Source organism: Corvus kubaryi, unplaced genomic scaffold (assembly GCF_017639235.1).
Source record: "Corvus kubaryi isolate FWS band 111438036 unplaced genomic scaffold, C.kubaryi_AGA036_p1.0 68, whole genome shotgun sequence".
Taxonomy (NCBI): Eukaryota; Metazoa; Chordata; class Aves; order Passeriformes; family Corvidae; genus Corvus; species Corvus kubaryi.
In genome coordinates, this window is record NW_024582056.1 from 12,016,446 (window position 1) to 12,160,624 (window position 144,179).

Here is a 144,179-nt window from a genome sequence, read left to right on the forward strand (position 1 = left end):
TACTTCCCAACATGTTCTGGTGCACTCAAGCAAAACAAGTTATTATTGTGTCCTAAACGTTCACAGCTTACTTCAAAAAATGAATTTTCTCATAAGATGAGATAAAAATGTGCCTGCTGCTAGATGCTAATTGTATTCAGAGGCATAAGAAGAGTCAGACTGCAGTGAGATGGACAAGGAGGGGCATATAAGAAATTTCCTTGGCTGGTGTACTTACTCGGGGATGCCCCAAACAAGGTTTTTTCATTCTTTTTCCCAAAGAAGGTTTGTGCTATTTTAACAAGGAACAGTCTGTGACTGGAAAAAAAGAGGATCAAAGAGGGAAATTCAAAGGCAATTCAGTAGGCAAAGGGGTAGCTATCTTATTCAAGTTATCTAAACCTGAAGAAATTTCCAATTTTGCTCTAAAGGCTCAGTATAAAGCTCACAGAAATCCATTATAATCTTTCCACTCCTGTAGCTTTGAACGAAGCTCTTCTCACTCCTTTTAAAGTCATTTTTGTACCTTCTTTGCCCACCTTTAATTCAGCTGTGATATCACATCCATTACAACTAGCATCACTCCGAAAGTGTAATTGCCCTACTGTGGAAAACGGTGAGAAGAGATTAATTAACATCTTCATATCTCATCTTCTATATAATGACTTTGTCATAACTGAAATTGTCCTTCTCTTATCATATTGTCATTTTCTCCAGGTTTTAACTGGGTGTTACACTTGAAAAGGTCAATTATGGTAAGTTCAAAAAAATACATGAAAGTGAAGATGAACAACTGACATTTAACCTAAGTGATGATGCTCTGCTTTTTAACTGTGAGTTTGATTAATTTAAAACCAATTTGGATCCATTCTTTGCTTCATTGCCTGTTCAGTGAAACTCCAAAAACTTGACCCAAGAGAATATAATTCAAGATGGAATAGACGCTCAGTAGATATATATGTCTCACGCTCATAAATTCTCCAAAGTACTGAGCAAAAGCAATTAAATTAAGGGAGTATTTTTTTCTCCTTTTTCGCTTTTTTCTTTTTTAAGTAGTTCTTTTGTTACTGTGTGATATTTCTACCTAAAAGGAAAAAAACAAGCCTGCTTCCTGAAGAACGTCTCCATTTGATTTACTGACTCTGCTTTGGCAAGTGTTTGCTTCCATGACAATCTACTGCTGCAAGTGCCGGTAATGAGTAAACTCCTTCTAGTAAAACTGTGACATGTTCTAATTGATCCTGAGCTGGAATGACAGCACTATAACTCTGTTTTATCCATTGATGATCTGTTTAAGACTTTACTCTGACATCATTCACTGAAAGTGATACCCTTCCTTAAGTCAACTGAGCGATTTGCACAAAAAGGGAATGTTGGAACTGAGAAAGCACCTCAGGTTTATGTGTATTTTTCTTTTTTACATGCCTTTCTGTGAAGTAGAGTGATCCACACTATTTTCATTGTAGATATCTGGAAAATAAATCAGAGATGAGAGTAATGACTTCTTAGGATTTGTTTCTTTGACCTCCCCAGTCCCTTTTCTTCTCAATTGTCTGGCCTTGCTTAGTTGTCTCACTGCGCTAACTGCTTGTCCTATATCTGCAAACAAAAGTCCTTTGACCTCTCCTTATTGTGTTCCTGTATCTTTCCGCAATTGCCAGTGCAGTGTTTCTCTCCTAGATGGTACAAATATTACAGAAACCCTTCCTAAAGCATTAATATTTCCTCATTGTGTCAATCTGGGTTTGGGTCACTCCTCTTTCAGCTACTGAACACACCTGGTCATCACCACTCATTAGGGAACCTGTGTGATCAGGCTCACTGGGTTGCTTCAGCCTGACCTCCCCTGTTTGCAGCATGACAAAGGATAGTACACGCACACACCTATCAGCAGCTTTGAACAGTAGTCTGAATTCTAAACCTCAGGTGTGTGCTTTGCCATATAATGAATTTGTCACCTGGCAGTTACAAACAAGGACGGGACATTCAGCCCTGTTCTCATACTAAAAAAAATAAACTCTTTTTACACAAATATAAACTGATTATTTTATCACAGTTTGAAAGTATATTCAGTTTTTATTCACAGATGTATGCAGGTCTTCTGTGTCCCACCAACTCCCTTTGTCATTCCTCCAACAAGAAAATGACACAAGAATAATGGCACAGCTTTGTTCAGTTTGCTTTTAGGATATTGTCTGAATTCCTTTTACTCCTTTATTTATTCATACCTATGTCTCCTAAATATGTTTCAGCAGTGAGATGCCACGAAATTTTAAACTTTCTTTCAACTGCAGAACATTACATGTCACTCAGAGATGCATCACTCTTACTGAATGACCTACAGTCTCACCTGTGGTAGATTTACTGTGTGCATGCAAGTTCAAGCTCGGCATCATAAGAAAATTATGTAGCAAGTCTGACTCGAATGGAGTTGTTCCAGCTTCTGTGTGCAGAGTTTATGTCCTGATATTCTTTAAAAAATTGTGGCTTACTCTCTTTTCTCAGATCATTTTTTTCAGTGTCTAATTTTCCTCTCTATTTATCTATGTACTAATGCACTCCAGGATCCTGTTCCCTACTCTTTTCTGTCTCACAGGAGGACTGCTTAAGTCTACGATGTCACAGAGCAGCTAGTAGTATTTACTGACCTCCTGCTTTATTAGATGGAAATTGATTTTCCTCTTCCAGGCAAGTGAAAAATCCATAATGTCCTCCATCAACTTTGTTTGTGCAGCAGCACTGGCAACTGAAGCTACAGGTGAAGATACAGCTCTTCAGACATCACAAATGACAGTATCTTTTCTCAACATCCCAGTAAGCAGATTGCAGTGAAGTACTTCTCCAGCAGTTTGCAGTAAACCTGGTAAGGACCCACTGGCTGACATTTGTCTGGCAACACATGTTGCTGAATTCCCCCAATTACATTTCACAACCATGGAGTCTCCTGTAACAGGTTACATTATAAGGCCACAAATAATAAAATCTGTAAGTACTTCCAGGCCATTGCCCCCAAACTTAATTGGAGAAATACGACCCAAAGAGCAGTGCACAGTGGTGCTTCTGTGGATAGAAAGCCAAAGCTAAGACATTCTTCTGATAGCAGCAATTTACCTACTCAGCCACAAAATTAAATAATAATAATCAGTATTTATGACAAGTCTTTGCAAATAAGTATTCAATACAATGAGTTTAAGTACTGCCACATCTTTGGGAATTTTCAATTGCTATCTGAACAGCAATGCTTTTTGAGCACTCCCTCATTTTAGAGGTGCTGCTCCTGGGTTCAGAATGCATAATTTTACCTCTGTTTTCATCTCTGAGCCTGAAACATTTAAATTAGGATTAAGAATGACCAAAAATATCAACACTCAAGCATTACTGTAATGCTTCTTTCTTTGACCTTAATTTCATTTGCAGAAGCTCAAAACCAATTAGTAGCTGTGGAATATATTCACCCAGATCCCATATAACATCCTTTTATGTAAGGAGAGGGAATGGAGTGGAAACTTGGTCGCCATTGATAGGTGCCTAGCTGTACAAGGTATTCAGACACCAGTCTTGGCTGCAGTGTAAGAACCTGCACAGAATAAAATCAAGCTAAAAAAAACCTGGGAAGTGGAATATGTAGACATTAACACCAAGGGAAAACTTCCTCCAACATTATAGAGAACATATTTTCTGGGAACAATGTCCTCTTTGTTTTTATAGCAAGGTGGATGGAAATTTCCAGGCAGATATACACACAGCAAAAGAAATTAAAACAGACATTCACATGATAACGAGGGAAGACAGTCAAAAGATAGCCAGACTGCAGTCATAAAGGAGTACTGTTAAAGCATAGGAAATTTCTTATTTTATCATAATTTCCAGTGAAAACAACATCTACCAGGGGATAGAAAAGAGTATAGAGAATTGGTAAATTGAGGTTCCAGTTCATCCAAGCACCTCTTGTGCAATCTAGATAGATGATATAGCCTCAAGACAATTAATGGGAGTGTATTTACATGTAAAATGAGAATATGAATATCCCCCTTCTTTATCTCACAGAAGAGTTATGAAACATCACATAAGCTGTAACTTTCAAGAAAGATAATAAGACAAAATGTTATTAACATCGTATCACTAGTTCTATTGTGTTTTCATTTTATCTGTTAATCACCATGGTTTCTAGAAATAAAGATTGTGACATTGTGGAAGTCAGGCTTTCTCTTGAAGTAGGGCACAATATGAAAGGTCTGCAACAATTGTCTTGTTCTGTGTGTTATGTCTTTGACAGGTAATGCTGTCCATGTTATTAATTGTTGTCTTCCCTGATGGGGGAGACCTTCAGATTTTTGCCAGGAGAAAAAAGGAGGCAAACGGGACTTCATGCTTCTCAGTCTCCAAATAGCTGTTTATTAATTCTTATCTAAGGAGTACAAGCCACTGACATGGCCTAGACATAGCACGGAGCAGAGAATGCAGCAAGAAGACAACTTATCAAGATCTCACAGCCTTTTTAAAGGTAAATTACCCAATGAAAGCTTAAAATGCAAGATATTTTCACTTTTTTACCAATGTCCAACAAGTTCCTAAATCACGTAGACAGGAACTGCGGAATTCTGTATCCAATCATCCCAAACCACTATTGCTGCAAAATATGGAGTTAGTGAAGAAGGAGAAAGAAGCTTTTAACTACAACATATCCTCCATTTTGAGGTTTTCTACTTCTATCTATTTACTATGCAAATAGACCTAAAACCTCTAAATTTTCACCCTGAGATAATCTCACACAGTATTCTATCACCTAATTCACACCATTGTAGATTCAAATTCTTCCCAGAGGCTAAGCAAATTTTCCCATGGACAAAGATCAAAAACAGTGCTGTCAAGGGGGGCAGATCCTTTCAAAACAGGCACAGAAATATTTTCTGCATTCTAGGTTCCCACAACAGGCAAGTTTTCTGAAGAGGCAGAGCCCACGAAGGAGCCCTGCAAAGCTGGTAGTTCCTATGAGGGAGATCCAGCTCCATCATTCTAGAGTTGCAGAGAGGCAACTATACCAGCATGACTGGGGTGTTAAACCCCAGACAAAAGACAGAGAGGGAATTGTGGCAGACATGAAATTCACAGAATCTCCTGCTTTTCAGTACACAACTTGTCACCTCTGAAGTTACTCTTTACAAAAGTGGGGGCTCATGAATGTACTTAGAGAGATACAGCAGGCATGGACTAATTAAGTTCTGTCTCTATTTGAAAGGACATGTCTATAGTTAAAAAACAACCAAAAAAAACTGTGTCCTTTACTATGTGAATTAGCTAAAAGATGAAAATACTAACAAAGGAAAGATTATTAGGATTTTGAAATGAATTGAACTTTCAAATTTATGCCTGAAGGAATGACTTGAATTAAAGAACAGTATATCATTATTTTTTTATCTGTTAAAATCAGCAAGAAAACCCCTACTGGATGGTACTACAATGATCCATCTAGCCCAGCATTCCACCCTGACCGTAGCAAAAAGAGCCGTTCATCAGCAGGGGGAAACACAGGAGTCTGGATAGTTCTTCAAATCCATTCACCTGTTCTTCCCAACTTCCACAGCCATTGTATTAGGCACATCAGACAGTACGTGCCTCCATATTCCCTTTAGTATCTGCTCATGAATCTGTTCAGGAATTTGTTCAGAATCTTTTGCAATCACTCATTTTCTACCTCTACAAATTCCTGTGGCAGCAGCTCCTAAAGTTCATCAATTTCTCTGTAAAAAGGTATTTTATTAATCAGTTTTAAACTGATATCCCACTAGTTTTAACAAGTACCCCTAACACTGCACAGTGGGGTGGAAAACCATCCTGCAGTCACCCAATCCACTACATTCATCATCTTCTAAACCTCAGTCAACCTGCCAACACACCTCCTCACCAATTTTAAGATCTCGGGCTGTTCAAACGCTTCGAACATGAGGGATACTTCATCCCTTGATTGCGTTTGTTGCCCTCCTCTGCTTCCAAATCTGCTACATCTGTCTTGGGATGTGGAGACTGGGACTGTGTTAAATATTCAAGACATGAGTACCAAGGGATTTAGAGAGGCGAAACACAACCCTCTGCCTTTTTCTCAAGGTTCTTCCTGACAGTGCTCAACATTTTGTCATCCTGTATTACAGCTGGTGGTGGGGTCAGTGGCTCTGATCCAGGAAGAGGTGACCGGTCCGGGGAGATGGTCCCAAAAGGAATCGCCTTCCCGAGGCCTGGTGTCTTCCCTCAGCTGCTGGCCAGGAGGGCCCTTGCAGAGACTGTCAGCTCTTTAGGGATTATCAGCTTGTGATTCCAGCTCAGCTCTGCAGGGCAGCCTCCAGGCCAAGCCAGACCACAGAGAGAGACGAGAGGCTCGTGTGGCTGGTTCCGCACAGAGGTAGCTTTATTGTGGGTCCCCTCCGGCGAAGGGGAAAGCCAGGGACGAGAGCTCTCCCTGTCCCACAGGGGCAGAGGGCTTAGCTTTCATAGGGATACAGGGGATGGGTGAAGGCCAATGGGTTACAAAGGATCTGCATAGGGTCTCCTAAAGGATTGTGGGTCTGTCTTTTCTCACCGTGACTAAAGAAGCGGTTGCCTTTCCAGGGAGTCCTGCTGGGCGATTGTGAAATCTCAGTAGAGATCCCTCCAGGGCAGGGGCTGGGTATACCCCACAATCTTCTGCTGGTTACTGCTGCACATGGATATGATCATTCCAGAGAACAACCCATGGTGACTCCTCAGCCTCTTTCCAGAGTCTAATTTCAGCAGCAAATGTTTTAGACTCCTTAAATGTAGTCTAACATGGGCACTTTTTACAGCTGAGATCAGAACTGGTGTGTGTGCTGGCTTGTGTTTTCTGCTCCTCCCACATTAACCAGACCTCTTTTCCTGATAAGGCCAGCTGTAAGTAGTTCTGCTCTCACTAATCCCTTGCAGGTAGTTTTCTCTTCCTTGCAGTTCACCAGTTCCTTGTATTTCCATAGAAAGGGAGAGGATTAAGCCTGCTGTTACTGTTGCATACAGCTACATTTGGGAGGGAATATTGACCTTTCGTGTCTTTGGCCTTTTTCCTTCTCTATTTACTCCTCTTCAAGAACAAACCTGGAGCAAGTAGAAAAGAAAATATTGTCTCTTCCAGAGTAGAAGCTGTGGGATAAGTGCTCCCTTCTGTCCTTCTGCCATTTGGGCAAAAGTCACGTCTGTTATGGTTTGTGTTTTACATTTGGCTAGACACATACTGAACACTGTACTTCCCCAAAGTGCATTCTTTCTTTCATTTGCTCTTGGGAGAATGATGTTTTCTCAATGGAATGCTATAAAGCTGGTGCTTTAAAGGTCCTCCCTACCCACTTACAGGTACCTATATTTTTGTTTTTAATCAGGTCAAACAATTTGCTTCCATCCTGCATGAAGGTAATTTGAGGCCTCTGCTTTTTAGATTTTTCTTTCGGAGTTTGCCCCAGGGCTCGTAATAACAAAACAGTAAATAGTGTATTACAGCTCTTACAAGGTTAAGATGCTTATTCTATTTTGAAATGTCAATGTTTTGCTGTTTCCAGCAGTACAGTGCAAATCCAGGACAATGCTTTTTTAAGGTACTCATGTAAAATGTTAAAGGTTTTGTAGCCTGGACAGTTCTTGGCATAGTCCCCCATACAAATCAGACCTGCTAATAGGAACAATGGAGTAAAACCTCACATTAATATAGACTTTACTAATTTATGTGATGTATCAATTCAACTGCTTCCACGGGAAAGAAATATCCACTGCATTTCCTCATCCACTTGCTACCGCCTTCACTTCAATTTTCTCATCCCTTCATTATCCCCCCAAACAATAGTTTTAATATAAATCTTATGACTTTGAAGAAAATCATGTATGCTAATGAAAAAAAGTAAAATCATGGTTTTGTAGCAATCTGATGGTTAAGTCAGAGCAGGTACTCTTACTGCATGAGCTAAAAGCCTACCTGCAATGCCAGTTGCAGCCATGCTTTAGGTAAATTCTGACTCTGCCCCACAAAAAACCCCAAAAAACAAACCTAACCAAAACAAAAATCCAGTAGCAACTGTAGAAACCAGCCGGACTACTACAGGAATTTGCCATGGTAGATGATAAGTTGATCAGGTTACTGAGTTAAAATACAGTGATCCACCATCAACAGTTATCCAAACCTTACGGCTGCTGCTCTCTACTTTTAGAACTCTGCTTGACTGCAGCACAATTTCAGAAGTCCTGAACTTCTGTAAAGCTGCACAGTTAGGCAACATATTAGTACAATTTTTGCAGAGGAAATCTTGTATCATTTTGTAACATGATCTGCACAGAAATGAGCAAAACCACAGGCTGGCCTGTCATCTGGGATGCGTCACCATGCCCCAGTTTCAAAATCTAGGTGGCCAGCCTTTCCAATCACTAAGAGACTTACTACATGTGTGTGTCAAGGTCCTGCTGTCTCTCTCACATGCAATAGCCACTCAGTTCTTTTTCAACACCTTTTTCAAGGTTTTGACTCTTGTTGTTCTGTTAGAAGAGAGGCAAAAATATGTTTCTTCTGTGAGAAATTCACATTGCCCAGTAAACCACCGAAATCAACAGCCCATTTCTGGGGATGAGGACACATCCATATATTGATCTATAGATATGCATTGATATATATACATGTATTGATATATAGATGCTGCATTCCAAAAGAAGTGCTAGGAGTGTTCAACTCTTAAGTGTAATGATGTATTTTAGGAGAAAAAATTGATAGGCAGGCAGATAGTCAGGAAGAACAAGACCCAGAAAGTGCATGGGTTTTTGAGATGCTTGCCACCAGTTGTCCTGTAAGGCAGAGGAGATTAAATAACAGGGAGCATGACCTAAAACAACAGACTGAAGTTCTGTGCGTGGCAAAGTCAATCTAAGCCTATAATAAGGCACATGGCTTCACAGCTTCAAGGTTTTTTGAACTACATTTGAAAGCACCTTAAATCTGAAATTCATGACTTGAACCTGTTTATTTAAGTTATGTGAGTCAGTTGGAAAAATCAACCACTTCCATCTTCCTTCCTGCCATTGAAAAGAAGTCTAACATTTTAGTTTCTTCTTAATAAAAATGTCTTTGCAGATGTCTTCAAGTCTTTTGTGAAAACCTGACATTTGGAAATGTTGTCCATGAACCAAAAAGTCATTTCCAAACAGCTTTATTCAAGCAGAAACATGCTATTTTCCTGATGTTCACTTCCTAATTAGCAGTTAAACATCTAAGCTCTTATTTTTAGAGGAAGTTAGCTTAATTAAAATTATATATTCTTCAAACAACATTTACTCTCAAAAACTAATACCCACTGTTTTTTTTTTAATGTTCCGGATGTCCAGATGTGCTAAAATTTATATATTAAGTCAATATGATATTAAGTGACATTACAACTTTTTTAGCAATGAACTCTGTTAAGAACATTTTTTTTAATAAAGTGTTGCTCCTGTGTGTCAGAGCTGCTTGATTTAAAAACAAAGTGAGCAGTAGATTATCACGGTGTCCCGCAGTGGTAGGGAGGAGAAGAGAGATCCAGCAGGCAGGAATTGTGCAGCAAGATTGATTTATGTAATTATTTTACAAACTCTTTTATAGACCTTTTTCTTCATAGTCTAATTGGTCAAAGGATCAGCCACCCCTTGGGGTGATTGGCTAAAATCCTAAAACATCCGTTGTCAAAATATTTTTCTATTGTACCATAACAAAGCTCTGCAAGGTCGCAGGTGTTCATAGTTTATAGAACTCCACTAATATCTTCCGTGAGAGAGAAAAGTATCTCACGGGACTGGAAAGAAGCAAGAAAAATTCTTGCTAGCAGCAATATTTGTATCCACAGTAGATTACTAAGAATTAAGAACCTAGGATTAATAAACCTGCCTGTACCTCAGTTTCAAAACAACAGTTTCGTAATTATGAGAAGCAGATGACCACCTTGAAAGGAAATCCATCATCTTTTATGAAAGCAAATAATGATGCACGAAGAGCTCATATTTAGTATGAAATCCTGAAAATGATGGTATTCTTTTTTTCTTCTCCTTTTTTTTTTTTCGTTTCTCTGAGCACTCTTAATATTTTTACTCCTGTAGGATAAGAGACTAAGAAAAAGTTTAGAAGCAAGAAGTTAAGCATTTTCTTCAATTTAAAAACCACTCAGATTTTCCTTTTTACAGAGGGAAAAATAAATAGTGAATGTGACATTTCTTCACCTTTTTTTTTTTTTTTTTTTTTTTGGTAACATTCTTGGTGAAAGAGAGCAGGGGAATCATTTTTCTACCGGAAGATGACAGCAGTTTAAAGTATGAGATAAAGTAAGATTATTTTTTTTGATTCTTTCTAAAGAAAAGAGATTGTCAACATGCTTTTTGTCTGTGATAACTAGAATATCCATATAAAAATATTTTCTCAAGTGATTTTTATCACTTTTGATTTTCTATAATGTTGCTCAGGATATGTTGATTGCACTGTCTATGGCAGCTGGAGACCATGAGAGACACTTAGTTCTCTTTGCCAGCTATGTGGAAAATCCACAGTCTTAGATGTGATTGTCCAGTGTGCAGGTGCCCCAGAGCATTTGTGCAGCAAGAGTCTAACTCCTGCCCTTGTCCATAGCTTTGCTCTCTAATCCGATTTACTTGGTTCACCTAATTTATGAGATAACTGAGCACTGAGATACCTGGCCTTTAAACAATTCTGGTTGGTCTTTAAATTACTTTGTTATTTAGCTTTAGGTTCATGGGTATTTCAACAAGAAATCTTGTAATCCCTTAAAAACTACTACTCTCAAAATGGAGATTTATGCACTCACATAGAGGCAGTGAATTTTGGATGCAAGAATAAAATTGAGAAGGGCTCGGTATCCTCAGGAGAAAAGATTCAGTTTTTAATGGAGACTAAGGATACATTTTGCAGTGTTGGTGAACAGCTTTTGCTGCCCAGATCTCAGAAAGAGCACTGTATGATTGTCTCAGGCACACAATAATTTTATTTCATATCAGCAAACTGCTTTAAATGCTGAAGGCTAGTAGAAATGCATTTATTCAATAATATGTAAAGCAAATGAGGAAGTCTGCACAGAAAGTGTTCTGCTCTGTATCACAGGGATACATGTATTTTTCAGAGCTGCACAAGATTTCACTGCACAATTTCCATTCGAGCTAAAGGGGTTTGTGCATGCCTAATTCCCAGAAAGCTCACAGGAAAACGATTCTAGGGACAGATTATACAGTAGGTCTTAACAGCACTAATAAAAACAGTCATTAAAATCTATACTCATAGTTTGCCACCCATTTTTCATGTACCACAGGACCTTGGACTGTGTCTCTCTGCTTCTGTCAGAAAGAATTATCCCTGGCCATAGCAAAAAGCTTTAGCACAATGTATTTCTTGTCTTCTACAATGTGAGCTTGTTAATCTTGTCACTGCTATATGTAAGGTTTATGTGACTTTTTACTGCTTTTATTCAAAAACACTGCTCAAGATTGTAATTTTATTTGCTTCAAATTGATTACCCTTGTAAGATCTCTTTCTGTGAGCACTGAAGACCTCTTGCTTCCACAGGTGGGTTGTGGTCATTTCAAACATAAAGACTTGAAGATTCTTTGAAGCTCCTTCTTACATTATCTCTTAGCAAGGACAAAAGCATCAACAAGCAAGGTATACTTTTGTAGACTCCGTAGCCTTCTTTAACACCTTATTTTGACAAGTCACTGTTATTTAAAGATACTGAGGAAATCTTAAGATATCAGGGAAATAATTGGTTGAAATTGCTACTTTCTTGTCTGCCTCAGGAAAGACAGGATATTTGCTGTAACTGAGGCTCTTGCCCTACCTCAGGTAAGCACCTGCCCATGGTAACAGGAAAGCTTCATTTTCCAGTGTCACTTTCAGTATTTTTGGTTCTGTGTTATTCAGGGTGTGCATCTCAGAAGAAAAATTTTATGGGATGTTTTATGTCTTTTTTTTTTTTTTGAGAAATAACAACCATGGAAGATTAGGGGACAGCTTACTACTGTTCTTAATAAGCAGCACAGCCTGTCTTCAGTACTGTTTACAAGCTTCTTGTGGACTGTTAGTTTCCTTGAATCCAACTTTGGTGCTCTTTCACATATGGATAAAGCTTGGATTTTTGTTAGGGTTTTTTTTGTTTTGTTTTCATCTTGATAGCATTGTGGTTGTCTGGATATCTTATTTAATCCTTTTTTTGCTTCATTGCTTTTATATCCCTCCTCACCCTTCTCCGTCATGTTCTTTTTCTTCAGCACCTTTTTCTGCCACCACTCTATTCTCTTCTCTTCCCATGTTTTTTTTCCTTCTCCCATTTCAAGCTATTTTCCTGTCCTGCCCATTGTACATTATTATTGTGTCTTTTAATGCAAGGAAAATTAATTAATAATGCAACAGTGCTTCAGCCTGTGCATATTTGCATATATGTAAAGTTATGTATTAGCAGTATCATTTAGTACGTGTATCATGGTACTAAGGTGTTACTGTTTACGGGTTGGTGTGTGTAATTGCTGAGGCATGGTTTCTCCTTCAAAGGTTGTCTGCCAAAATTGCCTAACCAGTCCTCTCTTGCCCCTTTTAGGGCACTTTTCACCTTTGCAGCAAGAGGATGAGAGCTGTGGTGAATGCAGAGCTGCTGTGCAAAGATTGCTGAAGGACACAGACCTCTCCTGTTCTGGCCACTGAAGAAATGAGAGTAAGCACACAAGTTTGTGCCTTGTCAGTCTGCAACACAGCTTGTGTAAAAGTGCTCATTTGCAGCACAGAGGGGTTCTCTGAAGTGCATACTTTTCATGAAGCAGAGACAAATGGAGAAATCATAGAGGATAAAGAAAGCAAGTGTGTCCTTGATCTTGTTTTTCCTTCCATCAGAAGATTCTCCTACTGGCTTCAAACACAACAGCAAAAAGGGACTGCAGATATTTAAGGGAGAGGAGACAGTTCATTTGTTGACATGAACAGAGTAGGGAAAACAATAAAATCTTAAAAGCTTGGAGTGAACTGAAAAATTGATTTTATTTAAAACTTTTTTTAACATGTTCTTCCTGTTTCATTGTCCTTTCTTTTTAGAGTTATAGATAGAGCAGGAATGGTGAGGTTGCACTGAACCTGTCAAAACTGATGACAGTTCAAAGAAATTTCAGTCCTTTGCAGGAATAACTTTAATGAGTGTGATGCTTTGACTCCTCCACTGTTTCATGACTGCATTTTCTGTCTAAAGTGTGGTCTAATTTATTCTGTGTAAGATAGGCACTTCCTGTGTAGCTCCAAATATGTAGTCCCTGCTCCAAGTTACTGTACTCTACACCGGCAAGAAATCAAACGTCTCCCATTAATTAAATAGATGGTACCTTCAGCAGTTCTCCTCGGTGCCAAGCAGATAAACACCAAAGAGGTGGTGGACAGGGGTAGAGTGATGGGAGCACGTGGTAGGAAGACAATTCACTGATCCTAGATAACAGCATTGTGTTAAAAGCATCAGTCAAGGTTTTAGATTGCCCCATGTAAATCTCACCTCTGTCTGAGACCATCAAGACCTTTAATCTTAACCTTGTGTACTTAAACGGCCTCAATAAGAAGTTACTGGCTAATCTAGGATGAAAAACCTACTTCTTATTTGAGTTTAAACTGATTGTTACTGGCATGGTCCCATGAAGAAAGGTAGGTTCACAGCAGTTAAGTCTCTTGACAAAATTCCTTTTCCTTTCTCTTTATTTTTTTGCAAACTCTAAAACTAAATAAATTATGGTATCTAATATGTGACAGCTAATAAAACTTATTATCTGAGTGAAAAAATTATAGTTGGGGATCAATTGCTCACAGAAATGTTAATGATGATTGAGTTTTGCACTAATCCAATTCTATGAAGTTTGGAAAGCTGTTAATCTGAACAGAACCCAAAAGAAAGACTGTGTTGGGTTGCTGGCTTTGGGTTATGTTTTACCTACCACAAACCCCACAAACTGTGTAGAATATCTCTTACCACTGAAAATCCAGCTCCCAATAAGTCTCGAGGCCAGGTTGGACAGAGCTCCGAACAATCTCTTCTAATGAAGGGTGTCCCTGCCCACATCAGGGGAATTGGAATTAGATGATCTTTAAGCTTCCTTCCAACCCAGGCCATTCTATGATTGTATGATTCTATGAAGCCTCAAGCTGTACCTACATGATTTTTGTTCTGGTTTTTGCTTTTTATATTAATATTTTTTAATGTGCTCTCATATCATTATACTAATAACTAGCCATTTTCTAGTACAACAGGTTCGGGTTCCTTGATGCTAATTGGATATGTTGCAAAATTTTGTCAGAGGAGGAGATAATCAGGATGCATCATTGGCTTCTGTGATGTCTATATTCATTAAACTGTATTTCCCTTCTTCTTTACAAATTATGGCCTTATTTATGTTTGTTTCTCCTTGGGCTTTTCTCTGTGATGTTCTCAACACATCCCACCAGTTACAAAACAGTTTAAATTTTTGTTGACTTTTCAGTATCTTGAAAGCAGTTGGAATCTCATGGGGTACAGGCTCCAGAGAAAAGTATAAATACAGACCTACCTTGTTGAACTAGCTAAAGCACAGCTGCCTGAAAGCATCATGCAGTGTGGATCAGTAGGTATTTAGCTCAAATTTTCTCTACAAACATTGCCACGTAATCCAGATATGATGCATGCCGATCTTTGTGCCTCAAGCAGTCCAACTTGCAATTCCACAGTAGATTTTAGAATGTTATTTCTATTCAGAGGAAAAAAAGCAGCAACATTAAATATAGAAACCAAATGGATTTGTATTTTTAAAATGAAGCCTTATTCTGTGAAATCACAAGTATCAACTTAACGGGATTCGTAAACTATTTTTTTAACAGTTTCTGGTATTTAGGTTCCTCATGAGCAATTCCAAGAAATCTTCAACTTTCCAAGGAGTAATTCAGCACTCTTCCAGTAGTAGATTTTTATTTTTCTTCTTGTAAGATCTGTGGAAAGGAATTTCTTTAATGCTAGACTTACATGGGACAGTCCTTTCCCCAAGTAACATAAATCCTGTCTCAACTTAGTTTCCCTTTATACTTTGATTCTTTTAGTTCACCTCAGGCAAATAAACCTAAATAGTAAAACAGATCAATATTTCTGAGGAAAAAGACCAAGCTTGACTGAATCTTAGTATACTGACTTCCACACCTGATTATGCTACTTAGCTGTAAAAAACCCCTTTTTTATAATGGTGAGGGAGAATATGCAAGCTTAATCCTCTTTAAGAGACAAACTTGAAGCCATTTTTCAAGGACTAATGTAATAAACATCTTTGAAAATTACTATAATAAAAAAAACAATTATAAGCTGCATGAATATTTATGAAAGTATGTGTTCAAGAAAAGAAAAACAGTGAGAAGAAAGTCTTTTGGGGTGGATTGACATTATTTTACATGCGAATAGAGTCTCAAGAAGAGCAAACTAATCTTTTACTTCTACCTGGCATCACTTAGTGACTATAATTGTTCAGTCAGGGCATTTTTGGCAGTAAAAGGAGATTACTGAAGGAGGGAAGAACTACAGAAAGATTGCTGCAAATAGGTGGAGATCAGCCTCCTTTTTATAAGCTGTAGATCAGGCAAGAAACAATGGACTTTGGCCACATCAAAACATGCAGGTATGGCACAGGGCTGGGTGGGATCCTCTGAAATGTGGACAGTGACGATCAAGGAACTACTTCCCTGGGACACTGCAGAGCTACTCTCATTCAAGGTCTCTAATAGCAGTTTATGCAGAAGTCTGCCAGAAATGATGTTGCCCTAGAATGGACTTGGCAAACAATTTAGATTCCTTGGGCCCAGTTTTTATGTCTTCTTTATGCTTCTTCCAGCTGATCCGGCTATGTAGCTGATGGAGGCTACAACATTACTTCTACCTTACAGCAGAAACCAACTTGGCAAAGTTGTGGGCAAAGTCTGGGATGTCCCTTTCAGTACTTGGGGGGGGGGGGGGGAGCCGGAGGGGGGAAAGATAAAAAATTTCTGGTGTCTTTATTTATTTTGCAGAAACCTTGACTATTATAAACAAGTCATAAATTGAAAATCTGGGGAGTATTCATTGCTTTTTCCCTGCAAACAAAGACTGCATTCATTCCCCTGATAGGATAGAGAATAGAAGTGGCAGCAGGCTTAAGTGGTGCCAGTGGATTTGGCAGGAAGGAAGGACGGGTCTTCCACAACATGCGACAGCATTTATGGGACTCAGAAGGAGATTGGGGATATGGAGGTGGAGGACAAACAAGCAAAGATAAACAGGCCCAGATACTCACCAAAGACAACTCGATTGTCCACCTGACAGAGAGGGCTGGAAGTAGCACTTTCTTGGAAATGAGAAAATGCAATGAGAAGATGAGTTTTGCTTTTTTTGCTTTTTTCAAGAGTTCTCCCACTCTTCATTAAAGCTGCAGTTTCTCTGCCTGTGTCAGTCTGTACTCCAGAGGGTTTTCCTGAGCCATATTTGCTCAGTTGGATTTGCAATATCCTTCTCTAGAGTTTTCAACAAGGCTCAGGACAAAAAAAATGGGGAAACCTTGCAAGAGAGCAAGTACCTTCAAATCAGATTCATATAGGTAAATCATGTCTATTCTGTCATAAGAAGCAGAAAAACTCCTCAATGTTTGCATATTAGGAAAATAAAAAAACAAAACAGACAAATTTGGTGATGGAAGTAATGTGTGAGAGGGACTGGGAGAGGAACACAAGGAACAGTGGTGTCATATTTGATTTATGATTGCAGCAAAAAGGCATAAAAAGACCCACGGGGAAGGAGGAGAGTGGGAATCTAGACAAAAAGAATGGAGGTCAGAGAATAAAGAGCCTGCAGAAAAGTAGAATTCATATATTCATTTTTCATCTGCTCTTTACTTAGAAGCATTCAAAGTCGCAGCAATCAGATCTGCTCTGAGTGGTGGTGTTGGATCACACGAGCTCTGAAGATCATTTCCAACATAAATCATTTTATGATTATAATGAAGCATCTGCAGAAGTTACTTTTTCTATGTTAAGAACATACTGCTTCTCTCTTCTCAGAGCTACTTGTTAGTGATAAACAATCCCATAATGTTTACCTAACAACTCTTTCTTTCCAGGTTCAGACAGCACATTTAGTGGTGCCTTCCATTCCGTTGAGCCCTGCCAACTATGATTTTGTCCGCAGAAGAGCACCGATAGCCAGAACCCAACTTAACTTGGCCTAGTGATATGATCTGATCCCACCTTGCAGCACCAGGACAAAAGACAGGTAAACACAAACCCTGTATCCATGTCACTAATGTTTAATTCATATTCTTGCACAGTTGCACAAGTTTCATGCTGAGGGAAGGTTGGAGGGAATTAATTTTGTTTCACCCTCACAGTGAACTCCAGCAATGCGGAACATCCAAAGTTCTGGAAGTATGTTTAAATTCTAACCTAAATCCTCCTAGAAGTAAAGATTATGAAACTGCAGCTTGGGACCATTATGGCAGACACTTTAAATTAATGTAACTGGCCATGTTCTTAGTTCTCTTATATGAGCAGAATACAAAAATTGTCTTAAAAGGGGCATAAGCGCTTGTCAAGGGCACCCTGTGCTTGAAAAATATTTCCTTTGTCAGTGTGAACAAAGCTGATGGCATGGAAGGATTGAAAACACATAGGTCACAACAACCCCTTAGCTAGGGGCTCAACTATTATCCTGAGAGGCATAGTATAAGGCTGCAGGTGCAATAAAATGCTGATACAAAGCTCCCATTTAAGACAAGTGGCATTTGGACGCTAGGGAAGTAGTTGGCCCTGCAGTGCATTTATTTTTCTGAAGTGACAGAATTTTTATCACTTTCGGTTACATCTTGGAAAAGGGGGATAATGTTTCATGAAAACCATCTAGGGAGCCATCAGACAAAGAAACTTCTAGAAGGTGCATTAAAAAAATTTTCCACATCTGCTTGCCTCTTATATGTGTGAATCATAGTTTTGCCACCTCCTTTGAGAAATGACAGGTTTAATATATGCTCCATCTAAGCAACCAAGGCACATGGAACACAGAAAGGTGTGGAGGGAGATTTCTTTGAAATAAAACTGCTCCGTAGAACAGAAAATATTTGAACATAAATTTCAAAGGCTTGTTTCAGCAGATAATGCTTTCAGGCTTTGCAGGCAAAGTCTACTAGTAACCACTATTGTAAACATAATCAATATGATGTAGGTATACGGAACTGGAAAAAAGTACAGTTACAGTTCAGATGCTTCTTTAATAATGCATGCTAGTATTTTCCTATATATACTTACTAGTTTTTAAGTTGAATAATTATACAAGACAACTAAATTCAAATTCTAGAAAATATCAGAAAATCTAGAAAAAATTTAAATTCTCTAGTTCTTGAACAATTTCATTCCATGAAAGTTAGTAAAATCTTGAAATCAGATAACAAAGTGTAACAAACACTCTAAAAAAGAGATATAATAAAATCAAATGCAACTAAAAAAAAACAAAAGGAAATTTGGAAATGGCATGAATACAACAAAATGGATTGGGACGAAACGAGGTGCAGTGAAAAGGACCGAAACTTGCCAAAATTATACAAATTGAAATCTTGAAATCAGAGAACGAAGTGAAACAAAGAGACAGGAGAAGACATTGATGAAATGAAATACCATTTAAAAAAACCCAAACTTCTGAAAGGAAGTGAAAACAATAAAATGGCATGGGATAACATGAAGTGCAGGGAAATTGACCAAACCTTGCTGAACTGATCCTCATTGAAATGGCAAGATTTCATTTCCTTTCATGAAAGGAAATGAAATCTCGAAATCAGAGGACAAAGTGAAAGAAATTGACAGGAGTGGACTTCTAATGAAATTAAATTCAATGGAAAGAAAGAAAAGAAAATTCAGAAATGAAGTGATTGTAATCAAATGTAATGAGATGACATGAAGTGCTCCCCTTTTGCATGACTTTTGTAGTTTCAGTATCCCTGGAGGTCTAGGCTTTGTGCTTTTCTAAAGCCGCACCTTAAGCGTAAGCCTAACCCTGAACAGAGCAGTAAAAGCAGCCTTTTGCTGAGGTGCCAAGAACATGTGTTGGTGTCAAGGAGCACGGTGAGGAAGGAGCAATGTTGGGGCAGTGCCGTGCTCCCTGTGGCATGCCACTTGTAGTGTCAGTGTGCCTGGAGCTCTGGGCTTTGTGTTTTTTTCAAGCCTAACCTAAGTGGAGCAGTAAAAGCAGCCTATTCCTGAGGTGTTCAGCACGTGGGTTGTGCCAAGAAGAAAGGTGTGGAGGGAGCAATCGTTGGGCAGTGGGGTGTTCTTGCACCGAAATGGACCAAACCTTGCTGAAATGATACTCACTGAAATCCTGAAATCAGGGAACGAAGTGAAATGAGGAGACAGGAGAAGACACTGATGTCATGAAATGCTTTTCCTTAAAAAAAAAATTATATTAAATGCTATTAAAGAAAAAAAAAAAGAAGTATAAAGTGAGGAGGATGAAGTGGAATGGGATGACATGAGGTGAAACGAAGCATCTTGATAAAGAAAGATTAGTGTTCCTACTGAATGGGCATAGAACAGGGCATAGAGAAGGAAAACGAAAGACAGAGGGAGAATCAGAAGACAAGGACAGCATTACTGCTTCACCTCCGGGTGCCCCATGTACGTCTGTCTGTGCGGCGAATGCAGCGGGCAGTGACCGGCCTGCGTGGCTCCAGTGACCGGCCGGGCGCGATGCCAAGCGGCGGCGAGCGGCCTGGCCATGGCCTGCGCCCCGCCGGAGCGGCTGCTGCGGGCTGGGGAACAGCGGAGTCCTAGGGTGTCGCGGCGACAGGCTGCCTCGGGGAAGCGGCAAAGCAGGGCAGGACAGGACAGGTGGGAACAGGACAGACAGACAGAGAAGCAGCAACGCCACAGGGAGAAAAAGGCGAGGAGAGGGCCAGAGCTGGCCCTCCTGGTGAGCCTTCACTCCCTGCAAGAAAACCAAAAAGTAGCATCCTCAGAGGTGTGGTGGAGGTAGCTGCTTTTATGTGCTATGCCTCCTGCTATAGCTCAATTTACGGGGCATTTTTTCCCGATCTACCGCACCTGCAAGGGGCAGCTGCTTGCAGCCCAATCATGGGAGCTTTGTCTCCCCTGGGTGGCTGTCAGACAAAGTCTCCCCAGGGCCTGGGGTCCCCTTCATCACATATACAGCTCCTGGAGTAAGTTTGCACCTCATGTATGTCTCAACGTATCTTAGTAATGGCATAAATAAAAATCAAGTTACTCCCTCCATGCATGGGTGGTGCCAAGGAGCAAGGTGTGGAGGGAGCAATATTGTGGCAGTGCCATGGTCCCCTTGGCATGCATTTTGTAGTTGCACTGTCCCTGGAGATCTAAGCTTTGTGGTTTTCTCAAGCCTAACCCAAAGTAGAGCAGTAAAATCAGGGTTTTGCTGAGGCTGAGGTGCCAAGCACGTGAGTGGTGCCAAGGAGCAAAGTGTGGAGGGAGCAATATTGGAGTTGTGCTGTGCTTCCCTTGGCATGCCACTTGTAGTTGCATGGAGCTCTAGGCTTTGTGGTATTTTCAAGGCAAATCCTAAGCGTAACCCTAATCATAAGGGGAGCAGTAAAATCAGCCGATTCCTTAGGCTGAGGTTCCCAACCCATGGGTGATTCCAAGGAGCAAGGTGTGGAGGGAGCTGTGTCTGGGTAGTGCCGTGCTCTGCTTGGCACGCCTTTTGTAATTGCAGTGTCCCTGGAGCTCTGGGCTTTGCGGTTTATATAAGCCTAACCCTAAGGGCAGCAGTAAAATCAGCATTTTCCTAGGCTGATGTGCCCATTATATGGGTGGTGCCAAGGAGCAAGGTATGGGGGGAGCAATGCTGGGGCTGTGCTGTGCTCCCTTTGGCATGCCTTTTGTAGTTGCAGTGTCTGTGGAGCTCTGGGCTTTGTGGTTTCTGAAATGAAGGTATGTTGTGGTTTTCTGAAACGATGAGAAAACAATAAAATAGAATGGGATGACATGAAGTGCAGGGAAATGGACCAAACCTTTCTGAATTGATCCTCATTGAAATTGCAAGATTTCATTTCCTTTCATGAAATGAAGAAACATTTTTAGCATTTCATTTTATCAGTTTCTTCTCCTGTCTCTTTATTTGACTTCATTCCCTTATTTTGAGATTTCAATGCGTATAATTTTGGCAAATTTCAGTGTTTTTCACTGCACCCCATGTCATCCCAATCCATTTGGTTGTAGTCGCTCCATTTCCAAATTTTCAGGTTTTTTCCACTTGCATTTGATTTTACGATATCTCCTTTCCAGAGTGTGTGTGCGATATCAACGAGGATCAATTCAGCGAGGTTTGGTCCATTTCCCTGCACTTCATGTCATCCCATTCCATTTCATTGTTTTCACTTCATTTCAGATTTTTTTCTTCTTTTTTTCAATTGCATTTTATTTTATCATATTTCCTTTCCAGAGTGCTTGTTACACTTTCTTCTCTGATTTCAAGGTTTCATTCCCTTTCATGAAATGAAATTCTTCAAATTTTAATGTCTCTCAAAGTAACAGATTTTGAGTTTAAACTCTAATTTTTAGCCTAATAAACCATATTATTTCCTATTTCATCTGTAGCTTCCAGGTTTAATACCTACCTTTTGCAAAGAACCAGTAAATTCTTGATTTATTAAGAAAGAAGTTTAGCATTCCTGTTACTTCAATTCCTAAAGCAAGTATTTGGATGTAGATGTTGGAAACTTTACGTGAAAAGATGAGAAACCAAACAGAAATGTTCAGTGTTCCACATCTTTGTAAGGATGCACTGAGATTTCCACAATCAATCTGACTAGGGAGAGCAATGGATATTGTTTACCTTGACTTCAGTAAGGCTTTCAACACTGTCTCTCAAGAAATCCTCTTGGGCAAACTGCAGAGGTGTGGGTTGGATGAATGGACAGTGGAAGGGATTGAAAACTGGCTGAGTGATAGATCCCAGGGGGTCATGATCAGTGGCACAGCGTCTAGTTGGAGGCTTGTCACTAGAGGTGTCACCTAAGGGTCGATACTGGGCCCAGTATTGTTTAAATTATTCATCAGTGACCTGGCTGAAGGGGCAGATGCCTCCTCAGCGAGTTCCCTGATGACACAAAGCTGGAGGAGAGGCCGATACCCCAGAGGGCTGTGCAGCCCCTCAGGGGGATCTCGACAGGTTGCAGGGATGGGCGGAGAGGAACCTTCTGAAATTCAGCAAAGGCAAGGGCAGGGTCCTGCTCCTGGGGAAGAATAACCCTGGGCACCAGCACAGGCTGAGGCTGAGTGCTGTAAGCAGCACTACAGAGAAGGACCTTGGGGTCTTGGTGGACAACAAGCTGTCCATGAGCCAGCAGTATGTCCTGGGGGCCAAAAAGGCCAATTGTGTCATGAGGTGCATTAGGAAGAGCATTGCCAGCAGGTCAAGGGAGGTGATCCCACCCCTGTGCTCAGCCCTAGTGAGGTGCATCTGGAGTGCTGTGTCCAGTTCCGGGCTCCTCAGTGCAAGAGAAACATGGAGCTCCTAAAGTGATTCCATTGGAGAACAAAGATGATTAAGGGACTGGGGCGTCTCTCTTTTGAGGAAAGGCTGAGGGAGCTGGACTTGTTCAGTCTCGAGAATAGGCAGCCAAGAGGGCACCTCATCACTGTCTCTAAATCTGAAGGAAGGATGTCAAGAGGATAGATCCACGCTCATCTTGGCCATGCTGAGTGACAGGGTAAGAGGCAGTGGGCAGAAACTGAGGCACAGGAAGTTTCCCCTAAACATGAGGAAGAACTTCTTTCCTGTGCAGGTGACCGGGCACTGGAACAGGTTTCCCAGAGAGGTTCTGGAGTCTCCCTGACTGGAGATACTCAAGAACCATCTGGACACAATCCTGTGCCATGCGCTCTGGGATGATCCTGCTTGAGCAGGGAGGCTGGACCAGATGACCACTGTGGTCCCTTCCACCTGATCCATTCTGTGATTCTGTAATTCTGACTATGCTGCTTCTATAGCAACATTAGTTTACATTAAAGTATTTGTTAAAAGCTTATAAGCAAGGATTAAGTAGTCAATATTTTCTAGTTCTTTTCTTGTTGAACCAATGATAGACAGTGGGATTTTTTAAGATAGTAACTATTAAATACATTCATGAGAATAGTAATTTTGCTTCTTTTGTTTCCTGCCTGCTTTGTTCTTAGATGATTTGCTACCACTGCTTCTAAAGTAAAAGAAGTCCCATGCTACAGAAGTTGAGGCCTGAGCTGTTTTCCCTGAAAGAAAAAAGCTAGGAAGCTGCAGGAGATTACACTTTTCACCTTGGAGAAGTTCTGTTGTTAAAGTTGTTGTTGTTCTGAAGTCTAAATAAAGTTTTCAAACAGGAGTAGTTCAGTTACACAAATAACAATGTACTCATACTCACATCCTAAATGGTTAATACAACAGTGATCTTTTGAGGAGCCTTTTTTCCCACTGAAACATACCAAATTCAAATATTAGATGTGGCCATCCATTTGGAATTAAATACTGGTTTTATTTGGTAGTTTATCCAGCTACCTCAAAGAGCAAATTTCAAAGTTGAAAGAGGAAGAAATAGTCACATTTCTTGTGTTTATCTTCCTCCAGACCCTTGCATCTAACATGGGATCAGTGAGATTTTTGGGCATAACATTGGGAGTTCACAGTTTGTGGTGTGATGGCAAAGCCATGGATTACGGAAGAGGTTGGATCTCTGTTAGCTTTCTTGGGGAAGCTGTGTGTGCAGTGACAGTGTCTATGCTGGCCATGTTCCTCTGAGCAAGAGAGGGAACAGGTCAGGTGTACTCTCATGCTTAGTATGTCCAGGAGAGGAAAACCTGTAATCCCCAAAATATGACAGGAGGGAGTGATGACCTAAGCACTGAGGATACTTCCTGGGAAGTGGAGAGCACAGCAAGATATTTCTCCAAACCAGCTGCTGAGTGGGCAGAAGACCAACCTGAGAGAAAGAAGCTCTCTTGCTTCAGTGTACAAGAGAGATGGTTATAGATTTTATTAATTTCCATCCCCTTTAGTCTTGCTGGCTTCCCCGCCCCACCCACACCTCCCAAATTTAAATTTTCCTTTCACTTCATATTCTAATAAGACTTAGAATTTAAGCTTAAAAGCTTTTTCTTTGGAGGACTTAAAATGGGAAAATCTTAGGCAGGTCCACCATATAGTTCCAGGCAGCTCAAAGGCTTCTGTTTCTACATAACATAATATATGGTTATTTGTGACTAGACATGAACAGTTTGGTGAATCTTAAACTTCAGGAAAGCATGTCTGACTTTATGTAATTTCTGTTCCCATTTAACAAAATTATGTGGCTTTAATTCAGGTTTACCAAGATGCTTCCAGCTTGGTGGATATATTGTGAACTTGTATTTCTATGCAGAAATAGTGCCTATCTTCAGGTCATTAAGAGATCTTTTTATTCTTAAACCTGCCACAGATTTGTGGGTGAAAATACATGCTTTCCTTTCACAATGCCTGGAGTTCTGAATTGCAGGAAGCCACTGCATTGAACATTGGAGTGAAGTTGATTTGACAGTCAGCTGCAAGAGAAAATACAGTGGTCCAAATACTATACTGTTGAAATCAAGGATGCTTACATTGTGTTCATTTTTATAGCTATAGTTTTTACCTCCTCCAATCACCAGTGACACCCCAAGGGAGTTCTATTTGAGGAAAAAGTCACGCTCTTTGAGGTCTTATTATCTAGAATTAGCTTTAAGTGAAAACAAGCCACCTGCAGCATGGCTACTCTTGAAAGGTCTCTGTGTGTTGATGTGAGAATAAAACAGTTCATCAATTCAGCCTTGTTATTCCTTGTTAAACCACTTCCTTTTATAGTGGTACCTGCAGAACACTGTGTTTGAAATTAGCATTTAGAATTTTGAGCAGAGATCTCACAAAGCATTTCTTGGATGTTAATCTGCATGTGTCTGGAGATTAATCCTTTTTCTTGCTGTACATGTCATCTTTCATGGAAAGTACTGAAATTACAGATTTTAGTTATTTTTAGACCTAATCCCTACAACTCTTCCCTCTTTGCTTTAGCATCTATCTTGCTACTTTATGGTGCTATTTATAGAGTGTCAACACATAGTGTAAAGGAAATATCTGTCAGTGCTGCAGTATTTGCAACGCTTTCTCTAAACATGTTCCTGCAAATATATTTCAAGCCATGGAGTGAACTGTGAAGAAGAGTGGTTGTGGGTGCAAGGATGTCTGCAGCTTCATCTAAGCAGATGTTCGTCCTTGGGTGTCCTGGAGTGGCCTAAACTGATGCTTCAGGGCTCTACCAAGCAGCACTGAACAGAGGAGGCTGAAAGCGCTGCAGCCCTGAAGGGCTGAGTGCTTGACAGCATTGCTCTGGACATAAAGCCACTGACCCAATCCTCAGATACTTGCCAGCAAATGTGCACCGCCAGCTCTGTCCAGGAGATAGTTACCAATAATAACTACTGGCTGAATTACGGGACAGTTCAGGATGGAGGGAATATCTGGAAATCACCTAGTGCTTAAAGCAGGTCAGCTAGAGCAGGGTGCCCACGACTGTTGGGTTAGCCCAGGTTTTGGGGAGACCTAGTTGGGTTTTTAATATCTCCATGAATGGAATCTCCATAGCCTCTCTGGGAAACCTGTTCCTGTGTTTGACTGCCCTCAAAGTAAAAACGGGGGGGGGCCGCCCGGGGGGGGGGGATGTGGTATGTTCAGATAGAATTTCCTGTGTTTATATTTTGATGGGTTTTTTAAAAAATCTGTGCCTCTTGTCCTGTCACTGGGCACCATTGAGAAAAGTCTACTTCCCTCTTCCTCATTCCCAACTTTCATTTGTACAAACTGATAAGGTCCTCTTGAGTTTGCTTTTGCCCAGGCTGAACAGTCCCAGCTCTCTCAGTCTTTCCTCATGCAGCAGGTGCTTCACTCCTGTAATCATCTTTGTGACCCTTTGCTGGACTTGCTCCATGTCTCCTGTTCTGAGGGGCCCAGAACTGGACCCTGCATCCTGTGTGTGGCCTCACCAGTACTGAGCAGAGAAGGTGAATCACCTCCCTAAAACTGCCAGAAATGGGCTTCCTAACACAGCTCGAGACACTGTTGGTATTCTTTGCTATGAGGATGAGACTCGGTTTGAGGCTAATAGACCTATTGTCATAAATGTGGTGGAAATGTGAGGTTGCACAAAAGTGCTAATATTTATAGTTATAAATGTAGACAAAACCTGTCAGAATAGAATACCAGAGCAGATGCCATGAAAAGTCCACTGGTGCCTGTCTTTACCTGACTCTTTCCCACATGCTTCAGTCTAACATGGTCACCAGCATAGGGTCTAATGCACTGTGATGTTGAAAACCCTTCCAAATGGAATATTCTCATCTGTGCACTATTGCAATTCCCTTGATCAGGGCAGGAAGGAGTTAAAAATCTATTTGCTCTCACAGTTAGATGGGATCTTAAAGAAAATTTCAAGTCCATCCTCCTGCCTAGAGCAATTGTTCATAGATGTGTCATTCCTGATGTGCTTTTCTAATATTTTTGTAAAGACTTCCAGAGATGGAGACAGGAACATTTCCCCAGGCAATCTTTACTATTGGTTCTTCAGAACCATTATGGCTACTGAGGTCTAGCATCTAATGAGATTTCTTCTTTGACACATCTTAGGCCTTATCGTCTGTCCTACCAATGTCCTTCCTTGACATCAAACATGTTCATGTGTTTGTTTATGTTAAAAGCATGTATTTATGCTTTATGTTCTCTTCCTTGATACTTTTTTAAGCTAAACTGCAGACAGGGTCCTAATTAGCTCTGAACTGATAGGCCCAGAGCTCCACCAAGCTCATGGTACCTACTTAGGCAAAGCCATCTGATAGAGATGTCAAACTACGCCATGAGATGTCCAACTATGCCACATGTAGGGTGTGTAAAAGAGTAACTGCCCTCAGTCTATGAAAAAGGAAACAAAAGAAGAAGGTGTGCAGTATTTCAAATCTCAGTGAAGATCCAAAATAAATCAGATACAGACTTAAGCATGAAGTTTTTTCTTTAAGACTCGTATGTGAATTATGGAAATGAGAAATGGGATGGAAGATGTGAAGTATCAGGTAAGAACCCCAAAGTGCCAGCAATTTTATGGGGGCTAGAGCCCGAGGACTACAGAAGCTGGGAAAAAGACCATGGTGTGGGAAAGAGGATGAGAAAGAAGACTTTCGTAGAAAGCAAAATGGGAAAACAACATTGTCCAATCAAATAATGTAGAGGAGATGTTAAACAAAAACCTCTACTTTAACTATTTGTAAATACTGCACTTGCTCCAGGTTGAACTATCTGTACAGAAATGTATGCACACTTCTATTAGCCAGACTTCTAAATGGTAAGTATTCCTGAAAGGAAAGCTCCCCTTTCTGTAGTTGCCATTGCTACAATTATATTTTTATTTACATATAAATACATATTTGCGTGTTATTGGTCTGTTGGTCATATTATCTAGGAAACAGCCATAAAGACTTACAAATATGCCTAATTCTACTTCAAGAGAAATTATGCTGAAGTAAGGATTGCAGGTTATTACAGCTGGTGATGGGGGTCAGCGGCTCTGATCAAGGAAGGCGTGACCGGTCTGGGGAGATGGTCCCAAAAGGAATCGCCTTCCCGAGGCCTGGTGTCTTCCCTCAGCTGCTGGCAGGAGGGCCCTTGCAGAGACTGTCAGCTCTTTAGGGATTATCAGCTCGTGATTCCAGCTCAGCTCTGCAGGGCAGCCTCCAGGCCAAGCCAGACCACAGAGAGAGACGAGAGGCTCGTGTGGCTGGTTCCGCACAGAGGTAGCTTTATTGTGGGTCCCCTCCGGCGAAGGGGAGAGCCAGGGACGAGAACCCTCTCTCCAAGGGGCCCCAGAGAGCTTGCTTTTATAGGGATACAGTAAGGGACCAATGGATTACAGAGGATCTGGGATGGGAACAGACCAATGGGTTAAAGAATGATCTGCATAGTGTCTCCCAAAGGATTGTGGGTCTGCCTTTCCTCGGCGTGACCAAAGTGGTTGCCTTTCCAGGGAGTCCTGCTGGGAGATTGCTCAATCTCCTTATCTCAGCAGACATCCCTCCAGGGCAGTGGCTGGGCATACCCCACAGCAGGTTATTTCACAAGTATTATTTCCAAAAACCAGAGCAAAGTGTCAAACAGCACTCAAATACTCAAGAAGTGTCCACCATATGGAAGGTTGTGTCTGTGGGAGTCTACTTCAAGAGAAGCAAGGAGAACAAGTGTGTAGATTGAACTCAAATAGAGTGTAAGTCTTTAAAGAAAAAAAATTCATCCCATATTTTGGAATTAAGACAATCCTTAAATGCTTCTAATTCCAAAATAACTCTTATCCTGATAGTTTTTTGCATCTAGAAGCCACTGTTTTAGATAAGGTGTTCTTTCTTAAAGGAAATATCACTTGTCGTAAAGCATACATGCTAAAAAGGGAAAGTTCTGATTCTAAGAGATACAGAAGGTCACAACAAGGCAGTATGACAGTGGTGATAAGACAGCAGACATTGCTTTGTACAAACACCAAGCCCAACCTTTAGTGTTGCCTCAGTTGATTTTGCACTTGACAGCAGGACAGCATGTGATGAACAAAATTGCTCCTGGGTTTTTGAAGGCTATGTTAGAAAGCAGAGACATCACAAAGGAACTAGATTTCACATTAGGTTTCACATTATGCATACATGAATTCAAATAATGCAAGCAGAGCAATTACAAGACATAATCCAGCCAGCTGAAAAGCTGTATCTTAACTGTGCAGTTATAGCTGAGGTATTCCAGTCAACAAGCATTTAGCTAGAGGCAACTGTGCCTCAAAACAGAACATTTTCCAAAATTAGTTTTGAAAAATAGGCCCTTGGGAGGTACTTTTTTAGCTACTTCATGATTTAAATAAGGTGACTTGTAGAGAAAATCTATTGCCCCAAGATTTGCCAATACTCACAAAAGACAGAGATGTCCTAGTTAAGAATCTGGAGCCTTTGGCATATTATATGAGTTATACGTAATTTAACCTTTTAACAGCATACTTTAAATCATCCATACAAAAATATCTCTACAGTCACTGCAGAGCAATCAAATTTCTTCTAAAGCTATCTTTAGACCTGTTTTTCTTTTATTCTGTTTTCTGTAGACACTAATCTAAGTGTTGTTACAAAAAACACATTTGAAATCCATGGTAAGATTGGTTTTGCCAAATCATTAAACCTTCCCTAGTAATTTTGGGTTTGGAATAAGATGGAGAGGTCTCCACCTTAAGTCTTATGCATTTACCAGAAAGACCTGTGTAAGTATCATGGAAGACAGATGTACATGTAGAGAAGAAAAACAATCTTCCATGAAGTACTGACTTTGGTGAATTTTTATAACCAGCTAAATGCTGAGAATAGAGACCATCATGTACTTGTTCTCTCTCTGTAGATCATTATCCAGTTTATATATTCTAATCCTGACAGTTGGATTTTTTTCTTAAAGTTGGGGTTTACATGCTGCAGGATGTGTTCCTATTAACATTTTCCCTCAGATCAGGATATTACTTTTGAATCCAGTTTACCAACTGCCTCTGCTTGCCGTGCTTTGCCACTGGACATGTGGTGTTCCTTTAAGGTGACTCAATTAGGACATGCACACATAATGCACTCCAACTATTAAGGGGAGTCTAAATTGACAACACATTAGAGTTGCCCTAAAATAAAATCCTTTGACATGCGTATGAAGTGGATGTCTGCACTAGCTCTTTTCTTCTACAGAACTTCTCAAGTTGAGCTATAATGAACAGATTCTACAGCTAATGTAGATATAGCCAATTTTTTTCTAAATAAATAATCCCTATGGAATATCTCTACCTCTTTGCATTTACCATTTATAACAGTGTGAAATAATTACCAGTTCTAGAAAGGATTTCCTTAATAGGAAGATAAAGAAATTCTTCTCTATTAAAGAACTGTAGGCCTAGAGAACATGATTTTGTTCTTAAAAAAGCTTTAAACACAAAATAAAAGATTATCCAACTGTACTAGACATAAAGGTGGGAGCTGGAAGTATTCTGACTGGCATTTACTGCAGATGCAAGTAGTAATCCTGTGTTTATTTCTCAACATTTAAACATGCTTTCAATGGAAAGAAATTTAAGGAATGAGAAATTTCAGAAAGCCAGTCATTTATTGATATTTGCCATATATATGTACACACCTCACCAATTTCTGATTTCTCTGATTGGGTCTACATACTCTGTATATGTTTCCATGTTTCTACCCTGCATATCAGTGAATGGCAAAATTTGAAGTTCCCGAGGAAAAAACTTATCAGCAAAAAAAATTTGGAATTCATTATATGAAATAGTGTTTTACCTTGAGGAAATGGATTAGGCATAACTTTGTAGAAATTAGTCTCTGCCTTAGTCACGATGTAATAACTTACGCTGAAACTATCTGACATAACCTAACTTTGCATGTTAAGTTTCCTCTTCTAGGTCAAATATGAGAGCTGATTAGTTAATGCCTTGAAAAAATACATGGGATTTATTTGCTATCTTGCATTATTAGGAATTCCAGCTATCAAAGATTATTTGTGAAATTCAGTGGGCTTTGACAGTATCTAATGAACTTGAAGAACTTATTACTCTGTCATAAATCCAAATCTACTAGCAATACTGGATCTTAATCACATCTCAGACATAATCTTTCCTAAAGCTGTAAAGGAATGCTAGTTAATGCATGACTCCTCCTCAAAAATCTTGCTCCAGATTCACTGTTGTTGCTCTTTTCTATCTCCTGCATCAACTAAGCTGTTTTGACTGCTCCAGCTGGCAGCACACAGGGGGTCAGCAGCTACTCCCCTTATTTTATGCTCTGGTCTCATTGTTTACTGAAGCAGCAATGACCATCTTTAGAGAAATCTTCATTGCTGAAGGGAAGCTTCCCACTCCTCCCCAGCAAGTCATGATAAAACACGGTTAAAAGGAAATTGGAATACCTGACAGCAGGAAGTCTTAAAATTTTGGATACAGCAAAAAAAATGAAAAACACTGGGTAACTTTTGGGGTAAAAGTCAAAAAAGACATGTTACAATTAAAGAAAGGACTGAAATCAATCCTATAGCACTAGCTGTAGAACGTTATGGACAGGTGTCATGTTTTCACACCAGCCAAGAGCCAAGCCCCAGGCAGCTGCTTGTTCACTCCCCCACCAGCAGGATCAGGGATAGGAACAAAGGGTAAAAATAGAAAACCCATGAGTTGAGATTAAAACTGTTTAATAGGGAAAGAAAAAGCCACACATCCAAGCAAATTAAAGCAAGGAATTCATTCACTGCTTCCCATGGGCAGGCAGCTGTTCAGCTGTCTCCAGGAGAGCAGGGCCTCAAACATGAGAGTTATTTAAGAAGACAAACACCATCGCTCCAAATGATCTGTCCTTCCTCCTTCTTCCCCCCACCTTGTATCTGAGCATGATGTCATATCATCTGGAATATCCCTTTGGTCATTTTGGATCACTTGTCCTGCCTGTGTCTCCTCCCAACCTCCCAAGCACCCCCAGCCTCCTCCCCAGTTTGGCAGTACCAAAAGCAGAAAAGGCCTTGGCTCTGAGCAAGCCCTGCTCAGCAACAACAAAAACATCTCTATTATCAATCCTGCGTTCAGCACAAATCAAAAACACAGCCCTCTACCCGCCACTGTGAAGAACATTACCCCAGCGAAAACCAGCACAACATGTAAGAGATGTTTATAGTTGCCAGCACAAGAGGGAGAAAAACATCAAAAAATTAGATTTACACTGAGCTTTTCATTTGGATATAGTCCATTTCAGTACTGTAGGATTATGTGATAAAGCTTATCTGCACACTCACAGAGGAGCAGACAGAGAATGGTAGGACAGAAAGCCCAAATAATCCCCTGCCAAGCTACTCCCAGGCAGACCACACATGGGCCATCAGCCCATCAGCAGAAGCCCAGAAGAGCACGGGGATACACAGGGAACCCAAATGAAGGCCTCCCAAAGAATGACCACCTTTTCCAGGCCACCTCCCAGATCGGTCCCAGGGGACACACCATCTCCAGCAGCCAGGTGCTAGACCAGTCCCCACAAGTCATCGGGAGCAGTAGTCCAGTCATCTTTCAGCCTAAGCATGTGAATGCCTCTAGATCTAGATCTAGATAGATGTTTGTATGTATGTGTGTACAATATTGTGACAAGCGGGCCTCCATCCTGCCTAGCCCACGAGGAAAGCAGGATGAGGCCACTGATGCTGTCTATGTCCCTGTGGGTGCTCCAAGTTTCTCTCTGTGATCTGTGTGGACAACCACACTGACATGCATATGTAGGGTATATGTGGGCTTTTGTGTGTGTGTCTCCTGGGAGCATGTCTTCAGTATCAATACTGGTAGATCTGGGCACATGGAGCACCAGCAGCCTTTTTCCCCTTGGATCCATCATGATACATATACCTCTAACAAATACCTTATTTCAGCTGACAGCAATACAAAAGTTAGATAATGAATAGTTAAGAGTGCTCTCAAAGGTATTATTCAAAGCATTCAATTTAAAACCTGATATTTTTCTTTAATCTGAGATCATTTAGCATCTTGAAAAAAATATTTTAAAATATTTTTTTTAAAAATGCCTTGATCATTAGCTTTCAGGAGAGTACCAAGGAAACAGAAAGGAGGTACAGCTTTTTAGTTAGATTTTGTTGTTAAATTTGATATGCTTTGATAAAGCTGCTCCAACTTTGGACAAGGTTTCTCTGAAAAAATAATAACAGAAAAACATATTGTTGAAAGGTAGCTCCTGGAAATATACAGTTCCTGAAAATGTACATCTCAATAAAAGAGCTGAAAAAGCCCCATCAGGCTGATTTCAAAGCTTTTGCAGGAGTGATATCCCAGAGAAGATGGGTGAAGGATGCAATCAGTCAGAGTTACCCTTACTTACTCTTTTACAGTAAATTTTGGTTCCAGGTAGAGTGAGGAATGCAATCTGACTGTTTTCATCACCAGATTTTTAATACTTTTAGCATATGAAAATGGATGGGGGGGAATATATAATGTAACTCACCCTTACTTCCACTAAATATGTAGATCAATACATAACACATAGTCTTTGAACATCTTTTTTTAATGCATAATATCAATTTTATTGCATAATCTATAATGGCAAAACCATTTCTCTGTCGTAGACAGAGAAGAAATAGTCCATTTAAGGTAATTAAGTTTACTCTTTCCAGTCTTCCTTTTAGAAGAGTAGATAAAATAAGGACAGATATCATGAGTGGATTAAGAAAACAACCACTTGTATCTGGAAACCTATTTTAGCTTAAAGTTTATTCATGAAGTCACTTCAGCTTCACTGAATTTATTTGTAATCAAAAATGAGCATATATATATATACATATAAATAGGTGTGTAAGTATTTTCAGGATAGGTATTCAAGTCATTTCTGAGCCCCTCAGTATGGATTCACTGCTTACAGAAGTCTGTAGTAAAATTATCTCTTTGAAATTGGTTTTATCAGCACTGCAAGGTACAGCTTCCTCTCTTCAAGCTGGAAATTATGTTTAGTTACCTTTACACATATCAAGAGAATTTTAGTTTTGTAACAAGTACAAGCAAGGAAAATAAGGCCCTGAGGATCTTCCCTTGACTGAAGTATATAATGTCTGGATGTGCTGATATATAATAGCGACTTCTTGGTAGTGACCTTGTATTTAAAAAGAGAAGAGAAAATGTGATAGTGAGTAGAAACTGTATACTAGCAGTTTTTTCCAAATCAATTTTTTGGGAAGGATAAATTAGGTTAAGCTGTAATAAAAGTGTAACTAAGATAGATTTCACTAAGTCAAATGAGTAATATGGTTGGTGTAAAAGATGATGGTCCAAATACATGCACAATTATATATTTCTAAATACAGTTGAAAAAAATGTATGGGAAATGAATGACTAAAGGAGAAAGATATATTTAAATGTAATTCTTCAAAATTATTTTTCCCAGCTGGTGTTCGCTAAGTATGCTAATTGTGTTCTACCAAACCCAAGCAGTAGACAGACTGGGAAAGTGGAAATGGATAAAAACCACAGGTTGATTTGGAATGGCGTTCTGTGCTTTTCTCCCATGCTGTTAGAGTGCTAAGCATGGTTTGGTTTGGAAGTTTCCTCCAAATACCTCTAATGAAACTCATATGGTCCAAGGAGCTAGAAAGAAAAAGGTATTAATATGACAACAATAAATAAATATGTAAAATATGAGGGAAAGTAATACCATGGTAATGTGACCTGCATTCCAGAAGAGTTTCTGCTAGTAGTCCTCAAATGAATTGAGCAGGATTTAAATTATGTACTACTTGTCCATAATTTTACCTATTTTCCATGTATGGCTTCAAATTCTTCCTATGTACTGTGTTTGCCTCCTGACTTCTAACAGAAGTTACATGATGAGAGGGTATAATTGGTTCATCCCCCATAAGCTGGATTTTGAAAAAAGAAGGTATTATTAACTTGGAGTTTAAGGAGAAAATGAAGAGAGAAAGAACAGATGGTAGGTTTGAAGCTTGAAAAAGTAGGAAAAGGGGAACAGAACTGAGGGATTAAAGTTTTTATTATAACTGCTTACCATTATATCTTGCAAAAAAAATCATTTTAGAATTCGTATTGTAACATAACTCAACTTCACAATTTTCCAGTAAGATCAGAATCACCCTATGATTTCATGAAAGAAATCTACTAATGTCCCCCAAAATGAACAGCAAGTTACAATATTTCTGGTTAAAAATCAATTCTATTATACTGTCTATTACAGTAGTCTATATCATCATCTATTTCTTAACGTCCATAAACACTGAAATTAAATTACTTGTGCCAATCTTACAAGAATTTTTGTCAGCTGTAGGCTACAGACCAGTCTCTTAACTTTCCAGGTGTTGTCATGAGTCTTGCATGTGATCAGAAAATCTCAGGGTTTTGTCATCTCCTGTTACAGTTTTGCTAGGAGCATGCCCTCCAGAAATGGCACAATATCAACATGATTGGGTTTATTGTTTCTACTCTAACCTTTACATTTTTAGATATGTGTATTCTTATTGCTTATATATGTCCTTATATCCCCAGGGACATTTCATGTTGAAGGGTTATTGCATATGAATTATTTTACCTTATGGCCAGAATCTGTCGCATTGCTGACATGTCTTTAGTGTTAGAACCTGCCATGTTTTTCTGGCCCATATTGAGAAAATAGTAATCCCAAAGGATGCATGTTATTACAATGCCTTCATAAACCCACCCAGACACCCTTATCTTAAATCCATTTGGCCCATTGCTTATGTTATGCAGTTATATAAACCCATATTTAGCTCCATGAAGGGTATTAGCACTTTTCTGCGTTAACCTATGATTTTCCAGCCTTGATCGGTCCCAGCCCAAGAACCTGAGAAGATTTTTAATGGACCTGCATTACTAAAACCATAGCATAAGTCTTTATCTCCTTGCTTAAAAGTGCATAATTTCTCTACCGTTTTAGAGGAGTCCATTTTTCAATAACTCTCTTGCCAGTTCATGTATTACTTCTGTGTTTTCTAGGCAAAGTCATTGTCTTTTCCTATGTATAAATGAAAACTCCACACTTTCATTTTGTCTGTGTTTTTCTCCACATACTTTAAGCTGCAAAGATCCTTTCAGATCTGCAAAATCTCATGCACCTCTCACATCAAATGTTTTCTGTCTGTTTTGTTAGGTTTTTTTAATAACGTGGATACCCTTGACACATGAATTGCAGAAATAAATACGGGAAGGGCTGTTCTGTTTTCATTCAACAATTCCCATTTGCACCTCCCAGAGTGATAATGGACTTTGATATCAAACTTGAATCATCTTTTTTTTTCCTCTACCAAATGCTTTCTTATTACTGAACCTGATATGCTTATACTTTAGGAAACCAAAAGACTTGATAATTGTGTTGATCCTTTATTTCTTGGGATTTGAAAGATTTTTAAATGTCTCAAGCAAAATATAGTATTATCTTGTTTATTTGAATTAAATCTGTGTAATTAAAATAGTTCTAAGTGATGAGCTTTAATAATGGACAAGCACTAAATGATTCGGTTCAATTTGCACAAGTCCCCGGAAGCTTTTGGACACCTGTTCAAGTTTAAATTCCATGATCATGAAATGGGAAGCTCTTACAAGAAAAGCTACTGGCACATGCTTGAAGCCATTCCTCTTTGAGCTAAGCTGCTTCCAGTAAGAAGCACTTTTTAATGAGCATTTCTGTTGTTGAAACAAGACTGTAACATTCTGTATTTTCCTGAGTGGTACCTGAGTGGTTTCCACTTTCATAGGAATTGGGGCCTAAAGTCCCAGCACAATTTTGGAAAGACAGAATTTTGAAGGGATGTAAACCTAAAGAAAATGACCAAAATTTCCACTTTCTCAAAGGCCTGAATTGATAGGTAGGAATTTCCTACCCTGGTAACTGAATTGGATAAAAGCTGTTAGTCCTGATATGTTTTCTTTAATCTTAATCAAATACAAATTTTCCTTTATATTTTAAATGCATATATAATATGCAAGAAAATGGGGAAATTGGAGGGGGAAGGGTGTAGTATTTTTAAGGTATGACAGCAATGAGAAAAAATCTAAAAGTCTTCAGATAATGATGCTTCAAGTTGTCTGTATAATCAAGTTCTGTTTCTTTGTCTTTGTCCTTCGCTATGTCCCTAGATTCCTTGTGGGATCTGGGTATCTTTAAACACTTCTTGAATCTTCTTCCAAATCTCTCTGCTCTTGCCTTTATATAGGTGATATATCAATTCCGATGTTGTTTCTGAGTTTCAGATATTCAAGCACTGAGCAGGGGTTATTTAGTTTCTATTTTAACAAAGATATCCTCAAAAATTTCCTTTTCCACTTAAATAGATGTGTGGAATATATCATGTGCTCTTGAAGGAAGGAAGAAAAAACAAGGGGAAGCAAAAAAAAGCGTGAAGGACAGGGAGTTTCTGTCAAACCAGAAACCGTTCTTTGTTACTTTAGCCCGTACTGGAGGTAGCAACATCTCACAAGTCAAAGATGTTAAGACTTGCAGCTGATTCAGTCTATGTGGAGCACAGAGCCACTGAAAGTCCAGCATACCAAGTTTTCCCTGACACCCGTGGGTTTGCTGCATGCAAGAGCAGTCACCAGGGCAGCAGAGGCAAACATGCAGCTTCTGGTGTGACATCTATCTGACTTTATCCTGCATGAGCTGCTTTTCTATGGAGCTAAGGGATTTTTTTTAAAGGTAAGACATTTTTTGATAGAAAATAAGCTGGAAAATTCTCATGAAATTTTGCTCAGGTCAAGCTGTCTTTAGCAGAGGAAATTAGCTAGGGTCCTGGGGAAAAACAGAGACAACACTGATAAATGAGAATGTAACATAAAAACTACAAATTCCACATCAATATAATACAACATAATATATATAGGAGTCCCCAAATCCCCCAAAACTAGAAGATCATTTAGTTTTTCCTTATCATAAAGATTACATCTATTCATGCAGTTTATGGACATTTTATTCAATGAGTCTTCTGTAGTTTCAGAAGTGAGATTCTTGTCACTTGTTCCTTTGCAAGTAAGTGTCCAGTTACTAAATGCTGTGAAATTTTTGTATGTGTGCCTAAATATCCCAAGTATAAATAATTCACATTATTTCATTTTTATTCTATTGAAACTCTACTAGACTTGATACTTACAGGAGTTTAGGCTTCAAAACAAGTTCTGATCAGGAACTGCTGTGTTTGATTGCTCTTTGACGGCCTCTGCTGTCCTGATGTAGAAAGAGGTGAATTAGAAGTGATGTTAGTGAGTGAGCCAGCTCAGGGATGTGTGGCATGTGTGTGTGTTGCTTATTGTCTCTCTACTACAGTATAGAGGTGGCTTTTAATAAACCTATAGCAGTAGTCTCATAGTTGTGGAGAAAGAAAAATTCTGAGTTAATCCCACCAGGCTGCCTGGCTGGGCTGGATCAGATCCAAATGTGGATGCAGAGTTTACACAAAGCCAAGCTAACATAGTGATAATCAAATTTTGAGTTCTCTCCATAAGCCGATCGCTGTCTCACTTTTCACTAGCAGTAAGAGTCATGAAGCGGATTATAGCCATTTTCAGGAGCATTAGCTGTTCCACAGATTTTTACTTGATAGTAAACTGATGCAGTTTGTTTGTATGTAATATCCATGAGCATTGAGAAGTGCACTGATGCTGAAGAGCTACTCATACACTTAGTATGGCATCCTGGACTAGGGTTCTTTCCTTCCTGGCTTGCTACTCATAATCAACCACAGAATCCTAGAACATGCTGAGTTACAAGGGACCCAAAAGGATCATCGAGTCCAGCTCCTGCCCCTGCAGAGGACAAACCCCAAAATCACACCGTGTCTGAGGATGTTGCTCGATAAATAACATCTTATTTAAATTAATGCAAAGTGTTTTGCTCTCGTTTGGCCTTCACATGCTCTCCAAGATCTTTCTTTTCATTTGAAAACAAAAGAGGGATTAGAAGAACTATGACAAAGTTTTCAACATCTAGAATTAAGTTCCCTGTAGTGACTTAAAATGTTGTAATTCAGGGGTGAGAGAAAAGTAGATTTCAGTTCTAGGGCTTTAAAGCGCACAAATATAATTACATATCAGTCTAGACTTCCTAAATTACAATTTGGGGTTTTTTCAGGGTGACCAGGAGACCCAGAGCAACATAAGCTTTAGTAAATATATTTCAGTTCATATTTAACAGTTGGTATGTATGGGAACTGAGATTAATTGGAAAAAAAAAAAAAAGGGAAAAAAAAGGAAAGAAAAACAAAGAGCAAAACAAACCTTGTTATCATGCACCTTCTGTCCTTGATTGACTCTGTTGATTGCCTCTGTTGTTAACATGCACTCTCTGTTCCTGTTTGAGTCTGCTCTTGATTGAGTCTGTTCTTACAGGCCTTGCTCACACTGATATTGTCATTTGTTCCTCTAAGGAACAGCAATACACTGAGGATTACTTGTGTGCTTGCCACTGGGAGAAGCATCTCATCTGAGGAAGGACTTACTTTCCAATCCTTCACTCACTGAGAACTGAATGTTTCAAGCTTAGTAATTTTGATTGGATTAGCAGTTCAGGTGTTCACATCAATGGTTTAAAAGAAGCCCATTTTTATGAAAGTGCTGAAAATGTGAACCCTGGGGATTTTTTCAAGGGCAAAAATGTGTTGCCAAAATTATGGCAAGTGGAATTGCTGCTACCTTGTTTTTGGGGGGTTGTTTGTTATTTTAATGCCAACTTTTTCTGGCCAGCAATCTCTGTCAGGTGCAGAAGAGAGAAGAAATAAATGTCCTGGTGAAGGAGTTGTGCTTTTTTGTTTCTACGTGTTTATCCAACATAATCCTCTCAAAGTGCAATACATTACAAACTAATGCTTCTAGAAGTGTATTTCCTTCTGTCATTATTTTCCAGTTCAATGGTATGTGGAACAGCATTGGGCTACTATAAGAGAGTCAAATCATCTGCAGAACTGTTAGGTTTATTTTATTATTAATGAGATTCCTAGGTTTCTGATTCCTATGAAAAGTTTTTACAAAGATCTATTAGAGATAGTATAGACCTGTGAATTTTGAAAGGAATTTTGAGGGGGTTGGATAGTACATATCCAAGTCCTTCTTTGTCCTCCAGTATATTCAAAATGTGAATTTGCTAGCTATTTTTAACCCTTCCCTCCTTCCAGTGTGTTTCCACATTATGAATAATTTAATTTCTCCCCTGATTAGTCATCTATATTTTCAGCTCATCCCAGTTGCTTTATGAACTTAATAAATGCATTGTTCATTTTATACTCTGCAAAAGGAACTAGCCATGATGTCTGCAAGCTCAAATACCTCGAAGGGAGCTCCTTTCATGTTCCCAGTTAATTAAGAGATCTAGTAGACTTGAGAAGTTTCACTCATTTGGCAGGAGAAGCTTTTATTTTTGCATGAATTTGAAGTTGTTTCTTAAATAACTTACTTACCTGTGTCCCGGAGACATTTTTCCACATTCTTATTTCTTTGAAATGTTTCATACAAGCTGTCATTGCTTGACAGCCCTGGATCCTTTACTCTGTCTCATCCACAAGCACAAGTAACTGTGTCCCTGATGAGAAGGAAGCCTATTTTTACTTGTACTGCTTAAAAAAAAATTCCTAGACTGATCATCCAAAGTTAAGATGTATTTCATTTATGGAAATTATCATATAATAATAAAGATCTTTAGCAGCAGAGACTCTTAAATTTAGTTATCTTATTATAAGTGAGCAGTAATTTCATTGAAATGAATGTTATTTCTGATTTATCTTCATTGCAGCTTTGATTTAACTCTGCTGCAACATTGCCTTTTTGTCTGAACAGGCCACTAATAAAGCACAACTAAACAGTGACTTAGATTAATTCTCTAATGTGTCAACCTATTTTTTCTGTTGTTACCCAGTGTATTATTTGGGGAAGAAAAATATATAGATCTTATATGATTAATGACAACATTTGTATTGGTAAATCATTTGTAGAATTCAACCAGAGAGTGTTTGATTAGACAGGCTTCAATTACCTCTTCATTAAGCATCCTGTGGCACCTACATGCTTCACATAATTCCAAGATGCCCTTGTTGGGATTGCTCACAAATATTTGGCAACAGCCATGAGGGAGTACTCACTGAGACATCTTCATTGTTTCAGTGTGACGGATGTGCCTTTCATCACTGGAGGGATGGAAACATTGTGTATTTCCACAATACACTTGCAGGGCCATATACAAACTGGATATTGTAAACAGTTTTTCGGGCTGTCTCATGACACTGCCAAAGATCTAAGACCCTCAAGCCTATGACCTTCAAGAGAGTCACTCTGGATGCAGGGCCAGTAAGGAAATAGTGCTGATCCATCTCATTTGCATAAAGGTTGCTATATTCAATAATGCTGATCTGTCTCGTTTGCTTAACGGATGTTACATTCTCAGTGAAAAATATCACACGGCTGTGGATAGTGCTGAACTTGCTTTAATTTTATCCATCCTATCCAGCATCTGCTCACTCTGGGTCAGTGCTGCAATGTCAGTCCAAATATGGGGACCTGGAGGAGAAGGAACAGAGGTACAAACATGATTCTCAAAATTCAAGTATATTTAACAAAATCAAGACTCCACAATAACCTTGAAGATGTTTTTTTCTTGATAGCTTAATTTTTATAAGAACAATCTTATGACCAGCACTTTTCTGGGGGACTATTTCTATTTTAATCTCTGTGACAAAGCATTAATTCTGTTTTGCACATTCCTGCAGTCTTGTGACATTCATTCCCCCAGTTCTGCAACATTCATTCCCCCAAAATCCACATGCTAGAAACATGACAAAAGGAGCTTGTTTTATTATATCAATGTATTGTTAAAATTCTGGGGTTTATTTTTTTCTTTTAGTTTTTTTTGAATCAACAGACAGGTAATATATTTTTTGGGATTGTTCTGTATTCCTCTAATAGCATTGTTTTGTCTTATTTACAGTTGCTGAAGTATCTCTTCAGTCAGTTTAACATTATGAATTGTAACATTGCTTCAGAAATGTTTCAGTATTTGTTGACATTTTTTGGAGCAATCTCCATTGTAAAGATAAATTAATACCATAATGGCTGAGTTTATTGTGAATTGCTGAAAGAGATGCTCAGAACAATATCCACGTTAATTTTTCACTGTTACCTTCCCCAAAGAGTTAGCAAGATCTAAATTTACATCAATTAGTTCTCCACACCCCACACAAATGACCAAAACAAGCAATTCTAGAATAATCTTGCATCTGAGAAATAATGTGTCCTTATAAATGTAACACTTTCAACTCCTTCATAAAGTACTTCCCTTCATAAAACACTAGTGTTTTGCTTCATAAGGCATTTCTTCACAGTCCACATGAAAGCAGTCTATTGTTGTCTACATTATGAGCTGAGGGATACCTTCAAAAAAGTTTTATGATTTTTCAAGGCCTATCACATGAATACTTTCCGTACCACTGTTCACCCACTGTCTCATCTATTCAAAATATAAAGCATTTTATTTTGCTGCTGAAAAATCAAGAAATTAATATAGGCAAAATCAAATATTTTAATTGAACTGTTTGAATTTTGAATAGTATTGAAAAATTTTTAAAAATAATTATTGCAATGGTACTGTTAACAATTTCTGAGAGTACAAAATCAGTTAATTTTAAGTAACCAGGCTGAACTACTAGGGTGCTTTAAATGGCATGACCAGACTTGAAAGGTTAATTAAAACACCCTTATCTATCTGTGCATTTCCTTTATGACTTACGTGAACCAGATACCTTGTATTCTCTCACTTTCTCTTTGAAAGTGCTTATTAAGTTTTGCTGCTGGGTCTTTACCAAGAGATCTGTAAGAATAAATTCAGCAGAGGGTATTGTAGAGGACAAGACCTAAGCATGCTTTGTCTCAAACATTCTGAGTACTGCTACAGGAAACGTGTGATTGGAGGAGAGGGTCCCACAGAGGTGAGGCAGCGCTGTGCTGAGCCAGCTTCCTGCTGCACCTTGAGACTTGTGCTCAGCCTCCCCCCAGCTCACTTCCTGGAGAGGGGCTGCCTCTGCATGCATGAAAAAAATGTGCAAAAAGTCTAATTTACTTAAGAGACATACACCAGGTTAATTATAAAAGGAAATGGATTTGTCCCCCTCCCTCTCTCTCTTGGACAGAGATTGACTCCTCTCCTCTCCTCTCCTCTCCTCTCCTCTCCTCTCCTCTCCTCTCCTCTCCTCTCCTCTCCTCTCCTCTCCTCTCCTCTCCTCTCCTCTCCTCTCTTTTCCTCTTCTCCCCAGATCTGGACCATCCACATGGCAGCACCAATGCAGGATCCAGGGACTGGTAATATTCCTTGTTTTCTTCCCTTGCTTTGCCTGGGCAAAACATCGCTATTGTATTCTATCCCATAATCCTTGTTGAAGTTTGCTGGCGGGGGGAGTGGGGGGAGCTTGTGGAGGTGGTGTGGCTTGTGAACCAGCATCTTTGAGTTGTTGTGGGACTTGTGAAGTGTACTGCACAAAATTAAGGTCTTGTTATCCTCCACTCTTGTAGAAGTGTATTGTAAGAATTTAAGAGAATGTTAGCCAATAGCTTTTGAGCCTAAACATTGGGCTGATTGCTGGAATTATAGACAAACATGCAATAAAACATAAGAGTTGCCTGACACATGTCCAGTGTCTTTGTTCAGCCTGAAAAGAATTTATAACAAACATTACACCCCCTATCATTGAGTCATGACAGGTATCAAGTCATTTTTCATATTATGGAATGGCTTGGGTTGGAAGGGAACTTAAATATCATCTAGTCCAAATCCCTCTATGGCAAGGACACCTTCCATTAGATCAGGTTCCTCAGAGCTCCATCCAACCTTCCACCAACAGTTCCAGGAACAAGGCATCCACAACTTCTCTGGGCAACCTGCTGCAGTGGCTCACCACTCTCACAGTAAAGAATTTCTTCCTAATATCTAATCTAAACCTACTTTCAGTTGGAAATGATCCCCCCTTGTCCTGTCACTACATGCTCTTGTAAAAAGTCCCTCTCCATCTTTCTTGTAGGCTCCCTTCAGGCACTGGAATGCCAGAATTAGGTCACCCCAAAGCTTTTTCTTTTCCAGTCTAAGCAATCCCAATTATCTCAGCCTTTACTCATAGGAGAGGTGCTCCATCCCTCTGATCATCTTGGTGTCCCTCCTCTGGACTCGCTCCAACAGGTCCATGTCGTCCCTGTGCTGGGACCCCAGAGCTGGATGCAGCACTGCAGGTGGGGTCTCACCAGAGCAGAGCAGAGGGGCAGAATCCCCTCCCTCGCCCTGCTGCCCACGCTGCTTTGGATGCAGCCCAGGACATGTTTGGCTTTCTGGGCTGTGAGTGCACAGTGCTGGGTCATGTCCAGCCTGTCCTCCACCAGTGGCCCCAAGTCCCTCTCTGGAGGGCTGCTCTCCATCTGTTCATCCCCCAGCCTGTGTTGATACTAGATATTGTCTCTTATATCAAAAAAGAAGAAAATTTAGAGCTTTCAAAATTATACTTGGGGGAGCACTAAATGTAGAGAGAGGTCATTACACTACCCAAGTTGCATATAAAGTTTAGCAAGAGTAGATCTGTAACTTATCAGCTGATCTTTTAGTCTTCATAACCCAAGAAAAACTAGAAGGGATGAAAAACATGTACCTTTTAAATGTACACTGAATACACTGTGGTGGGCAAGAGCAGAGAAAGGTCTGAAAAGCCCTTAAGTTATTGACAATAATAGTCAGTCTGTCTTGAGTACGGAAGTATCTTGTCATGCCCATCCTATGCTTCAGGGGAGGTTATGCTTGTGCTTCACTGAAAGAAGTATTGGCAGAATATAGTGCATCTTTCATCTGAGTTTTTTTTAATAAAAGAGGTTCCGGGTTTGGGATGGAAATTGAAGAGGGAAGAAGGCAAATTTGCCCCAAGTAGATGCATTCAAACTTCTTCCACATGACCCAGAAAGAGTAGTATGGCTACAGCAACTTGCTTCCTGTAAAGCTTTTAAATGAAAAGTTCTTTAATGAGGCCAGGATTTGTTCTCGTATGAGTGAGAGTTTTCCCAGTACTTTCAATGTGAACAGGATTTGAGTCATTTCCTCACTAAATGGCTATGATGAAAATTAAGTGAATAGGTCTCATGATCTCCTATTTGCCAGTATCTGAGTACCTAATTGATTCAGATTCTGAATACATAATTGTAAGCTTGTGGAACATAGTAGCGTGTATAAATCTGCTCATCTCAAATGACCTAAAGTCAACATGAGCAGTGTTGTCTGAATTCTTAAGACCAGCTGTGCTCTACAGTTATTAATGACCATGTTCCTCAGTTTGGACTAATTGTTTGTCAGATGTGAATTCAGATACAAGCAAATCTGGGAGGATTGAAAAGGACAATTTATGGCTAACTTCAGGAAATATATTGCTTATGTTCTTACGTGAATGTCTCTTCTTATGCTTCAAGTGGTTATTGGTCAAGTCCTGACCTTTGTTGTACAGGTACAGCTCAGTCAACATAAATTAGCTAAGGCTGTGGTCAGCTGTATGGTGTGTGTTTTACTGTTTGGTGATGTATCACATACAGCCTTGCACCCTTCTGTTTCTGGTATGGCATGAATATTTCCATAATATGGACATAATTCAAGAACACATTCCTGTTAAGGATTAGTTCCTCACAAAGGGTAGTTAATGCTACCATTTATATTGCATTTTGGAAGAGAAATGTAGATACTCAGCATTTTTTTTAAAACATGAGGTCTTTATAGGCAAATACATCTTAATATAGGCATTTAACTGCAGGTACTGTGTCTTGCAGCTTTGGGTCTTGGCACATTGCTATTGCTTTTGTAACAGATGGTTCCTCCCTGAAGACCTAAAACTCTGAGGTTTTGAGCAGCACTGACAGAATACTTTATGGAGTTAGGGGGTATCAATTAAAACATGCAAAAAAAAAAAAAGCTGCCTGTATATGTTATCACAGTTTAGGAGACACAGTCTCAGAGAAAGGTTATGAAACAATAAATCTTGTTTACCAAGAAACACAGCCACATGTGGGAAAACCCAATAATGATGAATTTTGGTCTGTTTTAGCCTCAAGGAAAAAATAATTTTTCATAACTGTTATTATGTTTCCATGTTCCCCACCATACACACAGAAGCCAAAATAATAATTTCCTTCTGTCTGTTTTTCTCAATTCTGGTAAGCATTTCCACACTCTGGTGATTGAGGATTAATTATGCCCCATGAAGTTATGATTGTAAATGTGAATGCTGAGTGCCATGTGTATGAATTTAATCTAGCAACTTTTTCTCTGAGTAAGATCAGGTATGTTTTCCTTTGGTTTTCCATTTGTTCACACAAAAAAGAAAAAAAGAAAAAAATTGCTGTATTTTTTTTTTACTTAGTCTACGATTTCTCAGCCTAGACAGACCCGTGGACTTCACATTTCACAAAAAAAATCCAAACAGAACATAACATAATCCATGGTATAAATTTTAGATCAGTGATGCTGGGGAGCTCAGACTCTCGTTAAATTAAAAAAAAAAATTAATATTGATGTACATGAGATGAAAGATTTTGATCTGACAGTATCAAAGAAGCCTTAGATTTCCAGCAAAGCCCTGGAGGCTCATAATAAAAGATACTGCTTTCTTTTTCCTCCTCTCCTGAAATAGGCATATTCTTCATACTAATTATATTTTTAAATGTTCAAGGGCAACAGCTGCTAGTACACAGTCTTATGAAATAGGCTGTACTGGAACAATTTTAAAAGGCAAGATTGTATGTTTTAAGTGGCTTGTGAGAAATTTCAGTGGACCTCAATTTTTTTACTGGGTATTCTGTATGGTGTTAAAAAAAAAAAAATTAGTCTTGGGAGACTTTTTAGCAGTAAATTTAGAGAGTCATTAAACTTCATTCTATTATCTTAAAGAGGGAAGAAACTGACCTGAATTAATTTTGACCCAAGGCAACCTTACCAAGACTCAGGGTACTTAGGAACAGTGAGGAACCTAATGAAGAGAAATGCATTATAGTGATTTTTTTCCCAAAATCTTCCTAAGTCTAGGTACCTGTTCAAATTCAAAGACTGTCTTTGAGAAAAGAAACCAGGAAATTATAATTGAAACTTGGGGACTAGTATTTTTGTCTCTAGGAATCTTGGAGAAAGGGAAACTGGCAATGGTTCTGAATGTCTAGCTGCAAGATTTAATTTCTTGGAAAAAATAACAGACAATGCTTAAAATGAGGAAAGACCCTAGCATGCAAATGAAGGTACCAAAATAATGGTATCATACTGGGCCCAAGGTGAAGACAACATACAGGCCAAGGGTGGTCCAGGAACCTTGTAGCTGTACAGCCTTGTTCTGGCCCTATTCAGTTATTGTGGACTGATAAATGTCAAAGAAAGAAACTTGATAATATCTGTGTATTGATTATAGCTGTTCATAAAATTATGCCAGAAAAAAAATAGGAAAACCATATTTGGTATATTCTTTTAGGGGAAAGCAAAGTCTCAGTATTCAACAGCTTTGTTCCTGCATTTGAAAAAACAATGATAAAATTGTTGCTCTCTTACCAGGCAAAGTATCAGCCACTTAATAGGTTTCTTTCTTTGCTTGTATGTCTTTCTTAAACATTAGTATAGGTAAAGATGACAAAGATTTTTGCTTCATTAAAATTAATCACTTTCCCTGAAGCTTTCAGACCTCAGGCCATGATACCAAAAATCCCAAGGATACAATCCTCTTCCACCTCAAAACAGTTGCTAACAAGGGGTAACATTCTTTCTGGAGTCTCATGGGGTTTTTCAACACTGCTGAGTTTAGTAGCGAATGAAGCAACATTACATAGAAAGGTAATGGGGAAAAAAAGAATCTTCTTCCTTCCACATGACTTTCAAAACCCTGCAAAGACTGGTTCAAAGACTGGTTCAAAGACTGGTTCAAAGACTGGAATAGGTGGCAGATGTACTTACATGCCTTCCATTACAGTTTCTAATGATTAGATAGCAGAGAAGACTACATTCAGGGCTCTAGAACTCCTACCCCAAAGACACTAGACTGAGTTGGGACTAATGATGAGCAGGTGTTAGAACATGTTCTTATCCCATCTTAACAATGGGTTCTGAAAGGTCCAGGGAATCTTCACTCAATTACTGTATATTCATTTGACTCTGTTTTAAAATGACCTTTGCTTAAACCAATTTATGTCTTACTGAATTCTTGTTGGAGGTTCCCTGGAAGTGATTAGTTGGTATTTGCAAGTTCCATACATTTGTTCTGTAGGAATTTAGTTTTGTGCAACTCAATATACGGTCATAGTTGCATTGGTCTGGGGTTGGCTTTTTCCCCCTCCTACATTTATTAATTTTTAATATTAATTGACTTTCTTTTGATATTTATATAAGTCAATTAAATTCTTTCAACTATATAATGGATATTGAATATCAATATAAAGACTTAAAATGAAGTGCTTAGAGACCAAGGTTTAGAGTGTAAAATTAGAATTTCCATTGCATATAACATTAATGCTCTGACTTTGTCACTATTTGTTAACACAAAACCCGGGTGTTTTCTTCCGGAAGCCACTGCACTTCTTCTGGGGTTGTCACTATATTCACTGAATATTCAAGTTATCATGCAAATGAAACCCTTAATTTATTGGGTCTCTTTAACCATGTGCAGAGGCTGTATAAGTAGAACTACACATTTACAGTTTGTAAATGTACAGCAATTATTCACTGGCTAGATACACAGAGCAGGTAGCTAGGAGTAACTAGACTAAACATGAGTATGCTCAGCATCTCTAGTACAAGCATCTGATGAATCTCTGCTGCCCAGATAAATATTAGTGATGTGGGAAAGTGTCAGACCCTCCATGGTCCTTGGAACACGCTTGTTCTTGATCCTTCTGAGTTCTCATTTTTTGACTCACTGGTTCTTTTTAGCATTTCAGCCCTTTCCATGTCACTGTTTTTCTCTGACTCCCCAAGCTGGTACTGATGCCTTAGGTTTTAGCTTTTATATTTTTCAGATCCTGTATTAACTAATATATAACTCTGAGACTTCATGTAGCCTGTTAGCTACTGTTCTTCCACTCTGGTTAGACATAACAAACCCTCTCTGGGCCTGAACTCAAAGACACCTTGCTGTCCCAGGCCCCGAAATATGTAAACTAAGCCTCTGGACAGGGGGAGCAAACTAGGGGTAATGACATCATTACCTGAAATTATAATTGGAGAATTAACCCTGATATGCAAATGGACCAAACTTATAAAAGTGTTAAAAACCCGTGACCCAGGGTCCATCTTGGGTGGAGCCCCTCAGAGGCCTTTGAGTGCCCAAGGTGTACCTTTGAAGGCCCTTCAAATAAATACCTGCTTTTATGCTCTTAATCTTGCCTAGCCTCTGTTTTCAGGTAGCCACTTCAAGGCATCAGTACTACCGTTTCACAAGTTTCACTTTTGTCTTTGTTTCTTTTATTGTCAAGAAGAAAATCTTGGCTTTGGCCTGTATCCTCTCACAATTCAAGAATTTTTCAGTGAAGCTGAGCCAAGGCCACATAACTGTGCCTTACAAAACTGGGCCATGGGCTACAGACAGCTCAACCCATGTGCCACAGATTGCTGTGAATGTAGACACAGATCTATTGGAAAAGTTATGGCTTAAGACCAAGTGCACAGGTATTGCTCATGCTTCTGAGATAATGTCAGTTATGTCAGGGGTAAGCTATGTACCTTGGCTTTTCCTTTATGCAATGAAGTCTTGAGACAATCTACAGATGCTTAAGTGCAGTACATACATAGAGAAAGGAAATTAGCATCATTAACATCTCCAGGATGGACAGTTTGCTTACCAAGAAGTTACAGTTTCCTTTAATGTTTTGGGGGTTGTGGTTTTTTTTAACCTAGTGACTGTCCAATACTGAAGAAGAATCTTTAATATTCTTTACAAGTGGTATCTGAATCATCAAAAATATACCCGATAAATTAACACAATGATATTATAGGGCTATTCATGCAAAATTATCTGATGTCTAAGCATAGAATTGCATGTCCAGTTCAGTTGAATAACCATTTTATGAAAGAAGATTTAAGGTAACGCTTTCAGATACTATACCTCCTTAAAGTTTAAGCTCAGTTGCTTATACACTACTTTGAATAGTCTTTTAATACCTGTTTAAAGAGTTTCTGAAGGGTTTTTTTCCTTCATAGCAGGGCAATGCATCCATAGCAGTTAAATTTGCTAGATTAATATGAGAATTTAGATTATGCAATACTGCGCCCATACCTACCTTTGTATTACCTGAAACATTAGATTGAAATCTAGCTTTCTTCCAAGACCTGAGAGAAAGATCATCAGCTGTGAATAACCCTACTCTATCCTGTCCATATGAAAAAATATCTACAAATTAATTATATTGGGAGCTGAGGCTGTTATCCATTGGATATATTCAACAATGAAAATCCCATAGGTAACTAAACTCCGTTTACTTGGAATTTGTGACTCTAATTCACTTTTATTACTGAATTCAGACTGCCCCAGAACCTGCAGTAACACTTTTTACCTTTCTTTGAAATATACTCCTGGTTAAATAGTCTCCCTTCTCTTACTTTGCATGTCCTGATTGAAATAAAATGTTCTTTCACCATCCTCAGGAAAAGAGGTAGCATTTGTGACTAAATGCTAAAAAAACCAAGTGAGAAAGCATTCAGTTCACAGCTTGAAAATAGAAATACCAATTTTTTGTGCTATGCTCTACTCTTTGTCATAAGACTAGCATAATTCTTGAAAGCAACAAGACAAAGTAATTAGAGCTGGATTCATGTTTTCTGTTAGTGCTTCATATTCTCATTTTTGAACAGTCTCCACTAAACTGCTGAAATATATTTCACAGACAGTTTGTGGAGAGAAAATACAAATATTTTGATAGTGATTTGGCAAGAGTTTTAACATTAGACCAATCAATTTTGCAGTGTAATGAGTACAGGATAAGCTGTGACTGGAGACTGCTTCAGGAAAGAGCATGATATATTTTTATTATATGTGTAGCTTCAGATTATTCATGTTTTCTCCAGCTGCTTCTGGATGGGACTGAAGAAAACACCTTTCTGCAGTTGCTTCAATGCACATTATACACTCAGGACAGACTGCTGAAAGGATCTCTCAGTAATTCCTCTTCCCTTCTGTCCCTAAAAGCGTCAAGGATGTAAAAATATAGCCTAATTCTTGCATGATTGACATTTACACTTTTCCTTAAAATTATACGGGTTATTATTATTTCTTTCTTAGGGAAAATTTGTGCATCACATTATAAGAAGATGCTTATAGCACATGCAGGAAAGGGTGTTGCAGATAATGAAATATTTTAGTAAACAGAGAAAGGACTATTCTGCTGGGAAAAAGAATAGAAAATATTGTATGACAAATTCAGTTCACTGCACTGTGATTTTAACACTGACATATTCTAGGGACCTTGGGATCAATAATATTCATAATCTGATTTCCCAGAATAATTTTTCTCATATGCAAATATCACCAAATCAGCTGTAATTTACAATTCAGCACTTTTGCATAATGCCTGAGAAGCTGAGCAATAATTAAAAAAACTTCCTCTCTCCTCATTTTTGACCTTGAGAATTGATATGAGAGAATCTGGCATGTTGCATCTCTGTGTGGAGTTCTCATTTAGTAGCACAACACATCTCTGTTCTAAGGCTATTAGTCTCTGCATTCAAAGACAAAAGCATTATTGCATCTGAATAGCATCAGTCCAAGAGCAAATCTTGTTCTGGGGGCATCGCAAAATCTGAATAATGGGATAAGAAAAAAAATTCTGAGAACAATGCAAATTGATTAAAATACCTACAGACCTAAATTGGAGCATCCTTCTCTGCCAAGAATGCCTACAATTTATTAGCTCGAAAAGTTGTGATTTTCTTCATCAGGGTGATAACTGCATTTCAGACAGGAACAATGGTACTGTTGATCTGTCTAAGTATAGGCTGTGTAGTAATACAAAATCACATTAATATGTCAGCTAAAATGAACCTTGGACATGTGTAGACACTCTAACCTCTCCTTTGATTTGATATTATTATTTAGATATCAACACCATCTAAATAAATTCCCATATTTCTGTGAAAATGCGAATTTTCCAGTCTCTTAGAGATTTTTTTTTTCTTTTTTCCCCCCTTACCAGGGGATATCCCATCTAGAAATCTAGCCAGCGCTCAGGTTCTAGATAGACTTTTTATTTAGAACAAACTTGGATTTCAGAGCAGTAGTATTTTTTCCAAGATGAAGCAGTGCTTTGTGAAGATTGTTGCTCTAAGCAAGCATCAAAAGCCATTCACTCTGGTACATTGTGTGGAATCTGCTTAACTTCTTATTCTAACATAGCTGATTTTGTCTTGTTTTCTTCTATCTGTTCCTGAATCTCTTGCTTTTTAGAAAAGCCCTCTAAGATTTCTAAAACTTAGAGATTACATTAAAAAACCTCAAAACCCAAACACACATACACATGAAAACCACAAGACCTGAGATACAAAAAAGGTGGTGGTTTGTTGTTCTGTTTTTGTTTTTGTCTTAGGACAGTCATGTAGTAATTAAAACACTTAAATACCAACATGGATAGAGAAGGCTGAGGGACAAACGCTCTTTTTCTTTTTTCATTATTCAATGTCAAATATAGAAATATTGCCCTGTCAAAAGCAACCAAGAGGGAAAGCAGTGTTCATTTGGTAAAGACTTGAGGTATTGTTAAGGCATTCAGCAACGTCTTGAAGCACAAAAGACAAGGTACTATAACAAGCATTGGGTACACTGTTGTGTATCCTGCCCTCGAGAAAATGAGTAATATACTTGTTACCTTGGTCTCACTTCAGGCTGCAGAGGAGTGTATTTTGAGTGACAGTGGGAAATACCAGCACTCAGACATCCAAGAGGAAAATAAATTTTTTCTTACTAGGGTTTAATTTGAAAATTAAACCCAAGACAATAGGACAAGGTTGAAGCTTAGGTTTTAAAAGTGATGCCTTCTTAAAGGAAAAATACTGTTTCTCTTTAGAATGTCTGTCTATGTGAATCCTCATCAGAAATTTTGAATACTTTCATCAGTCATTTCCTTTGAGGTAGCATATATGTTCCATCTGTCTGCTCTTCCCCTCCCAAGAACCATAAATCAGAGAAAAATTGCTCTTGCTAAACAGTTCATTTTTGTTGCTTCTGGCAACACAAGAAGTAACCCAGGGTACCTTAAATTACAAGGCCTAGGTTTTATATGTACTTTTTCTCATTGTTCTTTCATTTGGTACTTTGATTTCTCCCTATATAGGTTGAGGGTTTCGGTGGGGGGGAGATTTTTTTCCCTTTTTTTTCCCCTTCTGTGACAAAGATATATAAAATTATTTTCCTCTGGGTAACTAAAGTTGAAAAATAATCCAGCAATACTCTTGTTGTTATCAAATCATGGCTGGTAGTGTGCATCTTATTTCAGAAGATTAGTAAGTAAACCATTGAAGTTTTAAAGTAAACCCTCATAAAATGATTTTCACTGGTTGAGCATACCTACAAAAGCAGATCCTACACAGTCTTATTTCAACAACTGATTAGTACCTGATTAATTCAGAAAATACTTGTCACAGCTCTTGGGTAATGCAGTCACTTGTCAACCGTTTTCCTCAGCTGTTTTCTTAGGAACGGCATTAATAAATATGATATTACTCTGTCTCAGTCAGTGGAATTAATAGAAGCTTATTCTATGCTCACAGGTGTCTAAAGCCACAGGAAAATTATTTCATTCTGTCTTTCAACTGAGAACAGAGCTTCAGAACTTATCTTTGGTCATTGGTCAAACTGAGCCTCAGGTTATTTGGACATTTGGTTCACAGATTCTCTCAACATTGTTTATTCAAGAAGTCTGTAACCTGTTTACAAGCCCAGCTGGCAGAGGATGAGCCTTGGAGTGAGCTCTGGGATCTGTATTTTTCTGTCATCATTGGTACACAAGTTTCTGAAATGCATGCCAGATAGTTCTGTTTTCTATCCCAGTGTCTGGTGCTTCAAAGACCTGGTAGTTAGAATGAATACGTGTGAAGAAAGTTTCCTTGGATCACCATTAGGTGTCTAGTGACTTCTGCAGGATGTTGAAAAATTTCACAAAAGAGCCATAGCAAAAAAGTGCACTAAAACCCCAATATTTAACATAAACATTCAGAGGGGAGTAAAATCAGATCAATTTTATCAAGAATTTAACATCGATGCAACTGACAGTGATAGTCAGATGAACAGCAAACTAAATAGACAGAAAACTTAATTATTCTTCCCATCCCATCTATGATCTCTAAAGAAGTCAGAGTTGAAGAAATAGAAAATTCCTGGCAGCTCCCATTGCATCTGTTAAAAACTAGCAGAATCAAGGACTGCTCTGAAGAAGGTAACAGTCAGAGCACCAGAGCTGCAGTTAACTTAGGGAATCATAGAAAATCAAAGAGGTTGGAAAAGACCTCTAAGATCATCAAGTCCAACCATTAACCTAACACTGACAGGTCCACCACTAGAGCATGTCACTAAGTGCCACATCCACATGTTTTTTGAAGACTTAAAAAACAAATAGTCATATAGTCATTTTTACAGATGTATTTTCCCATTGTTTCTATCAGTTCCAAATCTTAAGACTATACCATATTCAAGACTTAAAAGCAGGAGCTTAGTAGCCAAATATTTCAGCTGAGGCACTTGATAGCAGTTAGCTCTTGTAAAAGAAGCTCAATCATTACTGTAGTGCAACATTTGAGAACAGTGTTTGCTAACTCTATGAATCCATGCATCTGCATCTTCATTAATTCATTTTAGAAGGGGGAATTTCTTTGTAATAAGCTAAGGATCATAAAAAACTTTGCGTGTCAAACCAGAACTAGCTCTTTCCTAGAAGTATTTCATTGATTATGCTTCATTAATTACATATTATGTAACAACAGCATAAATTAAACTATAAGCATTTTTGAAATTAGGCTCCATTAGTCTCATCTCACTCTTCTGGAACACAGCCCTGACTGAGTTAGGACACAAATGCAAAAAAAGGTCAAGTCCGCTTGTCAGTACTGGCAGAGTGATAGTTCAAGAGTATAAGGCTTTTCATAACCAATTTTGCAGTTGGTCTGAGCTTCACAGTATGTAGGTCAGACGTATTCAAAGATGTTTTCTAGTGGTTTCATCTAGTACAATGAAATGAGTCTTGTGAAACTTCAGAAGGATCATGAAAACTGAGAAAGGCAATATGACAAGAACCTAGAGTTTGTCTACATGAGCAGTAAGAAAGGCATCAAGTTTCAGATTCTTCCAGAAATCTTGAGACCAACAGACACTCTGGAGAAGCAGCAGAAATGCTGGACTGATTTATTTCTTTTAATAGGAGGGAGGAGCAAGGGACTTGCTTCCAGCCCTCCACCCAAAAGTTAAAAAAAATTGAAAAGAAAACAGCAAAAACATTGGTAATCTGTGGAATAGGTACTTATTTGCTGACACCTGCATAGCTGCGTACTTTATCTTGGAGAGGAATTTACCTACCCTGTTCTTCCCTCATAAAAATGAATTACCTGAGACATTTCAGTTTGTTTCCAAAAACGTTTTTCAGTCATTTTACTTGCACTTCATCTCTATAGATGCAAAGGTTTATACAGCACCTTCTTCTTTCTCAGACTAGACTTCAGACACACTCCAGATTAAACTTAGTAGTTCTGTAGTCAAAAACACTCATACACACAACATGGCAAGTTTAGGTGGAGTTGTCAGTCAGTATCCACATCTGACTGAATCCCTGGAGTATCTGAACTGCCTTTTAAAAGAAACAAGCTCATCGGTTCTGGAAGCAGGGGATGAAGGTAATTGCCTGTTTAACAGCACAGAGAATACCCTCAGCTCAGTGCTACATCCTGAGAGCTGTCCTTTGGGGAAATTAGATAGTTGTTTCATCCAGAACTAGAAACTCCCACCTGCAAGAATGAAAACTCTTACCTTTACTATAAACTGAACTTTCCATGAGAAAATTAATGGGAAAGGTATTACACCTCACTCATTAGTTTCCTTTCTAGAATAATACAAAGTTTTTATCTGCAATCTCATAATGACTCACAAATTATAATTGTGTCTTCCTGGGAAAAGGGCATGTAATGGATTTGGATGCCAAGGCACAGACCTTGGGGAGCTGTGGCCTCCAAGAGGAGCAGCCATGGCTGTCCCATGTCAGAGAGAGCAAGTTGCTGTCAGCTCTGCGAGACCCTACTTCAGGGAATAGCTGAGCCCCTAGCCATGGCTAGGTCCCTCAAAGAAAACACCTCTAAGAAAAGGGAGAAAATTCTGCACAGACAGAGGATGAAGGAACAAAAAGAGTGAGAAACAACAGATGGAACACCAGGGTCAGAGGAAAAGGAGGAGGTACTCCATGCTGGAGCAGATATCTACACTGCAGCCCCATGGGGGACCCAATGCTGCAGCAGGTGTACATGTCCTGAGGGAAGTGGCAGCCCATAGAAAGCCCACACTGGAGCCGAGGAAGAGGGTGAGGAGGAAGGAGCAGCAGAGAGGAACTGTCATGTACTGATTGCAACCCCGTTCCCCATTGCCTCTGCAATGCTGGGCAGGGTGGGGAGAGGACAAGAGTCAGGAATGGAGCAATTACCTTGAAGCTGGGAGGAAAGGGGATGGATGAAGTGTCTTTTCTCTTTGTTTTTCAACATCTACATATTTTTTAATTGGCAATAAAATAAATTAACTTTCCCCAAGTCACAGAGTCACAGAACATGCTGAGTTACTAGGGATGCACAAGGATCACTGATTCCAAATTCCAGCCCTGCACAGGACCATCCCTAAGAATCGTACCATGTGCCTGAGAGCATTGTCCAAATGCTTCTTGAACTCTGTCAGGCTGGTGCCATGACCACTGCCCTGGGGTGCTGTTCCAGTGCCCAACCACCCTCTGAGGGAAGAACCTTTCTCAAACATATGACATAAACATCCCCTGACACAACTTCAGGTCATTCCCTCAGGTCCTGTCACTGGTCACCACAAAGAGATCAGTGCCTGCCCCTCCACTTCCCCTCATGAGGAAGCTGTAACTGCAATGAGGTCTCTCCTCAGGCTCCTTCAGGCTGAACAGACCATGTCAAGTCTGTTCATGACAATAACTGGTCAATCAATCTTCTTATCTTTATCTTCACCCATGTTATTTTCTTCCCCTCCCATGTTTGAGGAAGGTGAACAAGTGAGTGTCTGGGTAGGTGTCTAGCAGCTAGCCAAGGTCAACCCACCATAGAGGGTTTGACAGATGTTCTTGCAAACATCTTTGTAGGAAGATAAAGCTTATGTCTTCCTCAAAGCGTCAGTAATATGAACAGAAGTATTTCTTGCAGTTGCTATATAAAACACAGTGGAAATTTTTTTGTGATTTTTTGCTACCTAGATTTACTCAATTTTAAGCATTAATTGAGCCATCTGAGTCAGAAGTTGAGTCAGTCAATGAAAAGGAACAGGTGCCTTCAAAAGATGATTTAAATCTTTAATTGGACAACATTTTACTCTGTAGGTATTGGATTCTCACCATTGCTTATAAATGAAACCACAGACAAGGGCATTCTTGAAGGGCCATAAGTTAAGCAGGATGAATCAGGGCATCTGTGGCTGAGGACTAACAGCCCTTGATCTTTCTTCTACAAAGGGAGAACCTAGTAATAGCACTTTAGAATCTGCTTTTCATGTATTGGTCACAGTAGCCATGCAGGTTATTCTGCTCTTTCATACAGAACTGAAATATCCCTATCTCCATAGTACTCGAGACTATTTTAACAGTTGGTCCGTTTGGACTCAGGGTTTAAGGCAGTTGCACATTTTAATGTTTCAGTTCTTTATTAAAGATGTGCTGTGCTTCCCCACTAATATTTCTTGCAGAGGAAAGCATTACCAAAATGAACTAAACATCATTAAAAATGTACAGAACTTTAGGAGATCTTTAAGTGTAACTGTGCAGTTTTAAAATCCAAATTACACAGTTTGGACACCAAGCAAATATTGTGTGACACCTAAAATCATCCCTCACAAATTTAGCTTTTGGGTAAAATATTAATTTTTTTTTGTTTGCATGTCAGTTCTAGCAATCATCACACTACACTAATCCAAAAATATTAGTTGATGGCAGACAGATTATTTTCTTTTTTCATTAGGGTGTTGTTAGTCAAACTAGAGGTTTAACTATTTATGAGTTAAATAACACCTTCTTTCAATAATTTTCTTTCTCTCCTACATTGCTTGCTGTTGAGATAATACTCTCCTCTTTCCTTCCAGCAGAGGTATACAATACTGTTATAACAAAACTTTCCTTTCAGGTGATTTTAATGACTTGGTGATAAGGACCAGCTCTGATCAAGCTTAGTTATCACTCATATTAGAGCCACTTCATAAATACTGTGATTGATATGGTTAGTAAGATGAACCTGGGCAGCTGGGGAAAAAAAGCCTATAGTTTTCCAGTGAATTTTTATTACACCATTATATTTTGAATTGGGTTTTTCTTTTTTGCACTATGTTCATAACCATTTTTGGCTTTCTGTTTATTCTTGTTGAATTCTCACGCTATGTATTTACCTCTATTCCTGTACTTCCACACACACTCTCAATTTTTTCTTCCTATAACATGTTGCTGCGGAGCCCTGGATTTTGTGTAACAGCAATGTTTATTCTGAATTATCTTTTTGCTATTGCAGGTTTCCAGGCAGCTTTTTCTGCTTAGATCTCCACCTATTATAAAATTCTGTGGCAATGTCTCATGTAAGGTTTTTTTGTTTGTTTTTAAATGATGAAAACTATGTAAAAATGGTTTAGGGAGACAAGTCCAGTCCTCTGTGGCAGCTTGGCTTCCAATGCATGGTGTCTGTGGCCTTGCCTCTGATTAATCTCTTTTTTTTCAGGTTTCTCTAACCAAAACATTGCAACAGGAGATTTGCAGGGGATATGCACAAGCTGGACTTTGTTCAAACCGTGCAGGAGCCTCCCCCAACCTTTCCTCCAGGAAAAAAGAAATAAGGCTAGGTTATCTGCAGATAGCTTTGTCGGTAGCTTTGACATAGCAAAACATTTACAGGCAGCAAGGGGAAACAAGAGGAAAAAAGATATTCATTACTGTATTCCAAATTAAGCCTTACCTGGAGCCATCTCTTTGCTTGTATATCAAGTGAAAAAAAAACTATGAACTCATAGGAACCTGTAGCTAATGCTGAAGATAAATTTCTCAGTGTGATACATATATGCTAAGAAAGATACATACAGCCATACCACAAGTGCTCAGGTATTGTGGTAATTTACCTCAATTGTGAGTAAATTGTGGTTGTGAGATTTACTTACGTTTTGGCAACTGGAGAATAAATGGTGCTCATGAGAATTCTTATTTTAATATAACTAACATGAAGGATGAGCTGGCAGGTATTACTCCATTTTGGTTTACAGTCTCACCAGCCTCTCACCTTGGACCATAGGTTCTTGATAATGCTTGCTGTTCTGCTATATGAGTTTAGTTTTAATTGATATAAAGGAGCAAATGGAAGTATGCTTATGAAGAAAGACATAATTATCTGTTAGGAACATGAAAATTAATATATTTGGTTTATAAAACTTCAGTTCTATTTTGAGCAGCATAATCTTTTTAATAACATTAAGGAATACAAAATCTGGAGGCTGGTTTCTTACTGGCCTTCATGGAATTAAGCTTTTTACCCAATGCTTTAAGACATTTCTTTTGGCATTTTTAGTGACTTGAGCTCCCCTGACTCTAATTCCATCACTGATTAGCTGATATCTTGCAAAAAGACTATGGCTGTATATTAAAGACAGGAGCCACAACTTGAAAAGAGACACTTAATTCAGTTTTTGTCCCAGTTGTGTACTCTAATAAGGTAATTTGCAATACGTATGATATTAAAATAAGTCAAATCGGCACCGTGAATCTGACAAACCAATGTGTTGTAGAGAGCTGCTTGTGCCTCCAAAATTAGGTGCTAATCAGTTTTTCAGCAAATTTAAAAATGACTGTGGAATTCTGAGGCCATTGAACAAATTCACGATAACAGAAGTGGAACTCTTCTTTGTGTTTTTCTTTGAATATTTAAGACATAAATACTTTTCCAATGGTATAAGGTATAAATATAAACCTTAAAAAGTATCAGGGACGTGGTAAGAGGCATTCGGATGAAGGGAGATTTGACCAGCCCTCGTTTTGCCAGTGTAGTCACGGTGATCACAGCTGACTTACCGCCCCACAATACCACAGGCCATCTTAGTAATGGCTTACAGGTGCTTACACAACCCTTTATGAGGTTATTTTGGAGTCTCCTCATTTGACGTGGAATTATTATTCTGCTGAAATCCTGATAGTCCTGAAAACCACTAGCTGATAAAAATTCAAAACCATTAAAAGCTGCAACCATGCCATGCTGAGACATTTCTGTACAAATTTCCTCTTGTTACATGCGTACGAGAAGATATTCATAATAATACAGTGAGATCAGGCACATTTTATAAATGTTGCAGGTTGCTTGAAATGTCATTCTTCCCCTGCCATGATTTTCCTCAGATAACTGTCTTGCACCAGGAAAAAACACTGTATTTTCACTCTGTAGCCCACCTCTCAGGAACACTAATCAGTAATCACACATACCCTTCCTCTTGGCTGGAAGTGTTTTCCTTCACCATGTAGTTGGTTATGCTGCCTAGCCCTAAAAATTGCTTTTTTGACACTCTTAAAAGAAGCAGCAAAACTGAAACAAGTAAATTACAGGTGGAACAAGTTATACCAGCACTAAAGTTTTATTGTAATATAATGAAATTCTATCATCAGGCAAAGAAAAACACAGAACTGATATGAAAAACAGTTTAAAACTCATGTATCATCACTGTCGTTCCTCAAGTGATTACAACATGAAAAGATGTGCAAGAATAAATTTGCATTGTTTTTTGTGTTCTTGGAACAGGAATTGGTTATATGAATGGCTTCTTGAGGAACTAATAATTGACTTGGGGGTTTAAGAAGCAAAATTTCTCGTGCAGCTGCTGTCGCATTTTTAGATAAGGATTAAGAATATAAATTGCCTAATAAAGAGCAAAATCTTTTCTGTTCAAGTTGTTTGGCTGCCTCCTGTCACAAGGGAAGCTAAAAATTCTTAGGTTCTGTTAAGAAAAAATTCTTAACCATCGTAAAACACATTCCTATGCCAGGAAAAGAGCATGCTGCTTTCAATGTTGAAGTCTAACCATGTTTTGCCCTTCCTGACAGATGAGACCCCAGGCCTACTAGTATCAGTAGGTTTCCTCTAACGGCAGTAAGAAGCAGATGTTTGAGGAGTTTAATACTCAGGCATTCCCCAAGTGAGGGAGGTATCTTTTCAGCTTTTTACCGGCTATGCTCGTAGTTCAATGCCTTAGAAAGCCTCGCGCAACCCAGAGAGGTAGCACGGGCAATCCAGCATTTCAGTAGCTCTAAAATCGGTACCTGTATCAGCTGCAAAGCTGATACCATTAGCAAGAAGCAAAGAGGGAGAAATACAGGTCTCTGCTCACTCAATTTCCCGCAGTTAGAAGCTTTCAAATGAAACAGACAACAAGAGACGTTCGCAGAAAGGGTAGCAGAGCCAAAAGAGGGCAGGGACTCCCTTGATCATCTCTTTTATTCGGAGAAGGGAAAAGGGGAGGACTGGGGGCAGACCCGGGGTGACCGGCCAATCAGACACTGTTAAAGAGTTTGAGTTACATTTGGTTTTGCCCACACTTGGAACAAAGGGGTTCAGAGCACATGGCAGAGGCAAGTGTCTTGGGGAGGGGGACGGGAAGCTCGGAACAGGCAGCAACACCCAAGGTGACATATTTCTAGCTTCTATGATGCATCAATACAAGGACCTCTGAATCAAAGAACACTGCTGGTTTGCTGTGTTTAAAAGCATCAATAACTTTAAATTTAAGTTAATTTTTCCAGCCTTTGAAACCCGTTTTTTTTTGTTTGTTTGTTTTACCTCTAAAAGGTTCTGTAACACTGGGTTACACAGTACAAAGTGTATGAAAATATATGTCCTTTTGCTGTTAAATACATGTCCTAAACCTGGTAAAATGGCCAGTGTGCTTCCAACTTCTCATATTATGAGTCATAGTGATATATGGTATCAGAGGCAATTCCTGAGCCAAACATGATTTTACAGACCCATGTAATATTGCTTCCCTGCTCATTTATTTCCAGAAAGAAGAATCTCAGTGTTGACTTTCTCCTCATATAAACGTTTTCACTATGGGTGTCATATTTGGTCCCTTTTATAGGTTTCTCTTCTAGTTCTATTTGATAGCTGGAGCAGCTATCTGAAGTCTGTAGCCAGCTACTTCTGAAGTAAAGAGAAGTTGCCAAAAAGAAATCCATTCAGATCTGAGATTTATTTTAGTTTTCTGCTTACTTAAAAAAACCCCAAAACATAAGAAGGAACTATTAGCACTGCAGCTTCATTTTAAAATATTAAAAGAGAAATTATTGTTTTTCATGCTAGTTCAATACAAAATAATATTTGCTACAGGAGTGACAATGGGAAAACTTTATTTTCCTCTTGAGAGCTGGGTATGTGCTGCAAGATGTTTGCTGTGAATATTCAGGAGGAATTTTAAAGAAATTGGACTCAGCTTCAGTCAGCCTCCTGTTGCTTCTTTGGTAGTCATTTATCAGAGCTGTATTAGCAAATGTTTCTGTTTCTTATTCTGTTTTGTAAAACAACCTGTGCCTAAGAAGAAGTCATGAAGTTATGGAATTAAAATTCCAAATTCATAGTTATAAGAATTCACAGTGGGGAATATCATGGAATAATTTTTATCTTCTGAAGTGTGGGATGATTTATTGAGATTGGTTATTGTAATAATTTAATTACTTCAAGTCCTTTGCAGGAATAAAGGAAGAAACATTTTAATATTGATATCTCACATCTTTTGACTTTAAGGTGACATTGGACCTTTTTCTTGGCGATGGTGTTTTCCATTATTTGCTCTTGTAAATGTATGAAATCAGACTTCTTATTCAACAGAGATTGCTACCAGCTATGTTGTTGTCATGCCGTCTCTCCTAAAATGAAATTATGGCATTTCATTAGAAGTATTGAAAATGTAAGTGATGTACATAATTTTACACTTGGTTTGGCACATGTGCTACAACAAACGCAAAAAGGTAGTAAGTTCTGTCAGTTAAGGGTCACAGAAGAAATAAATGTGTTCAGAAAGCTTTAACACCCAAATGTGCAGTACAGAGAGACAGAAGGGAGGTTGTGGAATGTTCTTTTGCAAAGGATGGTTTGCTAATACCACCACAGTCTTCCCACAGAGTGCTTTCTTGTTGCCTCCCGTCTATTCATTTTAATAAAAATTCTGCAGTAAAACGTTGTGAAAGCCATCCAAAAAGTGTCTACTGAGTGTATACTGATCTCTCACATGGAATCAATTTTAGGGTCCATCTAAACTGCTTCTCAGGTACAATTGATGTGTTCTTGAATCCCTGGGGGTTTTTTTCTAGCTGTCCAAGCAATGACAAGACAAGAGTAATACTTTTAAAAACAAACAAAGTAACAAAAACTACTGAAATAGATAGACTAAATACCACTGATACCCCACTGTTGGAAAGTAGATACATTTGATCCCTTTGTGTAAGACTCCTGCTCTTTTATTTCTTTCATATCTCTAAAATTCTTTCACCTTTTGTTCAAGTAAACCCAATGAAGGAAAAAGATCACACTGGTGTACATAAATGAACAGACAGATGAAAAACTTCACAGAAAGCAAGCTATGTCCTAAAAAAATGTCAAAATTGTCAAAATTTGTCCTGGCACGGAATAAATACTGTTTTTCTGGAAATGGTATAGCATGAACCATGATATTTAATAAGATGCATCTTTTTACGTGTCCAACACTAACACATCCAGTGTAACCTAAAGAACTGTGTCTCTCATGAAAAGGCAAATCAGCATTCAAGGGAAATACAGCATTTGCCTTCCAGTCAGCTGGATAACTTTGAGGATTCGATGGTCAGGAGTCTAGAAGCTTGAAAACAAGCAATAGCCATAAGGCTATCTCAGAGCACAGTATAAAACTACTGAGAATCTCAGTGAGAAAGGAGTCCAAAGTGAAAGATTTCCGGATTTCCTTCAACTGTTGAAAACATCGAAATGATAAGATTTTTTTTTATTTTTTGGGGCATAGGGCTTTTATCATTTTTTGAGATATAACCAAATACAGCACAGATAATTGTTGGATTTGCTTATCCTCATTGGATGGGACATGAAAACACATTTAGGAGACTAAAGTGTGTCCCTAGTTGAAGAGCAGTAGTCCTGTTGACGTTTTTCGGTCTAATACCTTGTTTTCAATTGTTGTAAAGGAAGGACATTAAAGAATCAAATGATGCCTCTAGGGACCTCAGGTATTGTGCCCAGCCAACATTGGTTTAGGAAAGGCAGGCCCCACTTGACCAACCTGATCTCTTTTTATGGGCAGGTGGATGAGGGAAAGGCTGTGGTTGTTTTCTACCTGGACTTTAGTAAAGGTTGGACTCAATTTCCCACAACATTCTTCTGGAGAAAGTGGCTGCTCGCAGCTTGGACAGGTGCAGTCTTCCTGGGGTTAAGATGTCTGGGCCTGGAGAGTGTTGGTGAATGGTGCTGCATCCACCTGGTGTCTGGACACTAGTGGGGTTACCCAGGGATTAGTGCTGGGCTCAGTCCTTTTTAATATCTTGACTGAGCACCTGAACAAGAGCACTGAGTGCGCTCTCTGTAAGTTCACAGACAGCACCAAACTGTGTGGCAGTGTTGATCCGCTGAAGGGTAGGAAGGGTCCGCAGAGGGATCTGGACAGACTGGATTGATGGGCCAAGACCAATTGTATGAGGTTCAACAAGGCAAAGTGAGGGGTTCTTCCCTTGGGTCACAGCAGCCCCATGCAGTGCTACAGCCTGGGGGCAGAGTGGCTGGAAAGTCACCCAGTGGAAAAGGACCTGGGGGTGCTGGTATACAGCTGGCTGAACATGAGCCAGAGTGTGTCCAGGTGGCCAAGAAGCTGAATGATATCCTGGTCTGTATTAGCAATAGTGTGGCCAGTAGGACCAAGTCAATGACTGTTCTCCTGCACTCGGCACTGGTGAGGCCACGCCTCAAATCCTGTGTTCAGTTCTGGGCCCTCTCTAGAAGAAGGACATTGAGGTGCTGGAGCAAGACCAGAGAAGGGCAATGGAGCTGGGGAAGGGCCTGGAGCACAAGTCTTATGAGCAGTGGTGAGGAAGCTGAGCTGGGATTGCTCAACCTGAGAGCTTATCACTCTCTACAACTGCCTGAAAGAAGGTTGTAACAAGGTGTGGGTGGATCTCTCTTTCCAGGCAGTCAGTAACAGGACAAGAGGAAATGGCCTCAGGCTGTGCCAGGGGAGGTTCAGGCTGTACATCACAAAGAATTTCTTCATTAAAGGGTGGCTAGGCTTGGAATGGGCTGTCTGGGGAAGTGGTGGAGTCACATGTAAAAGATGGGTGTATATGGCCCTTGGGGACATGGTTTACTGGGGAACTTTGCAGTGTGGGTTTAATGGCTGGACTCAATGATCTTAAGAGTCTTTTCCAAATAATATGATTCAATGTTTCTATGATTCTATGAAAATTTGTCACTTTAGGAAGAATAGAACTGTCCCATGATGCTTTAGCAGCACTACACTATCTTGAGCTTCCTTGCAAGATCTTGGTTATAAATTTCCATAGTCATTTTGGCAAAGATTTCTCATTTGGAAAGCAGTTTCATCCATTTTCCTGTAACCTTTCCTCGATTTTTACCTCACATGCTTCATCTGTTAATGGGGTTTATTCTTTACTTGCCCTTATACAGCATCTGTAGTTTTCAAGAAAGACGGAAGCCATCTTAACTGCATCCAAGGTCTATATACCAAGATTGATTGGAATGCTTTCTGTGCTTTGAAGATAGATAAAAATCCTAGTTCATACTTTGGCAGCACATACTTCAATCAAAGCAATTGACTCACAATTCTTAAGGTAGAATGGCTGAAAAAGGGCTAGTAATTACCCTAAGATGAGGAGCCCGTTAACTGAGAGTCTTTAGTGCGCCTCTTCACAGGAAATGAGAACGCAGGTACAGAATCACATTTTTTTTAAAAAAACTCTCAAGGTCAATTCATGACCCTTATTAGAGCTAAAATGCCTTTTTAAGAGAAAGACAAAGAGAAAAGCGGTCAAATGAAAACTTCTACCTTTTTTATTTCAATGTCAAATTAAGAAAAAATCTTCATTTCTGTTTTGATATAAATTACATTCACATCTCTTTCTGCAGTATGGAGTTCATGAGCAAGCAAATGATAAGAAAAAGGAGAAACTTAATTTCTGCAATCTAGCGTATACGGTTGTTCAAGTCAGATGGAGTAGGTTTGCATTTGTAGATACACTAATAAAATGCTTTAAAATGAAGTGCAGCAGCAATATAATATTTCAAAATGGCTTTTACAGAAGGTTCAAACATCATGTGTACTTTGTCAGAACTGCCTTGTTTCGTAGTCCCTCTTATTATTGGGTTACTAGTTTAAAAATTGTCGAAGAAATGAAATCTGGAAGAGCTGTCAAATTTTAAAAAAGTGCCTTGAGCTGAATTCTTTGTTTATCTGAAATACCACAGCATAGAAAATAAGACCTGCCAAAGAACTGCCAGCTTTTAAAGAAAATTAAGGTGTCAGCAGAAAGAAATCTGTTATCAATAAAATTTCCATACTAAAAACACAGGATGTGTTTTCAAAGTGTCACTTTAGATATTCATAAATAAAAGGTAGTTTTCCTTTCTGAAAATGTTTCTTGTTGTGGCTCATTTCATTCTTATAAACTCATGGATGTGCAGTCATTTCATTGCAGTTCTTGTCAGAAAGTTCAGCAGCTTGCTGTTACTCTGGGCTTTCTTGGCATCAGTGACAATTTCCACAGCCCCCTGCAAGTTCAGTTGTCAGCAGCTAACTTGGCATTTTCAGCCCTCAACAAAAGATTTTTGTCTGTTCAGACAGAGGAGAATTGCAGTCATGCAAAAATATCAGCTTAGTTTACTCAGACTCTTCATTTAACAATAAGACTAAAAACTCAAGCAGAGGAAAAGTCTTCGAGTTTGGCAGTGACATAATTAAGATTGTTAGAACAATATAAATTTGTCTCCTTATACATACACAATAAGAAGCTGTCTTTAATTGCATGATAGACTCATCTTTCACCTCATTCTGAGGGTTCTTCCACTGGGCTCCAACTCCTGTTTACTTAGCCAGACTTTCTCCTTGTTCTCCATGTCTAGGCATGGGTTTTCAATGTCAAATATTCTAATAAATATTGCTTTTGCATTCCATTTCAGGGACTTCTATATTGCCCTCCAAGACAGCATGGAAAGTACAAATTGAAAGGGGTACATGATATACCCACTGCCCGATTGGTGATCTGCAAAAAAAGAAAAGTCCTGGTCTTCAGCAGGCAAGTGATGGTGCTTTCTTAAGCCAAAATTCATCTTTGATTAGCTTACCCAAATGATAAAGACCTCCTCAACAGGTGTAACTAAATTGATTTTTTTCAATGTGATTTTAAACTGAAATGTATAGGCATAAACAAAAACATTGTGGGTTGGTTGGTTGGGTTCTTTTTCTCCTTGAAGTTGCATATTTTGAGTATTTGAATACTTTCCATTCAAGTTGTACATATTACTACTAGGACATAAAATTTATATAATAATGCTATATATCTCACAACACTATTCAAAAGGAGATGTCTATCACGAGACATCTTTGTGTTTATGGCTCTAATCTTGTCAAAAATATAATTGATGGCAATACAGACTTATAAGAAACATTAGAAAAGTTTAAGGGGCAATCTTACTAACACCATTATTGATCAGTTTTGGCTACAATCCGTGTTCACTCCAACAGCTACCCAGAAGTCCCTTATCCTGAGTTTTGCTTTACTCCTCAACTCTAAACAATCAAATACATTCCATGTTTTTTTGCTAGTGAATATTAATGTACTTGAGTGTGATTTGCATTTCCCTTTCAGATTTCCTAATTTCAGAGTTTTTTGTAGTATTATCCTGTGAACTGAACATTAAAATAATTTTCATATTTAAGAAAGGTAATTTGTGATGGAACCGTGCTTTGAAAAGCCAGATTTGGATTGGTTTTTTTGCATGTGTGATTTTCTGCTGACTCCAAAATCATTCTTACTGGTATCAATATGTTGTTTATGAGGTGAACAATATTTGACCAGCAGTTTTAGAAATGGCCCAGTATTTAAAAACCTTCACATCTGCTGTACTAACCTATCACTTTATCCTAGAGAACTAGCAACAGACAACCTGAACAAGGAATACTCTTCTGTACCTACACAGGAATCCAACCCTAAACTCTAGCACTTTGCATCCTGAGGCAAAATCTTCCAGGAAGATGGAGTTGAATAGGTGATTAAGTCTAGGCTCATACTGGGGGTTGCATAAACACAGCATCATAAACATGAAACACCCTGTCAGAGAGCGGACTAAAAGTGTGCCAGGGCAGACCTAATGTAGTAATGAAGTAAAGAAATTTGATAAGTTTCCATAAGCACATAATATCTTATCGTTAAGCATTTTTCCTTGAAATATTTGCTTCCATGTTCATACATTGAAATGTATGAATCATTAAAATTAAAAAAGGGAGGATGCCTATGGGATTGTATGCCTTTGGCAGACTATATTCAATCTCATAATCCTTAAGCCTTGCATTACCTCTCCATCCACTTATGCACACACAAGCTAAAAAAAAAAAAAGGTAGAATAATCTGATTATCACCTTAGGGTTTTTTTGTCAAATTGTTCTATCAACAAGTATGCAGTATTCCCAAGTTTAGAACTTACATTCTGTATTCTAAAAATAATTTCTGGAAATGTTTTGACCTGCAGTACATAATTTTGATAAGAAAACCAGATATTTTAACAATTTCACTAACCATGTAAATTAAATGTGTTTCAGCTGCAGAGTGGACAGAAGATTTTTGCCATTTGGAGAGCTGGAAATTTTTTTTATTGAATAATGCATGTTACAAAGTCATAATGTTTTTAATATGCTTCTTCTAAAGGTTACATAAATTTCCTCTCATTTCTGTGTAAATGTTTTTGCTGTAGGTGCTACAGTCCGGGAAGTTTTGGAAGTTTACTCTGTGCAAGGTGCTCTTGAGAGAAGATAACTCATTTCAGACTTATTTAAAATGTATTGAATAAAACGATTGCTTACCAACTGTAAATATTACAATTTTACTTCTACAGCAGAGTATTCCTGTTAGGCCTTTCTGCCTGTCAACACTATACATTTTGATGACCGCTTTCATTTTATCTTTATAAGTATAACCATCTCTATCAAGTACTGTGGCAAAAGCATTTAAAGAAAAGTGGTGGGGGGGAAAAGTGTATCTTAAAAGTAGAATTTGCTGCCACTCAAAAAAAGCCCAAAAACAAACGAACAAACAAAAAAAACCTCCCACTAAACCTACCAATTGTCCTTCCTTAACTTGATATTAGACAGTTATTTATTGGTATAAAAACAATTGTGACTTTTACATCTTGAAATTTCTTCACACCGAGCCCTCCAAAAATATCCAGTATTTGAACTGCCATTTAATGTTCTCTACCCCCTTTCTTCTTTTTGCCAGTGGTTGTTGCTAACTAAAGTAGGAAAGGACAAATGAAGGCATGATTGTGCACTCATTCAGATATGAAATCTTCTGAATCTTCATCAGTCTGTAAGTATTGAACGTGTGCCATTGGTTCTTTTTGGTGTCTTTGATGAAGAAGAATTGTTTGAGAATAAAACCCATTTAATAAAAATGGTCACTTGTGAAAAAGTGACATACAAAGGAATAAAACCTTAATCTATAATCTTGTGGTAAATGTTTTATAGTTTATAGAGAAGTGGTAATGCCACTTGTAATAACATTCACTTCGACTTTCTTTCTTTCTTTCGCGGTCCTTTGTTTCATTTTCCTCCACTGTTGCTCATTCTCATAGCTCATCCTGTCAAATGAATGACTGTTTAATGGAGGGCATAAATATTGTTTTCCATTTACTTTTTCTAGTCATGCCACTATGTTTTTTGCCTGTCCTGTCAATACAATTTTAATCCTGAAAAAAATCAGTTATATTCCCAATGAGAAAATTAATTACATGTGCAATAAATAAAATTTTTGCTCATTTTCTTGGCTGTTTAGAGGCTGAATGGTTCTGTGAAGCCATAAAAGTCTGCACTTCATTTGTTTAAAATGTTAGTCATGTCCCACTGTGGTGGGTTGCCCCTGGCTTGATGCCAGGTGCCCACAAAGCCATTCTATCCCCCCTCTTCTTAGCTAGGCAGGGGAGAGAAAGTAAGGTGGAAAGTGACTTGTAAGTTGAGTTAAGGCAGTTTACTAAAGTGAAAGTGAAGGTTTGTGTGTGCACAAGCAAAGAAAAAAAGCCAATAATTTTATTCTCCACTTCCCATGAGCAAGCGATGTCCAGCCACTTCCCAGGAAGCAGGGCTTCAGCACATGTAGCGGTTGCTCTGGAAGGCACACACTGTAAATAGAAAATGCCCCCCACTTCTTCCTCCTTTCTTTAGCTTTTATATCTGAGCAGATGTCACATGGTATGGAATATCCCTCTGGCCAGTTTGGTTCAGTTGGCCTAGTGGTGTCCCCTCCCAAGGTCTTGCCCACCCCCAGCCTACTGATGGAGGGGCAGAATGGTGGAGACGTCGCCAACGCTGTGCCAGCCCTGCTCAGCAGTACCCAAAACACCGGTGTGTCATCAACACCTTCAGAGCTGCCAATGCCAAGCACAGCACTGTGAGGGCTGCTGTGGGAAAACGAACTCCATCTCAGCCAAGCCCAATACACCCTCTTACAAGAGTATGTGGAGTGAGCAGTGAAGAGGAAGCTAAAGAGCTCTTCAGCAAGTGTATTGAGCTAAACATTTCCTTAGCCTTTTGACTGAATTAAATTGAGGCCTAAACTCTGTCCTAGGCACACTATACTGCAGTGAAATGAACCTTCTGTGGCAGTTTCTTTAGCTTTCTTTTAGTTATAGCATTATAACCTGTGAAGACTTAAAGAATGCAGTTACATGTCTCAAAACACTGTTCCCATAAGATAAATCACCACAATAGTACTTGAGATAAGCACAGATGCCGCAGCAGGAAGGAGCTAATTCTTGACCTAATGGATGTAGCGGTTTAAGTAGCTACTAGACAAAAATTCCCACCGTGGCAGGCAGTGGGAAGTGGAAAGGAAGCAAGTGTTTATGCACATGCAATCTCAAATTATGGGAACAGCATCTACACCCCGTGGATACCCAGGACTTGAACTGTATAAAAGTGGTATCTTGAGAGGAAGGATTTGGATACCCCCACCACAAAGAAGAACAAGGTGAAGAAGGACCAGCAGGATGCTGCAGGAATCCATGTGGTAGTGATACCTTTTGCTTAATCTCCTTCTCTCTTATTCTCTTTCCCATCCCCTCTCTCTTCCTGTTTCTTTCTATCTCTCTACCTCTCATTTAAATAAAATCCATACTGTTGACTTTGTCATATGGTCTTGTTTGCACCTTATTTTGGGCAGAAGCGTCTCTTATATTTGGATCATAACACAGCCTTGCTTCCAACTGTGTATGAATATGTCTATTTTTACATATATGCATGTGTGTATAGGTGTAGGTGTGCATATATATATATATACATACACGTTGTGTATTTAGGACTTCAAACAGACTGAGATAACAGAAGCAGAACTCTGTTCTTTGTTATATTTTATTTCACTCTATTTCTTATTCCAGTGTCTCCCATTTTCAAAGTATTACAGATTTTCTTTAGAAATGCATAACACCAATAGAAAAGATATTAAGAGAGTGAGTTTGGGAACAATAGACTCATTCATCATATGTGAGTATACAAAAATTTATTTGGAAAGCACACAGGTATCAGTAGATAGAAAATAATGCATTATATTTGAATCCTTCTTTATTTAGATAAAAATAGAGATATCTAAACTGCCACCAATACATCTGCAGAATTAACCACTTCTTGGGGTGAATGGCTTCTTTCTGCATGAAAATGTTGTGATCGTTTATACCCAGCTCTTATTTTTAAGGTTATCTATGTCATCATAAGCAGTAAGAATATTTTTGCTTTGATGAAAGCAGAGTCTCTAGGACACACTTAATACTATAATATTTATTTTGCTGGACATTAGGGGCATAGATATTCACTCTGCCACTAGGTTTACAAGTGATAATTTATATAAGGGTAATGTTACTGTGTATATGTGCAAAATACACATTTATATTTTAAGTCCCTTTCCCTAAAGAGATCTTTTTTAGTGAATATTTTCAAAGTAGGCAACAGTGATTCCATCTAAGGGTAGATATTGAACAGTTTATATAATATCTATTTATTTAAAAAAAAATAGCAGTTTCAAAGTTTGGTATTATTGTCCAGAACAGAAGTAAGATTCTGGGTTTATATACAGACAGAGCTAGTACATTGTTAGCTTGTTATTTTAACTTGGTGTTAATTCTTACATTTGATATTCGTTAACAGGTATCTAGCATACAGTCACAGCTAAGAGAATTCAGATAATCTCATTAGCGTTTTTGAATTCTGGCATTTTTATGCATTACTTAATAGAGATGGTTTTGAGCTAGGCTATTTATTTCTTTTTTTAATGTATCATTTATGTTCCAAGATATTTCTTTTCTCTAGTTAGTTCTTACCAAACATAGTTAGCTGGAAGGGTTGTGTTGTTCATGTCTATTTGTCGCATTAGATTCCCAGAATCTCATCAGAACCATGTCAAATTACATCAATCCAAACTCTGGACTTCTGATAACAGAGTGCTATAAGAATAGCATGGCTTGAAGGTTATTTTAAGACAAATAGCTTGTCGTCATCACAGAAGTACTATAAGAGATACAATAATTTATTGAGTGTTCATGCAATATGATTTTTTGTTGTACCCCAGTAACCTGAAATTTTCAGTAGCCTATGCTTTACAAAACGTGCACAACACTGGACTAAATTTTAGAGAGGTATTTGTAATAAAACGATTCTCTTTCTGCAAGGAAATACAATAATGAGGTAGAGATATCTTTCTTTCTGACCCCAGAAAAGAGACAAATACTGAAACAGGAAATTAAAAAATGCTCCCTGAAGTTAAATATATTACAAGATATTGCTGCCCTCACTATAAGACTAAGAATGTGGCAAAATTGCATCCCCTGGCTGCACGATCTCTACCAGCAAACCTGGAATAGATGCAGATAAACCAGGCAGGGTGCCTTTCTGCTTCTGCATTATGTAGAACATGACAAAGGACAGTTGATCATAAAAATGTACATTATCATATGCTGCTGCTGCTGTTATGCTCAGCTGCTTCTAGAGTTTGGACAAGCCGAGGCACACAGAGAATGAACCTTTCTCATTTCATTCCTGGACTAGTGAAGCAGAGAAACTAAGTCTGTCAGAACTTAAGAACTGGCCTGCTTCTAGAAGTGTGCTACAGATTTCTCTGATAATGCTCATATCTTTCAGAGAAGACTGCTAAATTCCTTTTTTTTTTTTAGAATTTTGTGAATGATTGGAAAGATCTGGCAGGAGGTTTTATCCAGGACCCTAAATCTTCTCTTGAGGAAGCAATAGCTTTGAAGGGACAAGTCTATTTTTTTTCTCCCATGCCAGCAAAGGCTAGCTACTGTTGTGCCAGGCTTAACTTGCATAAATTCCTTAAATTATTCAATATCCTTTTGGGACTGAGATTAGAAAATTTTTCAGGCTGCAATCACCAGCTCATGGAGGGATGGAAAAAAAACCAAACCAAGGTATATTCCTGAAAGTTCTTCTGCAGTGAAGGGCAGCAATCTCATCTCAGCATGTAGTTTCTATTTGCTAAAACTATTCATTCAGTGAGAATGACACCTTATCCAGTGCGTATGATCTTACAATTCCTTTCCCATATGTCTTGCCCTGGTGAGCCTCCTCACCAGTGGTACACAGTGCAGTATATTACCTTTTCCATATTGAAGTTTTATTCATGTTCTTGAGTAAATTGCATTTAACTGCTGTTGCAAATTCGATTCTGGGAGGATGTTCAAAAGACACTTTATGGGATTTAGTAATAATAGAAAACTGAACTTCCCATAGGTCAGTCCAAAATACTGGCCGCCTGTACACCAAATCTCTGTTACCTTCTTTGAGTAACTCTCATTGGAGATTTTCTATTCAAGTGCTGTCAGTTTTACTGGAGCTCTTACAAATATTGGTGGGTTTAATCCTCAAAGTCAGAAGAAAAAGTCTAAATATACCCAAAGTACCAAAGGCAAAAAAAATCTTGCATTTTTAAATTTTTTAAAGATCATGTAACTTTTATTCCAGTTGTGAATATAGTGGAACAGAAAAATAGATTCAGAACTAATAAATATAAACCACATTGGATTCCCAGAAAAGTGTTCTTTTGGACCCAGTGCACACCTCCCTTGTATCAAAGGAACTCTCTTTGACTTCTGTGGTGTTTGGCTTAGGCTCAGGGAAGCATGTGTATAAGGGTATTGGGAGTGAGAGGTAACAATTTCCTAGCTATCCTGCTTTGGGGCTCAGTCAGGTACAGCCTAGGTTTAACACATCTGTGTTTCCTGTGTTCTGCTGCTGTAGAGTTACCACTGCTGCAAAATGTGACAGCAAGGTTCAATATGTTCTTCTCAAAACATGTCTCTGAGGCTCTGTCTTTTCTGCTTGTGTTCAGGTAACTCATCTGAGTGGCTGCACCACAGTGAGACCGTACTTGAACTAAAAGGTGCAAAGCAGTGCCACTAGTTCTCTTACAGCTGTAAGAGCTTCTGACACAGCTCATCATCTTTATTGCTGCAATGATACCTTCTACATTAGAAATTTCTTTGTGCTAGTACAGTTCAAAAATTTTTCTGTCCAGTTGGATACACGTGGGAGTTGTGAGAAGGCATTAGGAGTCTAATACAATTTGATAACTTTTATCTACATTGACAGTTCCTATGGCCTTTTTAAACTATGGTGAGATCAAAATTCAGCTTGTGTCCCTGGACAGGCCTACACATCAAGTACAAGAGACATATTTTCAAGGGTGCATGCCTCCTAGCTAGGACCCACCCCCAGGCTGTAACTTGAGTCATCTCTAAAACAAAGACAAGACTTGAAACAGGACAGGTTGGGGGTATGGATCAAGTTTTGTAAGGTGTTTCTGTCATGCTGCGTGTTATGGAATGTTGCCATCAAATATATTACACTGATAGGGAAGGAAAAAATTAGTTTGTGAAACAAGCATGAGCATTTGCTGATCCTGTGGAAACTCCAGCTCTTTAGTGCTCACAGTGATCTTTTTGTCAATTGGTTATTTGTTTTTATTGCAAACTGAAGTCGCGAGGGACAGACTCCAGTGAAATCACTATCTCTGAGTTGGCTGTGAGATAACCAGAAATACCTCAGCTAGGGAATAGCATTTTCTTTCTCCAGTATGAATTTCCATAGTTTGCTAAACAAATTGTGAGCTACATGTTCCAACAGTTCCCAGGCTCTTGCACAGCTCCAATACCAGGAAATTCACGAACTAGGAACTAGTGTTCTTGGCATTGCATGTCAGTGTCAAAATTTGTATTTATTTTACTGGGAACAGGAGGCCTTTTTCAGTTGACCTTTCTTGCTAGTAAGGAAAATTTTTCTTCTAAGGCAAAAAATGTACTATCCATATTTTTATGGTAACAACAGTGAATAAATTGAATGTTGCAGTCCTATTTTGCTAAATTGTCATCTAAAGCAACAGGAGGAATATGAGTCCACTTTGTTCTGCCAATTTCTGAAGGTACCATGGAGGTTAAATAACAAGTACCTAATGTTTCTGCTTTGGATGATGTTATAAAGGAAATTGGATAAACACAGGAATATAAATCAAGGAAAGGTGCCTAGAAAATGATGCCATCAGTTAGAAAAATGTGCCATACTTATACCTGATCTGTCCTCTTACTTGCTGGAAGTAGAAAAGAGAAAAGCATTTAGTATCGTGAGTAATCCAGGCACTGATTAATTGCATCCCATAATGCTTTCTAATGTATCTTCTAGAATACCTTATAAATCATACACAGGCCTTTTCTCTTTAAATGCTACTTTATCAATTGTCAATTGCTCAACTTTCAAAATAAGGGAAGAAAATTAGGGCCTGAGTAGCTGGGATTTCCTTTCCTCCTGAGGGCCTGGATTCAGTTCAGTATTTAGGCACAGGTACAGCCTGAAGCAGATGCACAGTCCCATTAAAGATGTGTGCTTAAGTACCTTTGTGAATGACGATTATTTTCGGCCTTTCAAAACACTGTGACATTTGATGTATGTTAGAAAATCATCCTACTTGAAAAAGGTCACACAAAGAAACAAGGAAAGCAGTTGTTTTCATGAATATAATTACAGGCTTGAGTTTCAAACCTGCAATACAATGAGTTTTACGCAGCTTCACATTTCACTGCTAGTGTGAGTGTGTGTCTTCTACACATTTCTGTATGCAAATTGATTAGAAAGTTGTAGTTGCTCACCTTAATAAGCCCCAAATCATGGGAACGTTGTGAAACTCATAAACTGAAGAAATCATTTGTGATTGTTCCACCCTATATTTCAAATGTGGAAAATAATTCAAGCTTGGATCTACTTCTAACTTCTTGCAGGAAATATCTTGCAAAGCCTTCTTTAGGTAAGAGCTACTACAACTTCCATTTCTTTCACCATAGATTCACACAGGGTTTTGAAATAGATTTGGAAATATATGGTGATGGTGGAGTATGTTTTAAGTCTGGTAGCAAGCATGGTTCAGCAAAATATTGATAATTACGGAGTTTTGCAAAAGCTGTCAATCTTGTTGAATAGGGAGGAAATTACTGCTTTTATTGCGCATTCCTTTGGCCCACTTTTTAAAAGGATGTAGGAAATAAGGATGAGAGGTTATGTAAAATAGCAAGAGAGGAAGTCTTTATCTGAGTCAGGAAATCAAGTTCAGTGCACCAACTACCATTAACCTCGTCTCCCACCTGCCAATGAAAGCAGAGCACTACATCTCGGTTAGTATTTGGGTCTGCTTTAAACCAGCAAGCTGTCCTTCTGAAATAGACTAGTAGGAATTTATTCTGAAAATATTCTATTGTTACATTTTATACATGGTTAATATAATATAAAATTATATTATGATTTTCTGTGGAGGTATCTTTTGGTGTTGTCCTTAGTTTCCTATCCAAAAAAAATTGTCAGTTATGAAATCATAAGTCATAAATGGAAACAACCTATTTGATCACTCAGTCCGTCTCATGTCAAGGGGAAAGGCTAATAAAAAAAACGCAATTTTTTTTATAAATAGTCAGGAAGAATGAGAAGAAAACTAACCAAAGCAAGTCCATATGTAGAATACAGTAGTTAACTCTTTCTTAACGATAATGAAGGGAATTTCAAGGATTTGTATGATGCCTCTTAAAATTCTGCCCTTATTTTCTAGCTAATGTCTGCATGATTTTCCAACTTCAGATAGAACTCATCTTTTCTTCAGATAAGATATACTTTTCCTACTAGGTTTATTTTGGGGGCTTTGAAGACCAATAGGAAGTGGATTTAAAAGTGCTTCCAGAGTATGACTTCAAATTGAATGGTCAGAGTACTTGTCATACTTACAGAGCAGAACTGCAAGGGTTGATTTTCTCCTGAGGGCATTCCTCGTGGGAGCAGCCCATCACACTGTGGTTGTAGAGTTGCTGGTACTTGTGTCAGTGTCACACAGTCCCCATATTTTTCCAAGTCTGTCAGTTGCCTCTCCTGATGCAAAGCCTCGTCAGTCTGGATAGTTTTAGTCCCCACAGTGCAAAACCAGCATAATACTACTGGTTTCCTTAGGATAAACAGGTTCCTTAAGAATGAGCAGGAAGGGAAGGAGAAAAGAAGGAAATGGGATTATTTAGCATAGTTAAAATGTAGCCTTTTTAAGCACATCTGTCCAAAGAAAACTTCTCTGTGAAGTAACACTGCTTTTCTGCTAAGCTGTTGTTGAAAGGATTTACATGTAATGGGAACAATGAATAATCCTCCTCGTTCTTCACTCATTTTGTCAATGAGTTCATGTACTGTGCAGGACTCAAGGCTTATCACAAAGTGCTAGAGGATCAGGGGATTGAAGGGATGAAGTGACTGTCAAGATCTGCTGAAATTGGAAAACACAGAGAACTGTTGAACCAATAGACCTGCTCAGGTTATCACGACTGAAGGCTGGCACAGCACACAGCACTGTGTCCAGCCTCCTCGCAGTAAGACTCACCACCTTGGTTAGTATGCTATGCTTAGGAGAGAGGCTGAGGTCTGAAAATGAGGTTGGAGAGTGAGAGGCTAATTCCTCTCCGTGTTGAGCTAGGATAGATCAAGACTAGTGCTTCATAAATCACTGGATGAACAACAAAAAACACACAAGAAACAAAAATTGCTTATTTTCTGCTATGTCACGCTTTTTTCCAGTAACTCTTTACTGCTGAAATGTCTGCATATTTGAGAAGGTGAGGATTACAGGACACATGTGGTGACTGTTTTCTCAAAGACCAGGGTAGTACCAGATAGATCCTGTGAACGAGGTTTCATCTTCTAAAAACTGTCAGATTAGTACCATATGCCAGAAATAAATACGCACAAAAATGTTCTGTGACAAAGAAAGCTGCTGTGCTTTTGTCTGCAGTATATTGTTCCATATGCAATATTAGACAAAAGGACAGATTTCATTATTTTCCTAACCACTGGTTCAAGGACTGCAAGTAGTGTGCTGTTCTCCCAGAGGTATGGAATAGGATTTTTAGTATCTTTTCAAAGCCCTTTTTCTTTTTCCCTCAGGGACATTAAGGGACATTATGGTCAACTGTTTTTGATAACCACATCTGTCCACATTGATGCTACTCTGTGACACCCTGTGACATAAGTCACACACAACTGGATGCACAGAGGTGTGTTGGCATTCTGGTAGAGAAGAGAATCTGTCGTCTTGAAGGTCTTTGCCTCAAATCTCAGTTGATGGTTTCCAAGTAGTACCTTGCAGACAGATACCTTTGTCATAGCTGACATGCTGGACAGCATTTCTAATGGAGAGACAAAGGATTACAACTGCAGCAATAGGCTGAACTTCAGACCCTTTCTTTTTTTATCTGACATAATCTGTGAACACAAAATTCTACTTAAAAAAATCCAAATAAAGTGAAGCAGTCTTTGCATGCAAATCCTCCTGTCGTGGAGATGGACTCACTGATCAGGGCAATAGAGAGCCCTGTGACAGCAATAACCCACAGGGCTTCCTGGTGTTTACAGCATCAGCACTCCTCTGCCCCATGTCACAAAGTCAGCCTCTCTCCTGCTGAGCATCAACACTGTGACTGGTTCATTGAACACAGAAGAAATACAGGAAGAAGTCAGGGAAACTAAAACCGAGGAGATAGGACAAGAGAAATGTCAATATGCTCGGCACTATTCCCGTATGAAAGAACTAGAAGAATAATTAGTGATAAAAGTTCAGCCACCCTGGAAGGAAAATAAAGTTGTTGTGAACTACTGTTGAAAACCATCAAACTTTCGATATAAAAAATAATAAGCCTTATGATGAAAAGTGCTTCTCAAAAAGATATTTAGGTTTCTGTAAATGGAAAAGCCTGAAAATCCCTCTCATGACAAGTGAAAATTGTATAGTGTAACTTGCACTTACTCATTAAATTCTTTCATGAATTTAAACCTCTTTGTGCATATTTTCTGTACAGATTTTTTCCTCTAAATTATAAATGTATTCATTTATAATATTATAAGCTCTGGAAAATATGTTATGCTTCACCTGAAGTATTCACAATATGCTCAGTTTGAAAAATATGGGTTCCTGTGCTCACACATTTAATCACAAGATCCACACTTGAAAATGTCCTCAAGGGTAGCAAAAACATTGCTACGTTGAAAGAAATATTCCTCACAGAGTGTACAGAATTTGTTCAAAGAAACATCTGACAGAAAGCAAGACTACAAACTTAAGAGTGCTCTAATTTAGAAAATCAATAGGAAAAAAAATCAGGTAAAAACACACCAAACTATAAAGTTATAACAGATTGAAAATATGGATGATGTCTCAGGGAAAAACTCACAACAAGCCCATAAGAAATCTGAGCAAGTACACAACTACAGATGATACAGAGATGAACCACAGGGTTCATCTCTGGATTAATATTTTTAAGAAAAATGTGTTATTAGAAAATTCAACCATCTCAAGGAGGAAGCACATGCTAAGAGTATTAGAAAAAAAAATAAACTGAAAGTGTAAGTGCTGAGAAAAAGCATTGCACTTTTGACAGAAAATGAAAATTTTCTGCAGAAAATAAGGAATAATCACAGAATGGTATGGGTTGGAAAGGACCTTAAAGGTCCTAATTCCATCTCCCCTGCCACTGGCAGGGTTGCCTTCCACTCGAATATTGCATAAATCCATGCTCATTTGAAATGGGAAAGTATCTGAACTTAGTTATTTTATTTACATTTATTCTAAAAGACAGAATGAACCCTACAATACATGACAGGAGAGATGTTATATGGCATATAAATGTTAGGTTGCATAAAATGGAAAACAGATATTTTTTGTAATAGTAAGCAGCCTTAGTTTTCAGACAGTGGTCTAAAAGTTTAATAGTCGTGGAGGTACCATCCTCTGTGCAGGATGAGGAGCAACAAAGTAATTCCTCTGTTAAAATTTTGCTTTAGCTGGAGAAGCTGAGACAGAAGTCTTACAAATGACTTTGGAGAAGGCAAGCTGACACGGCCTCTTGCAGCTTGCAGCAGCAGCTTGCAGGCAGGGCTCAGTACCAGCTCCCAAGGCTGGATGCAGGAGAGTAAGTTACTGAAGCTGTCAGTACTGAGCAATTGTTAAAACAAGGAGAAAATTCGCAAATTTCTGTTACTGCATTTGTTAGACATTTCATACAAGCTATTCCTACGAATTTTCTGTATATTGAATTTCCTCTAACTGCTATGCATGGAGTGATCCTCTGAATGTGATAGTTTGTTTACACTCCTATTAAAGAGACTGAAATATCTTAAACAGGAGAACAAATATTGAATGACAAGTATCAGACAATGCAATTCTCTTCTTCAACACCAACTTTAATGGACGAAAAATTATTTGTGCTATTACTCTTGAAAAATTCTGGATTTAGCAAGGAAAAATCACTGCATGCTGTCTGCAACACCTTTTAAAAGAATTTTTAAAACATATTGATAACTCTCATTTCAAATATAATGTCTTTTGTTGTAGAGCTTATACAAATCAGTGCTGCTGACTGAGGGTATCTAAATAAGTGGAAGCGCTTACGTGACTATTCCGATCTGGTAAACTCAAGTTTCATTTCATTTTAATCACAATTCATTCTTTAAAAGTACTCCATTTTTTCACATCAAAGAATAAGATGAATTAACTGCTTAGCATGTCTATCCCTGTTCTTTGTTGCAAACTTTGCAATCACTTGGTCTGTACCTATAGTTATATCATTTAATTTATGTTATTAAAAGGGGCAGTTTTGGTCTCTGTGTTGTCCCATTTGACTCTGTTTACCCCAAAGAGGAGAGTAGTGAAAGGGGTGAGACATGAATTCCAGTTTCTGCATGTGCACAGAAAAATCCTCAAATAGGAAATGTCAGAAAAATCCAGTGGCAGGAAGAAGTAGGACATGCACAAGTCTGGGGCATGCATTTGTTCACGATTGTCCTTTGCCACTAGGTCACAAAACATTTGGCAAATTCACTTGCTTGAAAGGACATAGTCACTTTATCTGGTGTAGATAAGTAATACAGATTGTATGATATAATCTTATGATATAAAGAAAGATAAAGAGCCAAGATACTGAAAAAAAACTTCTCAGCAGATGAAAATGATGTGGCAGTTGCTCTCATAGGGGAATTTGCCTTAACAGTCTTAGCCAGTCTGTGAGTTTGCCCCTGTGATAGCTGAAGTTGCTGTTTTGCCAGCTTCTTAACTTCTCAGAGATGACTGGATCTCAATGCTGATGGAAACAAATCCAGTTTTTAAAATTCTATGATATCATTTGGGTTGAAAGATACTATATACATATGATTTTCTTAAAAATTGTACTGGAAATATGGGACAGCTTTGATTTACAACTACTTAGGGGGTTTCAAATGTTGTATTTCATACAATCACTTCAACAATTTGGATGCTACAAAACTTAGTAGTCCCAGAGCAATGTAAATCCAGAGGGAGAGAAAATCATAGGCCTGTGATTTTTTTCTTTCTTTCTGTGTCAGGATATGGTTCACCAAAACCCATATTAAAAACAAGACGGCTTTTTCATTGGTCAGTCATTTGAGGAGATAAAAGCAATTAAATGGCACACTGATTTTCAAATTTCCTTCTTCCAGATTTCAAGTGTATCTTCTCTGGGAACTAACATTGAAATATTATTTTACATCCACTTCTAGCTATGGCACAGTACTTCACAAAACCTGCTTGCACAGCACTACACAAGGTGGAGCCCAGCAAATTAAGCTGACCTCATATTCCCTTTAAGCAAAGAAAATACTGAGGGGTGAGATGCTATTTTCAGAATAGCTGTGCTTAGGTTAAGCTAGGGACAGGCAGTTCAGGTAGCTTCAAAGTTGTGTTCAAAATCTGTTGGAAAAGATCTTCAAAACAATGCTGAGCACTAAGACTTATGCTCTTCTCTCCTGCAGCAAGGGAAGTAACTATATGGACTCTGCCTGGAATAACTGTAAGGTCAGAAGAAAAACTATATCCAGTAGAATATTCACAGTCTCTGGCAGCACCCAACCAGACACACTTAGGGAAGAGTATAAAATTAAGCAGACTACTTGCTGATATTCTCCCAGCCTCCAGCAATTTGCAGCTCATATTTGAGCCAAAGGTGGTATCTTTATATTTAATAGTTCTCAGTGGATTTTTTTCATGAATTTGAGTGTTCACTTTGAAGCCATATAAATATTACTAGCCACAGAATCCTGCAAGAAGCAGTTAGTTAGCTAGTCCATGCATTAAATCTTTAGGAAAAAAGTGGGCTTCTAATGTAAAGTTTTACTTCATGCAAATAAAATATCAAAACCTTATAAAAAAGGCTTGAGGTCCGTTTATAGGCAGAAAAGGTACATCCAAATATGATCCCTTTCACTATGTTTTCTCAAATCCGTTTGTACCATAGGAAAAAACTGGTAAACTGCTTATACATCACAAAGCAGAAATAAAATATATTGTTCAGCATGAACTAGCTAACAAGGATACTTACTTTCAGCTAAGGAATCCCTTTTTTGTGACTCAAAGAATTTTTTTTTCTTTGGGGCAATATTTAGAGTGTTGAATTTCAAAAGGACAGTAACTATTAAAAAGTTTTCAGATTCATTTTAATTATGTTGATGGCAATATCTATAAAATTTTTTTCATGAAGTGTTTTTTGGCAGTTTTTTCTAAAAAAATCTAAAACCATTTTGTGTCTTTTGTTCTTTTTGTGATTGCACTGTATTTGCACTGTGGCAGGGTTTTGGTAGTGGGGGGCTGCAGGGGTGGCTTCTGAGAGAAGCTGCCACAAGCTTTCCCCATGTCCAATAGAGCCTGCGACACACGGCTCCAAAACGGTCCCACTACTGGCCCAGGCAAAGCCCATCAGTGATGGTGGTAGCACCTCTGGGGTGATGTATTTAAGAAGGGGGAAAAAGCCCTGTGCAGCTGCATCCAGAGAGAGGAGTGAGAACATGTGAGAGGAACAACTCTGCAGCCACCAAGGTCAGCGAAGAAAGAGGGGAAAAAAGTGCCCCAGGCACCAGAGCAGATTCCTCTGCAGCCCAAAGTGATGACCGTGGTGAGGCAGCTGTGCCCGTGCAGCCCATGGAGGTTCATGGTGGAGCAGAGATCCACCTGCAGCATGGAGGAACCCAACTGGAGAGAATGGATGCCTGAAGAAGGCTGTGACCCCATGGGAAGCCTCAGCTGGAGCAGACTCATGGCATGATCTGTAGACCAGGGAGTAGCCCACACTGGAGCAGGTTGGCTGGCAGGACTTGTGACCCCACAGGGGACCCACAGTGGAGCAGCCTGTTCCTAAAGGACTGCATCCTGTGGAAGACACCCCACGCTGGAGCAGAGGAGGATGTGAGAAGTCCTCCCACTGAGGAGGAAGGAGCGTCAGAGACAACCTGTGATGAACCAACTGCAGCCCCCGTCCCCCATTCCCTTGTGCTGTTGTGGGGGAGGAGGCAGAGCAAATAGTGAGTAAAGTTGAGTCAAGGAAGAAGGTAGGGGTGGGGGGAAGGTCTTTTTAAGATTTAGTTTTATTTATCATTACTCTTCTCTGATTTGATTAGTAATAAGTTAAACTAATCTCCCAAGTCAAGTCTGTTTGCTCGTGATGGTGCCTGATGAGTGACGTCTCCCTGCCCTTGCCTTAACCCATGAGCCTTTTGTTATATTTTCTCTTCCCTGCCAAACTGAGGAATGGTGTGATAGAGTGGCTTTGGTGGACACCTGGCATTCACCAGGGGGCAACCCACCACCAGTGATAAACAAAATTTAACTTTCCTTCGATAACAGTGAACTATGATCTCCAGGTTATAAAAAACAGCTTCCAACTCATTTGGTTATTTGGTGCACCCCTGATCTCAGTTCCGTTGGAGTGCAGTCATAATTTACAGACTTGTGATGGAGACATGTCTCTACATGTTCAGCCACAAAGGTTGCTATCTTACCACGTTTTGATACAGCTGTACTCTTGACAGCCTACTTTGGGGTATTCACTGCCACTGTAGATAGACAGCTCAGATGATTAAAGGAAAGCTACTGTGTGTGAGCTAATAATAGAAACATTAAGGGTGGAAAAGATTTGCACGATCATCAAGTCCAACCTTTGACTGAACATCATCATGTCAACTATACCATAGAACTAAGTGCTACATCCAGTCTTTCTCGAACACTTCCGGGCATCTTGATTCTACCATTTCCCTGGATGGCTTGTTCCAATGCTTAACCACCCTTTCAGTGAAGAAATTTTTCCTTATGTCCAACCTGAACCTCTCCTAGCACAGCTTAAGCCCTTTTCTTCTCATCCTGTTGCTCAATGTATTTCTTGTACTGAGGGGCCCAAAACTGAACATAGGATTGGACATGCAGCCTCACCAGTGCTAAGTACACGGGGACAATCACTGTCCTGGTACTGCTGGTCACACTATTCCTGATGCAAGCTGGGATGCCACTGGCCTTCTTTGCCACATGGACACACGCTGGCTCATGTTCAGCTGCTGTTGACCAGAACCCCCAGGTCCTTCTCCTGCACCACTTTCTGGCCACCCTTTCCCCAGCCTGTAGTTCTGCATGGGATTATTGTGACTGAAGTGGAGGACCTGGAACTTGCCCTTGTTGAACTTCATTCAATTGGCCTCAGCCCCACTGATCCAGTCTGTCCAGATCTCTCTCTCTGCAGAGCCTTCCTACCCTCCAGCAGTTCAACACTTCCACCCAACTTAGAGTCATCCACGGACTTACTGAGGGTGCACTCAATCCCCTCATCTTGATCATGGATAAAGATATTAAACAAGACTGATGCCAGTACCCAGCCTTGAGGAACCCCACTAGTAAGCAGATGCCAGCTGGATGTGTTACCATTCATCACCACTCTCCAGGCCCAGCCATCCAGCCACTTTTTAATCTAGCAAAGAGCACACCTGCCCAACCTGTGGACTCACATGTTCTCCACGAGAATGCTCTGGGAGACAGTATCAAAGGCTTTGCTGGAATTCAGGAAGACTACATCCACAGCCTTTCCCTCATTCATTAGGCAGGCCACTTGGTCATAAGAGAAGACAAGGTTGGTCAAGTGGGACCTGCCTTTCCTAACTCCATGCTGGCTGGGCCCAATCCCCTGGTTGTCCTGTAAATCAAATCTTTCATATGTCCTTAGTGAAGAAAAATATATTTTTATACTTGAAGTTAGATAGAAGAAAATTAAAAAGAAGCAAAGAAAGTGTCCATCTTCATAGTCAGAAATTCAAGTTTGAAATCATTAGTTGTGTTTTCTCTCCCATAAGAGAGAAGGAAAACATAGTTATCATCAATAAACACAATGGTAAATCCAGGTAATTAAACTGTACTCTTCATCTGAAGACCCTGAGCAGTTAATAATCGCTAATTAATTAAGCCTTGCAGCATTTCTGGAAAGGATATGCGACTTCAATAATACATCTCTCAGGGGATCCAAATTGTAGACTTATTGTGTGACCCACAGGTTAACTGGAAAATTCTGGATCAAATATATCTCAAGACCTAAGGTGTTACTGTATTTTTAAACTCAACTCCAGTGAAATAGTCCCACTATGACGTCTGCTCCATGGAGGCAGAGGAAAAAGACCACAAACCGTGATGTGTGGTTATAGAAACTGCAAAATAATGGAGAAGGGCAGCGTTGGGAATTTAGAATGGATTACACTTCACTCCACATGCTCAAGATTTCATTTGAGGTTTGGTTATCAGGTGTGTTCTTCCAGAGGATTTCTTATCAAGCAAAGCAGGCTTGTAAAAAATTGTACAATGATTATACATGTCCCACTTTTATTAATGCCTTCCATAGATAGAAGGCATAACACAGCTACTTTATACCTAAGGGCCAGAAGTTCTTCTACAGATAGCATGTTTGCTGTATCAAAAGCCCAGGCTGCTGTCACTCATGGGATCAGTAATGTAGAACAACTTTGTTAAAGTCATTAAGTGGGTTCAGTTCAGCCCATATGGAGTGTAGTCCAAATGTAAAGCTGAAAATATGAAATAATAATGGCTTCTGTGTGAGAGAGAGGGGCAGAAAAATTACGAAATTTTGTGGCCTTAATACCATTGAAGGCACATTGCAATGACCATTCAGCAGCTGGACATTTTCCTTTCAGATACATCCAAAGCACAAACATGCCTTTAAGGTTCCTCTTATCTTTCATTAAACCTAAATTTGGCTGCTGATTTCTATAATATTTTCTTATAATTTACAGTATTTAAAGAACTGTACAGAGACATTACTTAAAATATTATCTATTAGAATTTTAATTAGATCATCAGTTTGTAGTATTGATATATAAAAATTTGAATCCCTTTCTCAGTACAGATAACAAAATGGAAAAATAAACCAAAATGGGAAACTGAAGAAGTGAACTGGATTCTTCTCAATCTAGAAATATGGCACTTAAATGGGATTTTCTTGAAGTTAGGAGAAGGAAACAATATGCCTCTCATTTAACATGTGGTTCTCACTAAAACTGATTAACCTAAATAAAGTTTTCATATTATGAGGAAGTGGTTTAAAGTTCTATGGTAATTAAAAGTGAAGACCAACAAGAACCCCAAAGAAACAAACAAAAAACCCAAACAAACAAAACCCTGAAGAAGCAAACAAAAACACCACAGTAAACACATTAAGCAGTGTTGACTGTTTATTACTTTATTATTTAACAGCCCACCTGTTTGTAAGTAGGTGAGATAGACAACCAGCTGTATTTGTTCTGTTTAATATATCGCCTTTTTGCATGAATCCACCTATTCTGTCTGTCTTTTGGATTCATCCTGATGTTTATAAGCAGAATTCTCTATCCTTCCATTGACCTTTGTTGTATTGCATGCAGTCCAGTCAAGCTATTTCGTAATTCAAATGTAATGTTATTATTCTCAAATCTGATACTTCCTCTGCATATCCAAAACCACAGCAGCTTCTTGACAAGTGTTCAGTATGCTCCTGTCCTCCTCTCTCACTCTTAAACTAAGACCAGAAAAAGAAAACCACAGACATATACTTTGAAAAGGTCAAGTTCTGCTCTCAGCAGCAGCAGCAGCATACTTGAATATAGATTTTGACCCTAATGGTTGCTGTCTGTCAGACTATCTGATGACTAAAAATGGCAATAATTTCTTCCTCTCAGTAGTTACCAAGTATTAAAAAATAATATTAGAACAAGAAAAGTGCTGCTAATAAGAGAAGTTTTGACTATAAGGACATAAATATGATCTAAAATACTAAAAGTAGTAGAAAAATAGTCCCACTGAGTATACCAATAGAGTATCATGATGGCTTGTGGCTGGCATAGCTTACCTTCTTTGTGTATAACCTGTAGCACTTTTGCGTAAATAGAAATAAACACACATCATTTTACCTACAATTTAGTCTGTAGCAGAGCACTTAAAGGCCACCACATCATGAAATGGCTGTGGCTCAGCTGAATCACCATCATCACAAACATGTGAAGAAGATATTTGATCACTTGCTTTATGTAAATCTATTAACTGACTTGGTGCATAAATGATTTTTTTTCTCATTATTGTTGGTAGTTTGCAATTTTGAATATAATTTATTTATTTACCTCTCCTTAGATGGTTCTCATTTTGCAGTATTGAGACAGATTTAGGCTTTGTTTATGCCTGTGTTCTGTAGAAGTTCTTGTTCTAAAACAGTACATTTCCATAGGTCTCAGAGCATCACCTAGACAAGAGAAAACTACACTGTCTGCTGAAACAAAATCATAAATAGCCTCTGCTAAAACAAAATTATACATTTTCACAGTGCTCTTCCAACTAAGGTCAAAATAAGCAAAAAAACTTAAACTTTGAGATCCATTTTCATTTTTCACTTGGTCTGGCATATATGCATGCAAATCTTACAAAGTGTCAGCTAGGGAAAAAATGTGAATACTTAAAAAAATCAATGCCTATTTTCTTTAATGTCAACTAAAATAATATGTGAAATCCATCTTCTGGAAGTTACAACAAGTGAAAAAGGAACTTTCAATTCAGTGAAAGAATTAGTCATGTAATCTGAAACTCGTGGCTGTAAGATGAAACCAAAGGAAAGGAGGGATGCACAGAACCTATTTTTGATGGATCTAAATTAATGAAGCTCATTTGCAGGAGACCTAGACCAAAGGAGATCAATGAGAAATTTAGTGAGTTGATGACATATAGAGTTTGCTACATGAGCTCTTTCCAGGCAAGATATTGTTCTGCTGCTTTGTATTCTCCTGTAACCTTCAAAAGAAATAATTTTAAAATATAGTTATGTTAATATTGTATTATTGTGATTTTGTCATTATTTATATTATGTACTACCAGCAAACTCCAGCTCTGTTACAATATCACTGGTTTCAGGCACTTCAGGTTCATAAACTTGAACTGAATGTTTTCATTCATAGGAGTTGAACAGAAAAGGATTGCATGTGTTTTGATAAAGGTGTTTAAGACATGAACAGAGCATAAAATAACGTGTTCTGCAAATCTAACTCAAATGTCATTACACTTGATAGTTTGGGGATATTTTTACTTTCAGCAGAAACCAGAGGAAAAGGGCAGTAAATGGTCAGTGGCTTCATTTGAGCACAAGGGACCTTGAAGAAATGAGACTGTTGACACAACAAAGACTGTACAGTATAAAAACTGAGTTCCTGGCAACAGAAAACATATGTTTCTCTGCTCATCCAGCCCTTGCTATTGCTGTGCTCTCTCCTCTCACTTCTAATGTTCTGACTGACAGGTTATAGAAACTTCTTCTGGCCATGTGATCACACTACTTTTGAGGTAGGCTGGAAAAGCAGCATGCACAATTTGAAAGGGGTGTCTTCAATTTTGTTCCTCATTCACATAGATCAGGACCACTGGTAATATCAGAGCTGTGGATATGGATTCCTGACTATTTATATATGATTAATAGTTTGTATTTCCCTCTTGTTGATGCATCTACATTGCAGACACGATGCAGGAATTGTTCAATCTGCAGGTAGCAGGAGCAAGCATCAACCCAACGCAGCTAGCAGGGTGCTCCTGTGCCACTGTGCATCTACCCAGACTGTGCACACAAGAGCATGGTACTTGCCCTGCAACGGGTCCTAAGATGCATTAAAAGGGCTTTTAGAGGACTTTCTTTTTCAAACAGTGAAAAAGAAGTCTCCCACTCATGAAGTCTTTGTTTCCCAGTCTCAATGGGATGTTGGTGAAGAAAGCTCGAAAGCTCAGAGAAAGTGGATGAATTCTGCTGCTTGAGGCTGTGTGTGCTTTGGGTATTACAAGGGAACACAGGGAGATGCAGTCTTTAGAGTTTATGTTTGTATCCTGACACAATTTTAGGTTTTGCCGGAAAATTCACAGTGCTGTTCAGATTCTTCTGTGTATTCACCAATGAGAATATTCTTTTGTTTGTGTTTTCACTAAAACTAGGAGAGCTTCTGTGGGGTTGCCTGCAGATCCTGACCAATCACTGGGCTTCCTGTGTTTCGGACTTTGGACTGTCTACCTGGTGGCTCCACTATATATTAGTGCTGGAAATTTAAGATAAATGTAGCCTCAATATTTAAATCATGTGACGTTGTTCATATAGTATCTGCAAGTCAGCGAGGAGTTGAAGCACAAACAGTATTGTGAAACTGAGGAATTATTCAAACAAACAAACAAACAAACAAAAAAAAAGAGCGATATTCCTAAAATTGCCAGAAACACATTTTCTCACTACCAAGTAACTCAGTTTAGGAAAAACAGCAGGTTTTTATCAGACTTTGTTGGGCTTGAGAACAACAGATAAACACCATATTTGAAAATTTAAAATTAAGCAAGTATACTGTGATGATGTTAGAAGCAATTGAAGGAAGGTTAATGGTGGCTTCTTAATATAATTTTTACTACTAGTTTCAGAAAACCAGCTAAAGCCACTCAGGCAGCTTTGGTCTCCAACTAGGCTTCCCAAAAGTTCTCTGAGCTCTAACTGAGACAACAAAAAATTGTGTTAGTTTCCAATGTGTCACTTATCTGAAGTCACAGAAACATTATTTATTCAACAAAATGTACTTTGCTTTTGAAAATCAGTTCATTGAACCAGATGACCTGCTGCTGGTACGAATAGATGGAAAAAATTCCATGTGCACAGAATCTCATGATTGAAAAATATGTATAAGCCCACTTATTTCTATTGCTTAAACAGATCCAAATATCTCCTATTCACAATAACATTTGAAATATGGAACATAAAATATAAAGCTTCAGATTTTGCCAGTTTTCATAATTCGATGTGAACTTCTATATTGCTTTCCTCACTGAAAATAGAAAACGCTGAAATGATGTGCAATCCAGCATCACGTATTTATTTGTCAACAATCCATGAAATCTTTCACTGACCTAAACGAAGGCAAATTATTTGTCATGGGGATTCCTTAGGCACAGTACTATTAGCCTAAAATTGAATAGAGCCTGAAAAGCAATTGTATAGAAACAAAAAGAAGGAAAGAATTTATAATCATAATTATGAAGCCATACCTCAGAAGATGATCAGTCCTCAAAACGAGATGGAAACTGGAAAGAAGAAATATATGAAAGCTATAGTTGCTGATTACTTTCTTATTTATTTTTGATTGTGTATTAAATCTTACACAGAACTATCCCTTAAAGTGTATCTGACAGTGAGAAGGAAAACTTTTTTTAGTTTCTTTTATAAACTATATTTGTGATAAAGGCTTGACACAGCTGATATGAAGGAACATTGATAGGACCTTGGTACCTAGAAATAAATTCAGTCCTGTTGTATGGAGTAGCATATTTCATGTGGGAGAAAGAGCAATCTATTTTTAGTTCTGCTGTACTCCTAAGAAATGCACCTTTCCTCCCACAGCAAGAACTTATTGTACTTTCACACCTCAGTGGCCTGTTAGTAAAACATTTTAAGCACAAAATCCAGTAAGATGCAGTCAATTGTACTACAGACTTGAAAGTCGCTCACTGAAAATTGCAAATGCTCTATGTGAGTTAGTTAAGTCCAATTCCTCCCTGATTAGTACAAATACTTCAATTCTTCCTTCTCATTCATTGGTCAGATCTCTCAAGTGCAATATAAATCCCTTTTTAGTTTATTTCTTTGTTTATGTTTTGTCTTATGATATTAAAAAAAATCATTCATTCCCGTTCTGCTTATTTAGCGAGTTGAGTTGCCAATGGCAATCAGTAGATAATATGCAGCTCAGTAAAGCTTTCAAAAATAATGTTATAACTGGTGAAGTTTTTCCACTGTTAAGATTAATATTCAGCTACAGAGTAAATTAGGCAGTTAGTCTTAGTATTGAAAAAACCCCCATAACTTCCAGCACTTTTCATCACGTAACCTCCTTCTGAATTACTTAAAATGAGCATAGTAAATATTTGAAATGAAAACTTGCCATGATAACATTAAGCTGGCTTGTTGTTTATTTTGTAATTAATTTATTGAAAGTAGTTTTTCCATTGTGAAGTTTACAATGATACAGTTTGGTCAAAGTTTAATATTTCCTTAGCTGTTTGTTTGAAGAAGACAAGTGATTCCATGCTTTAGAAGATGTCCTTTTGGAGCTGGCACGAGCATGAACTAGTGGATCATGGTGTTCACAGTTATCGATAGAGCAGCCGTTTCAAAGGCCCCAGTGAATGTCTGGGAACAGTAGGAATTCAGAGGTGCTCTGAGGTGTGTTGGAAGTGACAGTGAGCAGGGTTCTCAAAGAGCAACCTTCTAAACCTCACAGGCAGGTAGATGTGTCTTGAATGGGACAAACAATAAAGAAATATACATACCCTTAAAATGTGTAAAAAGCAGGTTCCAAGACCAATGACAATCAGCAGAGTTACCACAGGCCAGTTACTCCAGGAAATAATGAGTTGAATAGCCCTCTGGGTGAGTTATCAGCTGCACCATGCCAATTAACCTCACAGGCAAGGAATGGTTTTGGATGTGACGTATTTACTACCGTAAACAGAGAAAAGGAGTTCCCATCCTCAGTGACTTTTCTTTATGAAAACACTGGTTCAAGGCATATTACAGCAAAACCCACTTCATCTTGCAGTTCAACTTGGTTGAAAGCCTTGGGGTGACCGGTTAGTCTCAACTCATGCAGTACCTTTATGCACTAAATAGTCCGTTTGCTAATGAGCAAGATTTTACATCACTACCTTATAAAACAAATGAGAATGTTAATTTATATATTTGAAAGAAGGTTGCAAATTAATAGGAAAGTAAATAGAAAAGTAAAATAATAGGTAGTTTTTGCAAAATTATGCTTTCCAGAGTAGAATATCTAGGTCTTATGTAGCCTTAGTGCTTTCTGGGACGAATGGGGCAAAATTTGGAACCAGAATCTATTGTCTGGAGTAACCCAGTTCATTCCTTTCATAAAGTGGGGCATATCCCCCTCAGGTGGTTAAAGGTAATGCTACACCTACTGTGTGTTTGAAGGTGATATGTGCTGTAAATATTAAGGCCTTGTAGTCCAGGCTGTTGGTAAGAGCAAGTTAGGAAAATAAGGCAAAAGAGACTTCCAAGTTCAATGAATCCATCATTCTCCTATATCTAGCAACCATGATGATAATTTGCCTAATTTGTTGTTGACAAACATTAAGTGAATTGATTTTTTGTTTAATTTTTTAAAAATTCTTCCTGTACTTTTGATTTTGGCAATTTCATGTGAAAATAAGCACCAGAGTTTACAGTTAATGAATGGAAATTTTCTTGAATCAGTTTTTAATAAAAAACTTTTTCATGTCATCACATGTTTCTTTGCATTTACATTATGAGACAAATAACAGAATTTCTAATTTCTGATTATTTTCTTACATAATCTACTTTTATCATGTCTCTGTTACCATGTCACTGTTTCTTCAGTGGTCAGTCCTAACAACTCAGTTTCTTCTTATATGCAAACACTTCCAGTCCACTTTTCATACTTTCTAATAACCTAAGAACTAACCAAGTTCTGCCCTTTTGGGATAAGTGATTAGCACTGCGTACTCCAAATCAGGTAATATCATTAATTACAGAAACTCATCATATGGCAACATTAATTACCCTATTATTCTTCATGTAACATAACTTATTGTTAGCTACAGCTGCATCAAGGAATCTACAGCAATTTTCAGGTCTGGTGTAGGAGTTGCTTCCACAAATTTAGAGCCCTCTGAGATGCTGGAAAAATGTGGAATTTCCTTTTCAACATGAAATCAATATTTATTATGTTGATGAGTAAACTACTTAAATTAAGCATGTCCAAAGTTTCTTTCAACTTCTGTGACCTTTCCGGGCTTAAATGCCTTAGTAGTATCTGTGGACTTCAGTAAGTAGAGCCAGTCCTGTTCTACAGTTCTTTTAAAGCTATTGATCAACATTAAACAATAAAAGTTTGAGTGCAGTAAAATCTTTGTTGTGTTCAGTTGGTTGCTTTGGTTTGGGTTTAGTCGGTCATTTCATTGTGCTCTTTGGCCTTTTCTTCATGAATATGTTGCCATTCCTTTTGAGATTATTTTATTTCATAGAATCACAGAATATCTCAAGCTGGAGGGGACCCATAAAGATCATCAACTCCCTGCTCCTTGCTGAATTGTCCTAAAACTAAAAAGTATGACTGTGAGCATCACCCAGATGCTTCTTGAACTCCGACAGACCTGGTGCCATTACCACTTCCCTGGCGAGCCTGTTCCAGTGGCTGACCACCCTCTCAGAGAAAAAGAACCTTTTCCCAATGTCACATATGAACTGCCCCTGAGCTTCATTTTGGTTTTTTGGGTCCTATCACTGGTCACCAGAGAGAGGAGATCAGTGCCTGCCCTGCCACTGCCCCCTTTGAGGAAGCTGTGGACTGCAATGAGGCCACCCTCAGCGTCCTCTTCTTCAAATTGAACAAACCAAGTGACCTCAGCAGTTCGTTGGAAGTCTTGCCCTTGAGGCCTTTCATCATCTTGGTTGTCCTGCTGTGAACACATTACAGTAACTTGATGTCCTTTTTATACTGAGGCACCCAAAACTGCACACAACACTTGAGGTGAGGCTGGGCCAGTGCACGTAGAGTGGGACAATCATGTCCCTCAACCAGGTAGCAATGCAGTGCTTGATGCCCTGCAGGATATAGCTGGTCCTTATGGTCTGTTTATTTTATAGAATCTTATTCAGGAACATGTCAGATGCTCTGAAGTAGTTTTACTAAATTATGTGAACTATTTTTTCTTCATCTATCATTTTACGGATGTATTCAAAGAACTTAAATAAAAAACTAAGAAATTAGATTTTCCTTTGCAGAAACCATGCTGTTTTTATTTTACTTCATGATATCCTAGACACTTTAGTTTTTACCCTTGGTAACCATCATTTCAACTAACCTGCTAGGTACAGACGTAGGCCTTAAATCTCTAAATACTCTTTTAAGAGTAAAATTCTTACTATGAATTACATCAGGTGGCTAATCTGAGAATTCTACTAAAAACAAAAAAGCTCTACCAATATAACAACATTTAGTTATTCCTAATGAGTAGTATCAATGTTATGGCTCCAATTCACAGTAGAAGAGACTAATTAAACTATGATATTGTTCAATCACTCTGAACTTCTGTAAACTTTTAGCAACCGTATCATCCTTACTAGCTGGTGATTAGGAGCTAAGATTGTCAATTCTGAACATTTTAGTTCAACCTTTCAGTGAATCCACATAAAAGTGATTAAGATTTATTATTTTGCAGGAGGCATTCAAACCAATTTACTGATGTTAGAAACGGTTTAGAAAAAGAAATATGGCTTTTTTTGTAGCACAGAGAAGACTATAAAATTTATAGTGCAATTCTCTCTTGTAGGAGGCATTCCTAGAGCTGTTGTTAAGGCCTCTGTTGCACTTGGCATCAGAGCAGAATCAGTCCATTAGGCAACAAGGCTTCTGCAGAATAAAGGATATTTTAACATTACACTATTCCACCATTAGAGCCAACATGGGTGCTTATACTCTTTTTAGCATCGATTTGAATATATTCTTCCTGCCTGGTATAGTTTTAGAGGTGATTAGTCTTCAATATAGGCCCTGGGTAATGACTTCAGCAAAGAAGGCTAAGGCATCTACCACATTCACAATGTGACCTTTGTGCAAATGGCAGAAGTATAAATGAGCTCAAAGCTGAACATTATCTGGTACTAACCTCCTGTATAATTTGATTGCAAAGAATTTTTTGTGTTGTATGTTCATGTTGCCCTCAATTAGCATGTAAAATTTCTGTTGGCACTTTTGGTGATGTTAAGAATGCCCTCTTTGAGGCATCAAGAAGAATTTTTCATTTATGTAATGATGGCTTTGCTTGGCATCAAAGTTTTGTTTACCAGAGTGTCTCCTGTCCTGGCCTGATAAGTAGACAATCAAATCAGGCAGGTCTAGACTTTCTGAAACTAACTGAGATGCATGAATTTCTGCATGTTTGAGGACAAGAACATCAGGATAAAATATGGTATAAATGGATAAAATATTATATAAATGAAGTCATACTTTAACCATATGTTTCTAAGATTTTCCTTCTCTTTGATGGAGGCAGAAATGAACAAAATCAAACATTTAATTTAGAATAAAAGATCCCGACATGCTCTAGAGATATGCCACAAACAAGATGAAAAATCATTTCATCTCTTTTTCCTTCTAGTTTGAAACCTTCAAATTGGAAAAGCTGCTGTTTAAGACATATTTCCATGTAAATTGCTTTAAGGTATCTACATGTAAAGATTCATAGAAAGAATAAATATTAATTATCATTGCAGACAGCTCAAACTGAAGAGAACTCTGCACTTCACAGCAGCAATTAAGGAAAGCAAACTTGGTAAGATGGATAATGAATAGGATATTAAGCACACAAGTATCCCATTGGAAATCAATGGAACACTCTTCTCCAACTCAATCCAGAAAAGGATAAAGAAATAAAGAGTGTTCAGAAATGAGCAGGGAGAACTATAAGGTGTGAGGCATTCAGTAAACTGTTCTGTGAAGCAAAATTAGGACATCAAGATCGAGTAATTCAGCAAGTTGATTCATAGGAGCTATGCATTAACATATATCACAGACAATCAAAGAAGGGTTTAAGTTGAAGGGATCTTTGGAAATCAGTCAAGTCAGCTACTCAAGCAGGGTCAGCAGGACCATGTCCAGTTACATTATAAATATCTCCACAGAGACTCCACATTCATTTCAGGTAATCTGTTACAGTGTTTGACAACCCTCAACGTAAAAAAGAGGGGTGTGTGTATACATATAAAAAGATACAGATATGGGTAAATAGATAAAGATATAGCTACAGTCATATAGATACATACACAGGTATTTACCTTCATCCTGAAATCCCATGTGAACAGGAGTGGCATGCATGGGCAGGTAAGATGAAATTTATGGAAGAATTCTTACTTACTGAGTCTCTGTTTCTTCCTGTCTGTGATATCAAAAGACCTTACCAGAAGGTGTGGATTTCCTAAGAACTCATTTTCAAGTTCCAGTAACCATAAAAAGGTACGAATTGTATTAGAGGTGAACTAAGGGTCTGAAAATATCATTGCTTGTTCAACTCATTCTCAAAAGATAACTGAGATCAGAAGCTCAGTAGAATAGTAAGCAAAGTTATTGGTGATGTTATTCTCTTTTTAAATGGACATTTAAATTGACAAAAGAATATGCCTCAGAATCAGATTTCGAATTTTATTCTTTTAATTTTGAAGATGTTGTTGAGAAATACCTTCAAAGATAGAAATATTGTAACCTTAAAGCATGTTTCTCTGTAACTGATTACTGAAGGATTTCTGAACCTTCCCCTAAAATATCAGCTAAGCTTTAGTACCAGAGATTTGTCACTGGATTGTGAAAATGCTGTCGCTGATCTCTTGTAGTCATTCTTGGTGTATCAGGTTTGCATGGCCAAGCTTTTGTTGCAGGGGGGCTACAGGGATGGCTTCTGTCCAGCCAGGGTCAACCCACTACACTTGGGAAAGAACAAACATAATTGGATCTTTCCAGAAAAAAATGTTTCTCAATATTTTACTATTTTGCTTGATTTCTGTCTGTAAATAGTAATTAAAAAAATTATAATTGTAAATTTTATGTAGTGTGAGAAATATCTCATGGCCACGTAGCAGCACATTTTCTCAGTAAATGACATAGAAGGGTTAACCAAATAATAAAGTGAAGGGATACCACTTTTTTTTTCTTCAGAATATTCAACCCCTAAACTTTACAAATTCCTTTCCCTTTTAGGTTTAGGTTTCTTTTAAATTAAATTTTCTAATAAATTAAAATTTTCTAACCCAAAATTAGTTGCTGCAGCCTCTCCTCTTATTCCCACATTCTATTCTGATCCCAGATACATGAATATTTAAAAAAAAGCATCAAACACTTTGTTTGCAATGCAGAAAAATAAGAGAGTATCCTGGGGCATTTCTCATATATTAATTATAGCTCTGGTTGATTTCCAGGAACAACTGTTTTGGAAACCTGCCCATGGAATGTGAAACTGATCAAAGTATTTGTGTTAAAAATACTGCCTATTAAAAAAATCAGAACAATTGGTTTCAGCCAGAAAGTAGAATAGTGAATACATTGGTTTAGACATAAGAACCATCAAGAAAAGAAGAACAAAATAAGGAAGTCAAACACTCGAGGTATCTTTAGGATACATCAGGAGATACGTAGATATAAAACATGTATATATAAACACACACAAACATTCACATGCATGTGCACACACATATTCTTCCACTTGTTGTATTCTCTGGATATTGCTTATTATCTTGTTTATTATCATCAGCAAAGATAATACAACTTGTGGTATACTAACCTATCCTCTGCTCCAGAATTGTTCTACGTGGTTTGGTAACATCCTCATTTTTTTACAAAGAAGCCTCAAATTTTTATATCTGTCTCAGATTTTCATTGTGCTGTTTGAGTCTGATTTTAAAAAAAAAACCTGAAAACTTTTATTTGTAGAGGGAAAAAAGGGGCAGAATTCTAAAGGTAGATGACAAGTAGACTTTTATCAGTTAAACATAGGCTTCTTGCCCCACTGTATCACAGTATTTAAGGGGGACATGCAAAATCCACTGAGTTATCGGTTGGTACTGGGAGGTAGGGATGATGTGGCATAGCTAGAAATAAGAGGCTTCACTCCACAGCTCTCAGAAATTTCTAGTAAAACGTTGAATCAACTACTGGTCCCCAATGTAATGATCAGTTTAACTAGGAAAGGTTCTTCCTTTAAAGTGTTGCACATACAACAACCACTAAGATGCACAGCTGCTGGTTTTAGCGCTGTAGGATGAACACCATTGTTGTAAGATCTTGTCCTGGGTTGCAGTGTATTCTATTACCATCCCCATCAGCTGTTAAAATCAGGTGGGGCAGTGTTTCCTTGCCTCCTTCCCCCCCAGACTATCTTGCTGTTAATTGCCCATCATTGTCCTGCCGCCTGACTCAGAGATAACTCCCTCCGGACTATCTTCTGTTAATGAGCCTAATCAACACTCTGCCTCATGACTCGTTACCCCATTGTGAGATGCTCCACCCAGAGGGAGGAACCAAGCATCCCATCGTGGATATAATCTGAGGCTGAACACCAGAGACACGGGCTTCCCACTGGATTTCCAGAGGACAGGAGCTACACAGCCACCACTGGACTTCCAGAGGAAGAGCAGACTGTTTCACTACAGGATCACTGCTTCAGAGGACTGCAGCCACCATTCTACCAGACTGCTACCACCACCCTGCCTAACAGGGTGTCAGGTTGTACCTTGACTCTGTCAGTTTGACAGTGTTTTCTTTTACCTTTTTTTCCTCCTTTTCTTTAATTTCCATTAAATTGTTATTCTGACTTGGTGCCTCCCACTGGTTTGTTTTCAAACTAGCACAGATCTTCACTGAGCAGTCCATGAGGCCTCTGCTGACAGAAAGAGAATGACCAGGAGGACAGTGGATTACCATAGACAGCTCTGCTACAGTGGCATGACTCTATATTTCAGGCTAATGCAAACAGCCTATAGGTACTTACTTTCTGTAACTTGCACAGATTACAAAAGAAGTACCAAACTCCCAACTCTGTTTGGTTTTTGTCTAAGTTATTAAGAATGGCATACTTTTAATCACTTTATAGAAGTAAAAAGTTTTTTTGAGGGAGGATGAAAAGGCATTTTGGTAATTAGTGTTTGCAAAGTTCTAAGAAGTCCTAAATTTCAGTCACTGGGTTCAAAATAATATGAAAAATTCTTTGTTCCAGAACTTCTGTGAATGTCCCCAAGTATACTCAGCCTTTGATCAAATGATCAAGGTAGTTCTGATGCCTTTTTTAATGTGGAATAGATTATTGCACAACACAAATAGTCCTATAGACATCCCAATAAAAGTACTTGGGGTTTGCAGTAGTATTTAATACAAACAACAGGGTCTACTACCAAGTGATAATGAGTAAAGAGGGTCCACTTCAATTTTAATTAAATCAGTAAGAGTGTTTTCATTGGCTTCACTAAATAGGTACTTTTCCTTTTTTACAAGATTTCTAATAGTCCATTTTAAAATATGTTTCTCCCTAGTGAGATCAAAATGATCCTGTACTGTGGCAACAAAGAAAGATTTTCAAAGCAGTTGCAGTCATTGTGCTGTTCTACAGAGTGCAGCATTTACAATGTTTGGTCATTTGTGTGCCACTGAGATAATGAGACAGACACACAATGCGACATGCAAATAGAAGAGAATGCTTTCCAAAGCTATGGAAAAGATAATAATATGGTCAGCTCATGTAAATAAAAAGCATCTCTGTTCTTAACCATGGAAAAATAGAGGGGAAAAAAATTGTTGCATTGACTAAGTAACGTAAAGGATGCAGCATTTCCAACCTCTGTAAAGTTCTTAAAACCTGATAGGCCTTGTAACTTGTCATAGCTATAAACTATTTAAGTACATAATGGTTTTTCTAACAAGGGAAGAAACCTTAGAACAGGCTCATTAAGTGAATGCAACTGCTCAAATAGAACCTGCACCTAGTAGATCTACCTCCTTAAAATGTAAATGTTTAATCACTTATGTGTTTACCTGTTTAGAAAAGCAAAACAAAACTGCCGAACATTTTTAATAAAGATCTACATTATCTGAAAATTATTGGGATGTATAGTGCTCTAAAGAAAAGAAATGGATGGCTGGGGTATATGCTAACACTCCCACCATTGTAGCTCATATACACTCCTGCCACCAGTTGTTTGCATTGTCTTTTCATATAACACTGAGAACCAGACTTGAAGAGGAACCCTTTTATTGGTTTTTTAGAGCAGTGTTCTGAAATAATGCTTTGAATTCTATTAGAGCCCCCTGCAAAACCGTTACAGGACGGAAGCCTAAAGTTCCTTGAAAGTTAAGGACTTTTTTAGTATACTCCATAAATACCAAGTTTTAAACCTGTTTAAACCTTTATTTTGATAATTTACTTCAAGAGAGGTTTTTTTATTATATAAGACTGAATTCTGCAAAGATACAACCTTTAAAAATGTGAATGCACTGATTGAGCTCAATTGAATTAGATTACTGATAATAGTAACTATAAATGCCTGCAGGGAAAAAAAAACAACAACATTTCCTTAATGTACTTTGATACAAATATGCTTTTTCATGAGTGCACCTAAAAGCAAAGTCCTGGTCACATACTTCCCTTGAGCATTCTAGCAAGAAAGGCCAAGAGAGGTAAACCTGTAAAGTGGACAGAGATAGATCACCTTTTGACAGGTGATGTCAGCACTTCAGCGATAGAATTCTAGGACTTTGGGTCATTTATGAAATCCTTTTGTAAAACCTGAATGGACTCTCAGGTGAGTAATAAACACACATCTCTGTTTTCCGTAAAACCACTGTTAACCAAATTTAAAGTTAATATCTGTATATTTACATGAACAGAAGGGGTGCAGCTCAGTCCAAACTAGTACATCTGGTCCAAACTACGTAAGTATGTGTGCAATATTATTTTAAATTATATGAAGACATCTGAAACAGATTTTCAAAGCTGCTTTGATGAACTTGATGCAACTCAAACTATGACTCCTGTAAGACAGTGGACAAGCACAACCCAAGTTAAAGCAAACAGTTTGGTAGTTTGTCATGTTAACAGTACACCAAACTCTCTCCACAAGCAGGTATTACAGTGCTTATAAAAAAGGACTCACTTTCCTTTGATGGATTACCACTGGCTCTTTCTTTTCCATCTCTCTTTTTAGTTATATTTGCTAGGTCTTTAAGCCTGGAAGAGCCAACTACCTGCAGCCCCAGGGAGCTGTTATGTATTACTGCAATTTAGTGGTGGAGACTGCAATTTTTTTCTCCAAAACCACTAAATGTTTGGACTTCTGCTGTTGTTGGCTGTTTTTTCTTGGTTCTTGCCTCCTTAAATGCTGTTAACTACTTTTGTCTTGATGTAGTTGCTTAAATGTTTTGGAAAAGGGTTAATTTTTCACTCAGGTGGTTTGAGGCCTTTGGTACTCCCGTGTGTTTGGGGTGAGTTTGAAAAAGACCTTTTCTCCAAGCCTTGCTTTGCCTCTGCTACCTGGAGGTAGCAGGGACTGCTGACCTGTGCATGTAATGCTGTTCTTCTCAGGGCAGCTGGATGTTTGCTCTTTATTTTCCTATGTGTATAATTCACCTTCAGTTAAAGGAAATTCCAAGTTAGCTCATGACCCTGCCTGTGGAGGGGCTGTATTACACTGCCCACAGGCCACTGTGGGACTTTCTACAAATTCAAAATAAGGGCATAAACTGCATCTGTTCTAAAGAAGTAGCACTCAGCAAGCTGTGGAAGAGTTTATGGTCTGATGGCTGACTATTTATTATGGAGCTCTGTTGGTACCATACAAAAGTAACTGTAGAATTGAGATGTGTTTAATATGATTCTCTCCTTCCACTGACTGCATCTCCCTAGTATTTTCTCTTTCAGTTTAGTAGGATTTACCAGGCTGACTTGGATCTAGTTGCCAAGGTTTGTCTTGATCTGGCAGGTTCCCATTTATTGTCCTAATATAGCATTGATAGTGTTTGGTTTTGTTACTTTACAAATACCCTGTAATATGTACAATATAAGCAATCAGAAGGATGTGGAAAAAGAAAGGCAGTAACATGGGCAGTAACAGGTACACATATGCCCTGTATTTGTCCCATGTGCTAAATGTGCAGAAAAAGACTGCTTTATAAATCTTCTGGTAACAGACTCTATAACTAGGATGGGGCTTTTTATGAAATCCAATGTAAGTTTTTTTTGAAATTAATATGAATCTTGATTTTCAAGACACATATAACTTGGAATTTTATTTAGCAGAGTTATCCTTCCTACCCTAGGACAGGCCCAGTTACAGTCTTTTTGGATTGAGAATTATATATTTATTAAGCCATTACAAATAATTGTAAAATGTCAAAAGAATTGACTTAAATTCCACAGTCAGTTTAATCTGGCATATGTTTGTGCTGCTGCTGAAAAGGTCATCTCTACTCCTGCCTTTATGCTGGAGTTAATGTCCATGCAGCTTCAGAGTAAACTGATTAAAATGGTGTAAAGTGAAAGCTAAGGAGGGGGAAGCTGTTCAGGATGAATGTGGTTCCTGAAGAAGATTGGAGAAGAAGACTGTGATTCCTGAAGAGGTGTAGCTGCATGAATGCCAGCCCTGCCACGTGGGAACACGGAGAAGAATCTGAAGGACACTGTGGATGCTAAAAGGCAGGAGCAGAGGAATTTTCCAGCTGCTGAAGCATTTTGTGAAGTTTTTCTTTCTCATGCTTTAGCTGAAAAACAGTGAAAGATGGTTTTGTAAACTAACTCTCTATCTTGCACCTGCACGGCCTTGTTTTGGTTTACTGAAGAAAATATTTTGAAATAGGCATCGTAACATTCAGCCAATCACTCTGGGAGGTGTATGGTCAAGCAGCTAAAAATGTCATTTCTCTGTTGCAAACCAAGTTATATAAATGAGGTGATAATTAATTAAATAATCCCATTTTCCTGGAATTCCGTGCGGTGATTATCGCTGTCCCTGGGGACAACAGCGACAGGACACAGCAGCAGTGACTGCTCCTTTAGGCACTACCCTCTGCCAGACTTAACCTGAACCTCCAAAAGATGGCATTTAACCCACTGTTTCCGTGGCCTGTGCTGTGTTATGCACTGATTCCACTGCCTCAGAGATGTGACTGAGCTTCTTTGTACTGATCCACCTAAACATGAAAAGAAACAGCACTTCGCCAAGAAGCAATTTCTCTTGCAGAGAAATAAAATGGAAATCTTGACGTAGCACACTGTATTTCCCAAGCCCGTAGGCTGATTTTACTTGTGACCTAGCAGGCAGTGCTGTATGTAATTTCATTAATTTGAGTGATTTCTGACCATGTCAGTTTTGTCTCATGATAAACTAAACATAAAATTTAACAGTCCCAATAAAGGGAGGGTCTGCAGAAGCACAGCGAACATTTCTGTGAATCTTCATGACAAAAATGAAGACTGTATGTCCTAATGTATTTGGAAATCTATTTTGAGGTAACACAGTCTCTTCCCACTATGTTTATTCTTCTCAAAATGAGCATAACTGAATTTTAGCTCTAAATTCTTTATAAATTGGAGGTGTCTTCCTTTGAAAAGCATTTTGGGTGTTTGAATGTTTATTGCTTTTCCAAATCATAATCCCATTCCTCTCCCTAATTTTTGAGTTGTTTTGGTCCCATCACTTTAGAAAAACATAATTTCCAGCATTCTTTAGTTAGTATAAAACTCCATGTATTCATTCCATACATTAAAAAGTACTCACTTTTTCTTCTACTTTGGTGATATATAAGAACAAAAAAACCTGTCTGTTCACTACACATGAAAATCCCAGGTGAGTTAAATTTTTCCCGTTATGGTGCTGTGTTTGAGTGATTTATTGTCTATGATGCATGGATGGAAATACATACACAAGATTTAATAGGCTTTTCCCAAAACCCAAACATAAGAAAGCCTCATTATAGATTGCATGTGCTATATGTTGTGGTCAGTATTTAATCTTACGTGTAACTAGACCCATTACCTTATGACAGTAACTGATGGCAGCACAACATATCCTGACACACAGAAGTAAATCTGTCTGTTTCTGTGCCCAGTTTTGTAACCAGAGATTTTTTTTTTTTTTTTTGAAGTCTTGCAGGAAAAACATACTTCTGTCTGTGCTTACAGTGGAGGCGCTGTCAGTATGAATTTTTTAAGCTAAATTTTGAGTATGGTAATACAGGGTGAAAAGTGCATCGTTTTCTTCTATGCCATGGTCTCCCAGCTCACTCTTACTGGTATTACAGGGCCTGCTGATGGCTCTAGCATAAAAATGCAGTTCTTTTCCAGCACTCTGTGTGTTGCTTTTGTTAGTTGTGGGACAGCCTTTCATAGAATCATAGAAATCATTTACATTGAAAAAGACCTGTAAGACAATCGGGCCCAACCATTACCTTCATTATTGTTTCTGCAAGACCATAGCAGTAACATCTTAAGTGTATTTTCATAATTTTAGTTCTTTATTTACTGCACATTAAACCATTTTTAATGTTCCTGATTTTCTTTATATACATATGTACATAGGTATTTACCTTTCTCACAGTCAATGAAATCATAGCATGAAACCAATGACAGCAAATGCTTTTCCACTTATCTTGTAGAAATGGTGAAATCATTGATACTTGAAGGGTGTGAGGCTGGATCAAAAAAAACTAACAAATCTTAATTTATCAATCAGTTTTAATCAATGATTCTTCCCACAAAAGCATGTATAGCTATCTATACATACACTTTGTTTCTATGTCAACATGCAGACACCTTGGGTCAAGTAGACGTGATCTGCTTAAATGTAGTCCTGGGAAATGCCTCAGAGCACAAATGAAGCTTAAGAGAGAGTTCTTGTATCGAACATATGAACTGAACCTTTAGAAGTGTAGTGATTACAAGATGGTCACTGGTATTTCGCTGATGATGGTATTGAGACAAGAGCTCAGAGCAGAATGCACTTCCATACATCCTCCTACTTTGAAACAATACAGATTGGGAAACTGAATGAACTGCCCACAGCTGAACCTTGATTTGATCTCATACTGGTTATATGTATTAATTGCTTTCATTCTTTGAATACAGTTGTCAAATTGCTCTGTATAGATGGGAGTTGTACAAGCGTGGGAAAGAATTATCCACTTAATTCCACACTGTGAACATGATCAACATTAATTTAATGGAAAACCATGCTCTCATGTAAATGTTCTCTAAGGAATTTAGTAGAGCCTCTGTGCAAGCATTCAGGATTCTGAATTGGATCCTTTGTTTCAGGATTATAGACAGAATATATGATTATAATTAAAATATGCCTTTTTCAACAATAAAAAAAATTCTTCCCCCTCTACATGCTTGAGATAGAGATTTTATATTCAGAAAAACAAGGCTTTTAAAGTGCTTCTATAGCAGATGTTGCTGTTAACTAAGAATCCCAAGGATCCAGGCATTATGAAATAATCACCTGGAAAGGATGTAAACTGAGCAAGGGAATTCCACTGCAGAATCATAAATATCTCATTCTGCATAGAGTAACTGCTTGTTACTGCTACCTATATATAACAATGGCTGTAACAGAGAAAGAAAAACAAAAGTAAACCAAATTAGCTACAAACACCTGGTCTGTGAGAAAAAAATTGTTGTCAGAGCTAAAACAAGTGAAACAAAGCTACAGGCAGGTTAAGAAACCCAACAAGACAGACATGACAAGCCTCAGTCCTGAGTTCTTGCAAACTTGTTACAAAGTACTGGCAATACTCTACTTCAGGGCTATCCCATTATATGTGTGAAGGAATTATATTAGCTGGTAAAATTTAACAGTGAGTCAGAAGAATATGTAAGGACCACTTGATCCTTGGTGATTGTCCAAGGACCAAACCACTACAGTAATTAAAAGAACGGGTATTTTAATATGAAATTTTCCTCCTTGCTAATGGTAAATGTGGAGTCTTAAATTGATGTGTGTAATTCTGATCCTACAGTTATTATTACAGTGGATTAACTCCTTCCTGCAAGTCATGATCTTTCTTAAGTCTCTTAGGATATGATTGAATGATTTCATGTTTTACATTAGCACTGCTAAAATATTTGAGGTGAAACAGAAATCAGTCCCATCTGTATTTCAGGGCATAACAAAATAAATACATTGCACTTCTCTGCGCTTGACCCTGTTCATAGTTTTATATCTTTCAAAGAGAGGCTGGCCTTTACAGAAGCAGAGAGCTTTTTGACTGGGAAAGTCAAAAGGAAATCAAAAGAGGATCTGAATCGCAACACTGATTTAATCTCATTAACCTCTGTAAACTCCCAGGTCCCTCACGATCTTGTGATCTTATTCTGCAAAAATGGGTGACGTATCTGTAAGGAAACTCTACCTCCATACACTGTCTGCTTGTAAAAGACGGTAGGAAAACTTCACATTCTTGGCATGCAGTTGCAGGTTCAGACCCTCCATGGCTGTCAACAAGGAATGATATTACATAAAAGCTCTAAGATGTGAGTTGCTCTTTTCCACCTTTCATTCCTGTGAGTGCTTCACAGTCCAAGTTCATTAGCTTTTAACAGAATGCTCTCTCCTACATTTTGTCACATCTGAAGCTGCCAACAAAGTGCTCTTGTTTTGGTGTTCTGTGGTCTGCTGAACTCTTCTAGAGGAATAATTGCAGATCTTACATGAATTTTCTTAATAAACAGATAAATCTTGGCTTCCATCTCTCACCATCCATTTTCAGGTTGTTTTTTAAGCCTTTCACCATCCCTTCTATTTGTATATCAACTCTCTCCAAATACCTGCAGTCTACTGCTATAGCAGTGGTTCAAATTCTTGAGGTTTTCTCTTTGTTATGAGTATGTATGAGATAAAAGTCCACGTTCAGCATTGTAGCAATAGTCTTAAACTTCAGAGCAAAACATGTTATGCCTTGGGTTTTAAGCAGGACACTCACTCTTCCACCTGTTGCCTTGTGCTCCCACACCATGGGGCTTCTGGTGCACTGTCTCTGCTCGTCCTTGCTCTGGGTGTCCATAAGTTGGGTGAAGGTCTGGATAGCAGATCTATCATGGAGCAACCAAGTGAGGCTGATTCCAGCAGCCTGAAGCAAAGCAGAGAAAGCTGAAAGGATATTTTAAAAGGAAGTCAAACTTCCTAAAATTTGCTTGACATCCAGACCTAGATATGATACATAAACTCATATGATACACAAAATCAGTACACAGTCTTTCTGCAAAAAAAATCCATGCCAAGTGTTGAAATTCAAGTGTCACAGACCATTTACTCTTCCAGTAGTTCAAGAGGCACTGGCTTCTTTTCAGTCCTATAAATGGAACTGTAGTACCTTTAACCCCATGGGAAATGTATGAGTGCTTCTGCCATGCCTTATGGGACTAATTTAATCTCTTTGGCATGGGGTTAACTCATCCTTTCTCAACAAGAAGCTGTATGGTTTCAAATAGGGAACACCTATTTGAACTGAACTCTCATGCAAAATGGAAGCACATAGAAAGTGGAAAGAGGGGCAGGCTACACAGGAGCAGTATAAAAAGTTGCCTAGATATTGTATACCTTAACTTTAGGAAAGCGCTGGTCTTCCATAGGGTCCCTATAGCCCAAGTGAGGAATTCTTGTCTCGATAAGTGGACAATAAGGTGGATGGAAAATTGGCTGAAGCATCAGGCTCAAAGGGTGTTCATTAGTGTCCCAAAATTCATCTGGTGCCCTGTAACAACTGACATCCATTAGGGACAAATACTGTGGCCAGCAATGTTTAATGTCTTCATTAATAACCTGTGTAATTTTTCAAGTCTGGATATGACATTAAAATGAGGCGGGGAGGGAGGAAAAGAGGAGGAGCAGGGGGACTGCTCTGCTGGGGCAGGACTTCTATTTGAAGGGTACTCCATAATGACCCGTTTGGCTTAGCCAAAATACTCCAAGGTCCTTAATTTTTAATTTTCTAAAGCATTTTGTCTGAGTCATGATTTTCCAAAAGCAGTTCTCTGAGAAAGGAAAATGTGAGGATTTTATGGAGAACAGCAAAATGGGAAAACAGCACAGCAGTTTGGCAAAAGCTGACTCTAAAATAAGCAACAGAGAAGTTGATCCAGTTGTAATCCCCAAGGAGCTGTACTAGCAAGTACTGATTTGGGTGAAGGAGCAAAGAAACTATCCTCTTCCTTCTTTTCTTCCCTTGCTCACATCTTTTACTATCCTTTCTCCACCTGATGATGAAGAGGAGGGTGTAGGAGAGAAAGAGTAATCAAGCCTCTTTAATCCTGAATCTCAGAGTAATTGCCTCATTGCATCCCATTCCCTATTCTTTTTCTTAGTCTCTGCTTAGAAGATTATCTTAGATTGAAAAGCTTCCAAATCTCAGCAGAAAAACCTGTGGAACAACGTTTTATGGTTCTATTAAGGTTAGGAACTAAATTCTTGAGCTAAGTTTGGTGTGAGAAGACAACCTATTTGACTACATTTAGAGTTTTATGTATGATGTCAGTTTTGCTTGGTTCCAGCTCAGTTTAATTATTTGTGTTAATTTTTTAATAATACAGAAGAAACTTTTTAAAACTTTTCAAAACTTTTCCTTTAAAATTGAAGCTTTAAACCAGAAGAAAACAGATGTTTTGATCTTGGGACTAGGTATCCATCACTGTACCAGGAGAGGAATGCCAGATCAATTGCAGGATGCTTATGCAGATATGAAATGGTACCATTTGCAGCAGTTTTATTACAGAAATTACTTTCAGTTAATTATTATTTACTCTTGGAATTTAGCACTCAGCTGAAGGCTCAGAAGGCAGCCTCTGGAGAACTGCTGCCTCTACTCTACCTGCTTGATGGTTGCCTATGTTTAATCTAATCAGCTGGTAGCACAAGCTGTGGCAAAAATAGCAGTAAAGGATTCATTACATGTATTTGGGAAAAATTCCAGCTATGGTTAATATCAGCAAAGTGATATATTTGAGGATCATCACAGTCCCTGGGTACAGACAACAAAGTCAACAAGTGATTAGAAGGGTAAGTATGCAAGATTTGGGATGAAGAGTTTCTAGATGAGAGAAGGATATATCTGTGGGGGAAAGGAAGTTACAGAGACTCTGAACTGATGACAGTCTTTTATTTAGGGATGGAGATTATAATTTGAGAAATATCAGCCAAAAAGAGATTGCAAGCAAAACCCCAAAGGACAGACAGCATGGGGTGAGTGCATGTGCTAGGCAGCAGATGTAGTTAGCATCATCCTCTCTGGAGCCTGCAGGTAGACACAGCCCTCCCAGGACCATCTCAGAAGTGAGTGAAGCAGCACGATGCTCATAGCAGCTGGACTGAATGCAGTGAGCTGCTGGACTCACTGACTGACCTGCTTCTCACAAACCTGCACAAAATTCTACACAGTAAGAAATTATTGAGCTCTTGGAGGTAGTAACTCCAAAGCTGTGCAGCTGCTTTAGTATTGTCTTCAGAGATGGGACTAGGTGTTACAACGTAGCCTTCAGTTCAGTGTACATAAGTACTTGGAGAATATTAAACAATTTACAGCTGATAGAATCTGGCAATATTCAATTGCAGTCTACTTAATTCAGGGAGTGGAATATCTTTTTCCTTACGTGAACGTGTTTTGTGGCAGAATATGCTCGTACTTTTGTGGTGACTGAGTTTGATAATTCTTTCATGTCAGGTATCATCATTGTATTTCAGAGATATGTGCTCCATGAACCTCGGTCCTCTTCTGACAACTAGTGCCTACAGTGTCATGAAAAGTAGCGTCAGGGTTGGTGCCAAAGCTGCTGTGGCTTGGAAGATCCACATAACACCTGTGTGTGTGTCTGCATGATACTGCTTCTGTCTGAAAACCTTTCCGAGTGCCAGGAGCTGCTGCCACATTCCCAGCAGAACACAGTTTAACTTGTGGGGAGTTACTGCTGCAAGCTGCAGTCTGCAGTGAGCACTTCCAGTAGAGCTGACTCATTCTGAAGTTGATGAGATAATTCATTGTTTCATAGGATGAGATTCCCTCTCCAGTGCTATCTTCAAGAACTAGGAAGATGATGTGATGCTGGAAGTGCTGAGCTTTGGTTGGAAGCACTTCCTGCATCTGTACTCAAAAAGGGATGAACCATTTTTTTAGTCACAGTGCTGTCATCCTGTGAAACAAACTGAAGAGCAAAGGACCTGGAATGGACACAATATGAAGGAAGTAACAGCAGCAGGGCACTGACATACTGTCTATACTGCCAGTATGGAAAATGGCAGGCCATTGGTAGTTAAACTGAAGAGAGTGAGGAGGAAGAAGGGAAGGATTCTCAAATGCTACTTAGACAGATGGAGAATGTAAGTTGGCAGGGAATCTTCCTATGAAATGCAAGTAGAAAATAAGAGAAATAAGAGAGCAGGGCTGACATGTGCAATATGTTAGTCACCATCCCATTTCCACAGATCTCTATCATTCTGGTTTTTTAAGGATTTAGCCAAACCTGCAAGGACATTAAACAAATGGAGAAGAGTTCTTAGGCTATCCTAACAGTGAGCTCGGAGAACAGAAATATCAGTGTTGACAGTAGCAGTACTTCTCACACTCTCCAATATACTGTGTTATTTATTCTCCCTCCAACACCCCAGGCTTTAAACCTGTTTCAACACTGTCATAATGGGTACTACTATACCAAAACAAGGAATACATAAAGATTTCAGTCTTTTGGGTTTTGTGGGTTCTTTTGTTATCTTTCTTTAACAAGCTTCTCCTCATTTCTTGAAAATGTCATTCTAGCCAAAGATCTTCTATAATTAAAGAGCAAAACTGTCCAAATAATTAGAAGCTTTCTCTTGCCCTGAGCAAAGCTCTGGGCATAGAAAAAGGGAGTTTAAGGCAAACTGCACAGCAGTAGGAGTAATTGAATTATTTAAAATGAATGTCTACTTCCTAAACCATATTCAGTGGAAAAAAAAACCAGCAAGATCAGGAACAATGGAAAAATTGTAGGGGATTTTCCTTAGGAAAGTAATCAAAGCAAAAGTTACAAAAAATCTCCTCTAAAGTGCAGTGAAACAGCAGGATTTTGTGAAAGCCACTGACTGTGAGGCCCCTAGGGCTTCTGGCCTTGATTATGCAATTGCTGCACCGGCAAGACTGGCTGCCAGCAATGGCTTTCATATGCATTTCCTAAAGAATATACTACAATAAAATACACATTAGGCCCTTTTCGTTCAGAACACATTGCCAGTGGTAGAAATCCTTGAGTCCATTCTCACTTTCTGATGATGGAGGGAAGGAGTCTTGTCTAATTAAGTGCATCTCATCCAAGATTCCTGCTTGCAAATCTCCCATCTCTGATAATGAGGTGTTCCTGCTCCCTCTGCAGGGGCTAAGCAGGCTGCAGTTATAAAACAGCCAGCTTTTGCATGCCAGGTGAAGGCACAACCCTGACCATACTTGTCCTCTCATTAGTGCCATGTGGAAAAATTTGCTCAGTTGAACATTCGGGACAAATACTATTTGTAGTCTTTTATAACACTTTTTCTTGCTGGTTGTTTTTTGGGCTTTTTGGGAGATTTTGATTTTTTTTTTCCATCATAATAAAGCCAAAAACATAAATTAGTTTATTTTGTTCTTGTGCTGATTGCATTTTCTGTTTCTTCAGGCTGGTTTTCAGGTTACAGGATGGTATAGCATCCTTAGGGATCAGAAACTTACCCTATTTTTTTTTACTGGTGGAACATCAGTGCGATTAATGGTACTTGGTAGAAAGGAGACAGCTAACTGTGACAGAAGATAAGTAAAGTGTAAGCACGCCTGTGCTAGCTGCAGCAAAAGCTCCTGATAACAAACTTTGAATAAAACTCTTCCTAGTGTGCAGTCAAAGTTCTGGACTGCACCCGTGCATTTCAATAGAGTTTTATTCCTTTAATGAAGCTGCACTTTACTTATTTGCCTTAAAACACTTGTGTGGCTGTCACCCAAGTGTTTTGAAATAGAGATAATAGCTACACCCCTTTCTTCTTCCTTGGAGACAGGAGAAATGGCGTGATTAATTTATTACAGGTTTTTGTTTGCTTTATGTTTGTATGGATGACTGGGCACAATGTGCTGGAGACTGGGTGGGAATAAATTATCAAAGGAGAGCTGTAGCAGAGCTGAAAAAAGGGAAATCTGTGGATGTTCTTTTCACCTGAGGGTGCTTTCCATAACCTGAAGTCCTTCTCCTAGTGAGTTCTGTTACTAATAGGATGTGGTGCTGCATTTGCTAAGAATTTTGAATTTTCAGGCTGTCTGCCTTCATGTCTATATTTTGTCACCCATCACACATATTTTATTAGTTTGTATTCTACCTCATAGCTATCATGACAAATTTTTTTGTCACTTAAATTCTTTGAGCAAACAATAATGTACGTATTCTTAGACATTGTATGAAACTAGACCTACAATTATAAGTCTTATTTTCTCTGATGTAAATATAGTATTCATAGAATAGAGGATAAAAAGTTACTTTTGTGTAACTTCTTAGCTGTGACAACTGAAAGAGGAAATTGAATTCTTACTCCCTGCTGTGGGAAAGGAAGAGTGGACTTCCAAGAGAGGTTCTGGCCAGGGCAGGGTTAATTTTTGCAGCAGCCAGGAAGGGCCATGACAGGGATCCAGAAGCTGTTGTGTACAACCTCCCATCACTGCCAGGAGAGGAGGTAGGGGGTTTCTGTGGTGAGCAATCATGCTTCTTTTGTTTTACTCTCTGTCATTCCTATTATGGCTGTCACTGTTCCTTTTCTTATCTCATTGCTGTTTCCAGTGAATTGTTCTTATCTCAGCCCATGATCTTCCCCTTTTGTGCCCCCCAGTTCTCCTCTCTAGCCCACTGCAGGGGAGGGGGAGGAGGAGGCAGGGAGTGAGAAAGCAGCATGTGGTTTGCAGTGGTTTCAGAGGGAATGTTAAACTAGGAAGTACCATTCCTAAACCATGACACCATCTCCTAAGGGAAATTTTAGTTGGAAAAGGAAAATTTGAAACTGATAGTGTTCCACAATTATTTGGGTCCAAAGTGGTTCCAATAAATACAGTGAAAACTTCAGCCTTGACTTTGAAGAAAGTCTCTTCATCCAAATAATAAGGCCTAATAAATCCTTTTCCAGTGCATGCTGTAATTATGAGGTTTAGATTGGATATTAGGAAAAATTTCTTCACCAAAAGGGTTGTCTAAAAATTAGAACAGGCTGCTCAGGGAAGTGGTGGTCAGACACCACACAGATGTAGCAGTGGGGCACATGGTTTAGTGGTGGACTTGGAAATGCTGGATAAACAGTTGGATTCACAGATCTTGACGGTCTTTTCCAACACAAACCTGTCATACCTCTGGGGTGAAGGGAAGTGTAAACTGGCCAGAGAGGCCTTTCCTTATCACACTGAAGTGCAGTGATGGGGAAGAGGAGGGAAGTATCACAACAAACCACACACTCCTGCAAGGTGGCCTTACCTGCACACAGAAAATTATCTAAATGCTCGTTTTTTGCATTCCTGATGCCTCTTTGGAGCATCACAAGCACATACAGGTATCAGCCCACTGCACACAAGTGGCATGAGATACAAAAAGCCTAATCTGGCACCAGGTGGAGCCTGGAAGGAACTCTGTTTAAAAACACTGTTGAAAACTAATGCCTTTGTCTCTTGGGGTTTTATAACACCTTAATTTCCCAAACCACATTCACCTGAATTTCTGCACACACATTTCACTGCTATATGATTTTAATTGTTTCAATATTCTCCTAAAAGCTGAAGCAGGTAACTGCTTGGTGAACTCTCTTACCTGTTTTCCAAGATAGCAAAGATGACTGATTAGTATGAAATGAAATTGTGCAACCATGTTAAACCTTGAGACTTCACAAACTGGCTTATCTTTATATTACCCTTCAAATTAGGTTGTGATTTCCTTTAGTTAACAAAAAAAGAAGATATTAATAATTTTATAATTTTATATTAAGACCTGGAGATACCAGATAAGGACAGAAGTTTTTCAGGGGCAAAGGGTTAGGACCTTCTGAAAGGTTAAACCTTGATGTCTGGATATTTAAACACTAAGCAGTTCTGAAAATTTCAGGCCATATTTGTATGGGTACAATATTAGGGTATTATCATTTTTGTCTATGGCTTTTAAGTGGGTTGGAAAAAACTATTTTGGGACACAAAAGATTCTGTTTACCATGGTCAGCCTTTTTGGAGATCAGAGACATAGCCCAAAATTCAGGATGTTCATTCAAGCAGCCATGTAAATTTTCAGTAAATTTTACTCTCTCAAAGGACAGAAGATCAGCATTAACCGTGCATTCAAACCCCCTTTGTGGAGAATCTAGACACTTATTTGTGATACATTAATTCTTCCCTTGAGGAGTCAAAAGAGACCTATAGATCTTTTGGGGGAATGGCTGACTATAAATTATTGAGGCATAACTGCAATAATTAGCTGACTTTTGTCGTCATCATACTCCATATATAGCAGAGCTGCTGATCTCTTACTGTTTTTCAGGGCTTTTGTCTCCTCAGTAGATTATATCTGTATGATTGGTTTTGATCACTTTGTAATGAATATTGTATCACAGTCTGCTAAGTAGACTAGTATCAACATGCTACTACTTCTTTAGGATTAAAATGTATGTGAGAAGTTTTAAAAGGCATTCACACTGAGTGGAAAAATCCAGTGTTTTCCAAACAATTTGATTCTGCAGATTAGGACAGTCTTTGATTGTATGTGATATTGCTGGACATAGTAAATCCACATAAAGCTGTTTCAGTTCTAAATTGGCTCACAAAGACAATTCATCATTGTCTCCATCCTGAGGTGCATGCATCCATCATGTGCTTCAGGGGATGGTAGTAAGTATTTTAATCCTGCTTTACAGATAAAAAGCCTCAACAATGAGAGCTGAACAGGTTTATCAGACATTGCAGTGCAGGACAAGTGAAGCAAGAAATGAAGCTATAGGACACTCTGATGTCCTAACCATCAGAAATATGTAGCTTTCCTAGAGAATCTGGATAAGGATGCATCTGCACTTTATTTGATTGTCCACACTCAACTTTTGAGAACTTCTGGCTGTATTAATCCAGTTTATTTCAGCATGCTAGTAGCTGCAAGTGTCTCAGATGTAGCTCACGACATCCACCCTCCTGGCTTTTCTCCATTGCTCTCTGTGTGTATACAGTATTAGTTTGGGCTGCCTTATAGAAAAACTCCTGGGGCATGTACAGTTCCTCTTCTGTGGCAGATGGTCCTAGGTTTGCATGTTGCAGGGCCAGTGCTGCAAAGTGGTTGTGCTAGAATTGTGATGTTCCAGAGGTGCGCTTCCCCAGTCATCATGCTTCAATGAGCCATAGGAAACTGCTTTGGGCAACCTGTTGGCCATCCTTGAGGCTCTGCAATGTGGTAGAGAGCAGAGAGCCAAATGTCAGATGTGATGCCCTGTAGATCCCTGAGGCATCAAACAAATAAAGATGTGGCCCATGAAACATCAGTCAACATGTGCCAAACTGAGTCTACACCTTCTGTACCTGGTTTTTACTCTCTTTTAGACCTGAGCAGACACCAAAACACAAACCACTGAGCCTTTTGGCACTCCTGCAACACAGAAGGCCAGTGAAATGATTCAAAATGGTGCAGTCAAACCCTTGAAAGCATTACATGCACAGAGCATTGCTCTGCTTAACACATTTCAAACTAAAGTAACTGCTAATAAGATAAAAAGAAGTAACAAATCAAAGAATATTGCCTCCAACAATCATGCATGACTTACCATGGCAAACACATCCTTGCTGAGTAAGGAGAGTGCTCAGCGTCCGTTTCAGGCCTCCTGCTGCAGCCTTTTATGCTTTTTATTTTTATCTCATTTGTCAAAATAACAGCCCTTTATCAGTGCTGATTGCAGGGATTTTGACTCCTTGCCTGCTGGGTTCCCCCTCTGCTCCATAGGAGTTTCCTAATTGAATATTACCCCTGTGAAAAGAAAAGCTTTGAATAAGAAGAAGGAAAAGTTATTAACAGTCATGCAACCACCCCTGAATATCCCACCACAGTCCTACACACAAAATCCCTTTCTCTCCCCAAAGTGAAGAATATGCTTGTTTCATTTAGCAGCATCAGCTCTTTTTCTGAAGCTAATCACATTTATCATACACTGAAAATTGTAAATGAACTGCAGTAAGAACCTAACTTGAGGAGGAGGGGAAGGATAGAAAGATATTAGTTCAAAGTAAGTTATAAAAGGTGTCTGGTTTGGTTAGATTCACTGTTGCCTCATTTCTCACATTTGTGAGTCAAAAACAAGAAATCATTTACTGCCTGTGTTGAGACCTGGCATCAACAATTTCCGCCCATGTCTTGCTGGATGGTGTAGGACTTTGAATTCATCAAAAGATGATTTGTAAATTTTCTTTTCTGGCACTATTATTCCTGCTAAAGCAGCAGCAGGCTGCATGCTCAGGTTCATTTGAGAAAGGACCAAAACCATGTATTTCAGCTCTCAATGTGTGTGGGAAATGACACTTTGGCTGGAGATAGATGAAAGACTTTGTCTGTCAAGTTCTTACCATGACCGTGATGGCTACTGTAAAAGCTCACGATTCCTACTTTCTCATCAGAAGTCACTGCTCAGGTGCTCTTGTTGCATTCCTTAGAGAATGAAGCACAAAAAGCCACAGCTTCAAAGTCAGCTATTGAAAGTGGAACCTGCCTGGCTTGTCTGTGAAAAAAAAGGAGAAAAAATAAAAGAAGCATGTCAATGAGGCTGCTGAATGAGGCTGCTATGCACACCTGGCTTCTTCAAAGCAAGGCAGACCTTCCTAGAAAACAGAGGGTCTGGTATGTTGTTCCCTTGGATTCCTCAGCTAAGTGTTTGCTGAGTTTCAGTATGCTCCCTACCTCTTTGCACACAAACCACCCAAATAAATAAATAAATAATAAAACGGGTGGTGAGGCCATATGAGAAACAAGGGAATCAGAGCTGACAGATAACCATGGGAAGGACTTAAAAGTGCTGAAGAAAAATTCTTCTCTCTACATCCCTCCTTCTTCAGTCTCTATGCCAACATGGATTTATTTTTTCTTCTATTTTAAAGGGGGCTTTGTTCTTCAGCTGCTTGTGGAAATAGTCTTCCAAAGTTATTCCTTTCAATCTTTCAATGCATCAGCTCACCATGTTGACAAAACTTGAGGTTTTCCCCTCCCCAGTTTAGGCCAGTTATACCCCATTAAGGGGTCTCCACATTCTTTCCTGCTGTCCCATCTCCAGAATTACACAGCCTTTAGCACCTTTTTCCATGCAATTTCCCCACTTTATGAAGCAAATTGGTGGATCCATTTCCCTGTTATCCGGACACATGTGATGCAAGAAGCCTGCAGAAGGGAGGTATCTCCTACTGACAGTGAGCTAAAGGGCACCTACCCCTCAGTACCCATCTTCAAAAATCACCTGTTCTCCTATCAAGTGACCTACAGTTGAATTTCAGCTTTGCAGCAAAACAATCTTGAGAGGAATGAATGGTTAACTGAATTCTGGTACTCCCAGTAGGTTAATTATCAAGAGCTTAACTACATTCTAATTCCTTGAACAAGACAGCTAAAAAAGAGGTGGATTTCAGCAAGTTTCTCTGTGTGTGTACATTGGCCTGCAAAGTCAGAGCTGTCATGACAAAGAGGGAAGACTCAGAGGGATCCAGGTTGGCAGCTCAGGTGTTTTAGGTGGATAGGCAACACGGGATTCCAGCTGCAGGACAGATTCAACCATCACCTAAGGAGGAAGAGAGTGGGCTGGGTGGGATGACCAAGTTTGGGCAGTTCCTATGGCAGCAGGCCAAGACTGCTCTGGGCAATCGGGTTCGGGGTAACTCCAGAGCAGATGAGCCTTCTGCATCTCCTGTCAGCATGAGGGCAGAAGACAGATTGTGATTGCTGCTGGGAAGCACTGGAGTGAGGCTGCCATGTTACTCCCCATCCTGCTTCTATCCCTTACCTGAGCGAAGCAGGGGTGGCTCTGGCTTTGTAGGGTGCATGATCACCGTGGAGAAGAAGGTCCTGGATGTTTAGCTGCTCCCAAGAGATTGCTGCTGGTTCTGAAAGGGCTTGGAAGCAGCCCTGGTTGCAGGCAAGAAAAAGTAAATAATTCTTTTGTAAAAGAAGCTGTTTGATACCACTAGGCATAACAACTAAACATGGGACCAGAGCTTTGAATTCCCACAGGTGCTCTTCTGAGTGGCATGCCCCTCCTTGTGAAGGCCCACCAGGTATGTGGAAGAGCAGAGGAAGTGTGCTTTGCGCTGTGTAATCAAGTATGTTGAGTACAGAGGAAAGATAAAAAGGCCGTAGCAGAAGGACACATAGCGCTGCCCACTGCACTTCTTCTGGCTGTTCACAAGTTCCCAGTAAGTGCAGCGTGAGGGAGCGAGCTATTAATAGTTCTGCTCATCACTGCTGCACAGTGAAACAGCAAAATCCCAGCACAAGGGAATATGGGAACCATGAACTCTAAAGCAAAAAACTTCAGGCACAGAAGACAGCCTCAAAACTGTAATAATTAACAAAGGAGGGAAAGAATATGTTTAATACTGGTTATTTATGAAGTTACAAGAGAATGCCTCTGCATTAAATAAAATTTAAATGAAGCCTTGCACCTGAGCCAGAGGGACAAGTGTCCCAGCTCACTCTTACATTCTGTAAATGTTTTTTCTGAACAGATCAGTTAAAGAGTTTGCTATACAGCTGCCTAATAAATAGTGTATGTGCTGGAACATGTTAAGCTCATTTTAATACATATCCAGGTCTTCCTTAGGGTTCTCATACTCTTCTGCAGCTATGGACTGCTTCCAAAAGTTATATGCTTTTAGAAATTGTTATCAGACCAGTACAGGCCTGAATGTCTATCAAAAGAAAATTATAGAAATGCATATACATTCAGTTTGACAGAGTCCTCAGATAGTAATATCCTGTGAAACCTGTGATTTTATCCAGTGATAAAATAATATGTCTTGGTTATTTGTACGTGTCAAGCACTTACATAAACACACATTTAATTTTGGTGCATAAAGTGTATTCACAGTTCCCTGAAATTACCAAAGCTACAACCATGATTCTCAGGCAAGAAGCAGAAAATCCTATTAATGCATTCACACAGAGTAAAACAGCATGTTTTGGAATTACAGTAGCTACTGAAGGCCATGAAGAGAATATATGTAGAACATGATATCTGAGAAAATATCACATTTGTATGTGAGTATTATGCAGTATTTATGAAGAAACCTGCCCTGTTAAATGCTTATACCTTGATTAAATCCTATTAAAAATGCTAAGTACATTTCCGGGCATATTTCTATAACCACTTTACAACAATTGGATAGCCTGTATTCAGAAAGTATGCAAATGGCTTTAGCTGGGTCATCCTTTAGCTGGTATTTCTAACAAATATAGTACCATGGGGCATTCCTCTTGTCACAACACATTTATTTTATTATCTAGATGATTACGGCTGTATATTCTCCTTATGTATTCTACCTCGATGATATGCTGAATTCTCAGATTTTCAGCAAACACTTGCAATGCAATTACTATAAATACAATACAGTGTCTCTTATCCTCAGTTTTTACAGAACTTTAAAATTATTAAGTTTGTATCAAAACCACAAAAGAAAACAAATTGGTTATGGCCCTCCTACACTGGTGAGCCAGCACCGATGTTGGGCCAAAATATTGTTAAAAATGTTAAAATTATGTACAATAAAATATGCAAAAGCTCACACACGTATTTTAAAAAAAGATAGAGATGTAGGCTATTATTTTAATATTTTCAGTGAATTCAGAACAACAATTCCAACTTTAGGAAATGTTTTTGTTTTAATTCAAGTTGTGGAACAAAAAGAAAAAGCAATTTATACTTTAAAAACAGGGACTTGAATGTGAGCTTTCACCCTCTCAGATGCCTTATTATCAACCTCAAGTGCCATTTCTATTACTGCTTTAATATGAACAGTTGCTGGGAAAATGAAATAAGCAGCTATTTGAAACCATGTCCCCCACATCCTAACTGACTAACTTTTCAGCTTGAGAGGCTAATCATTCATTTCTAACAGCTCTCATTTGTTTTGCTTTTTCTTAGCTTTCTATTAAGGTTTTATCAACATAATTATTTTTATTTCTTATTTTAATTCACTCTCTTTTCAAGTGCATGAACATTAGATTTTGAAAAATAGCCTGACTAGGCTCTGTGGTAGCTCTGTGGTACAAAATGCTAACTGTCTTGGGTAGGGTTTATCAGAGAGAACACACAGACAGGATTATGAAAGAAGGAAAATTAAGATAAACCAGAAGCAGGATCTTTCTGAGTCACCATGTTCCTCTAGAAATAGCTTACTTGCAATGAACAGGAAAAGAGATGAAACATAAGTAATGAATACCAAATTCACCTAAAGCTTGTGTCAATAACTTCATTAATAATGGAATTAATACATCATAACTTTTATCCTAGCTGTACAGATTATTATCAAATAGCTAATGAATCTTTCTATGGTAAAAAATAGTCAGGATCAACCAAATCTGCCTGGACCAAAACTGAGGTGACCTAACTGACAGGTGAATTCCTGTTAGTAGAGCTGTTGTCAATGTCAGTATGGGAAATGCCCTACTCTAGTCCAAAAGACCTTAAAATAGATTAGGATGGGTTTGGTCTCCTGTCTGGCAAACATACCAAGGCATATAGTTAAATGTTGTCATTTTATATCTATTTTATCAGTTTGTTGCAGGCAGTATGAAAATATTGGAAAAAGTCTGTAATGATATTAGAACAAAATAAAAGTTTCAGATATTGATCTTGAGCCTCAGGATCTCTATTTCCATTTAACCATGATTGCAAAGCATAAAGGCTGCACCAGCATTACTAGAAGAGGGCTACATTTCTAGGGAATCCAGTCTCTGGTCTCTGCTAGCCATAAAACACTTCCATAGGCAAGAAGAATTCTTTTGAAAGTGCCATGGTCTTTCCCATATTAATAATACCACAGGCCTTTAACTTCTTAAACACCTAGTGTTGTTTGATGGTAAAGCAGCTCAGTGGAGGACAAATGAGGATGAGACTGTACAGGGCAGGACCTCTGAGGGTGGGGAATGATGCTCAGTGTCTGCCAGCACCTGGCTTTGTGCAGCTGCCACCCTCCCTGGTACTGCCTTGTGAGTACAGCCCCCTCAGACCAGCAGCAGGAGAGGGGCTGGCACCATTTGGAGAAGAGCAGAGCATCTGGCAAATCCCTTCCATTTTCTTTCGATTGCATAGTATGTTTTCTCCATAGGAGCATGCAAGCACTAAATATGCACCCATTAACAAAAAATTATAAGAAGTTTTCCTGAACTGCAGTTTCATTATTCCCCATAGCTTACAGTAATATCAGCCCTTCACACATTTTATAAGCTATCTTTGCTTATGTAAAAAATAAAAAGGGAAGGAAAGAAAAGCCATGAAATAAAGTGATGTGCTATTAAGCTTCAGCAAATCCCTCTGTGTGGGGCTAGTTGCTCTGTGATGTTAGCCAACAAGGAAAGAGCAACCACACAGCTGCTTTAAGAACTCAAAATATTCACCTAAAATTCCAGGAAAACTGACTCTCCAAAGAGAAGAAAATCACAGCATTCTCTGATACTGGAAAGGGAAATGCTGATCTTAAAAAAAAATAACAAAAACTTTCATTTGCCTGAGGTTTCTATCCACAATTCCTCCCATAACAGTTGGGTATATACAATATGTGCAAAACAAGGATCCCATTTTTGGCAGGAAATATACTCCCAGAAGTACCTCCTGCACTCCAGCCTTGTTCTTCTATCCCTAAGTGAGAAATGACATGAAACTGATGCCTCTGTGCAATAACATGCAACTCCATCATCTTTTTATCCCAATACTCAAGGACAGTCTTCCCTAACTGGCTACTAAAGAATGAAGAAATTATGAGTGCTGGACTAGCCTAGAGACCAGAGACAGTTTGGCCTGAAAGCACCTGAGATCTGGAGGACAAACTATTGTGGTCCTGGAGAACACATAGAGGCCAGCTGAATGCACTGATTAGTTGCTTAAAGGTAAGAAATCAAAGCTCTCTCCTCTGCCTTTTATCAGTTATTCTCTATGGGCCTCCCTGTACGTGCTTGATTTCATACCGTTCCTACCCACACACAGGACACACCATGGTTTTGCATCTCCCTTATCCTAATGCAATGAGCTTTGTAGAGCAAGTCTCCTTCCCTGAGTAGCTGTGCAGCTACCTGTTGGTGGAGACATGACAGCAGACATCATCAGAGAAGGCAAAGGGAAATTTTATGGCAAGTAGATGTTTACCTACTGAAACCCAAACTGCAAAGAAGGAGTTAATGGCTGCTAAAGTTGTTTCTGGTAAGTGGTGTTGTTTATTTTTCATATAAATAATTCCTGTGTTTCTGCAAGTTGAGACTTCATCTACCATAACAGACAGTTCCTTGATACTGCAGAAACTAATCAGGAATTAATTTCAAAGAAAAAAAAACAAGATGTAGAGAGCTAAAATTGTGAAATCCTGTTTTTTCCTAAAATATTAATCAACAAGGCTCAGCCTTTGAGTATAAATTCTTCAATTTACTTTTTCTACCAGAAAAGGCTAGAAAACACACATTCCCTTTTGGAAATATTTAAAGTACAACACACAAGAAAGGCAAAACCAAAATCAAGTCACAATTAATTCTGAAACTGGAGCTGTGTACTAATGCAAGACCAGCTACTGAAGCCTATGCAAGTCCCTTTGGCCCAAAGAGCCTGCCAGACAGTCTCCTAGGCTGTAAAATAAAGCTGGAAAGAAGGCTATGTTATTGACTTTTCAAGTTGAGTGCTGTGAGAACAGAGATCATTTTCTCACATTTGACAAAACAGACACAAAAGAGAAAGAGACAGTATAGCAGAAGTAGGGAAGCATGTTTTTGTGCTCATGTTCTCAGGGTACGTGGCAGCTGGTCAGTCACAGATGGATGCTCTGGGCTGGCAGGTCAGCCATGACAGCTGTTGCTTTAAACCTTGGCTTGCTTCCCTGGTTCACAGCATCATCAGGATAAAATCTCCTTCCTTCCCTCATTCCCTGCAGGCTAGGCCCAAGTGAAGGGGTTGTTCTCTGCTATGGCATTGGTGCAGTGTGGTGCAGCTCACTTCCAGTTCAGGAGGAGCGAAAAGAGAGGGGACAAGGTGGGGTTATTTGAAGAAAGACATGCAGCCAGCCCTGGGATGGTAGAGCAAGAGCTCATGCAGCTCCAAGCATCCAAGCTGCACAGCCCAAGAGCTGAGGCTTGTGCACAAAGGTCAGAATTACCCAGCCCTGCTAGCCTTAGGCACTGCATCCTGCAGCAGCTCATCACCTTGGTTTTGCTCTGTAATGTTGAGTTTCCCTTTTAGTGTGCATATATAAAGCACTTCAGCCCCTAAATAAATAAAGTGTGATATACTTGGAGTGACCAGTTAGACGTATTTTTTTCATTCACTTAAAGGTCTTGAAAATACCACAGCCCTTGAAAATTAATAGCTTATTGTGTTTGAATTTGTCTCCTCTTTGTATTCCTTTTAATATTCATTATTACGTATTCCTTCCTAATAGTCATTAGAGACCATCTAATGACTCCTGATTACTGCCATAGGTAATGACGTATGATGAACTCTAAGCAGGTTCTTCCAAGTGATCTAGCAGATCAGTGGCCTCAATTATTACCGGTATCTTTTTCTGTTACACAGAATTGCTACTCAGAACCAACCATTTGTTCATAAAATTTCAATCACAAAATGAAGAAAGAAGATAAGTATAACTGATAGCTCTGTGTTCCTTGCAAGATTGCCCCAGAGACAATTATGGACCAAACATCCATAAATGTCCTTTTCTTCTTCATTTTTTGAACCCATGCAAAACTGCTGCCTTGCTGTCACCAGGCAGGACCAGCTAAATGATCAGCACTTTAAAGTCTCAGCTTAGACCTCCCTAAGTCCCATGGTACACACCTTTGCAGTGAGACATTCTGCGCTGTGGAATGTCTGATGTGAAGCCAGTGCTAGAAATATCAGGTAGCTGTGCTTCCTAGGTAGAAAGCCCCATGAGGGGAAACTTCCTCCCTTGGATGCAGAGCTAAGATTCCTTATTGCCTGGGGACCACTAGAGCAGGTATGAGAATTTGTGGAAGGGAAGGGAAGATGTAAAGCAGGGACAGCTAAAGGAACACTGTGCTCAAGGTATAGGACATGGCCTCAGTTTAGACCATGGGAGGTTTAGATTAGATATTAGGAAAAATTTGTCCCCTGAAAGGGTGGTCATGCACTGCAATAGTGCATGTGAGGCTTGTGAATGTGACGCTGGGGGACAGGGTTTAGCGGTAAACACAGCAGTGCTGGGTTAACAGTTGGACTCGATGATCTTAGAGGTCTTTTCCAACCTTAATGATTCTGTGATTCTATGATTCATGCATTGAACAATGCTGAACAGAGTGAGGAAATATATGTGTGCTCTGAGGTTGCAGCTGCCAAGACGGAAATCCTTAATTCTAATTTCTTGCAAAGTCTGAGAGCACAGGCTGAAGAACCAGAGGAGCTCAGTTGTCTCTAGGAAATTTAAACAAAGTTCTGTATTTTGGTGAAATCGTGACTGGGAAATCCTGAAAGAAATTTGCTTCCATACATTGTACCGGGGATAAAGGTAACTGTAGTGTGCTTTCTTTCACCACCTAAAATGTCATCTGTTTCACTGGCCTTGTAATGGACAATGAAATACAGGTACAATCACAATCAATTTTTTATAAAACAGATTACACAGATGCCAATCTACATACATAAATGCAGCTACGACACAGCTAGTTTTGAACAGAATAATTTTCAAGTCTTGTGTTTGTTTGGAATTGGGACATATTTATTCATTTGCATTATTTAAAACTTTTTTCTGCACAAAAGCACCCAGAGAAAGAATGTTTAGTATGTCTAAAGAAATGAAACATCTTAATAATTAATCTTAAATATTGTGTGTGTGTATATATACATCTCTAATGCATGTATTCATAATATTTATGTATGTAGAGATCTCTATTATATGTGCAGATTTTTAATACAGAAATTCAGGAATAGCACAGTGTTTTCAGTTCAAATAGCATGAGCACATTAAGTTCAAAAGCACAAACAAGAGCAAAATATAGCATTTGGTCTTCCAAACATGAAAGAATTATTCTAGTTAAAATGAAATGGAGGCCAAAGCATTTCAGCACTTGGAGAATACAAATTACCATGTACCTAATTTACCCTGGGCAAATGAGCTGCATGTCCTAGAGGGTAGGACTTCTCTCTAGACTAAAAAACACTCAGATTAGCTCAGGTTTACATTTATGAGAAGGAAAAGGCAAATTTGTATACAGTTTTTTTTTTTTTCTTTCCTCATATAAAAAGGCAAAACTCTGCTTTTCACAGTGCTTTTTGTTTACTGAACACAGGTATTTTTGCATGTACAGAAATGGATGTCTTCTGATTTCATTGTGCACACTCTTTGCTGTGCTGGGATACAGGAGCTAAGCAGTGCTTTTTTCTGCTCCCCTAGCCCAAGCCCCTAAGCCACACAAGGACATCCTTGGTACCCTCTTGCTCCTCATATCAAGGCGATGCTGGCCAGTCTGCCTGGTTTTGTAGCCTACCACAGATAGACTAAAAATATAAAGACAAACTGGGATTCCTGGAAGAGCAAATCTGATAACCTTGCTGTGAGAGCAGCAGAGCAGAGATTTATGGCTATGCCACACATTGCAGCCAGGCTGTCCTGCAAGTGCGACAAGAGGACGATGCAGCCTGTACCAAAATTTGTGCGAACTACACCACGGAGCAGTGCTGATGAAGGAAGCACAGCTTCCTGTCTGCCCTCTGCCCAGCAGAGAAAGAAGAGGTAAAAAACGCTTCTCTCTTAGAGACTTCAGAGCCCTGCTAACAAGGAAAATAATTTGCCAGCACTTCCATTTAACAAACCTTCGGCTAGACATCAGGAGAGCAACGTTTTCCACAAAGCAAGGCCTCCTTTGCCCTCTTTCTGCAGGATTTGTGGGGAAAATTTGTGGGGTTTTGATGTAAAAGAAATCTAGATTCACTTCTCTGTAGAGAACAAGATTATGAAGGGTTAAGATCTACTTCAGAGAGGAAGACGATTTGAAGGTGAATAAATACATAAGAATTTCTTCAGGGTATATATTCCTCTACGGCAGATTGTGCAACCAGGCTGTGTGTAAAACTTTGCCTGCTGAGGCTGTTGTTTTTTTTGGGTTTTATTTTAAGTAGCATCCATAGAAATCTTGCCAAACAAGACTTTGGTGCCAACTCATATTCTGCATATGGCCTGAAGTGCTGGGCTGTTTGGGGTTTTTTTGGGGCATGGGGAGAAGAACAACAGTGTTTTGGTTCACACACACAATCCCCGAGTCCTCCCATTTCACTGAGTTTTCAGGAAATGAGCATATGGCTTTGGAAAATCCACCTCTGAGGCTTGGGCTGTGTCAGCTGTAATGAGGGGAGGAGCAGCACAAAACACAGGCAAGTCACACATATGTGTCTAGCACAGAAAGAGAACCTTCAAAGAAAGCTGAAGGAGTTGGATATTTCATGGGGGAAGACAGCACTTGGATTCGGGTACAAAACACTGTCATCATCTTTTTGAAAGCCATATGCTTTCAAAACATGCTGCAGAAGGGGCTGTATTGATCCATTGTGCACCAGTAGCAAGCAGTTCTCACAAAACCCTAATTCTCAAATCAAAAATTGGCCTTCAGCAGAAATAAAAATGTTCACCTTTAGGAGGGTTGGGCTTCAAGCCATGATTTGTCTGTCATGCTGCTCAAAAACAGGCTTTTTTTCCTTTTTCTTCCTTTTTTTTTTCCTTTTTTTTTTCTTTTTTTACCAAAAGAAAATAATTTCTCTTCCACTACTTGCCCACCAGTGGCTGAAATTGCGGTATTTTCGGACTTGCGAATGTAAGAAGATAAATTATTGAAACTCTAGGGATTTTCCACTTGATAGCTGGAAGTTTTAGCAAGTAAAGAAAAGGGTATTATTTAGGGTCTCTATGCACTGCTAAAGTGAATGAAGGGCAGCTTTGCTGTTTGCTGTGATAGGTACAGATCAAGCCATCGACCAAAAATCCCTAGCCTTCCTGTTGCATGCTTTATTAAGAGAGCAGAAGTCTGCAAATAATAAGAAAGAATAAAATTATTGTCTACTTAGGTTAACTTTGATAATTATTTAATTTCTTCTTTTCTTCTGAACTTCCTGACTGAGGACCCATCACAAACATCAGGGAAACAAGCATTTCCCCAAGGACTTCTAAGGCTATCTGAAGCAGGAAGCATTGTATTGTAAAATCCATTGTCTCTAAACTAAAGCTCAGTAATGGATAAATCCCAGTATTATGAAAATTTTTGGCCTGAGTATTGGAGGAAAATTGTTAGTCTGCTTCAAGACTTGCTGGTGAATGGCTGTAACTTCCTGTTCCATGCATGGTATCTTCACAACTTCTACCCAGGGAACTCACAAGGTGGGCATCTGAAATGAAGATGAAAGTGAATGAAGTCAAGTTCCCAGCACCAGAAATGCAGTAAAAGACAGCTGCAGTTCTGACAGTACAAACCAAAATCAATGACATTTCAAAAGCATCCTCAGTTGTTTACTGCCAGCAAAGCACAAATGCCTTTGACTGGGTATACAGCTAAAGTATTAGATGTCTGCTCTTGTTCCAATGTCTCTTAAATGAACAAGCTTTAAATACATTACTTTTTATATGCTGCACTTTTGTTTCCTTTTATGTAATGGATTATTCAGAGCACTTTCTTTGGGATAGAGTTTGTCAGTCAGATGGAAGTTATTTGATTTTGCAAACACATTCACATAGCAAGACCTGTGCCTTTTATACCAAACATTAATGCAAATACATGCACTCTACCTAATTCAAGGAGACATCATTCTGTTAGAGCTCCCATGCTAATCCACAGCTTTGCTTTGACCCCTTTACACAAAATCAAAGTGAAAAAAGTTATGAAGATGTTCAAATGTCCCTGCCAATAGCAACAGGGGAACAATTCTGACCATGCCCAGCAGACAGCAGGCATGGAATTGTTCTTTGAGTATTTCAAGCAAGCTTAAATTTGGAAATGATAATTGTAGGACCTGAGAGACAGGTATCAATGATTATAGAGTTTTAGAGTGAATCTGTTTTACATGGGACAACCCCAGGGAGATGACTGGAGTTTAAACATTCCCAGTGCTGTCTGAGTTATGCAGCCTCCAAGGCAGACTGAAACACATAAGTATTCGTGCCCTATTTTAATGACCTGATCTCAGTTTCAGAGCCCTGTTGTTCTGCCTACCTGTGGACAGCAGGATGAAGCTCACTATGATTGTTTTTTCCTCCCCATAGGGATTTTCTGGCCAAGAAGAGGAAAAAAATCAAAGTCACTGCGGTGTGTTATATAATGCCTTTCTTTTTTTTTTTTTTTTTTCTTCTTTTTTTTTCTTTTTTTTTTCCTTCAGATGAAAAAGTGTTGATCCTTCCCTTTTTCACAGCCTGTCTTCCCAGTTTCTGGCTTCCTTGCTTTTATTACAAAGCTCTACCATGTTAATCTCATCCTTTCTCTCTATTACATCATTCTCTCTCTTTAGCCCGGGAAGTTTGTTGCAAGTGGACTTCATTCATTTCAAATGGCTTGAATGCTTTCAATTTTAACCAGACTAAAGTTGTGATTGTGTGTTGTTTACCTGTAGTAGGAATGGGGAAAACTCTTCTTGCTGGGGAGAGATCAGAGGAGATTATTTAGCCTGAACTGTCTCCACTCCCAGGATTGAGACTTCTTTAGGTAAGTTTGCTGACCTGTAGAATATAACTTTCTTTACTCATCTGCATTTTTCCCTGTGTCATTTTAATATTACACCTCCAATTATCTATCTAGGTTGTACACTACTATCCTGAGATGTGTTTAATGTGCTGCTGCAAGGAGGTAAAGATCTGTTTCTTTGTTCATTGCAGGCACAAGGTGGTATATTTTCAAACAGTTTGTAGCTGAAAGATTTTCATCAACACAGCTGCTTTCCACGTAGCTACAAACACTTGGAAACCTAAGGCTTACACACAGCAGCCAGAGTCACTTGTGAGAGGTGCTTCATGGCCCATTAACAAAGCTGTCATATATGGCTTCCCTTTAATTAAATATTGATAGGGATTTAGTCTTGGTACAACATTTCAGACTAATATGGAAAAATCCTTTTAACCTGCATAACAGATCAACATGCCAACATGGCTCTCCCCCTGTTCTACTGGCTGGATGCAGCTGAGGTACACAAAATTTGAACGCCGTTCAGCTTTTTTAGTGCCATTTGAGTTCCTACTGGCTTTCTAGCACTATAATTAGGGATGTCAGTTAGTGTCAGTGATGGTTTACTTGAATGGTGGTTTATTTAATTTTAATTCCCATGAGGGAAATCTCCAACCTCTTTCACAACAGTTTATCAATAGGGTTTTTTCATGTGTTTGAATCAACTCTTGAAAAATTAAGAGGTCTGTAAAAGTTTCCCAGTTCAGTATCAGGCTTAAGCAATTAAATAAATAAACAGTTTTCCAGTGGAATGGTTCTCATCCCAAGAAGAATTTCACTCCATGCTGCCCACTCCTTTGTGTAAGGCAGGTACCTCTGAAGATCACACATCTCTCTGGAATACTTGCCTGTAAGTGAGATTCTTTCACTTTTAGGCCTGCCATTTTTCATTAGCTGTTTAATAAGTACTTGTGTCTAGTGAGCTCTAAGCGTTTTGTTTATTGCTTGGGAAAAAAAGATAATGTGCTGTCTGTCAATCAGAGTGCAGTGCAGCTTTGAAGACTTCTTTTCATTTCTTTAAGAACACATTTCGGGCTCATTCCCAGAATCAGCAAATTCTGACAAGTATGAATGATTCACTTACACTGTATTCTTCTACTGTGTGGTGCTCATTTCTTCTGATGCTCAATTTTACTGGCAAAGTTGCCTTTGAAACAAGCTACTACCTGGCTGTACAAAATTCATTGTGTTGCAAATCTGCATGAATGGATCAGTTTATTTCTAACATTGATTTCTTCTAAATGTGGTTTACTTTGCTATATTCATTTAAATATTTTCCTTTTTGAGTTGATACATAATTTAATGAAAGAAAAATATTAACAAGCTTTCTTCTATCATGTAGAGCATTTTGTTATCTTGATATCCATAGGGATGGGATTCTCTTCTCACCTCTGCCCTTATGAACATCAGCCATAGCAGTATTGTACAATATAAGCTTAAGGAAAATGCAGCTCTAGAAACATTTAAGAAGAGATAATTTCAAGTAAGTTACTTATTGGAGACTGGTCTGTAAAATCTGGTCCTGGCATTTTGCTCAAGAACAGTTTCAGGCCGGTGGTGCTTGACAGAGGTCCTGTTTGCCAATGTATTTCCAAGTGCTGTTATAACTAGACCATGTAGTTCTACACCTGTCTTCCCTCATCAAAGAAACTAGTCTTTCTAAAGGGGAGATCTCCAATGCCATGGTCAACAGATTTTATTTCTTCGTGCACTTCCCCTGCATTGGCTTTGAGTTGTGCTGAATGAATGAATACTATAACACTAGGTCTTCATTCAGATTCTAAGAGCTGGTTGGGGGCAAATCCAGCTCTGCAGATGTTTTCTTTTGGCAGGGCGTGTATTGGCAGGAACAACACTTTGTTTATTGGAAACGTTTCTTCCACCTCTCAGTTCTGAGTTGTTTGTTTGAGGAACACTGTCCTGAGATACAAAACATCCTTATTTTATTGCCAAATGCCTGAGCCATGGGTAGTCTTTACAACTGTTTCAAATCCCCTCACATTTGTGTTCTTTTGGCTTGCTCTGCAGCTGGATACATCAGCATTACTGTAAATTACGGAAGGGGGAAAAAGAAGCCAAAACAAAACAAACAAAAAACTCTTCAAAAACCCCAACATAGTCCAGGTAAAAATAATGGAGCAAATGAATAAACGCTAGTTAAGCATTACTTTGTATTGGGGAGTCACATAAACGTTATGCAACACAGCCATGAGTATATAATAAAACATGAGTATATCTAATAATTCTGCAAGGCATAATGGCAATGCTGGTCTATTTAGCAGCTGTTAAACAGCAAGGAAGCTGCAAGAAATTCATAAGAATCAAAGTAAGTGGTAACAAATTCTTTTTAAGAATCCTGCTTATTCTGTAAAATCAAATTTTATTTAGTGATGTTGAATACCACCTGTAAAGTAGAAGACTTTTCAGCAAGAGAGGATGAATAGTACAGCTTCAAGAATGTATCGATTACTGCAGGGACAAGAGAGGTTGTGCCAGTGAAATTGATATGTTCATTCTTCTGAATCCAAATAATGGGATTGTGTGTTCTGCCTCTGTGAGAGGTATTTGAGCACATGTAACATTCACTAATGGGTCTGAATCATCCTCAGACACGTATGGCATGAATAAACAGTTTCCCTGTGCTGCACACATAGAATTAAAAGGTAGGCTAGATTAAGTGCCTTGCTCAAGGGCATAGAGGAAGTCCAAGTCCAACCATTGCTCTTGTCAACTGGTGCAGCATTTTTCAGGTTGCTGATTAAGTGGAAGGTCCTACATTCTATTATTGGTGATGCTGGTCTGACAAGGAGTCCTGGTAAGGTGGCATACAAATGAACCATGTTAATTTACGTACCATTAGAAACACAAGACAGAAGGAAGAAAATCAATGCGTTGTTTTATAGTAAAGAAAAAATCAATGAGGAAAGAAATGGCGTTTCCTAGGATATCAGAAAATGCTTTGGGCTATGGGGAATAGTTAGAGGGAATTAAAACTATTTAATCCAAGTTGTCAGTGTCCTTTTAGAGAATGATGGTCTAGAGCCATCATTTTGTAAAAAAAATGTGAGTAAAATCCAGAAGTTCAAAGTTGTGAAAAGGAAGCAATATCAAGAAAAGACTTCTGTTGTTTTGGGTTTTTTTAATTTTAAATTAACCTGGCAGCCAGCTGCATTGAATCTGTGAAAATTGAAGAAAATGTATTAAAAAATAAAATTTAAAAACAAACATGTAGCTACATGTAATCCCAAAAACAGGTTTACCTAAGAGCTCCATTTTTAGTTTTGTTTTTCTGTCTCTTACAGTAACATATAAAGAAAGGACTGCTAGGGGAAAAATGTAAAAACAGGCCAAAAATGGAATAAAGTTTTCATGGTGTTGACTTTTGCTCTTGGCAGTCTGCAGGTTAGAGACACCCTGAACCAGAGGTTGCATCAGGACCATCCCATTTAATAGTCTCTGACATCACTTTCATAATTTTTAACTGTTCTTTAAAGACAGTACTCTGATAAAAAAGCAACAGAAAAACACCATTTAAGTATAGATAACATTAAAAATCAGTGGGCTTGGTTTGCTTTAAACTTGTTTAATTTTCATTGGGTACCCCTACTTTCTACAGCACAACAAATGCTGAAAATTTGTTCCCTTAACTCCTTCCTCATTTAGTTTCGCAGCTCAAAGAATCACAGAATCACACAATGTGCTGAGTTGAAAGGGACCCACAAGGATCATTGAGTCCAGCTCCTGGTCCTGCACAGGATACCCCAAGAGTCACACCATGTGCCTGAGGGTGTTGTCCAAACACTTCCTGAACTCTGTCAGGCTGGTGCTGTGACCCCTTCCCTGGGGAGCTGTTCCAGTGCCCAACCACCCTCTCGGGGAAGAACCTTTCTCTACCATCCAACCTAAACCTCCCCTGACACAACTTCAGGCCATTCCCTTGGGTCCTGTCGTGGTCACCACAGAGAAAAAATCAGTGCCTGCCCCTCCTCTTCCCCTCACAAGGAAGTTGCAACTGCAATGAGGTCTCCCCTCAGTCTCCTCTTCTCCAGGCTGAACAGAACAAGTGACTTCAGCCACTCCTCACACAGCTTCCCCTCAAGGCCCTTCATCATCTTCACAGCCTTCCTCTGGATGCTCTCTAATAGTTTAATGTCTTTTTTATATTGTGGTGCCCAAAACTGCCCCCAGCACTCGAGGTGAGGCTGCCCCAGTGCAGAGCAGAGCAGGACAATCCCCTCCCTTGCCCGGCTGGTGATGCTGTGCCTGATGCCCCCAGGACACACTTGGCCCTCCTGGCTGCCAGGGCACTGCTGACTCAGATTCCCCTTGCCATCAACCAGGACCCCCAGGTCCCTTTCCATGGCACTGCTTTCCAGCCTCTCATTCCCCAGTCGGTACATTCATGCAGGGCTGTCCCATGCCAGCTGCAGAATCCACACTTACCCATATTAAATATGTTTGGTGATTGCCCAGCCCTCCGATTTGTCTGGGTTATCCAACAGATTTCTGTTTCCCCTTGCTCCCTGTGCCCAAAAGTAATTTCTCTGTTAAACTGTTGTGTCCTTAGATATTTATTTTATCTGAAATATATATCATTCAATAACTCTAAAATAATTTTGCTCTTATGTTTATAGGTACTTTTGGTACTGTAATGACATTTGAGGTCTGAATTTATGCCGTGTCATAGTGATGGTCTCTATTTGTTTACTCTTTCTTCCTAACAGTTCCTAATATTTCTCTTCTTTTCTTTTTTTGACTGCCAGTGAGCTTTGTAGAGCAGATTTTGAATACCTACCAGCAGTGCCTTAGGAGTCTTTCTCAAGTGATAATATACCTCAAGTTGAGTCCATCAGTTGTTTGCCCTTTGTTTTAGTGTTGCTTGTCAAATTATATGAAATTTTGTCACTCCTTTTTTCACCTCTTCTCCAGATCTTTCATATCATGGTGAAAAAGAGAAATGAGTTGGCCCTAGGGAATGCTCCCATTCCTGTCAGTCTATGTTGTTTCCTGCCTTTTAGCTAATTTCCTGTACACAAGCAGACCTTTCTCCTGTACTTCACTTTATTTTTTAGCACCTTCTGGTGAAGAACTTTGTCTAAGCTTTTATGGAAAACTGCAATTTAGTACACTTCACTAGCAAGATTATTCTTTACAATATTTCCATGGACTTTTTTTTTTGAGAATTCTAAGAAATTTGTGAGGCATGATTTATTCCTCACTAGAACATATTTTCCATCTGTTTAGACATCCATATATGTATTAAGACCTCACAAAGTTTAAATATCGGGAGTATCAAATTTGCTGATCCATAAGTACTTTTGGGTGCCTTTTAAAAAATACGTAACTGGCATTATAAAATATCTTCTATTTCTCTGGCTGCAAGACCAACATAAGTGGTATACTGAACAGAGTACTTCTAGCAATTTCACATTTAAATTCTTTTAGAATTCATGGAACTTCATTAGAAATCTTAGAACTCTGTTCTGAAATAATTCTTATTAAGAATTTCATATATTTGTTTCAGAGACTGTTTTGCTGATGCTTCAGTTTGGGCCATAGTTTCATAAATTATCATCCTGTAAGGAAAGATTCTGGCACAGAACTCTGCCCAAGGTCATTTGCCCCCCTAACTACAGCCATTGTATCTCATTTTCTGTTTGGCATTTTAATAGTTTTCTTTTTTTTGAATGTTTTGAAAAACTTCCTTGGAGATTTGACTTCTTTTCTCAAGTGTTCCTCAAAAATCATTTTTTCAATCTGTCCTGTTCTAGGTTTACATTTAACTTGATGGTTTTGTATTTTTATATTTTGTAACACTTCTGTTTATGATTATTATATAAGTATATTGTGCTAATATATCCCTATAAAACATGCTGTATTGCATAGAATTTTTTTTATTTTATTGAAGTTCTATATTTATACCATTAGTTTTATATTCCCTTCACTTGAACACATTTTCAAAGATTGAAGAATCTACTAATTCTGTTAACCTCCTTCACATTGCTACTAAAAGTATACCATCTTTTTCTTGTTCTTCTTGAGAGGTAATCTTGACTTAATCTGGCCCATGAAAAAGGGGTCTCTAAAGAAGTTATGCTGACAGCAAAAAGTATTTCACCCTTTCCTTTCTCATAGCTTTTTCTTGTAATTCCTTTTTGCGAACCTAAATGTTATGTAGGGGATATTTTGTTTTTTTAACTATGGTAACAAGGGGGATTGTGGTCAGATACACATCTACCAGGTTCTATGTTGCTTGGGATTAAATTTTGCCTTTGTAAATTCTTACTGTTCCAACAAACAGTCTAACATAATGCCATTTTAGTGTCTAAAATTTAAGCCTCTCCATCACTTTTTCTTTTGAAATATATCCGAATAATTAACACTATATAAGTGTTAATATAAGGGAATAAGTGAGTTCTACTATTGAATATTCTATACTTACAGTATATATATATATACCTACTGTAATTGCTTTCAGTACTATGCAGCCTTTATCACGGCCCTGGTTGAGTGGTCAGTTATACCTTATGTAACACATTTAGTACATATTGATTGCTTCTAGGTATGGAATTTTAATATTTAATGATTCTGTATGATCAAAGTCTCCTGACTCTTTAATGTTTTAACTGTATTCTATTTCTCCATTACACTTGGGTTTTTTTTTCCTTTCCTATGTTTAGTAAAACCAGTCCTAAAAGGCCATCATTCTTCTTCTTGGTGATCTATCATAATCTCTCTCAAGATTTAGTTAGGCCAAAGTTGGTTGGAAGCACTAGACTAGCTTTCAGAAATGGTTAGAAAATTTGCAAAAGTCATGAATCGCATCCAGGTAAGTAAGGGCAACCACCAAACCTCAGCCAAAATGCAAAGAGTAGATTCATCTCGTTACCTCACTAACAATGCGGGGTGGCAGAGACACACAGGGACATGGGCTCTGTTTGGCCTAGCTCATCCCAACAAACAGAGACACACGGGGACATGGGCTCTGTTTGGCCTAGCTCATCCCAGTAAACAGAGACACACAGGGACATGGGCTCCATTCGGCTTAGCTCATCCTGCAGAGTTGAGCAGTTCACTGCCTGCCTCACTGGAACAAAAGGCTTCAGGCATGTCTGAGAGTGTGTTGTGAGTTATCACTCCACAGGAATTCTTCCTCTCAAAACAGGCAGCGCTAGGCATAATAAATGGAGTTTTTCCATACTGACATTTTTAGCATTCCCAGCTGCAAGGTGACTTTGAATGAAACTATTCTCTCCTCTTTGACAAATCTTTCCATTTTCACCCTTTTCTCCCCACACAATGATAGACAATACTACATGGCCAAATACTGTAAGCCTTTCTGTGACAATCTTAAAATCTTTGATCATGGGAAATATGACAAGACCATATATTGAAGAAAACTGGAGGTGAAGTACTGCATTTTGCCAGAAATTGCATTGCAACTGGAAATCTCCTGCCACTCTGAACGTAAGATTGACTTCAGAGGAGCTAGGTACTGTTGGGGAAGAAATTTCAGAACATGCAGAATAATTCTTGGAATAGCACTTCACTGGTCTTCTGAAGGAGATGGAGGATGCACAACTCGTGGACAGTGCCTTAAAAACCCACAAAACCAGCTGTTGTGTGCTAGATTAAAACTCCAAAATTGGGTATTTTCCCTCTGAAAGGGAACAGCAGTTAGTGACAAGGGGAGAATAGAGCTAGCACACTTTATAGTTGTGCATCTGTCTGAGTTTGTCTCCTGAACCCATTTCCATCCACAAGATCCTTTGACGATCAATTTCACTGTTCAGTATGGAAGGTGTGCTCAAAATATGTGTTCAGCTGCTTCCTTCTAATTCTGGTATTATGAAAAAATTGAATCACCTTTATATATTCAAATTCTTTATGTCTCTCCTGACTATCATGTTTTCACAGAGTCATGTCTTTGATAAGTTGAGGAGTCTTGGTATGTACAGTGTCTACTTGGTGGTTGAGCAAACAGTTCCTGCTTGTCACATTTTTCTGTTCCTTTCCTCAGTCAACCATATTCATTAGGAGATGATGAGAATCAAATCTGCATGTATGGCAGTTCTCTATACTTTTCAAAAGGATGCCTAACATCCTAGTCTCTAGTCCCATCCTAGTCCCAAACCTAATCAGGTTTGATTAGCATCAACCTGATATTGTCTTAGATCTATTGATTATAACTCCAAAACTTCTTTCCTGAGTGGTAACAGCTGTTTTACAGCTCATCATTAGGGACTTGCTGGAATTCTTTTTCCCCCTCATTATTTTTGTTTGCTAAAACAGGATCTATTCTGCTTTTTTATTGGTAATCTTTTTCATTATAAGAAAACCTCTGCATTTGTTTTCGAAAGCTTCTCTTTTTACCCTTCAGACCATTTTCTTTGTATCCAATCACTTTCTAGATCACTTTTGAATGCAGTAGTGAACCCCAGCATAAACATCTATTTCTTTCAATTTCAAAAACTAATGCTTTATTAATGCCTTTTTTTTTTTTGTCCTATGCTTTAGTCCATTATTAGTTCATGAGAATGCCTTCCTTTTTACCCATGTCAGTTAAAGACTTTTGGAAAAGATTTCTAAAGCCTTCTCCCCTCCAGATTAGTGTCATTAGCTGGATCATACTCAACTACACCCTTCTCAGTTTCCTCAAACAATGCCAACAGATTTGTGGGGCATAAATATGCTGCTTGACTCTCCCATAGTGTACTATTTACAATAGTACAAGCTACAAATAGCCTACAATTTTTATTCTTCAGTATTGTTTTAGCCAGTACACTATTTAGATTTTCTTCCACAGATTTTCACATCAAGTCAAGCTCTTTGGGTAAGTGATATCCCTGGGACTCCATGAAACCCTTAGAGTTAGCATTACAATCTTCATATATGAAGGCTGATGTGAGAAACTGCACATTGCTGTAAATTTCAGTATTAGGCCAAAACTCTTGGCTGAATCCTGAGAAATGGTTCCTGTGCTTTATATCAACTTTGTCCTGAAACAAAGATTTGTTCGAGATACAACCTCTGATGGGCCCCTGTAAAAAAAGATTCTTTCACAGTGAACAGACACAAAAAATTAAACTAGCTTCTCTGTTATGGCCTCATTTCCTCCTAGAGCATCTGATGTAGCTTGTTTCAAAAAGATGCCGAGCCTTCTATTTCCTCTGCAAAACTAAAATATATAATTCTCCAGTGAGAGGAATAAAGGAATAGAATACACTGGGGGTTCTCCTGTTATGGTCAGTACCAAGAACATACATGCACTCTTGGGTTTTACCTACATTTGGGACACTGTGCAGGAGATGGGTGTATGGCATAAAATGGGAAAGATGGGAATATTCATTCTAGTCTTGCTATACTTTATACAAATACAGGAGTAAATCTGGTGAAGCAGTTGAATAAAATCAGTATTGCAACTAAGTCCAGACACTCAGAGAAGAACACTCAGTGAAGGAGAAAAAGTCTATCTTGAGCAAGAAACGGAGAAAATTCTTTTCTGCCACAAATGAAAGTCTTACAATAGAGTTCTGCACTCTGCCAGGTGAAGATTTTTTAATGAGATATTTTGCCAAACAGTTCTGATTAAACGAGTCAGACTGAGTACAGCCATGGAATTGTAGCTGCTTCACTGGGATTTTCATCAGAAGGTATTTGGGTGGCACTAAAATAACCGTCACTCAGGGGTTGTGGCAATTGCACAGGGTGCAGGAAATCTTCATGTTTATTCTTTACTGCCCATACAAGTTGCTAGTGAATCAGTTCCATTGGGTGCTCTTTGAGTCATGAATTTCTCTTTCCACACTTAAGTATATAATACTTGATAGGGAGAGAGATGTTGGTATCTATAAATCATAGATGTGGGTCTGGACTATATGAAAAAGCAGCACTGAGAGTGTTACTGAAGTGTGGCCTTTGAGAATGAAAACCAGATATTCTGGAATTCTATGTACTCTTCACCATCAAACAAAATTTGATATGAATTATTTAATTTGATCACAATCCAAGTTTCTACTTCTTAAAAAGAATTGAAAATCACTTTACTTTTTTATACATCAGCAATCCAGAAACACCACAGAATTTTTCTCAGATGTATTCTCCCTCCTGAACACATCCTTCCATATTCTACCTTTCATGGTGTGATGGTCTCAAAGAAAACTTTAAACAGAGACAGTAAACCAGAAGATTAGGCTAGTTCAGTAAACTTTCTAGCCATACTTTTATCTGAATTTACATACCTGTCAAAAATCAAAGAATTTTGCAAACAGCGTGATGATGTTCCAGCCCAATCCTCACAGTTAAAACTGCCCTCTGGTCCTCTGCTGCCTTCTTGCTTCCCTATCTGTCTCCCAGGCAGGCCATTTGCTGCATTGCCAGAGCAGTTCTACAGGCTGAGTTGAGACATCTTTTATTTTCCTATCCAGTGAGGCTTTATTGTGTGGGGAGGGAAAAGATCAGAGGAAGGAAGAGGATTTTTGTTTTGGTTTTTGTGGGGCTTGTGGGATTTGGTTGACTTCTAACATTTAAAATATGCAATTCTGGGATGACATTTTCAGGTCTATTTTCCCAATTCCTCTTAGATGACTAGAGGTAAAACAATTAATTATTTCTTTATGCTAGTTCGATTCTGAGTATGAAAAATCCAAGTTGTGATGCTCCAGCTTTGCCTGAATTACTGCTTCTTTCCCACCCTGACACGGTATCAATGCAACTGACAAAATAATGGCATGTATCTGTGCTGAGAGATTTGACCTGAGGCTTGTCATCAGGTTCCTGCAGGCTTGATATAATTGACTGTTTGGTTTTGACAGCCCTTTCCAGCAATTGTATCAGTTAACCCTGGGGACTGGGGGTTCCTCACACCAGCCCAACACTCAATTTCTCCCCACTCGACAAGAACTTAATGGATCATCTGAAGCAGGTTTCTTCCCAAATCACCTACTGAAACCTTGTTTAAAATGAAGAACTGGGGGACCTGTGTGCCATAGATCAACAAACAAATAAATAAAACATTTTGAACAATTCAAGAGCCCTTGATTGTCCAGATTCCAGCTGGCAAATGAAAAGAGTAACACCTATCCACGCATCTTCTTGTGTCCTGTGGTGTGTTCAGCAATCTTGAGTTGCTAAGAATAAGGGCAAAAAGTTATTCTTTAATTTGAACCCAACTTCCTAGCAAATTAATCTCTGTCAGGCACATATCAAAACACAGTTACTTTCTCTTGGATAATCTGAGCACTGCAGCACAAAAAACAGAGAAATTGAATTACAGTTTGATCTGTGAAATGCAGACTCTAAAAAGCAATGTAAACACCAAACCTGGAAACCAAACATATGAACTAAGGCAGCAAAGGAAGCTGGGAACATTTTTGCACTAAATCTGTCTTCTATCAAAAGCCTGAGTCAACTTATCAAAGAAATCCCATTAGTACCAAAGCAAGAGCCTAGATACAGATCCAGCGAACTACTACTGGATTTTTTGCCTCTGCTTCAGGGATTTTTCTTCCATCTACAAATCACCATGGATTTGTTTAACAGCAGGAACTGTTTGTTTAAAACCTCAGGTGTGCTTGATATTTTCTTTTTCCAAAATCAGTTATAACCTCTATCTTTCTAAAGAAAAATTAAACCCAAATGAAAAAGAAAAGCATTGGAGATAGAAGAAGGTTGTTTTTTTTCCCTCTATCTCATTCAGTTCTGTTTAATCAAAAAAGTAGAAAAGTTCTGAGAACCTGCACTTATGTTTACTTCTTACTTAAGGCTTGGCTTGAAAAAAAAATTGTTTTAAAATAAACTCAGGCAAAAAATTTTGAGGAGAGTTGAGAGTTTGTACCATAATCAACCATCTCACTTCTGTTTAAAGCACAAAAGTGTTTTTCACCAGGCTTTCAGCCAAAGATAGCTAGCTCTTATTAATAACATATTCGTACTCTGGGAGAAATCCAGCCTAAGGGTCTGAGCTATAGAGGCACCGGTCACCTGCAGCTCTCATCAACTTCAATGGGAAGTAGATGTCTCTGTAGATCAGAATTTACTGGAACAGAATTTCAGCCTCAGGATAAAATGAGACTTTTTAAAGAAATTTAATTTACAGAGAGAAATATGACTGCTTGGGGTGGTTGCAAGCTGCTATGTAAGAATCTCTCCAAAGGCCCGAGCCAGAGTTTGATGGAGTAATGGCAAGGGCATCTCTATGGTGGCTACAACTCATATCAATTACTATTCTCCTTAATTTAAAAAACAACCAACCAACCAAATAAACCCCAAAACAAAACACCCTCACAGCTGGAAGTGATTGGTTCCAAAAGATACAGGAGGAAAATGAAAACTCCAACAGACTGTCAGGCATAATATGAATGGTATGACAGCTTTAGCACTACAGAATAACTTAGGCTCCCAGTTCCTTGAATGATCTTTATGTAGCAGTTACTGCCATTAAACAAAAATTACTTCTTGAATGAAATACTTAGAATTCATTCCAATAGTAAAAGAAAATTGTAAATTTTAATGTATGTAAACACCTGTTCTTGAATCTATCAGGGAAAACAAATTTAAGTGGACCCTTGTAAGAAAAGAAAGGCAAAAGATGACATGAAGTAAAAGGAACCTAAGTTTCAGAAATCAAACAGCTGGTGAAACAAAGCTCATTTCAATGTCAACACCTAGATTACTTTCTCAGTAGATAGCTATTTTGGGGACAATAATGATGGGGGCTCAACTGTGGTTAGAATCCAAGTTAAAAAACAAGGCAGTGCTTATAGGGCATGCTAAGGACCGAATTTTCAGAAGTCCTGGACATTAATTTGTTTTTCCTGTAATACTAATTGCCACATTACTTCTGATTTCTCAAGAGGGGTATGGACATACTGTTTTCCACTATTTATATCTTGAGTTTTTTCTGTAATGTGCCAAATTATACACCTTGAATACTTGCGAAATTAACATATGCTATCAGTTAAATTACTACTAAGCAAAAATTTTTTTGAAATATTTTGTACATGGAGTTTTGAGACTGTTTTCAAAGATAGGAATGGCAAAATTGTTTTTAGCCTAAAGCAAAATAAAAGAAAACTGTGATATTTGATCATTTTCTTTTCTCTGGGACAGGTGTCCCTGCTGGCAGCAGGGGTGTTGGAACTAGATGATCTTTAAGGTCCCTTCCAACCCAGGCCATTCCTTGATTCCATGATTTTTCAGAGCAGGCCACTGACCAGTGGGCTGAGGATCTTTGCCAACCAGGCTCCTTGTTATTGTAGCTATTTTCTGGGCCTGTCAAAAGTCCTAGCTAGCCAAATCCTTCCTGAGTCTTGAAGGTACCAGATGCATTGATCTTCCTTGTCTTCTCATACTGCTGCTGCTGACCTTAGGCAGAAGCTGAGGTATAGATTTCTATAGAATTGGGTTAGCAGCCTGAATCTGCATTAGGTATCAGTAATCACGTTAAATCTGCATTAATTTTAATAACAGGGGAAGGAAGAATGTATTTTGAAAGCCTTTAAAGGCAAGAGTTTAACACTGTGAGGATACCAAATTAGGGATGGTTGATTCAGGCAAACCAATTTATGGCTGATTTAATATCCTTATATTTCTCCAACAACCATTTTAACCCTAGAGCAAGATGCAATTTCTTTTTTTTTTTTTAGCTAGATTTTTTTGTTCTTGATCTATGGTTTCTGCTCCAAAACCAAGTTGAAGAACAGGCAATGCAGAAGTAGGGACTGACAAATTAGAGCACAAGGCCACAAGGCCTGTTCACAAGAAAAATTATTTGGGTCATGTTTACAGAATATTTTCTGGTAAGGTTAGAATTATTAGAAGAAAACACATAGAATCACAGAATTACTAAGTGAGGGAAAGACCTCTAGGATCACATCTCAAATCCAACCTGTCTCTAAACTCTGAGCAGAGCTGTAGATGGGCATTAGATGAGGTTTGCTCACCTTTTCCTGCTGAAGTTGGTTGCCTTGATAGTGGGGATGACTGAGTCTTGGTCAATCTTTCTCTAAGAAACTATTTTATGTATTTAAAGCAGAGCAGTATTAAGTGAGTAATTAATTGCCTGGTGGTTAGGGAAGGTACGACTGTGGGGTTAAATATCCTCAGGCAGGGGAGGAAAGAAACTTGTAGCTCTGTCTGGTGTTTGGTCCCTGATTCATTGTCACTAGAGTCACAGGGAATTTTTTGTGAGCATCTAGGCTGTCAGTTTCTTCACTGATTTGGCAAGGACCTAATCTGGAAAGTCAGTTACTTACCAGGTCCTGTGTTGGAAAAGGTCGATGACTCTGGCGGGGAGAGACATTGCAGAATAACCAATATGGTTGATAAAAGCAAGCTCTGTTTATTAGCAATCCAGAGGCACTTATATAGTATACCAGCTTGTTAACTCCTAATTGGCTTAAACCTATCACAGCGCATTTCTGCTTCTACATAATTAGACTACATTGGCAAGCTTCTGCTAGTTATGTTATGATTAAAGAATTCAGAGTTCACCCTCCCTTCTCCTGGTCAGTACATCTTATCTGCACAGCTGCATGTCCTCAAAACTCCCTTTTTGTTCTCAGGCCTGTTTCTCACACAGGTGCTTTCTCATGCAGGCAGTTTCTCACACAACCCTCTGCTTGCAGGCCTTTTGCTTGTACAGT